The sequence below is a fragment of the Cornus florida genome, unplaced genomic scaffold (assembly GCF_030987335.1).
Source record: "Cornus florida cultivar Cherokee Brave unplaced genomic scaffold, ASM3098733v1 CherokeeBrave_3.0.0_Hap2_Chr03, whole genome shotgun sequence".
Lineage (NCBI taxonomy): Eukaryota > Viridiplantae > Streptophyta > Magnoliopsida > Cornales > Cornaceae > Cornus > Cornus florida.
This window is the reverse complement of record NW_026775573.1, coordinates 91,300,876-91,445,054: the sequence shown is the minus strand read 5'-3', so window position 1 is coordinate 91,445,054 and position 144,179 is coordinate 91,300,876. Positions and strand designations below refer to the sequence as shown.

General features: G+C 36.0%; 3 protein-coding genes across 9 annotated transcripts; 2 read left to right on the top strand and 1 right to left on the bottom strand.

The window, feature by feature from the left end:
* The first annotated feature begins 15,476 nt into the window (after nucleotides 1-15,476).
* On the top strand, nucleotides 15,477-16,584 carry LOC132301792 (uncharacterized). The gene is made up of 5 exons (XM_059799021.1): nucleotides 15,477-15,579; nucleotides 15,670-15,803; nucleotides 16,196-16,304; nucleotides 16,395-16,440; nucleotides 16,548-16,584. The coding sequence occupies exons 1-5, from the start codon at nucleotides 15,477-15,479 to the stop codon at nucleotides 16,582-16,584; spliced, it is 429 nt and encodes a 142-aa protein (XP_059655004.1).
* Nucleotides 16,585-36,154: 19,570 nt separating this feature from the next.
* Nucleotides 36,155-45,527, top strand: LOC132300857 (pentatricopeptide repeat-containing protein At4g38150). Of its 2 annotated transcripts, none has more exons than XM_059798117.1 (2): nucleotides 36,155-37,498; nucleotides 45,211-45,527. In XM_059798117.1, the coding sequence occupies exon 1, from the start codon at nucleotides 36,264-36,266 to the stop codon at nucleotides 37,470-37,472; it is 1,209 nt and encodes a 402-aa protein (XP_059654100.1). In that variant the 5' UTR covers nucleotides 36,155-36,263; the 3' UTR covers nucleotides 37,473-37,498; nucleotides 45,211-45,527. The 2 variants fall into 2 exon arrangements, with proteins under 2 accessions (XP_059654100.1, XP_059654099.1); XM_059798116.1 differs by lacking the exon at nucleotides 45,211-45,527 and adding an exon at nucleotides 44,722-45,209.
* A 2,269-nt stretch (nucleotides 45,528-47,796) lies between these two features.
* Nucleotides 47,797-126,301, bottom strand: LOC132300856 (phototropin-2). Of its 6 annotated transcripts, none has more exons than XR_009480604.1 (25): nucleotides 126,022-126,301; nucleotides 125,317-125,797; nucleotides 124,960-125,228; nucleotides 124,143-124,325; nucleotides 121,962-122,053; nucleotides 121,605-121,884; nucleotides 116,540-116,756; nucleotides 115,856-115,926; nucleotides 114,771-114,877; nucleotides 114,606-114,655; nucleotides 114,423-114,527; nucleotides 104,812-104,871; nucleotides 102,939-103,028; nucleotides 99,408-99,484; nucleotides 76,933-77,017; nucleotides 74,260-74,340; nucleotides 73,026-73,129; nucleotides 72,452-72,501; nucleotides 70,166-70,272; nucleotides 65,879-65,998; nucleotides 60,131-60,182; nucleotides 59,347-59,459; nucleotides 57,569-57,778; nucleotides 57,377-57,489; nucleotides 47,797-48,146 (listed from the first exon to the last, which is right to left on the bottom strand). XR_009480604.1 is itself a non-coding variant. In XM_059798111.1 (25 exons), the coding sequence occupies exons 2-24, from the start codon at nucleotides 125,692-125,694 to the stop codon at nucleotides 57,379-57,381; spliced, it is 2,943 nt and encodes a 980-aa protein (XP_059654094.1). In that variant the 5' UTR covers nucleotides 125,695-125,797; nucleotides 126,022-126,301; the 3' UTR covers nucleotides 47,797-48,146; nucleotides 57,377-57,378. The 6 variants fall into 6 exon arrangements, 5 of the variants coding, with proteins under 5 accessions (XP_059654094.1, XP_059654095.1, XP_059654096.1 ...); XM_059798111.1 differs by having other exon boundaries at nucleotides 57,638-57,778; XM_059798112.1 differs by having other exon boundaries at nucleotides 57,638-57,778; nucleotides 126,066-126,301.
* Between the last annotated feature and the right edge of the window lie 17,878 nt (nucleotides 126,302-144,179).

Here is a 144,179-nt window from a genome sequence, read left to right as displayed (position 1 = left end):
CATCTTCGCCTTTGTCACTCCACTTGGTATTATTGTTCCTTTCCCCCCTTTTTTGCTCTTAGTTTGGTATGCTTGTCTTCACACATTGAGGACAATGTGTTATTCCAGTTTGGGGGTGCATTTATGCATTTTTGGTTTCATAATTTTTGCTAAGCAATGATAGTATAACTTGACACTTGTCGGAGATGAAGCATATGTTTAATACCTTGTGTATAGAAGCAATTGACATTTTTGAAAATAAAGAAAAATTTGAGTTGAAATGATCATGTAGATTCAAATTAATCTGTATAAATGTCTCAATTAGATTCTCACTGGATTTGACACTCTTTTAAGCTTCACAATGCACAGATGCACATTGGAAACTTAACTGTGAGGCATGCAACTTGATTGACCTTGACTTTGGCCTAGTTTATCTGATTTGATGAACCTAATGGATGAATACTTTTGGCATGAATCTAAAAAAAAAAAAAAAAAAAAAACTAAGAAAGAAAGAAAATAAACATGGTTTGTTAGAGTTCGTAGCCTTTCCAACTTGAGCTATTAAGCCCTAGGAGTGTCTCTACACTTAACACCCTAAAGCCATCTGGTTTGGGAGTTATTGGCCTAACGTTTGCTACATAGGTTGGTTAGAAAGCTTAAAGGACTTCAGCATTGCACAACCATTCTATGTTTCGCTTATGAGTTACAATAAATTGTCAACAAGCAACAAAAGTTGTCTTGTAAATAAAATCATGCCTTAGGGACCTCATTTAAAGGGGAATTCAATGATTTGAAAACTTGTGCTTTGGAATTGGAAAAGAAAGTAAAGGCCGCATGTTGAGAATCCAATTCACTTTCACTGAAGTTAGAGTTGATTTCCATTCAAGAGATGATAATTGAGTTATTTATATAGTCTATGATGTTGATACATACATGTTGAAATGTGTTTAGTATCAATGCTTCATATATACAAGGTAGTCTTCCCAATGACCCCATCTCCAGTTTTTTGTTGTTTCAAATTGTATTTGAGCTATGTTTGCACTTCATTTCACTATGGATGATATTTTTGTAGTAGCATGTCCATGGTTGTATTTTCATTGAAGTATTCATTTTGGTTTTGCTAAGGGACTAGCAAAATGTAAGTTTGGGGGTGTGATAAGCGCCGAATATTGCATATTCAAGCGCCCTTAATTGCATTATTTAAGTCCATTGTTTGTTTAATTATGTAGATTACATTCATATGCACGTTTTTGCATATTTTCAGGTTCATTGGCCAAAAAGAAGCAAGAAGGATACTTTGTGGAGTTTTGAACATCAAAGGTCACAATGCTGAATTTCTGGCAGCAGTGGAACCTGGACTTTGCTCGCCATTTTTGACCTTAAAAACTCGAGATCTGGACTTCCATGATAAAATGACATATTTAGAGCTCTGAATTAGCTTTCTAAATCTTCAAACGGTTTGTCATTCGTAGCTCGGAGCAGAGAGTTATGGCCTTGTTACCAGAGGTACGCAGAACTGCCTGGCAGCAATGAAATTCTACCTTGATCTTCATTTTCGACCAACCATCCTTGAGAATTGGATCTCCACCAAAACATGAAGTATTTAAATTTCTGAATTAGCTCTCCAAATCTTCAATGGTTCGTCATTCGGAGTTCGGAGCACAAAGTTATGGCCATTCCATCAAAGTAGGTCTGGGCGGAGCAAGTGAAGCATGGAGCTTTTTACACTAAATTCGAATGCTCGAGGCCCTATTTTGAGCACTCGAAATTTAGGCAGTTTGCTCCACGAGACAGCCTACTTGTGCTCTGAAATTTCCAATTTTGGATGGCCCTCTTTTATGAGGTGGTTGGGTATGTTTTTGGAGGAAAGAGAGAGCCTAGTTTGGTGGTAGATAAGAGGGATAAGAGCCACACATCTCATAAGCTACTTTGGGAGCAGATTTTGGAGAGAAAAGAGAGCAAGGAGATAGAGTTCTTCAAGCTTGAAGAAGGGAGCACGAAAATGGAGGAGGTCTTCAAGCTTCTTCCTTCTTCAATTGCTCCTATGGGTAACTAAATCTTCTCTAGGGAGGTGATGAAGCCTCCTCTTTTGATCATGTTCTGGATTAGGCTATACTTTTGGGGACTATAATGTATAATGTATGGTAGTTTCATAGTCTAAGAGCATATTCCTTCTTGTAATGAATTTTAATGTGTAAATGGTTGATGTAAGTTCATTGTCATATCTTTGATGATTCTTGGATCAATCTTATTGCTTTTATTTTCATAGTGACAATGAAAATATAGACTATGAATGTTTTTCAAGGCATATTGATTTTGAAACTTGATATTCCATTGCTTAGGTACCTCCTTTGATGGTTTATACTTGATTCCTACCTTCATGTGCTTCACCATTTGATTGAAAACTTGATGGTCTTTTGCTTGAGATAGTGTATTTGATTCTACACCTTAGTTTAAGTAGTTCAACTATGGTAGCTTTTGATGGATCATTCTTGTTTTGATTAAGTGAACTTCTTGATGATTATTAAGCAACGGAGTTGCTTCATATTTCTTGACCATTGCATATATGCTATTTATCCCCAAATTTAGACCTAATCTAGCATGTACTTAGGGTGTAGTGTGGATTCATCTCCCTAGTCTTTTCTACTTGTATCTCACTTCTTCAATTTCATTGCAATCTATTGTTTTATGCATTTTAATTTCTTAGTTTAGTGACAAACACACAAACCCTTTATAAACCCCTCATCACTCTAAAATGACTTTAGATACTTAGGTTGCCTTAAGACTAGCGCAATCCCAGTGGTTCGACTTACCTGTTCAATAGCCCTATTTTACAATGATTCGTGCTATTGCGAAGAGGGTTGATTTATAATTGATTTCGACCGTCGATCAAAGGGTAAGTTGGATTATGAATCTTTGATTTGGTGTGTTGCTGCTTTTATTATGACTTTAGATGACAGTATTATTAACTATACTTTATTTGGTGTGTTGCTCTTATTTCTTATTTGGTTTTATTATGACTTTGAATAATTGTAATATTAAGTACACTAGTATTTGGTTTGGGATAATTGTAATGACAATATCAGTACTATTAACTATATCTTATTTGGTGTATTGCTTTTATTTCTTATTTAGTATTTGGCTTGGTATAATTGTAATTTATGTCATTTATTACATTTTGTATTATATAGATGGATATTAGGACAATCATAGAGTTGTATGATGGTGATGACGACAAGAATGAATCTGTCATCATAATGGCATGTATGTTGGATTACTATATGAAACATTTTCATAAACAGCCTTGTAGGGATTCAATATTAAAAGGGGAAGCATATATATTGGAGATCTTGAATGGGCATGCAAGTAGATGTTTTGAAAACTTGAGGATGTCCGCCCCTGTTTTTTTGAAATTGTGTGGTGAGCTTAGGTCATTAGGGTTGAAAGACTCTAATGATGTAAGTGTTTTTGAACAAGTTGACATATTCTTGCATACTTTAGCTCACAATGAAAAGTATCATGTGGTAGCAGACAGATTTCAATACTCTAACCAAATTTCTAAACACTTCCATTCAGTTTTACAAAAAGTGTGTGAATTAGGAAAAAAGATTACTGCCCCCAGATTTAACCCGAATTCCTGACCATATAAGAAAGTTAAAAAAGCTCTACCTTTTTTTAGGAATTGAGTAGGGGTAATTAATAGAACTCAAATCTATGTAAACGTGCCTGTAGAGCAGCAAATACCATTTTGTGGTAGGAAGGGGGATACCACACAAAATGTAATGGTTGTTTGTTCATTTGATATGATGTTCACATACGTTGTAGTAGGATGGGAGGGGTTTGCTAATGATTCTAAGATATTGAACAAGAGCATCAATAATGAGGATATGCAATTCCCACACCCTCCAGAAGGTAAATGTCATACTAGTTATAATTTTTTAGTTTATTTTAAATATAAGGTACAATTGTTTATAGTTTGTATAATGGTAGAAAAATATTATTTGATGGACTCCGGGTATGCCAATCAACCAGGTTTCTTGGCTCCCTACAGGGGTCAACGGTACCACTTACAAGAGTACCGTAGGTCTTCTAGGCTACCCTGAGGTAGAGAGGAAATATACAATCACAGACATTCGTCTTTGCGAAATGTCATTTAGTGTTGTTCTGGAATGCTTAAAATGAGATTCCCCATCTTAAAGCAAATGCCCCTATATAAGTTTGAAACTCAGGTTGCTATTGTTTTAGCTTACTGCACACTTCACAACTTTATAAGAATAGAGGCGCAAATAGATGCAATATTTGATGATGAAATTGTGGAGGCGCTAATAGATGAAATATTTGAAGATGAGGATGATGATATTCAGGTTAATGTGCCGCAGTCTCAGTCGCGACCAATGGATAATTTATGTGATCATATTGCTAATACTATATGGAATACAATTCCGCACCCTTGATATTGCATTTAGATGTTTATCATGTTTGGATAACTGTAATAATTACTTCATTTTAACTATTTTTTAGGATTTGGATAACTGTAATAACTACTTTATTTTAACTCTCTTTTACGATTTGGATAACTGTAATAACTTGTGCTAAGTATACATTACACATTTTACCACTTGTATATGCAGTCATGTATGAGATACAGGGTGACGGGTCACCTTGTGCATGTGGAAGAGGTTGAATAAATCTTTATACGGCTGGAACTTCAAATAATTATTGACATTCATTCTATAGATGTCCAGCTTGGGGGTATACAATCCTTTGCATTAAATTTTTTTTATACATACATGTTATTGTCACAGTGGCATTATAATAGTATCTAACTGTTTGATGTTTTAGTCACATGCTCGTTCATTTATATGGTTGAATGACATGGACCAACGTTTGCAAGTGGGTGGTCATGTGGATCAAGGGTTGTAGGATGTAGTTACTGTTATGTAAGCTCAATAAAATAGGCAGAACTACATTATCTATGGTAGTTGTTGTTGTCTTACTATAACTATATTATTTATGTTATTGCTCATGTTGTTGTTGTTGATTATTGTGACTGTTGACAGATGATGTAATATATTAGTTCAATTTTACTTGGATACTTTTATTGTGACTGTTGACAAGTGATGTAATATTTATGAAACTCATGTCTGTAATATCTTCAAACTCATATAATGTGTAATATATTGAAAGTTTATTTCAATTCGATATTAAAACAATGTCTTCTAGAATTGTCAAAATAATATCCAACATTCATAGGTTTTACAATTTATAATATATTTTATTGGTTTTTATAGATTAGTTAAAAAATATTGTAAACTAAAAATTTAATAAACTAAAATAAGCTATAAAAATAAAAAATTAAAAGTTATATCAATTGTATAATAAAATTAAGAAATAATAAAATTTTACTTTATATTTAATAAAGTAATAAATAATGTATTGATAAAAACAAATTGAAAACACTCTTTACCAAACATATTTCATATTCTTGTTTCAGTAATTTTGGCTATAGTTTCAATCTGTCAAACATGTTTTGTTCTCATATTTCTTGAAACGAAATACCTTGCCAAACATGTTCTATCATGTTTCTGTTCCAAAATTCTCACTGCAAATTTTCGTTGCCAAATATGTTTTGTCCTCATCTAAAAACATCCCATAAAAAAACACGTATTCTGTTTTAGGCTAAAACAAAACACCCGGGAAGACAACGCGTACCAAACGGGCCCTAAGTGTTCTATGTTTAGTTTTTAGTTTTCGGTTTTCAATGTTAGTGTTAATGCTTGTTTTTGTGTTTGTGTAAAGTGTATGTGTTTCGTGTTATGTGATAAATGTTAATTTTAGTGATGCGTGTTATGTGTTTGTGTTTGTGTTTGAGTTTATGTGTTTGTGTTTGTGTTTGTGTTTGAGTTTGAGTTTGTGTGTTATGTGTTTGTTTTACGTTTTAAGTATTGTGTTAATGTTTGTATTACGTGTTTGTGTTTATGCTTGTGTATGTGCGTTAGGTGTTGGTGTTGGTGTGTGTGCACGTTAGGTGTGTGTTTGTGCTTATGCTTGTTCCTGTGCCTTCTTGTTTTTGTGTTTGTGTATGACTGTGATTGTGCTTATACACGTGCGCATGTGTTGGTGTGTGTGTCTGCGCTTGTATGTGTTGGTGTGTGTGTCTGCGTTTGTGCTTGTGTGTGTTGGTGTGTGTTTGTGCTTGTGTTTGTGTTTGTGTTATTATGTTTTAATTATCGTGTTTGTATTTATTTTTGTTTATGCTTGTGCTTGTGTTACGTGTTACGTATTACGTAACGTATTTGTGTTACATGTTAAGTGTTAGGATTAATGTTTATTTTAGTGTTAGTGTTTGTGTTAGCGTGTTACATGTTTATGTTACGTATTACGTGTTTGTGTTTGTGTTTATATTTGTTTTAGCGTGTTACATATTATGTGTGTATTTGTGTTATTTTGTTTGTGTTACTGTATTTGTGTTATTTTTATTGTGTTACTTTTTGTGTCAGTGTTTGTATTTGTGTGTTTTTGTTAGTATTTGTGTGTGCGCTAATGTGTTAGTGGTTATATTATTGTTCTTATTTTTGTATTTTTGTTTTTGTTATTGTGTTTGTATTAGTGTTACGTGTTACTTGTTTGTTTTTGTCTTTATCTTTGTGTTTCTCTTTGTCTTTGTGTTACGTGTTGCGTGTTAAATGTTAAGTGTTAAGTGTTTTGCGTTTCGTGTGTTTCGTGTTCAATTTTTAAATTTTAGTGCTAGAGTTAGTGTTTATTTTTGTGTTTGTATTATGTGTACATGTTTCGTGTTACATGTTATGTGATAAGTGTTAGTGTTAATGTTAATGATACGTGTTTGTGTTTGCGTTTAAGTTTGTGTGTTATGTGTTAGTTTTACATATTACGTTTTAAGGGTTAGTTGTTAGTGTTAGTTATTTATAGTGTTTGAATTTCGTATTGGTGTTATTTTGTTTTTGTTTATGTTTGTGTTATTGTGTTATTGTTATAGTTTTTGTGTTTGTGTGTGTTAGTTTTATTGTATTTTCGTGTGTGTTATTGTATTTGTGTTAGTCTTAGCGTTATTGTATTTGTGTTAGTGTTATTATTATTATTATTATTTTTATGTTTGTGTTTGTATTAATGTTATTATTTTTATGTTTTTATTAGTGTTATTATTTTTGTATTTGTATTTGTGTTATTATTTTTGTGTTATTGTGATTGTATTTGAGCTATTGTGTTTGTGTTTATTTGTGTTAGTGTTATTGTGTTTGTATTTGTATTATTGTGTTTGTGTGTTATTATATTTCTGTTGTTGTGTTATTGTATTTGTATTTATTTGTGTTTGTGTTTATATATTTATTTGTGTTTGTCTTTATGTTTGTGTTTATATATTTATTTATATTTGTTTTTGTGTTATTATATTTGTATTTATTTGTGTTTGTATTATTGTTTTATTGTGTTTGTGTTTGTATTTATATTTATATGTTTGTGTTTGTGTTACGTGTTAATTGTTAAATGTTTGTGTGTTACGTGTTAGTGTTACGTATTTCTATTTGTTGTTGTTTATGTTATTGTTATTGTGTTATTGTGTAAGTGTGTTTTTTGTTTCTATTTGTGTTGTTGTGTTTGTATTATTGTGTTTGTGTTTGTTTTATTGTGTTAGTGTTAGTTTTTCTATTTGTGTGTTTGTTTTTGTTTTATTGTGCTAGTGTTAGTTTTTGTCTTTGTGTGTTTGTGTTAATATTTGTGTATGTTAGTGTTATCGTGTGTGTAATAGTGCTTGTGTTTATGTTAGTGTTACTATTAGTGTTATTGTGTTTGTGTTATTATTTTTGTGTTTGTGTTATTGTATTTGCTTTTGTGTTATTGTGTTTATGTTTATTTGGGTTTTTGTTTGTTTGTGTTACGTGTTTGTGTAAATGTTATGTGTTAGTGTTAGTGTTAAGTTTGTGTTAAATGTTACGTATTAAGTGTAAAATGTTGCGTGTTTAATATTAAGTGTTCCATGTTTCGTGTGTTTCGTGTTTAGTTTTTAGTTTTTAGTGTTAATATATATATATTTTTTTATATTTGTTTGTATGTTTGTGTTTCGTGTTATATGATATATGTTAAATTTAGTGATACGTATAATGTGTTACGTGTTAAGTATTTGTATTTGTATTTGAGTTTATTTGTTACATGTTTGTGTTTGAGTTTGTGTGTTACGTTTTATATTACGTGTTAGTTTTACGTTTTAAGTGTTAAGTGTAATGTTTGTATTACGGGTTACGTGTTTGTGTTTCGTGTCATGTGTTTTTGCTTGTGCTTGTGCTTGTTGATGTGCTCCCGATATCTAACACACAAAAAGGTTTGTGTAACACCTTGGAGAGTGTGTGCTATAAAAATGTGTTAAGTGTGCATCAAGGATTAATATTTATAAACCACTTAACACGTATACAATTAAGTATAGCGAGAATAGATCGTCTTAAGAGATAAAAAAAGGTACTTGGAATTAAATTTGGATTAATAAGTCGAGACTGAAAGAGGTTTTGATTTGGTTTGATTAAACGAATGATGAATTAAAAACATGTAATGTAAAACAAATTAAAGCTAAGAGATTAAAGTTTAGGAAATATTAGAGGATTCTTAGGGTATATGAATCACCACTAAGCTCGTCACTAAACCACTAGCATTCATCTAATTGGGGAAAAGCAATCTTGTAACCTAAATGTGTGCTACCAATTGCAACAATGAGAATGGATATCAAATACAAGCATGAATTGTCCACTTAACAACAAGTAAATTAGGATGTAGCACAACTCATCAAGTCCAAGCATAAACCATTTAATTAATCCACAATTGTAACACACATAAATCTAGAAAATTATACAACTTATAACAATAAGTATGGATTATCAAATTCAAACATGGATTGTCTACCTATCTAGGAATTTAAATGCAATTATACCACAATTAAACTAAGACAATTAAGCTAAAGATGTAGTACAATCCATCAAGCATAGGCATAACTCATCATATTAATCAACATGTGTATCTAATGAAATTCATGCATAGCCATCACTAGATTCTCAATCAACCACACATAGACATACAATTAACATAGAAAAACTAGTGTAGAAATGCAATCCTCAACTAATTACACATAGACATATAACTAATCTAGAGAATTAATAGGAAGCATTTAACCATACAAATCATCGGAAAAATCAAGATTCATATATTCACAAGGCTATAGCATTCATTACAACAATAGATTCCCCCAAAAGACAAAGAGTTAGGGTTTAGAGAACAAACTTAGGGCTATTCTAAGCCCTAAGATGGTGTTTAGCCACTTATGGAGGTGGTGGATGTGATCTTGAAACCCTAAAGAGAAATCCCCAAATATGGCTTTATCTTCTTCTTTTTGATCTTCTTGGTAGAAGAAACCCTAGAGATCTTGATGTTCTTGCCTATTTTCTTTTCAAAAACCCTAATTCTAGAAAGAGGAACTATGTCATTAAAAGCTAACTAAATGCAATAATGGCTAACCCTTTACAAAGTGGTTCATTTTGCCTTATATGCAAGCTCCTTAGAGTGCAAGACAAGTTAGAAAATGAGCCCCTAAATCATTTAATCTCGCCGCCACTTGGTAGGTGAAGTTCGGGCGAAACCGGGAATAAAATAGCTCACTGCTAGCAGAGTTGTGATCGATCATGGGATTCTGTGATTGGTTGTGAATAACTGCGATTGATCATAGTTGATGTGGCAGTCTTATCTTGACAACTGGCTTCCTTATCTGCTGAGTTGGCGCTGACATGGCACTGCGAACGATCGCACCTTATCTGCGATCGATCGTGAATTGAACGAACGATGATGTAGCAGCCTTATCTAATGCTGACATGGTTGCAAACGATGACGTGGCTTGCGATCGATCGTGAATGCTCCAGGGCAATTTTTTGAACTTTTTTGGGATTTTCTGCTCCACTCCAAAAGGCTTTAATAGACTGTTTTTAACCCATTTGAACCTTATTGACCTGAAATAGATAAAAACACAATTTAGAATTAAAACGGGAAAGTAAGATAGATGAAGGGGGTAAGTGCAAAAAACACCCTTATAGTTTCAAAAATGTGCAAATAACACCCCTGGTGTTCAAAAGCCACCCCAGCAGTTTCAAAATAGTGCAAATAAGAGCTTCTGACCTAGCAAATGGCATGTGTCATCCATGTGACCAAAATTCAACCTTTAATACCAAAACGACCCTTTTGCACTACCCAAAATGCCCATAGGTGTTTTTTTGCACACTTTTGAAACTATAGGGGGGTTTTTTGGAAACGTAAAATTAATTTTTAAATTTTGTTATTCTCTCCTCTAAATAATTAATTTCTAAATATATAATATATATAATAACCAAACTACCTTTATTTAATTAATTTTACACATATTTTCTATATATATTACTCATTATATTCATATTTCTCTCTCCTATTTATATATAATACTCATATTTCTCTCTCTTTCTCTCTCTCTATATATATAATATTCATTATATTCATATTTCTCTCTCCTATTTATATTATATCCCTCATTTCTATATATAATACTCATATTTATGTATTTTATTTATTTTTTCTTTCTCTGTAATGCTTTTCTTTTCATATTTGTATTCTTTATTTATTTTCTTCTCTCAATATAATATAAATTTTCTTTTCTTATTTTTATTCTTTATTTATTCTCTCTTTCTCTCAAAAGATTCTTTATCTCTCTCTTTATAACAGTGTCATCTCCACCAGCATCGCCCTCTTCCACTATGCCCACCCAATTCCCCCACCTCCACCAAAATTCTGCCGCCGAGCTCAGTTCCATCGCCGTCGTCCTCCACTACTGTTGCCCCACATTTTGTAACTCCTTATTTTTGTTCTAACCCACGAAACCCTCATCTAAAACTCCTTAATCACAATAGCCAAACAGTTTTCGTTAACGAAAACTCATACTTAGTCGGCAAAATCGAAGAGAAACATCCAAAAATCGAAACTTACTATGTTCAATTCACCACCAAAGTAGACCTGTATAATTTGAATTTGAAGTTCACTTTGTTAAAACAGAAAAAAAACACACAAGTAGCTTTCTCTCAACAGTCAATAAGCATAACACACAGTGTGTTTTTAGAGAGAGAAAGAGCATGTTTATAGAGAGAGAGGATAGCGTCGCATTTCGAAGACGAATTTTAGTTGGGTGAAGAGAGGAAAACACATTATACACTGTTTTTAGATAGAGAGAGAGTGTGTGTGTGTGGGTGTGTATGTGTGTTGAAGAGAGGTGAATTGTGTGGAGTTTTTGTTCTTTTGATTGGAGCATTTTCATTTCAAGCAATGAAAAGAAGCACTCCGGTGAGGAAGCCTCACACGTCAATGACAGATCTGCCCACTTGGCCAAAAAATCTCCCCTTCGATTTTCAATTTTGGAGTTGATCATTTTTTATTTGGGGTTAATGTCAGCTGTTGGATGGGATCAGTAAGGTGGTGTTTGAGGGCCAAAACGACGTAGTTACAATTATGCTGTGTTTCATCACCCAAAACTACGTAGTTTAGGTCAATGTCTATTTGGGTAAATTCAACTTTTTAAATTTTTTTATTATTATTGAATAAAGAATATTGGGGGTTTTTTTTTTGTATTTTTACCTACCCCTCTGACAAAAAGCTATTATTTGCACTATTTTGAAACTACAGTGGTGGCTTTTGAACACCAAGGATGTTATTTGCACATTTTTGAAACTACTGGGGTGTTTTTTGCACTTACCCCATAGATGAAGGAACTAAACTACCCTAACTTAGGTGCTAAAATGTGCAATATTTGAGCATTTATCATTTGTGCATGTGCATTGGTGTTAGTGTGTGTGTGCGTATACGTGCGTTGCGTGTAGGGGTGTGTGTGCGTGCGCGTGCTTTGGGTTTGTGCTTGTGCTTGTGCCTTCCTATTTTTGTGTGTACATTTGTTTTTGTGTTTGTGTTCACGTGTGAGTTTGGTTGTGGTTGTGTTTGTGTGTGTGCATGTGTGCATGTGTTGGTGTGTGTGTCTGCGCTTGTGCTTATGCGTGTTGGTGTGTGTGTCTGCACTTGTGCATTTGGTGTTTGTGTGTTTTAATTATTGTGTTTGTGTTTATTTTTATTTGTGTTTGTGCTACGCGTTTGTGTTACGTATTAGTGTTTGTATTTGTGTTACGTGTTACGTGTTACGTGTTAAGTGTTAAGTGTTAAGTGTTAGTGTTAGTGTTTGTGTTTGTGTCTGTGTTAGCATGTTTCGTGTTTGTATTACGTGTTATATGTTTGTGTTATTGTTATGTGTTACGTATTTGTGTTGCGTGTTTTTGTTACGTGTTTGTGTTTGTGTTATTTTGTTTGTGTTACTGTGTTTGTGTTACTTTTATTGTGTTAGTTTTTGTGTTTGTGTGTGTTAGTGTTATGGTGTTATCGTGTGTGTTATTGTATTAGTGTTTGTGTTATTGTTATTATTTTTGTGTTTTTGTTTTTGTTTGTATTTGTGTTTGCGTTATTGTATTTGTATTTGTGTTTATCTGTGTTACGTGTTACATGTTTGTGTTTTTGTTTGTTTTTGTGTTTGTGTTAGTGTTTGTGTTATATGTTAAGTGTGTTCCGTATTCAGTTTTTAGTTTTCAGTGCTAGAGTTAATGTTTGTTTTTGTTTTTGTATTTGTGTTACGTGTACGTGTTTCGTGTTACGTGTCATGTGATAAGTGTTGGTGTCAATGTTAGTGATAATGTTACTACCATTTTTCTCTCTATTGTGGATGATTAGGATTTCTAGGGTTTCCTAGGTTTTCCTAGGGAAGAAGATGACGGAGGAGGGGCAAACCTCCTCACCGACAGGTAGTGTTCCACCTGCGGCAAACCCCTCTATTACTTGTCCATCATAGAGTTCACTACTGATTAATACAACCTCTACGGGTTTTACACCTCTTACGTATATAGTGAGAATCAAGGAAAAAATATCGTCGTTATTGAGGATGAAGATATTTTGGAAGAATTGAAATACTGGAAAAACTCTGTAGTGTGCTATGTGCTTGGAAGTAAACCATATTTTCTTTATTTCAAAGCCTACGTACAGAAAAAATGGCATAAGGATGCAGTGGTGGTATCAATGAAAGATGCTTTTTTTCAAGTTTGGTTTCCTTTTGAAGAGGATTTGCTTCAAGTATTAGCTCGATTCCACACTTTGTAGGGACGTGCCATTATTGTGAAAAAGTGGCATAAAAATATTCAACTAGAAAAGGATATATTAGCTACGGTTCCAACATGGATGAAGGTCTGTGATTTGCCAGTGCATGTATGAAGTGGTACTTTTATTTCAAAGATTGTATCCATATAGCAAAGCCAGTGTATATAGAAGATGTGATACAAAGTCGAGATAAAGGTTTGTATGTTCGAGTATTGGCGAGATGGAAGTTGATAGTGCATTCTTAGAGACCATACAAACAAAATTACATGGTCTACCTTGTAAATTGAAGGTTTAATATGAATGGAAGCCTCAGGTTTGTAAGTTGTGTAAGAAAATGGATCATATTGAAACTATGTGTCCACTTAATAAAGCTAAATCTCTTAAGCCGAAAGAGAAATGGGTGGTGAAGACAAAGAGTATTGATCAAGGGGTAAAGGATTTGATAAGTATTTAAGATGCGGATGTGCCAAATGATGTGAATGAAGATTTAGAAGGATTCACAATTCAGAAAAAATCAAAGGGAAAGTCGATGATTGGGATACCATTAATACAGAATCAAGTTATATCTGCAAATACTTTTCAAGTGTTTGATGAAATTACTGAAAGAGAAGAGGTTGTGAACACTGGGACAATTGATGGTGATGTGGAGAGGTTAGGTAATAAGGACTCTAATACTCCTATAGCTCTAATGGATAAAAGTAGTAATGAGAAGTGTCTGTAACAAAATGTTATGGAAAATATGGTATCTACACAGGAAGTAGTTAAGGAGACTCAATAGAATCAAAATTTACTGGAAAGTGTAGTACCTACACAGGAAGTTGTAATGGAGACTCAAGAGGAAAATGGTTAATATGAATGTAAAGAAGGGGATCCAGGTTCTCCAGGAGGGGGATCATCTGCTAAGAAACAGAAAAAAGAAGAATAAAAGGAAGGAAGCTAAAATTGATACAAGTGTGAGAATCACTAGATGAATGCTTGCAGGTGGGGTTGTACCACCAAATTATGTATCTCAATGATAGGGATGTGGAATGTTAGGGGGCTCAACAGGCAAATAATGCAGAAGGAAGTAATGACTGGTTGAGTGGTTCCTTAATTTTTTTGTGTGGATTGATGGAAACAAGAGTTAATGTTTCAAACTTTCAGAAAATCAAGAATAGGATTAGGCGTAACTGGGAGTGGGTTAATTATTATAATGCTGATGCAGGTGGCCGTATTTGGTGTGGATGTGATGCTTTGAAGATTGGGGTGGATATCTTTGTATCTAAGGGATCAGTTGATTCATTTAAAAGTGAATATCAAAGGGACTATTATAAGTTTCTTTGTTACTTTTGTATATGCTAAAAATGCTGCTCTGGAGAGAACACAGTTATGAGAGATTTAGAAGATATTGGACTGAGGGTTAATGGACCATGGTTATTATTGGGTGATTGGAATATAGTTAGGTTTAATAATGAGAAGAAGGGTGGTAGAATTCATCCTCCTAGGGTTTTTGTAGAATTTAATAACACAATTGATAAGCCGTGCTTAACTGATATGCCTACAGCAAATGGTGTTTTCACTTGGTGCAACAAGAGGTTTGGTAGTAGGAGGATATATGCTGAGTTAGATAGAAGATTGATGAATGAGGAATGGGCTTTGGTTTATCCTGATTCTTATGTTCTATTAACTCCTCCAATGACTTCTGACCACTGGCTCTATGCATAAATTTACCTATAAAGATTGCTTCAGGGCCAAACCTTTCAGGTTTTTACTAGTGTGGAATAAGCAACCTCTGGTGAAAGATATTGTGGCATCTACTTGGAATTCACATTTCAATGGGGACTCAATCAGAAAGCTACTATACAAGTTAAAGCTCTGTAAGAAGGTTGTGAGATAATGGAATATTGAGAAGTTTGGTTCAGTTTATGCAGAAGTTCAATCATGTAGAAATAACTTGGCAGAAGATCAAGTTTTACTGGTTACTGATCCAATGAATGGGGATTTGATTCAGATAGAGGATAAGTGTAGATTAAACCTGGAAGCTTCAATATCAAATGAAACTATTACTTAAGCTCAGAAATCAAGGGTTAGATATGTGAAAGAGCAGGATAGATGCTCCAAGTTTTTCTTTCAAAAGATTAAACAACATAGAACAAATAATAACATGACAACAATTCAACATGAAGGGGTTTTGATCACTGATCCTTCTATAATTAGTAAAATGCTTGTAAATCATCTTCAGAAGGCTTATTCAAGTGGTAATTCTAGGTTATCTGAACCTGATCAAAAGTATATAAGGAATCTTTTGGTTTTTTAAAATGTCTGTATCTATGTTAGAGGCTGAAGTTACAAAGGATGAGGTGAAAATGACAATTTTTGAAATAGGATCAGACAGAGCTCCTGGACTAGATGGGTTTACAGGTAGGTTTTTTAAATAATATTGGACAATAGTTGGAGATGATTTTACTGAAGCTGTGTTACAGTTCTTTAATAATCCTGTTTTGTGTAAAGGTGCGAACAACACATTCATTACTTTGATACAAAAGAAGAAGGATGCAATTCAAGTGGGTGATTATAGACCTATATCTCTATGTAATGTGTTCTACAAAGCTGTGGCTAAGATCTTAGCTAATAGATTAGCTAAGGTTTTGGGAAAAATTGTTGGAAAGGAATAAGCTGCATTTATACAAGAGAGAAGAATTTAAGATAACATTATTATAGCTGATGAGCTTATGAAGGGGTTTGGTGCAAAGAGGGCAAAACCAACTATGGCATGGAAAATTGACTTGATTAAGGCATATGATACAGTCCAGTGGCCCTTCTTGTTAAACTTATTAAAGCTGTTTAGCTTTGGGAATCAATGGATAAGGTGGATCACAGAGTGTTTATCATGTGTTTGGTTTTCAATTCTTATTAATGGTTCTCCTCAAGGTTGGTTTTTTTCAACCAGAGAGGGGTCTAAGGCATGGTTGTCCTCTGTCTCCTCTCTTGTTTACCCTGGTTACTGATTACTCCTCAGGGATGATGGACTGGGAAGCAAAGGGGTGCTGTGGTGCCATTAGAGGCTGCTGTGCAGGCTGGAATTCCTATTACTCATCAGTTTTTTGCTGATGACTTGCTGCTAGTGATTAGAGCAAATATGGGAAGTATTTTAACTGTGAAAAATTGTTGATACAATTTGAAAAAACTTCTGGTTTAGCAGTGAATAAGGACAAGTCTGAAATATATTTTACTAGTTCAGTTAGAAGAAGGAATTCCATTATCAGATCTCTGGGATGTAAGGTAGGGAAATTACATTTTACCTACTCGGGATTACCTATTTCAGATAAAATGTTGAGGAGAGTTGATTGTTTGAGCTTAGTGGATAAAATTATTGCTATTGTTTCCAGATGGAATGGGCTAGCTGCATCTGTCTATAGCAGGTAGAGTGGAGCTTAGCAAAGCTGTGATAATTCCCATGGTGCAATATTGGACTTTAGTTTATTCACTTCCTATTACTGTTTCAAGTTATATTGAGAGAAGAATGAGGAATTTTATGTGGGGTCATGTAGAAAACAGGAAAAAAAAAATGCATGGTTTAAGATGAAAGAAGATTAATGTTCCTAAAGAGGAGGGGGTTTGGGACTTACTAGAATTGAAGATATTGATATAACTGGCAAAATCTATCTTGCTTGGGATTTTTTGTTATCCAAGGATAGGCTGTGGGTAGCATGGTTTAGATAGTGCTATTTGAGAAGGGCTTCATACTGGAATGTTGTTCCAGGAACTTTTCTGCTGTGTGGAGGAGCATAATTAATGTCAGAGATTATATCAAGGTTAATTGTAGATACAAAATTAGTGATGGGCAGTATATCAAAGTTTTTCGGGAACTTATGCAAATGTTTAAAAATCAGGTGATACAAGGTGGGGAAGACAAGTTATAGTGGATTAATACTTTCTGTTTTAAAGCAGCATGGGAAGCTGCTAGAGTGAAAATTGAAGAGGTGGCTTGGGCTCATTTATGTTGGAGTGGGGGGAGGCCTAGAAGGTCAGTTCACTATGTGTTAGTAATGCAGAAAACAGTTATTTCTCAAGAATTTTTGCAAAAATGAGGTTTTGCATTAGCAGCAAGGTGTTATTTATGCTATATAGAGATTGAAACTTTGGACCACCTATTTTCTAGCTGTGTCTATACTTGGAAAGTGTGGGGTTCCCTTTCTAAAACCTATGGTTGGAATTTGCATAGAAGTTTTGGAGTTCAAGATTAGGCAGATCAATTTATTCAGAATTCTTAAAAAAGATATATCAAAAAGATGGCTAGAATAATATCACTGTTGCACTGTATTTTTTATGATGGGAGAGGAATAACATATTGCATGATAAGAATGCAAGAGAGGCTAAGGATCTAGCTAAAAGTATTATATAGGAGGTTTTAGATGTGTTGGGAGTTAATCTCCAAGATATTTTGTAACTATCTATTGCTTGCTAGTTTAGGTTAGTGTCCTTTTCTACGACTTTGTTTGTTTTGATAAGGGTATGCCCTCATTTGTTTCTATGTACTATTTTGTTTATATTCAATATACTCCTTTCATTTAGGGAAAAAAAAAAAAGTGTGTTTGTGTTATTGCGTTTGTATTTTCTTGTTTGTGTTTGTGTTTTTTTTGTGCTTGTGTTTGTTTGTGTTATAGTGTTAGTGTTAGTCTTATTATCTTTGTGTTATTATTTTTGTGTGTAGTGTGTAGTATGTTTGCGTTATTGTTAATATTATTGTGTTTGTGTTTTTTTATTTGTGTTAGTGTTTTTGTTATTGTGTTTGTGTTAAGTGTTAGTGTTAGTGTTACGTGTTAAGTTTTCAGTGTTGATGTTTGTTTATGTTACATGTTTCGTGTTACGTGATAAGTGTTACTAACGTGTTACGTGTTAAGTGCTACGTGTTTGTGTTACATGTTAATGTTAAGTGTTACATGTTAAGTGTTAGTATTGGTGCTTGTGTTACGCGTTTGTGCTTGTGTGTGTGCGTTGAGTGTTGGTGTGTGTGTATTGGGTGGGTGTTGGTGTGTTTTTGTTTGTGTTTGTGCTTGTGCTTGTGCCTGTGTGTTTATGTTTGCGTGTTTGTGTTTGCTTTTGAGTGTACTTGTGTGCGTGTGTTGGGTGTTGGTGTTGGTGTTGGTATCTGTACTTATCCATATTGGTTTGGTGCATGTTTGTATTTATGTTTGTGTATATGTTAGTGTTAGTTCTTGTGTTTGTATGTTTGTATTAGTGTTTTTGTGTGTCAGTGTTATTGTGTTTTCGTGTGTGTTATTGTATTTGTGTTAGTGTTAGTTTTAGTGTTATTGTGTTTGTGTTAATATTATTATATTTTTATTTGTGTTAATGTTATTATTTTTGTGTTTGTATTATTGTTATTATTTTTGTATTTGTGTTTGTGTTATTATGATTGTATTTTAGTTAGTATTATTGCATTTGTGTTTATTTGTGTTTGTGTTATTGTGTTTGTTTTTATTTGTATTTGTGTTATTGTATTATTGTGTTTGTGTGTTATTGTGTTTTAGTTACTGTGTTATTGTGTTTGTATTTATATGGTTATTTGTGTTTGTGTTTATGTTATTATATTATTGTGTTTGTGTGTTATTGTGTTTCACTTATTGTGTTATTGTGTTTGTATTTATTTGTGTTTATTTATGTTTGTATTTGTGTTTGTGTTTATTTATGTTTGTATTTGTGTTTGTATTTATGTTTGCGTTTATTTTGTGTTTGTTTGTGTTTGTGTTTATTTTTGTTTGCATTTGTGTTACATTATAAGTGTTTGTTTAGTGTTAAGTGTTAAATGTTAAGTGTTTGTATTTGAGTTTGTGTTTGTGTTTGTTATTGTTTGTGTTATTGTGTAAGCGTGTTTTTTGTTTCTGTTTGTGTTGTTTTGTTTGTGTTATTGTGTTTGTGTTTGTTTTATTGTGTTAGTGTTAGTTTATTTGTTTATTTTAGTATTTGTGTGTTTTAATGTTATTGTGTTATCGTGTGTGTAATAGTGTTAGTGTTTGTGTCACAGTTTGTGTGTTTGTGGTATTGTTATTGTGTTTATCTTATTATTTTTGTGTTAGTATTTGTGTTTGTGTTATTATATTTGTTTTTGTCTTATTGTGTCTGTGTTTTTTTGTGTTTGTGTTTGTATTACGTGTCATGTGTTTGTATAAATGTTACGTGTTAGTGTTAGCGTCTGTGTTAAGTGTTACGTATTAAGTGTTTAGTGTTGCGTGTTTAATGTTGAGTGTTTCATGTGTTTCGTGTTTAGTTTTCAGTTTTCAGTGTTAATGTTAATGTTTGTTTTTGTGTTTGTGTTACTACATGTATGCGTTTCGTGTTATGTGATAAGTGTTAATTTTAGTGATACGTGACGTGTTATGTGTTACGTGTTTGTTTTTTTGTTTCTGTTTAAGTTTATATGTTACGTGTTTGTGTTTGAGTTTGTGCATTACATGTTTATGCTATATGTTAGTTTTACGTTTTAAGTGTTAAGAGTTAGTGTTTGTATTACGTGTTACGTGTTTGTGCTAGTGCTTGTGCATGTGCGTTGGGTGTTGGTGTGTGTGCACACGTTTGGTATGTGTTTGTCTTGTGCCTGTTCCTGTGCCTTCTTATTTTTGTGTGTGTTTGTGTTTGCGTGTGAGTGTGGTTGTGTTGTTGTGCGCGTGCGCGTGCGCGTGTGTTGGTGTGTGTGTCTGCGTTTGTGCTTGTGCTTATTGGTGTGTGTTTCTGCGCTTCTGCTTGTGCGTGTTGGTGTGTGTGTCTGTCCTTATTCGTGTTGGTGTCTGTGTTTGTGTTTGTATTATGGTATTTCAATTATTGTGTTTATGTTTATTTTTTTTTGTATTTGTGTTACGTGTTACGTGTTAAGTGTTAGTGTTAGTGTTTGTGTTAGTATGTTACATATTTGTATTACGTGTTACGTTTTATATGTTACGTGTTAAGTATTAAGTGTTAGTGTTAGCATTTGTGTTTGTGTTTGTTTTAGTGTTTGTATTTGTGTTTGTCTTTGTGTTTGTCTTAGCATGTTACGTGTTATTTGTTACGTGTTTGTATTTGTGTTTGTCGTATTTTGTTTGTGTTTGTGTTATTTTGTTTGTGTTACTGTGTTTGTGTTAGTTTTTGTGTTAGTGTTAGTGTTTGTGTATTTGTGTTAGTGTGTTTTTGTTAGTATTTGTCTGTGTGTGTTATTGTTCTTAATTTTGTATTTTTGTTTTTGTTTTTGTTTTTGTTATTGTGTTTGTATTTGTATTATTATGTGTTATCGTTGTGTTTATATTTGCATTCTTATTTTTGTTTGTTTTAGTCTTTATCTTTGTGTTTGTGTTTGTGTTTGTGTATGTATTAAGTGTTGAGTGTTAAATGTTTAGTGTTAAGTGTTAAATGTTCCGCGTTTCGTGTGTTCAGTTTTTAGTTTTCAGTGGTAGAGTTAGTATTTGTTTTTATGTTTGTGTTACGTGTACGTGTTTCGTGTTATGTGATAAGTGTTAGTGTTAATTTTTGTGTTTGTGTGTGTTAGGCTTATTGTGTTTTCGTATGTGTTATTGTGTTAGTGTTAATGTTATTATTTTTTTTGTTTGTGTTTGTTTTAATGTTATTATTCTTATGGCTATATTAGTGTTATTATTATTTTTTATTTGTGTTTGTGTTTTTGTTATTGTGATTGTATTTGAATTATTGTGTTTGTGTTTATTTGTATTAGTGTTTGTGTTATTGTGTTCATGTGTTATTATATTTCAATTATTGTGTTTGTGTTTATATGTTAATTTTTGTTTATATTTATATTTATTTGTGTTTGTATTTATTTTTCTTTATGTTTATATTTAAGTGTTTTTGTGTTTTTGTGTTCGTGTTTATTTGTGTATGTGTTATTGTATTATTGTGTTTGTGTGTTATTGTGTTTCAGTTATTGTATTATTGTGTTTGTATTTATTTGTGTTTGTGTTTATATGTTTATTTGTGTTTGTGTTACATGTTAAATATTTGTTTAATGCTAAGTGTTTGTATGTTATGTTTTTATGTGTTACGTGTTATATTTTTGTGTGTTTACATGTTAGTATTACGTTTTTGTGTTTGTGTGTTATGTTTTTGTGTGTTACGTGTTATATGTTTGTGTGTTTACATGTTAGTATTACGTATTTGTGTTTGTGTTTGTTGTTATTTGCGTTATTGTGTTTTTGTTATTATGTAAGCGTGTTTTTTTGTTTCTATTTGTGTTGTTGTATTTGTTTTATTGTGTTAGTGTTAGTTTTTGCGTTTGTGTGTTTGTGTTAGTATTTGTCTATGTTAGTGTTATCGTGTGTTTAATAGTGTTTGTGTTTGTGTTAGTATTAGTGTTTTTATGTGTGTCATTGTGTTTGTGTTACTGTTAGTATTATTGTGTTTGTGTTATTATTTTTATATTTATTTTTGTGTTATTGTTATTGTATTTATTTTTGTATTATTGTATTTGTGTTATTATTTTTGTGTTTATTTGGGTTTGTGTTTGTTTATGTTACGTGTTTGTTTAAATGTTATGTGTTAGTGTTAGCATTTGTGTTAAGTGTTACGTGTTTAATGTTAAGTGTTTCGTGTGTTCCGTGTTTAGTTCTTTTTTTCTTTTTTTCTTTTTTTTTTTTTTTTTTCTATGTCTGTGTTACATGTATGTGTTTCGTGTTATGTTATAATTGTTAATTTTAGCAATACGTGTTATGTGTTATATGTTACGTTTTTGTGTTTCTGTTTATGTTTGAGCTTATGTGTTACGTGTTTGAGTTTGTGTCTCACGTATTTATGTTACGTGTTAGTTTTACATTTTAAGTGTGAAGTGTTAGTGTTTGTATTACATGTTACGTGTTTGTGTTTTGTGTTTGTGCTTGTGCATGTCTGTTAGGTGTTGATGTATGTGTGTGTGCACATGTGTGCGTTGGGTGTGTGTTTGTGCTTGTGCCTGTACCTTCCTGTTTTTGTGTGTGTTTGTGTTTGCGTGTGAGTGTGGTTGTGTTTGTGTGCGTGCGTGTGCGGGTGCGCATTTGTTGGTGTGTGTGTGTCTGAGCTTGTGCTTGTGCTTGTGCTTGTTGGTGTGTGTCTGCGCTTATTCGTGTTAGTGTTTGTGTTTATGTTATTGTGTTTCAATTATTGTGTTTGTGTTTTTTTATGCTTGTGTTTATTTTTGTTTGTGTTTATGTTACGTGTTACATGTTAGTGTTAGTGTGAGTGTGAGTGTGTGTGTTTGTGTTAGTGTTTTTGTTAGCGTGTTACATGTTTGTGTTAAGTGTTTAAGTACTAAGTGTTAAGTTTTAGCCTTAGTATTTGTGTTTGTGTTAACGTATTACGTGTTTGTGTCACATGTTATGTGTTACGTGTTTGTGTTGCATGTTTATGTTACGTGTTTGTGTTTTTGTTAGTGTTTGTTTGTGTTATTGTGTTTCTGTTTGTGTTATTATATTTGTGTTACTTTTTGTGTTTATTTTGTGTTTGTGTGTTTGTAGATTATGTTACTTTAATATAAGTAGGTTATGTTATTTACTTGCAAGAAGAGTAATATGAGCGCTGAAAAGTGCGTATTTAAACCCCTTAAGCTCAAGTATTCTAGAACTTTTGTCTATCTTATTTTCCTGATTATACTAATTTTGTGTTATTGCCCTTTTCAGGAGCTTATCCCCAAAATAAGTCAATTTAGCTAAATTAGAGTACAAAAGAAGCAATCTCAAGCTAAATGGAAAAAATGAGCAAAAAAGAGCAAAGTGGTGGAAACTAGCAAGTTTCGATCGATTATACCAATCTTCGATCGATCTCACAGTGATTGATCTAACCTCACCAAGATGGATCAGACCCCTTGTCCTTATCATCAAGAATTTTCATCTTTAATCGATCTAACTTTTTTTTCGATAGATTGAACTTCTTTGATTTTATCCCTACCTACCACTTTTGTCTTTTTCTTAAAATATCTCAGACTTGTCCTATTCCAAAAAGGCGCTACTAAAGTTTGATCAATCCGGCCATACTTTGATCGATCTGGTCATTCTTCGATCGATCTCATTAGAATTTGATTAATCGAATCTCCTCAACTTTGAAATAAAATAGAGTCCAACTCATTAAAAGATGGCTCGTGGTGCAATCATTGAGGGGACCCTAGTGCACGAGACCTGACCATTGGGTGTGACATTGGAGCTACCTATATAAGGATTTTGAGCCATTTTTATACCATATGTGGAGAGATATACAACAATAGAAGAGGCGAGAGCTTAGAGATTAGAGACACACACACCATTTGGGAGTTCTTTCATTCATCTAGGGTTTCCATCAAGGAGAAGAAGATCAATCCTACCATGGAGATGGCCCTTGAGAGTTGGATGACTACATCAATGAGTGGCTAAACATCTTCTTGGGGCTAGAGTTAGCCCTAAGCATGCCTTCTAGATCTTGATGTTTTGTATTTTGAGGGGATTTATGTTGTAATTCTTGTCTTAATATTTGATTTATATATGAATCTTGTTTCTACAATGATTTGTGTTGATTAATATTTTCAATTGATCATTTCATTCTATTCATATGTCTATGTATGTTAGAATAGATGTTCATGTATTCATCTCTTGGTTTTGTGATATTGATGTATGTCTATGTGTGTTAATGCTATGAATCTAGAGATTGTCAAGGCATGGTACTTTAATGGAATACTCTTGTGGCTTGTTTGATGGTTCATACTCATTTCTTAATGGATTATGCCTCTACCTTAGTTTAGTTAGTTTAATTTGCATATCCCTAGTTTAGTTATAGTGAAATTGCTTTATTTTCTTAGATAGGAGGACAATCCATACTTGTTGTTTGATGTTCTGTGCTTATGAATGCAAGTAGAATAATTCTCTAACTTGTTAAAGTGTTTGATTGTGAGCTTAAAGGAATGAATAATGGCTTAGTTTGATATATTGTGCTATTCATTAGGTTGTCTAGACAATATATACTTAATTAGTCATTCATGCTTGTTAATTCAATCAATCACACATATTAGTGTTGTAACCTATATTTCCCCTTATTCATTACACATTAAGTATCTAGAAAGGTGATGTTTAGTAGTGACCTCAAAATCCCAAGATCACTCTCTCTTTGTTCTCTACCCCTTTACTTACTTTAATTGCTTTGCATTGAATCTATTTACATGGTAGTTTAATTAACCAATCAAATCACCTTTTGATCACTCGACTTACTAGTCCAACCTTGTTTCCATAGTAACATTGCCCCCAATCTCTTGGGATGATCCCTACTCACCCTAACTATATTAGTAGTTAGAGGTAGCAGTGGCACTTTATAAATTTAAACTTGGCCATTCTTTAACACATTTTGACTTGTGGTTTCACGATGACACCAAGCACGCATCCAGTATACTCGTGCTTTATTTTCCCACCTTCTTCAGCTTGACTTAAGTGATCCATTAAAGTTTGAAGCATATAAGTGCACCAGTTGTAAGATTTTATTTCATTCATATTATCAATAGCCTTTAAATTTTTTACATGTACACTGTAACGTAATGTCCATTAAGTGTTAAAAAAGCGGCACATGCATAACACAAAAGCTCTTTTAAAATCTTCTTCTGGCTTAGATTCTTCTACCCTTTTCATTAAAGCATTTACATGCAACCCATTGCGATATCCACCTTCACTTATCCAATCGGCATCAAATTGCTGACATGTATGCACTATTGTGAGTCCAGCAGGTAAGCCGAGGATGTTATGGACATCAATTGCATTAATTGGGAGATATTGATTATCATCAAGTTTAATGCGCCATTTCTCTAACTCCAAATGTCCAATGATGTAGTCAAACAGTGGGGTAGACAAATGCTCACATTATTGGTTCAGCAAATTGCCGAAAACCTATATTTGCAACATCCTTCCTCTTTTCCTTTCTAAGTTTGGATACTGTCTTAATGAATTTGGAGATCAAGCATTTGTTCTACCCAGTTTTAATTTTATATTTTGTAATGACCTGGTCATTTTCTTTCATTTCTTTTTTTCGGTAATTTCTTTTTTCGTCTTCTTCCCTATTTTGTCTTTTTTTTTTTGTTTATCATTTTTCTTTGCATAACCTCACTTTTTGTGCTCGGATTTGATTCCGGCTTTGCATGCATCCATAATATTTGATTTCCAAAGTAATTGTATTTTTACTTTCGTAGAAAAACATGCTAGTTGCTTTCTTTTTCATAAAGGGCATAGATGCATAGTTTTCTTGGAAACATTCTTGATTTTTGGGGTTTTAGTGTAATTATGCAAAGTAATTATTTTTCGTCTTAGGGACCATCTTGCAATTTAACTTGGAAGATATTTTGAAAAATGACCTTTTTGCAATTTTTGGAAAGTGTGAGAAGTGTCACACTCTCATGGAGCCACTTGTTGGCATTGGGGTGGGGAGACTTGGATGTATCATCTTGTGACATTTGGAGGGTGGAGATTCACCCACTTGTTGGCCTAGGATAGGTGCACTTGTTGGCTTGGATGGTTGACAAGTGTAGGCTTAGGATTAAGCTTAGGAAGGAGCCATGGATTGTTGGCAAGTGTAGGCACTAATTTAAGTCTTGCATTTGTGTATGTATGTGAGGTAGTGTAAGAACACCTAGTGAGTGGAGGAATACTAGATCCTCCGTTCACCACATTGCATTTCATCTTCTTCACTTCATTTCCTCTCAAAACCCTAACCTAGCCACCATTAAAGAAAAGCTTGGCTTAGAGCTTGTTGTTTCATTTTGGCCTCATTCCACTCACCTTAGACCTTAAACCTTGGAAAGTAAAAGTTTCCTCTCACTCTCCTCTACAAAACCGTAGTTTAGTTATCCATTTTGAGCTTGGTTGCTTTGGATTATAGAGATTCAATTCTCTATTGAGGTAGGGGTGGTAGTATGTTTATGTTTTAAGTGTTTTCTGATCCATTGGGGTTTAATATATAGTGTGTACATGCTTTCAGTATTGTATTCTTACATATTATAGGAAATCCTCACATATGACTTAGGATTTATTGATTTAAGCATGTATGATATGTATTTATATTGTGTAGAATTGTTGATGTCATATACAATCCTTATTGACTTGAATTGCTATATTTATTGTGATGATAATTCTATATTCTTGTGGATTACTAATTGTAATTATTTTAGAAGCTTATTACTATAATGTTAAGATTTAGTACATAAAGCTTATTGATGAGGCATGATTCAAATTGATAAGTTAGTGGTATTGTATTATACATTATATCATGATGAGGACTTATCATTTATTATGCCATTCTAGACTTGGAACCCTAAAACATGGTTTGTGTGATTTCAAAATACTTGTGCATGGAAGGTGGTTTATATGCCTTAATTATAGTATATGAGTTTTGAACTTAATTATGATTTTGGATTCTCTTGGGACATTGTTACAAGTGACATGGCTAGAGTTTGGCTCTAGTGCGGGAGGTATGAGTTCGCCCCATTTGTAGTGCGCATTAGGGTGGTATTTCCAGCGGGTTAATGCCCGGAATAACCGTTTAGGTCTTGGCTTTATCCGAGATTTGATGTCCAAGTTTTTCACTAATTGATTTCACATTCAATTCCAAGTTGACAACCAATGTTTAATTGTAACTTGTAATTTTTGTTATTAGCGAATTGATGTTGATATTGTGTTGTTAAAGAATCATTTAAGTTAGCTTAAATTGATCCCTTAGAACATCTTGAATATAGTCGTTAAATGGAATGATCCCTTGTATTCGTCTATATTAATCTTGCAATGATGTTGAAACTTTAGGGTATACGCATATGCTTCTTTCCACGAGTAACTTGATTACTCACCCTAGTTGCTTGGGTTATTTTATAGGTAAGGAGACTATGTTCTCGGATGCTCGTCATCCATAGTGGCTTATGAGCAATTTGGAACATTTTTGTATATTAATATGCACTTGTTCGGCATGCTTTACTTTTAGATGATATATTTTGTATACCATGGATGTATGGTATTTTAGAAGCTAAGATGGCTTCCTTGATGTGTAATGTGTATCTAAGTACATTTTTTGATACATATTTTGTATGTATAACATGAGGCCAAGGGCATTAAACTTAAAGTTCTCAAGTATGTTTTTAAAACTCAAGTTTGGCCATAATAGCCTATTTTGTGGAAATTGGAGGTTCGGTATATCAAAAATTTGCAGATGGATTGTAATGAGGCCGTAGGCCATTGTAGCGAGTCTACAATATTATTTTACATTTGCGGACATGTTCACATCTCATAAAACTCTTAAGTTCTGACTTTTGAACTAGTTTTGGATGATTTATGGATTTTTACGTAAAATTCATGGGAGTAAGTTTCAAGTTTCCCTTTGGTTTAGCATGTTGTTATGCTTGAATGAGGCTAGGAAATGTGTTTAAACTTGTTTCGGATCATTTAGAATGTATACATAACTTTAAGGTTGGACCGAACACCATTCCCATGCATTGCAGCAGCAACTTTTGCTACTGTCTGCTACGTCGGTCGGCTGGTGAGAGCCATCAGCCGGCTGACACATGCTCGAGACCAATTCCAGTAGCCTTTTTGTGAAAAAATTTCGTTTTAGCCGGCTGATGATTGGGGTTCGGTCGGCTGATAATGGAGTTTTGGCCGACTGGTCCTTGCCGTCGGTCGGCTGATCCTCCCTGGAGCTTTCCCTTTTCAGTTTTTCTTGGATAACTTTCTTACACCGACTTCAGAGGGCTATTACTCTTTCATTCCTAATCCAAATTAGGTTATTCTTGGGTTTAAATTCAAGAGCTTGAAGTTAGATTTCCAATGGTACCAACCACACATTAAAACTCCAACCGTAGTGAGAGTTATTATAGTTTTAATGAGATAGGTTCGTGGTATCTCTTAAACGGAGAATGCCACTTCGTTCTATTTTCATATCTTTTTCGTCCAGACTCTGAATCAGGTGATTATTGAGTCTAACTTCATTCATTTTTCATTGTGTTTCCAATGGTTTGCATGGTGGCATCCATTTCAGTTTGAAATGACTATTTTACCCTTAGTTCATTTCTTATCAAGTTTGAAATACCTGTTTCAGTACTTGGCTCATTTGAGTTCCTTGGCTTCATGGGGAGTCATTTTGGTGCCTTAGGGATGACGTACATCTCTAGAGGTCTTTTTACATCTTTCGCTTCCGCATTTTGGATCCGTTAACGGGTCATCTCTCAGTCATCACTAGCGCACCGGGTTTATAAAACTTGGGCCATCACATATTCAACCTTGAACATCCCAATAAATATAATGTCACATTAATAATTTCATATAATTAGCAGTAAGGAAGCATTAAGTGCATTTTTTTCTACTGCATATTATTTAATCAAAACAATAACAAATTTAATTAATAATTTAATTAAAATCCGCAAATTACCTTCTTCTTCATTTTGTTCACTGCTAAACCACCACACAATCCGAACTCCAAATCGCGCAATCTTTTTTCCTCATAAAATGGAGCTTTATCCTCCATGCTCATTGCATTCCATGCATTTATGCATTTCTTCTCTAATATTCTTTTAACACCACCCCTGATTGGCCCTACTAGAACATGTAGTTCTTGGTACTTCTTTATGAAACCAGATACACACAATATCATATGCAATATCACCAACTCAACATCAGGATTTCAATATAATACATATGCTTCACAACTTATTTCACAACTTACTTATACACTTATCAATTAAAAGATAAACAGACTATACCAATAATTTCCTAAACTTCATAATTATCAAAGTACCACATCAATAAAAGAAATTTTCATTTCAAATGCATACAAAAATTATGTTGTACCATTATAAATAATTCCAAATTCTAAACAATCAATTTCATATCAATGTAAGTATCAGACAAATGAAAAATATAAATGGTCAATAGGGAACCATAATTCATACCAATGCAATTGTGAACATAAATATTAATATGAATGTATACTTACTTAAACAAAAGGTAAATTTCGCCTGCACGACGCAACAAAAGGAAAACTATTCATTGATGTGCTACTGCTTAGCTGGGGATCATAATCCTCTTCATTTGCCTCAACATTATAATCCTCATTAGCAGGGTTAGATGATTAAGGGTAGGAGTAGATGATTTAGGAGGGAGAGGGAGAGGGAGAGGGAGGGGGGGAGGTGTATGACCCGCAGAAGAAAAATGATTATAGGTGCTTCACATCATACATTGGAGAATAGGAAAAGGAGATGGATGAATGATATTGTACGCCATTTCTTTCGCATAGGTTATTTCTTTCGAGCTATCATCTTCCGACCCATTTCTAAACCAATCTTTACACCGCAACAAACCAAACTCTTTTATGCACCAACAACCTTTGGACCAATTTCAACAAAATTTAAACTATAAACAGATAAAACGAACAGAAAATTAATTGCAAATAGAGTGCAACAGGAAAATCATACCACCGAAGAATAGATGCAATACACCAATTACCATTACAAATTATATAAAACATTGCCTTACAGGAATAGAATGGAAAATTTATTCTTAAATTTGAAATTGAAAGTTTTAAACTACAACCATGTTAACTTATTTATAATTACCAATCATAATTCTCAATTACTATTACAAATTTTATACAACACTGCCTTACAGGGGTAGAATGGAAAATTTATTCTAAGATCTTAAATTGGAAGTTTAAAACTACAATCATGTTAAGTTATTTATAATTACCAATCATAATTCTCAATTATCATTACAAATTGTATACAACATTGCCTTACATGAATAGAATGGAAAATTTATTCTAAGATCTTAAATTGAAAGTTTAAAACTACAACCATGTTAAGTTATTTATAATTACCAATCATAATTCTCAATTATCATTACAAATTGTATACAACATTGCCTTACAGGAATAGAATGAAAATTTATTCTAAGATCTTAAATTGAAAGTTTAAAACCTACATTCCTTATAATAGAGAATATCCTAACTATTTTCTAGTTTTTATCACGAATAAAATTTTCAGAATTTTTCATTCATTTTTTCACAATTTAATAACACTTCACGAATAACCAAACAAAACTAAAGTAATGAAATAGAATAGCATATCTAAACCACTTCTAGAGATTCTCAAATCACCAATTTTTTATTTTTTATTTTGTAATTTATGCGTGTTTTTTTTTAAAATAAATTTTATAACTATAAATACGTTAATCTGTTTCTTGCATTAACAAAAAAAATAAATAAATAAATGCATAAGAACCCGTAAATAAATCTCAAACCTATCTTGAAAAACTATTACTCAATGATGAATACTAAATAGGTTAATCTGTTTCTTGCATTAACAAAAAAAAAGTCATTTATGCATAAAAGAACCCGTAAATAAATCTCAAACCTATCTTGAAAAACTCTTACTCAATGATGAACACTAAATATATTAATTTGTTTCTTGCACTAACAAAAAAAAGTCATTTATGCATAAGAACCCGTAAATAAATTTTAAACTTATCTTCAAAAGCTCTTACTTAACGATGAACACTTCGATTTGCGTTCCAATTCTACGACTTCCCTTTAGGATTTTCAGCACCCTCAATTCGACTTCCCTTCAGGATTTTAAGCGCCCCTTCCAATTTGCGTTCCAATTCCACGACCTAGAACACAATTTGGGATGAAAATGTGAAGGGCAGAAAAGGGGATTTCAGAATATTAAGGATATTTTGGTAAAATCCCCCAAATATATATATACACACTATATAATATGTATATACTATATAATATAGGGAGCCGATATCTGCACTCTAGTTTTCTACACTTACACTACTCTTAAAAGAAATGACTCTTCTATCCTTATTTTTTATAAATAAATAATAATTTTTTTTAAAATACCACAATTACCCTTTCAATTATGGAAAGATATAAATTTATTAAAAAAAAAAAAAAAAACAAAAAATAATATATTTGTTTGCCTCTCTAGCTCCCAATTGACGTTTTGTATCCCCTCTCTCTTTACTTAAGGTTTAGTATTTATCTTTGGAAGTAACATGCAAGATCTCGAAGATGAAGACATGGTGGAGTTGAACAAAGTTATTGATCTTATTAACACGGGAAGTACAAAAGAACTATCAAACCTTCATGAGCCATTCAACTCTATGGATGCCAATGGTGATGGTAATTTTTTTCTTTTATTTTTCTTTTTGTATTTTGTTCTTTGAGTTTAATTTGATTTTTTTTTTTTTTTTGATTTAAGTGATTTTTAAGAATTAATTTGGATTGTCTTTGAATCTTAAACTTTACCTTGTTGAGAAAAGCCCTAATTGTTTTAACAATAAAATTTCTATGAACACGAATTTTGTGAAAGAAAGAAAAAAAAGAAAAAAAAGAGAGAAAGATAGAGAGATGTTTATTATATATAATTTTTATATTTTTTGACTTGTTCTAATGTTTAAGCATTTGTAATTCTAATCAAATTTTTTTTATTTTTTATTTTTTATTTTTATATATATATATATTGTGTTTTAATAATAAACTAAACCACTCCCTAAATTCACTCGTCTCAGCCTTCTTGTACCAGTGGGAATGATTAGAGATAAGAAAAGTAGTGCTACTATATTGAGTTCTTGTTTTCCTCCCTGTTCGTAGGCTAAAGGGGGAGTATAGTATTTTTTTTTTTTTTAAATGAATTTGGTAATGTTTTTTCATCCCATTGGATTGCTCTGTTTTCAGTTGTTTTAGAAACAAATCCGTTGATCGTCAATTTTTAACACATGCTTACATACTCAACTAAGTGGTCATGTCATGTATTGATCAGTTTTGATGCTAATAATCTTTACTTTTGATAAGATACTTTTCATCATGTGTTCTTTTGTGAGGGTACTTCTGACATATAATACTGACTGTATCCACTTACCAATTGCTACCCACTAACTATCCTTGCTCAAACATTGGTTTCGATCTTGTTCATAAAACTGTGCTTTGCTTTGAATGATTTACTTGTGATATGTAGTTGGGCATTAATTATACAAGATAGTGCAGTTAATAGTGGTTTCAAGCAAAGAGTTAAGATTCATATGGTAATTTTTGTGTTATAGTATTATATTCTCCTAAAACAACGTGATTCTTACCATATGTCGAAAATATTTGGTACAAAATATTGAAGTTTATTTATGATATATTTGATGGCCTTTATTATATGCAAATTTTACAGATGAGAGAAAGAAAGAAGAAATGGGCACCAAAAATCAAGTAATCACACTTGGGTCTAACAAGTTGCTTTCTCTATCTAAGAAAAAATTTTCAAAACGGGAAAAGCTTATTGGTAGTATTCGTAACATAGCAATATCTCAAGGATTTGCCACTAATATTAAAAAGGTCCATAAGAGATCGTTATGTGATCATTATCTGTGATAGAGGAGGTCAATACTGTGATTCCAACATTTCAATGGAACAAAGGAAAAGGATAACGACATCTCGTTTGATAAATTGTCCATTTGAAATTTGTGGTAAAAGAAAAGATGGATTTTGGAAGGTGGAGTTAAAAAATATGTCGCATAATCATGAACTTTTAATCGATATGTCTGGACATCCTTCTTGTCGTCGATTTTCGAAAGAAGAGATCATGCAAATAAGAAAATGGCAAAGGCTAAAATACCACCGCGACAAATACTTTCACCTCTTCGACAAAGTAAATCAAATCTTCAAGCAATATCTAGGAACTTAGACAATACAAAGGCTAAAATCATGAAAGAAAGTTTAACAGGTCGTACAATGATTCAAGCATTGTTTAAAGAATTGGGTCAAGGTGGTTTTACTTTTGATGTTAAGTGTGACAAGGATAATCGTTTGAATCATTTGTTTTTTGCACACCCTTCTTCAATTGCATTAACAAAGAATTATCCGTATGTTTTTGTGATGGATTGCACTTATAAGACAAATAGATATAAGATGCCGTTACTTGATATTATTAGAGTGTCAAGTTCTAACAATTCATTTTATTCTTGTTTTGCTTTCCTGCAAAAAGAAAAAGAAGAGGACTATGCTTGGGCTTTGGAAAGGTTCAAGAAAATTCTTGGTGATGATAGGCATCCTTCAGTGATTGTATCAGATAGAGATTTAGCACTAATGAAAGGTATTCAAGCTATCTTTCCTAGAGTTGCACATCTTTTATGTGTATGGCACACTGAGAAGAATATTCTTTCAAATTGTAAGTGTCATTTTGAAGAAAAAGATGATTGGGATACATTTATATCTATTTGGACAAATTTGATAAACTCTCCTGATGAATCAACATTTGATGAAGCTTGGAATCATTTTGAAATTCAATATAAAGAACAAAGATCTATTTTAAATTACATCAGAAGCACTTGGCTTCCATTCAAAGAAAGATTTGTGAAGGCATGGACAGAGAAATATGCACATTTTGGAAATCGTGTCACTTCAAAGGCTAAAGGTGCACATGCAACACTGAAGAGATATCTACAAGTTTCAACAGATGATTTTCGGGAGGTAAAAGAAAAATTTTCTCTTACAATTGAAAATCAATTTCAAGAAATAAAAGCAAATCTTTTGAGTGAAAAGGTCCGTATTCCATATAAATTTAACATTCCTTTCTTCAAAGAACTTATTAATCATGTTTCTACATTTGCACTTAGGAAGCTTTATAAGCAATATGAGATGGCCAAATCTGATACACCATTGCCTCCATACAAAAAAGGGTCTTCCTTGTGCACACAAGATAAGGGATGAGAAATATATATTTTTGTAGCTTGCTCATATAAATCCACAGTGGAGAATTGATAGATCATTTTTTGATATGGGTGTTGGTTTGATTAATCAAGAAGACCATATTGATGATCTTCTCAAGGAGTTCCATGATAAATACAAACAAATGCCACTTACTGAAAAGGAAGATTCTCGGAAGCAAATTGCTTAACTTGTTAATACTTCCGTTCCTGTGATTCTTGCACCTAAAATTCAACCCCACAAAGGACGTCCTTTGGGTTCAAAGGGAAAAAACAATAATAGTTCTACAAGTCGAGATCCTTTTGCATTTGAGATCGCTGAAAAGATTCGACAATGTGGTGTATGCAAAAACGTTGGGCATAACAGTCGCACTTGCAAACAAAAAGTTAGAACAATTAGATTGAGCCCTCAGTAATAGTTTTCCATGGAATTAAAGCCCTTTTGTAAGTTTTTTTTTTTTTTTTTTAATTATTATTTTTGAAGCTTCTTGTTATATCCTTATTTTTATTTTTTGCAGGTGTAAAATTAATTTTTGGAAATTAGCTAAGATGCTGATAACATCATTATGCATGTAAGTTTCTTTGCTAGGTATTGATTTTACATTACATATGCATTGAAGTTATTATCATATGAAAGAACGCTAATGCATTTTTTACTCATTGTGCAGGTGATATGTCGTTTCCTTTGAGCTTGATTAGTTTATAAATACTAATGGATGGTGAAAATAGTTGGATAAATTATGAATGAAAAATGTAATTGAAGTAGTTTTTGTCATTTTGTTTTCATCTTCACTTTAAAGATGATGTTAAATCTTATTGATGATTTTAGTGACTTTGAAATTAGATAATGGTTTTGGTTCTTTCAATGGCTTCCCTTTGATATCGACTCTTTTTTATTTTGCTAATAAAATGTTATAAATTGTGTTGAATAATATATATCAACTCTTTTATTTTGCTAATAAAATGTTATAAATTGTGTTCAAGAATAATGTTTCTCCTGAATGTATTGCATTTTGACATAGAAAAGTATGTTGCATGATAGGTATTTTCATACCCAAAAAGCTTCAAATGGTTACAGATTCCTCTTCGTGGCTATCGCGAATTCACCAAATGGGTTGAATTCAGCTGCTGTCACAATTTCTTAGATTGACCATGGACGGGAGACAGAAGTGAATCCGAAAGTGCTTGATAACCAGTTCGTCTAGCTACCCAGTAAGAGCTAAATTCTCATGGAACTTTCTGTCTTTGGTGGAGAGTTGGTCTTATTGGCAAATCCAGCCCCATATTTATATGGTTCTATAACTGATGTTTTGTATTCTTTTTGCTTTAAAGAACCGGGAAGAAAATCAACCTACATTTGATCTTCATATTTGAGCTAACAAGACGTATATTTGGAGTTCAAACTCGAAGTGATCGTAATAGGGGCACCACTTTCATATAGCTAGGTGTACTTACCGCCGGCGTGTCTAGGCATATGGTTATCAAAATGGTTTGTCAGATATTCCCACATCTAGGTACAGGTACAGACCATGAACCTTAGATGCTTTTCCATAAAAGGGGCATAAAAATGAGAGACCCTTATCGTGTTGCGCTAAAAGTTTCTTCTAAAAAAATATAGGTCATCTGTTCACCTTTTAAATAGAAAAGGAGAATAATTTTCCTTTTTAATTTTTTTCATTTTCCTTTTTAATTTTTGTCTGGGTGTATGGCATACTTTTGGAAAGTATTTGGTTTAGAAAGGGTTGTTATGGTATAATAAAATAAGAAATGATGCATTAATTAGTTTAGGGACATTTTTGTCATTCACTTTAAAGAGAAAAGGAAAGTGTAGTGTAAGTAGAAAAAATTGGAGTGACAATATTGTCTCCCTATAATATATACAATGTTTGTTTTTTTAATTGACGTGGCCCATTTTGGGCCACACAATTGGACCGCCCCAACAGGACTCTTGTTTGACTAGAGATGATTTTTGTCCTCCAAATACATACCATATACAACCAGCTACAGAGGGGGTGGATGCCGCAACTGGATTTATTTTAATTTATATTATTACCTATAATTTTAACTCAATTTTTAAACATGCCCCCACTCAATTTTTAAACATGCCTGCACATTTTTACCTGGCTGATTTTTTCGCTGGATTTTTTTTTAAAATTTATATTATCACCTTAAATTTTAGTTAAAATTTCAAAAATACCCCCACTCAATTTTCAAATTTATCTACAATTTTTTTTTTTTTTTTTTTTTTTTTTCAAATTTGTCTACAATGCCCCTAAAAAAAAATTCTGGTCCGTCACTGTATACAAAGTTACGCTGGAACTAAACCCTTGTTCAGAATCCACACAATACATACATTTGGAAGTTCACCGCAACAATTGCAGCGGACAGAAGTAGAGCGCGGTGGTCATCACGATGCCACCAACAGCATTGAGAGGTTGTAGGGTTTCAAAACTTTTCTGGTTGAAGGCTTCCCATTCTCTTCCCCATTTTTATCAGTATATAATTTCCTGCAATCGGCCAACAACGCCCCTTTTGGTGATGCTGCGATTAAGCTCCTCGTTTAGCTCTATTGGTGGCAGAGGCGGCGGTAGTCGACCACCACCACCACCACCACCACCACCCCTGAGTGGAGGAGAGGAAGTCTCATCTTCTTCAAACGATCATCGTTTCGATGGCAATACCAATGACCGTCAGCATAACAACGGCCGTCAGAATCCACCATTTCCCATTCCCAATAGGCCTCTAAGAGGAGAGAGACCAATCTATCAGTCTGAACGGAGTAAATTTGATAGTGGTCGGCCCGGGAAGTCAATCGACAAGAATACACCCTTTAGAGTAGGAGGAAACAGAACCGCTTCTCAATCTCAATCTTCATCTTCTGGCAGAGCCGAGAGTGTGGGTGACGATTTTCTTGATAAATTCAAGCTGGGGTTTGATAAAGAAGGGGAAAAGCCCTTACCAGATGCGACAAAACCCCAATTCCGCCAGGAAGAAGACGAAGAGAACACGAGTGATAGAGCAGTCCCTGTGCCGCCGCCGCCACCTCTAACGCCGCCACAGGATGCAGATGAGATCTTTAAGAAAATGAAGGAGACGGGACTCATCCCCAATGCCGTGGCAATGCTTGACGGCCTCTGCAAGGATGGGCTGGTCCAAGAAGCCATGAAGCTTTTTGGTTTGATGCGCGAGAAAGGTACAATCCCAGAAGTTGTCATATACACCGCCGTGGTTGAAGGGTTCTGCAAGGCCCAGAAATTTGAGGATGCCCAGAGGATTTTCCGTAAAATGCAGAACAATGGGATATCACCCAATGCGTTCAGTTATACCGTCTTGATTCAGGGACTTTATAAAGGTAAGAGGTTGGAGGATGCGCTTGATTTTTGTGTGGAGATGCTGGAGGCTGGTCATTCCCCGAACGTTGCAACTTTTGTGGGTTTGGTTGACGGGTTTTGTAGGGAAAAGGGTTTGGAAGAAGCGCAGAGTACAATTGGAACATTGAAGCAGAAAGGGTTCTTTTTTGATGACAAAGCTGTTAGAGACCACTTGGAAAAGAAAGGGCCATTCTTGCCGTTGGTTTGGGAGGCAATATTTGGGAAGAAAATACCGCAGAGATTTTTCTGAGTTTTCCTGTTCTGAGTCATAAATTCGTAAGCTCTTGTCCTATGCTATAATTTGCTTCTGTTGCTTTCTCTAATCCTTCCTGCAATCTTGTATTGCCAGACATGACTGAAAGAGAAGGCTCAACTTCATATTTCCTTAATTATTTATGTTTTAAGGGTGTGTATTTCATGTCCAGACGTTTCTTTGAAAAGCATCAAATAAGGTAGATTGTGTACAAAACTTGATGCAGCATGTTCTTTCATTTTGGAGACTTAGACTGGCAACTTTTATTGATACATACAATTGTGATTTTCTTATTTTGTTGTCATGAATCATGATTCATGAAGTAGTGTTCACTTTCTGAATGTAAGCATTAATCACATTGGACAAGTCTTGACTACCTGAAGGGAGTGGATGTAAAGGTTTGACGTGCACATTGTATCTTGGCGCTTTTGAGTCATGCCATTGGAATAGCTTTTTGGGTACTGAAACCAATCCTAGTTTTACCCATGGAAATTGTGGGGACTTATATCTTGATGTTACAAGAAGGCTATGAAAACCTTTTTTATTAACCTTTAAGTTTGAAATTTCTCTTCTTCTATACCAATCCTCGAACTCTAGACCTAGAGGTTGGTCTGGCCACACAAACTAACTCCTAAGCCAAAGGGAACACGAGAACCGGTATTAAGTTTGAAGTTTCTATAAATTTGTTCTTATAAGAAGGCTATGCCACTTGATAACAGTGAAAGTTTTTGGTGCCTTTTCCATGCTTTTAATATTTGTGGCTGGACTTTGTGTTTCTGGGTCTTTGGCAAAGATCAAGGGTGAAAAATTGTTAATTTGCTGGTTTGACCACTTCAAATATGCAAAAGTAAAATTTTATCTTTTTACTTGAACCACATGAGCACAACAGTCAGTCTGTTAATCTCTAAAAGCAATTCTCATTTGCACCTTCAAATATTTTTTTATAATTGATCCATCTGTCTCACCTTCTCCTTGTGGACCATAACAAGGCTGGTTATACTAATGCATCCATCACATGTATTTATGAGGTAGCATTGGAGAACTAGGATGGCCTTAGCCCATAAACAGGGAAAGAAAGCTTATATTCAGTGGTCATAAGAAGAATTTGCCATTGAAAGTAGGTTAAACAGTATTTTCTTTATGAGTTGAAGTCTATTTGATTATATTTGCTTTTTTTAATACTTTGAATTGGAGGTAAATAATTGTCCTTTTTAAAGTTCGAAGTGTATATATAGCAATAATTGTAGTCAAGAAAATCCTCCCATATGGCAGTTCTACAAAGATTAAAATTTACTCTTGTAAGCATGTATAGACACAAATCTCTTTATTGGGAAGTTCACTACTTTAGGAATTGTTGACATACATATAAAGAATATCTATTTAATTGTAAAGAGGGGAAGAAAATTAAAGCAAGAGATTTCATGGCATGGGTGGTCACTCCAAGCTCTAGTATTTTGTAAAGGAGTACTTTTTCTTGGCAAAATTATAGTGAACATCAGCTCTCTTCATACGAATGCATTAAAACAAATGAACAACTTAGCCCAAGATTCAATTAAAAGGTGTCAAATGTAACACAACTAGGTTAGATGTAAGCTTTAGAAGGACATGAACAAGAATGGAAAATGTTTGTTGATGGTACTCAATCAAAATGGACCAACATGATGTAGAAGCTGGACCAGTATATGAAACCAACACGTGATTGGTCTTCTATTTGAGACTATGTGGCTGCGGGTGGAGAACTTCCAAGGGTCTGTCCGGTCCTGGTGGGAGGAGGCCACGGCTGTAGTGTCCACCAGTTTTTTGTTAGCCCGGATTCTACGGGCCCTCAAAATCGAACTGAAGAAGTGGAATAAGGAGGTGTTTGGGAATCTTGAATGGAGGAAAAATAGAGTCCTTGTTGAAGTTTCTGAGATTGATCGCCTTGAAGAGGTGGGTGGGGTTGGGGATTCTCTACGCTCTAGGAGAGTTTCTTGCCAGGCGGATTTCGCCGAGATTGCTTGTATGGAAGAGATTTCATGGCGTCAGAAGTCTAGGGCCTTATGGCTCAAAGAGGGGGACTGTAACATGAAATTTTTCCACATGCTTGCAAATGCCCATAGAAGGAGTAATCATATTGGGCGAATCTGGGTTGATGGTCAGGAGTTGTGCAGGGAGGATGAGGTCCGTAGGGGGATTGTTTCTTTCTATCAGAGGCTCTTCACTGAGCTGTTGGGGTGGAGGCCTAAGCTTGATGGTCTTAATTTCAATGTTATTTCCAAGTCCGAGAGAGATGGTCTTGAGGCCCCATTTACCGAAGAGGAAGTGCTGAAGGCTCTGTTGAGTTGTAATGGTGACAAAGCACCTGGCCTGACGGGTTTACTATGCGCTTTCTGATGGAAAGCTGGGAGGTGGTTAGAAGGGAGGTCATGGGTACTTTTCAGGAGTTTCATTTTCACGGGGTTTTCGAGAAGTCGCTAAATGCTTCTTTTATTGTCCTCATTCCTAAGAAGGGCGGCGCTACTGATATTAAGGACTTTAGGCCAATTAGCTTGGTGGGCTGCATCTATAAGCTCATTGCTAAGGCTCTTGCTCTCAGGTTGAGGGATGTTTTGGATGGGGTTATCTCGGAGTCCGTTCTTATTGCCGGTGAAAGTGTGGATTCCAAGCTGAGGAGCGGTGTCCCGGGAGTTTTATGCAAGCTCAACATTGAAAAAGCCTATGATCACGTTAATTGGAGTTTTCTGTTGTATTTGCTTCAGAGAATGGGCTTTGGGAGTAGATGGAGGACTTGGATAGAGACATGTATTTTGTCTCTCAAGTTCTCTGTTCTTGTAAATGGGTCTCCTGATGGTTTCTTTGGAAGTTCTCGGGGGTTGAGATAAGGTGATCCTTTGTCCTCTTTTCTCTTTCTCATTGTTATGGAGGGCTTGAGCAGACTGATGAAGAGGGCAGAGGATTTGGGTTTTATCAAAGGCTTCAGAGTGGGTAGAGATTTGTCTCATCAGATGGAGATATGTCACTTGTTGTTCGCAGATGACACTCCGGTTTTTTGTGATGCTGATGCGGCCCAATTGAGATATTTGAGGTGCATTCTTGTCTATTTTCAGGCAGTTTTTGGGCTGAAAGTTAATGTTGGCAAGAGCGTGCTTGTCCCGGTTAGGGAAGTTCAGGGCATCTCCCTCCTTAGCCGCAGTTCTTAGGTGTTGGGCGAGCTCTGTCCCTATTCCTTACTTGGGTTTGCCCTTTGGGGTTTCCTCTAGAAGGTTGGGGAGTTGGGATCATGTGATTTATAGGTTTGAGAAGAGATTGGCTGGGTGGAAGAAGCAATATTTGTCGAAGAGAGGGGTGGGGGGAGGTCAAATAAAGAGCACTCTCTCAAACTTTCCCACTTATTTACTTTCTATGTTCTAGATTCCGTATTTTGTTGCTAAAATGATCGAAAACTTCAAAGGGATTTCCTGTGGGGTGGAAGGGGCGAAGAGTTCAAGTACCATCTCGTCAAGTGGGAGCAAATTTGCAAGCCCTTTTAGTTGGGTGGCTTAGGCATTAGGAGGCTGGTCCCCTTTAATAGAGCTCTCCTAGGTAAGTGGCTATGGAGATTTGGTAGGGAACGACACCGCCCGTGGAGGAGGATTGTCTCATGTCGTTATGGGGAAGAGAGAGGTGGGTGGTTTTCCTGCCTAGTCTCTAACGCAGGAGGAGTTGGCATGTGGAAATTTATTCGGAAAGGTTGGGATGTCTTCTCCTCTCATATTAGATTCAAAGTTCGAGATGGTAGATGTGTCCGGTTCCGGGAGGATCTATGGTTGCGGAGACCAGCTGTTGTCTTGCTCTATTCATAGACTTTTTAGAATTGCTGATGATAGACATGCCTTCGTAGTTGATTGCTATCGGCTTGATAGCAGTGGGATCACATGGGATGTGCGCTCTAGGCTTTCTTTTCAGGATTGGGAGATGGATGAGGTTTGCGCTCTTCTGGATATGTTGTATCAACAGGAGGTAGGTGGCATAGGTGATGATGTTCTTCTGTGGGTTCCCTTTTCCCATGGAGGATTCGATGTCCGATCCATGTTTTTGTGTCTTTCCAACTTTGCTGGTTTTGATTTCCCTTAGAAGACTATTTGGCGCTCTAAGGCTCCCCTTAGAGTGGTATTCTTTGTTTGGATTGCCGTTTGGGGTAAGATCTTGACATTGGATAATCTGAGGAAGAGAAACATTATAAATTATCAAAAAAATAAAAACAATGGAAGAGAGGCATTATCATTGTCAACCGGTGCTGCCCATGCAAAAACGATGGTGAGTCTATGGATCATCTACTCTTACATTGCCGTGTGGTGCACGATTGCTAGAATCTTATCTTCGGATTATTCGGCATTTCTTGGGTGATGCCCCGGTCCACAAGGGGCATGATTAAAGCGTGGAGGGGATGTTATGTGGGGGGTTATCGTGATTGTTGGAGGACCATTACATATTGCGTATGGTGATGCATATGGAGAGAGAGGAATAACAGATTTTCAGTTGGGTGAAGGGGGGACACTGCTCTTCTTCTGACGATGTTGTTGATTTCTTGGACTCATTGGGTCCATAGGTTCCTGTTTTGTTTTTGTACATGGGACGCGTTCCCCTTTTGAACGTTTTTTTTTAATGAATTATTACTTATCAAAAAAAAGGAAGATATTATTATTATTTTTTTTAACAGTCTTACCAGAATGACATGTCATTGAAATTGTTGTCGTTGACCCGTGTGAATGATCAAGTTACTTGGATAACTAAAATTGAGGTCTTATATATTACAAAGCAGTATCGAGAAAAGATAACTCTAATTATGTGATTACCATATCTGGTTGTCAACTTCAATTTCTTCTGGTGATAACATGAGAAAACTTATGGCCAATCTGTTGGGTTGTGGCATTGGGACTTTTCCGATGTCTTACTTGGGATTGCCTTTTGGGATCTTCTTAAGTCGGTGTCTTACATTTGGTCTCCAGTGATTGAAAGATTTGAAAGTGGGCTAGTTAACTGGGTGGAAAAAGCGATATATTGAAGGGTGGCCACCATACTTTGATCAAAAGCAGTGAGCACACTCTCGAATCATCCCATGGCTTCCAATGGGACTTGATTGCATATTTTTCTTTAATTGAATATGTTTCATGTTATACGCAGTTGCAGACATCTTATCTATGTGGGTCTGGTGACCTCGTTGCCATCTGGACAAGCACTTGTGAATTTGTGATCTTGTATGGGGTCTCAGGCTTCTGATTAGGTATGTATTATCTTTTTTGAGAAGTTGAATAGGTATTTATTATCATAAGGTCCTCTGTCCCTGGATAATCCTGACTGCCAGCATATATATGGCAATGGTTTCTTCTCCTTGGGTAAGCCTTGCCGTGAGACCCTTTTTCTTAGAGGCATCCTTGAAAATCGTTACGAGGTCTTCTTTTCATATAAGCTTTGTTACAAGGACCTTCTACTTAAATAAGCACCACATATGAACAAAAATTATCCTGATTCACCTCGTGCTAATTAAGTTGGGAGTAGGTACTAGTTCTTATGTAGCTCGACATGCAGCTGTCATCTTGCCCCAATTGGGACATGCAGATATGTCATAGCCTTCTCATGGTTATTTTCAATATCCCATCTAGAGGTACGTGGACATGTCATAGTCCACTTGGACTCTAGGAGGTACCTGATTTGGTGGAAGAAAGTTCAAAGCTTGTGGAGTTGACCTCTCCTTGAGGTTTGAACACACCTTGACCTAGCTCAAAGAAAGATTGCCACCACTTAACTCTCGTAGATGGCATATATCATGTAACGTGACAGCACCATATTTGACCATTATCTTATGCAGTTGCCGCTTAAGGGACCGTTCACATCGACACATTGAGGCACCCTACTAAATAATGGTGAAGCTTGTCACCCCTGCCATCCTTGCACCCCATAGACCACCCCTATTTTGAAATTTTGTACTGTTTTGCATTCTAATTAGACAATTTTGGTGCACATGGAAGGATCTTATTTAATTGTGGTAAAGATATGCACCATGACCTAATGAGACTTGCTGTATCAGTATCATCACTACCTTCTTGTAATTTGCACCAAGTCAAAACTGTTATTTTTAACTTTTCCATTTCTTGGATCCCATCCATGGTAGGCAGTTGCATGACTTGTGTTGGTGATGAATTTTTGTTTAACCAATTTCCACCTAAGTCTCAGGGTCTCTGCCTTATTAAATAATTGGGCACTCTTCAAGCATCCGTTTTTTAGTCAGTTACATTGAGATATTTTAGACTTCTTCAGAATAGAGGAAAAAAAGAAAAAGAAGTTATAGGGGAGAGAGTCAAGGAAGACTTAGCACAATGCTATAGTGCAAGGAATACTGTGAAACCACTAGCTGCTATCAAGCTAAAGAAAGCCAAGGAGTCTTGAGGACTAGAAGGTCCTTGATGAACATCATACACACATTCCATTTCTTTTTTTTTTGCCTTACCGAACTGTGGAGGAGGAATAGAAAGCTGGGATGAATATCCTATTTCGTTTCATTATTTTGTGCCAAAGGCAACCTTGTGGCCGACTGATGGAGATCAAGAGGGATTTCACACCTATGTCAGGCGTAGACATGGTATTTTGTTAGGATTATATTTTGTGTTTACTAGTATTTTCAGTGTTTATTCAATATTTTATTTTATCAGGTATCTTCATGTGCAAAGAATACCTTTAAGTGTGCAGTTAGGAAAACTGACATAGTCCACATTAAGGGTGGCACGTTTTGATCTAACTGACATAGGTTTCCTCTTGAAAATGAAGCCAGTGTAGCCTGCAAGAATGCACTGGAAAAGTAAACCTTAACCATGTTTGATGGTCTTATTTCAAGCTAATAGCATGGACGTGGTCAGCAGGAAGAATAGAATGCGGACTGACTGCAAAAAGAAAGACAACATCGATGCATTCAAATTGTTCCGAATCTTGAAACTATTTGAGTTCATCTCTTTCCTTGCAGTTATGTTGACTTGTTTCTAGCTTTTGGAGAGATTCTCCACACCTCTTGTAGCTCCAATTTTTTTCATCTTAGTATTCTGTCAGTGCACCACATTAGTAAAAAGATTCACTTGGTGCTCTAAATTCAGTTTTAAACGGCATAAAAGTAACTATCGAATATTCCTTTGCTTTGCCTTCATATGACAAATTTAATGTTTAACCGGTGCCGTAAGGGTTAGAAGTATATGAATGGAAGTATACATTCTAACTGACACAGTTTACTTGATCCTAGGTACGCACTCAGATCAGAAGGGACAATAGTAATTGCAGACTTGTTATGGCATAGGCTGGTAGATATGAAATTTGGATGAGCACAGGCAGTAGATAGCACAGAAGTGGTGATAATGCCACCAGTTTGCGCGGTTCTGACTCTGGGAATCTCTGACAAAGTTCTCATAAACAGCAATTGTAGATTGTCATGGATGTACCTTTTTTTTTTTTTTTTTGATAAGTATCATGGATGTACCTTTTATCAAGCGTAAACATCTTCAGTGCCATTTCTCTTGTCATCATTCTGTAAGTGTTGATGCCATGTCTTGAGGTGTATGCTTAGATTATGTACTATATTTTGAATTTCTACTTGTACTTGACATGGTTTGCATTATGCTGAATTTTCTTTGTGAAAATTTCAAAATGTTTGAGTTCCATTGTTCCTTTTTGTTCTACAAATATACTGTCCTCATTTTAAATATTATTACTTTCTTCCTTATTTTGGTTTTAGGATTTGGGCTCTGGAAAAGTTTTGGTTGCAGTTTTGCTTCATTACATGCAAGAAGACAATTTTTGTGGCCAAAGCTATAATGGTAACCTTAAGTTTGTGATCTTCAGGTGATCTGCTCTGGCATTAAATTTCATTAACATAAGCATTTTTACGTTATAAGCTATTGTCACACGGAGCTACAACTGAGAATTTACGTTATATCTTATATAGCTGTTATTTCTTTTTTATATGGTTGTGATATTTCGCACTGAACCTTCATTTCTGAAAGATTATGGCTGACTTACTATATATATATATATATTAGCTGGCCTTTTATATGATTTTAGTATTCTTGTTTAAATACCCTTGCATTTGTAGATTCAAAGATGGTTGGTTGCATGCAAGCTTAAATTGTTTTGTTGTGTGTGTCTGGGTTACCGAGGAGTAAAGGGGGAGAGAAGTGGTTTACCACTTTGTTGATGTGGGGAAATGCGGAAGGAAAAAGTTAGGGTGGAGCAATGAGAAAGACAGTAGGTAGTTTGCCACTTGATACCTAGTTGAAGCAAGCAAACAGGAAAGAGAAGTCTCCTGTTATAGATAATTTTAGTTACGGCTAGAAATGAGATCTCTTGTTTCTAAAATTGGCTTCTATCTTGATTAAATACGAATTTCAGACAGCAACTAGATGGTCCTATGTGTGTGTGTTTGCATGTATTATTCCTTTATTCTTGCTTAAGCAGATTAGGATCCAAGGTACCTGCATTCTTTTTCTTTGTGGGCCTTGAGTGTCTGGTATCCACAGTTACAAACGAGTCACCAAAATATATTTTAGATTGCGTTGAAATTCATTTTTTAAAATCACCAGCCGTATCGTGGAAGTGTCCAAAATGTATTCATGCTGTCCGATCAGAAAATAAAATTTGTACTATTCGGGATACTTGTAACCGTATCCGGAAACCCTAATAGAAGTATCGGTGCTTCCTAGGGCTTGGCTATTGAGAGTTGAGTTGACGGTTTTAGGTATATGAGGTACTCTTAGAGGGTGTGCCTCGTACCGGAGGTTACAAGGTAGTAAGCGCCCTTTTCTCATAGGTGGAGGTTACCAGGTAATATTGTTCCTTTGGATAATCGTTGTAGGGTTACGAGGAAATTATTGTTTTGCTTACTTGGAGTTGTGTGATCATTGGCTTTTATATTATTACTGCCTGCATAACATGATGCAAACAACTATTACTATAACACCGCCGCTTATGTTTTGTTACTTCCTGCATCACATTTAAGTTGGTCTGCTATGTCTTCATTAATATTAGGCTCTGGCGTCTTCTTTGTCCTCCATTTATGATACTAGGTGCAACAAACCATTTTGAGCTTTCTCATTTTTGTAACCAAACTATCAATTTCGCGAATACCATCATTTTTATTTATTTATTTATTCTTTTGGTGAAAACCCTTAAATTCTCCATTATTTATTTTCCGTTAGAAAATGGATCCTTTTTAGCGGAATAAATTGCTCTTGGACAAAAATATGTAGAGGGGCATTTTTGGTACTATGGGTCCAATCCTTTTAACAGACATCTTGAAATTTTAAAGAGATTGTGTAATTTTAATACTTCTGAGTAGTTTTAAGACCTTGCCAACCTACTAAGGTCAAATAAGAAGTTTCAGGAAAAGTTTTCTAAGGCGATGAAGAACTGAGTTGTTTCCATTTCCGATGAGAATCCTCTTCAGTATTTGAAAATCCTTTCCAGTGAGATAAATCCATAAGATAGGTGAAGTTCATCACCAACAATGATAACTTGCGTTATTCTATTATTATGTTCTCCAGTATTCGAAAATTCTCTTCAGTGAGAGAAACCTATCCAACATGTGATGTTCATCACCAACAATGATAACTCGCATTGTTATATTATTGTAAAATTAAACTAAAAACAAATAGTAACAAACAAATTTCAAACAAGTGAAAATCCACACTATTGCATAAGGTAAGTTTCGATTGATATTGATGATGAACTCGGAACTCCCTTGGGCATGACCCTTTGGACCTACCCTAAGTTACAAACTAAGAGTTTTGCAACCGATTCCACGACGACAGTACCATTAAATCAAGAGTCATAATGGGGGTGTTGGAATTCGAAAGTCATAATAGGGTTGTTGGAGTTCGAAACCGGGACATATTAAAACCCAGCCCCTTACCTTACCACCATCACCAAACCCTTGAGGGCATTTTTTGGGGATTTGACAATGAACCTTAACGGCTGCAGTTGTTCATCCGGTGCTCGCCCTTGCATCTTTAAAACCCTAACTTGGAAAGACAACACGTGGGCTTGGTCCTGCTCCTACTAATAATCTCCCAACTTTGTTTTCTGTGACGTTAATGAACCGCACAAACTAGCCTGTCATTGTTGTCCAAATAAATTTCTATTCCAGCCTCCTTAAAAAAATATGACTCAATTTATAAAAAATGTGAATGGTAAATTCTTTGCAAAAGGATTCACTGATCATCCGAGAGTTTCTTTGAGTAAAAAATTTCTTACTCCTTTTTAACTGCGCCCTCGCAAGGAAGGTTCGAGCCTATCATTTGTTTGGTATTATTAGGAAGAACCAAAAGAAATAAACATTTGTTGTGTATGAATATGAATAATTATGAATGCTTACTAGTTCTCTAAAGGATTGCACAAGGTTTGTTTTTAAAATACACACTAATAAGAAGATTACATCAGTTAGCTGCAACAATATGGTAAAAGAAGAAAACACTCTTACATTCCCTCCCTACACCCCTCACAGACCCAAAAAAAAACAAAGAAGATTAAACTATAAATCCCATTGGTCGGTTATTCCTCTCTGTACAGTCTGAAATTCCTATTTTCTGACCAGAGATAGCCCCATCTTCCAGGAAGTAACAAGGCCAAAATCCAGTCCATCCACATACTTGCTTTATCTCATTTACACAAATATGCCTGCACAAATTGTAAAATAATGCAAATAAGGACCATCTGTGACCTTGCCATTAGTGGACCAATATAATTTCAATCAAGAAAAAAAAAAAAAAAAAAAGATGCAATGAAATGACTAAAATGGACATTTCAATCCTTTTCTTCCTCACTCCCATATACATTTCTTGAATTCTTGCGTGTACCCGGGCACACATATATCAAATTCAAACCGCAGTTTGAATTTGTTGCCTCACTCATTCAATCACTGTGGGCTCTTCCAATGGCGGCGGCACCTGTAGTAGGCATAGAGTACCTCAACTAAATCGAGATGGCTCATCATGACATTCGCACTGTCATCCCCAAGAAAAAACTGCACTCCCTTCATCCTTCATTTGGCGTAATTGCCTCTCTTCTTGAATTTAGTTCACTGTGTCATTGATTTTCGTCTCATTTGCTCTCTTTGTTACTTTCTTCTTGGGGTCAAGCGCAAAAAAATCCCTCAAGTATGCTTACAGTGCATATCACACCCCTCATGTGCAAAAAAACACTCTTAAAGTTTCAATTTGGTGCAAATAAGTCCCTATGACAAATTTAAACCCTAAGTTGACTAAATTACCCTTACTGAACCATTTTATAAAATATATAAAAATAAATAATTTTGTAAAATGACTGAAAATAACACTATTGGAGGACGCCCCTCACGTGCAAAAAACACCCCTAAATTTCAATTTGGTGCAAATAGGTCCTTTTGACAAGTTTAAACCCTAAATTAACTAAATTACCCTTATTGAACCATTTTATAAAATATATAAAAATAACTAATTTTGTAAAATGACAAAAAAGGACACTGTTGGAAGATGCCGACAATGGACAAGTAAAGATAAAAATAGAAAATAAAAGTACAAAATAAAAGTAAAGATAAAAATAGAAAATAAAGTGCAAATTAAAAAAACAAATCTGGTCGAAACTCTGAAAACCAGTGTACACTGATATTGGGATTTTTTTCCTTTAACAATGTTGGTACAAAATAATAATAATAAATATACTTATCAAAATAATAATAATAATAATAATAAATAAAGAAAAAAAAAATTAGGAGAAAACAGTAAACTGAAATCTCAAAAAATTCAAATCCTTGTTCAACAAATTCTCAAAGTTTCAAAAAAAAAAAGGTTTAGAGATATATATAGAGAAAAAAGTTTCAAAAAAAAATATATATATATAAGGTAATGTGCACATAACACCCCTATATTATGTGATTAGTAGCATATATACCCCCTTGGACATTTTTATAAAATATATAAAAATAACTAATTTTGTAAAATGACAAAAAAGGACACTGTTGGAGGACGCTGACAATGGACAAGTAAAGATAAAATTAGAAAATAAAAGTACAAAATAAAAGTAAAGATAAAAATAGAAAATAAAGTGCAAATTAAAGAAAACAAATCTGGTCGAAACTCTGAAAACCAGTGTACACTGATATTGGGATTTTTTTTCCTTTAACAGTGTTGGTACAAAATAATAATAATAAATATACTTATCAAAATAATAATAATAATAATAAATAAAGAAAAAAAAATTAGTAGAAAATAGTAAACTGAAATCTCAAAAAATTCAAATCATTGTTCAACAAATTCTCAAAGTTTCAAAAAAAAAAAAAGGTTTAGAGATATATATAGAGAAAAAAGTTTCAAAAAAAATTATATATATAAGGTAATGTGCACATAACACCCCTATATTATGAGATTAGTAACATATATACCCCCTTGGACATTTTTGAAAGAGTAAAAGGTCAAAACGGGCATTACAACACTAATTTATGTCAGATTTCTGATTGAGGGGTATTTTTGCATAATGTGAAAAGATTAAGGGTGTTTTTTGTATACTTTTTCAAATAGGGGGTAAAAGTGCTATGCAGAGTATTTAGGGGTGTTTTCTGCACTTGTCCTTTATTCTTGTGATCGTAACTGATTTCTTGACATTTATCGACACGGTTCCATTATTAATTAATTCTCTCTATATATACCCAACCATTTTTCTTTATTTGTTGTACATAGGTTCTCAAATTTCAGGTTATTTTGTTTAGTGTATTGAATGTATTTATGCTTTAACAGAGGCTACATTATGTTACTATTTGTCGCAAGTAGCATGATGCAGGAACTTATGACGCTAAACGAAGACATGGGAACTAATGGCTAGATTAGGAATGAGGAAGAGTACAATCAAAGCTCAAATATGTGAAATAGTTAGTTTAAGTGCTGGCAAATTTCAGTGTCTAAATTCGGTTGATCAAGTTGTACTTTTATTTTTAAATAGAGTCTTGATCATTTGAGCTGAACAACAAATGCCTTGATACCATTGAATCGGATGTTGAAATTACTGAGAACAGGTATATGCGTGAGAACACTAGTTACACCGAGCTGGGTTGAAAATTTTCTGAAAACCAAGTTTCAAAAGTCAAAAAATTAAAATTTCCAGATTTCCAACCGATGGGATTGCTCTAGATAGTTCAGGGTTTTGAACTACCGAGACCTTCCCAAATGGTTGGTTTGGTCTGGGCAGTTAGGTTTATGAACTACTGGAAGTGTCCCAACGGTTGGTAATAATGTCCTGATCACACCGTAACTCCACCTTTTATTTATTAGATTTTCAACTCATTTTTCAACCAAAACTCTTGAAACGTCCAATACGATTTTAACATCACTTTTCCAACATTCATTTGGACTCTCTTGGCTATAAAAACTCCACTTTTGTCCAGCACTTTAATACAAAGAATAACATAGATTTGCACACCATTGGTGGAGTTTACAGAGAGTTTTGTGAGAAGAAAAACCAGCTTGATTTTTTAAAAATATATTTGTATATTTTTTAGAGCACTCACATGCTCGTGAGAGTCCAAAGTTGATGCTCTTCATCTAATTGATGGAATTTAGACTCAACTACCATTTTCTTACTTCGATCAGAGCAGCATGTTATTCCTTACATCTTTGCATCTATGAGTGGAAGAAAGGGGAATCAATCCTATGAAGGGAACAAGTTATTCGTGGAGCAATTTTGTTCTACCAGAAACCCGTCGGCAAGGTCTGAGTAGTAAGACAAAAATATGCGACAGCCAGACATACTGTAGGAGTAAGACTAAGGTGTTCGATAACTAGATCTTGATAGAGAGAAATGGGTGTGAGACTGAATTAGAGTTTTGTAACTTTGTTTCGAGAAAGTGGATTGATTTACTCGAGACTGGTGTGTTCATTTTTGGGAAATATATGCTTCATGTGACATTTAAAATATAATAAACCTTATACTAATATGCTATAAGATAATAAAAAATATGCTAATAAATCATTAATTAAATATCCAACTAAAATATTTAATTGTTAAGCATGAAAATAAAGCAATAATGATAAAAATAGAATAAAGAACCTGGACCGAGGATAGTATTGGATACTATGTCCTTAAGACAATTTACGTCCTGCATGGTGACGGACTCTACGGTGATCGTCTCCTAAGATACAATGGTTTCCATCCACCAGTAGCAGCACTCCAAACTCATGGATACAACGAACCTCCTCTATATAATACACTCTCTGACTAAAAAATGTATCTATATATATTATAGAAAATACGAATTGGATTCGATTTGAACCATTTGGCTCAGACCAATTGCAGTATGGCTCATTGCTATACATGTTGGGTCTAGTGATACGAACCACTTGACCATTGGATTTGAACCAACTTGGGTTTAAGAGAGGAGGAGAGAAGTATGAGAATTATTCACGTAAAGTTAAGTGAATTCAGAATATGAAATGCAGCTTTGGGTTAGGTATTTATAAACTTCGTCACCAAACACAACCACTTCCAATAGGTTGCAACAGTTGGTTTGAATAAAGATGATTTATCCTCATACCTATTCAGATATAGGTGATATGGAATGAGTAAAAATATAAAAGGGAGGAGGAGAGAATTGTGTAAAGGCTTGAATGAGGTGAATCACCCATTCACACCTTTAGTATTGATAGATAAAAAGAGCACATGCTCATATTACAAGAAATCAAATCTAAATCAAATCACAACATATTCTAAAGCATATTTTATGTCATATTCTATAGTATAATCAAATCTCTGCTAATATGAAAAGTCATTCCATAAATCGTGGCTATCATATATGCTAACACTCCCCCTCAAGTTGGTGCGTGGATATCTTAAACACCCAACTTAGACAATGCATTATCAAATACAATCTTACTGACATCCTTTGTAAGAATGTCTGTAAGCTGCTGAGAGCTTGTGACAAATGGAGTGCAAATTTGACCAGAGATGATCTTCACTCGAATGAAGTGACACTGGAATACTTGTTGCTATACTAATGGCAGACTTGTTGTCGCAGTAGAGTGAGAATGGAAGTGACACTGGAAGGCACAAGTCTGTCATTAAGGTTTTTAGTCATAGTAACTCATATACCCCAAGAGCCATAGTCCTATGCCATGCCTTTGCACTAGATCAAGAGACAACATCCTGCTTCTTACTGCGCCAAGTAACCAAGTTACCGCCAATAATGGTACAATAGCCCGAAGTTGACCTCCTATCTGAAACTGATCCTGCATAATCAGCATCTGTCCAAGCCTCAACACGTAAGTGACCATGATTGGTAAACAAAATACCACGGCCCGGACACCCTTTTAAGTAGAGAAGGATTCGAATAGCTACATCAAGGTGAGAGGTACGAGGAGAGTGCATGAATTAACTTACGACACTCACGTCATAAGCAATGTCAGGTTGAGTCATGGATAATTTTTTTTTTTGTTGATAAATGGATAAATAGATGAGCTTCCTCACTATTCGTTAATATTAACCAACATCTGACAACTACTCCCCCTCAGAATCAGCTAACCAATGATTTTGCTCAATCGGAGTATCAGCAGGACGAGCGCTAAGCTGACCAAAAGCAGAAAACAAGTTACGAACATATTTGTGTTGAAAGATGAAAATGTCAGCCTTAGAGCGAGCCACCTCAATGCCCAAGAAGTACCGTAGGGGACCAAGATCCTTAATCTTAAACTGACGGCAAAAATAGCTCTTAACCTCAACAATTCCAGTAGTATCAGCTCCGGTAAGAACAATATCATCTACATACACAATGAGACCAACTGTCTTGCTGCCTGAATGACGTAAAAACAAGGTATGATCAGCTGCACTTTGATGGAAACCAAATTTGTGCATGGCAGCGCCAAAGCGATAAAACCAAGCTCGATGAGACTGCTTAAGGCCATACAGAGAACGACGAAGATGACATACCATACCAGAATGAGCAGGAGAACGAAAGCTCGGAGGAGGAACCATGTACACCTCTTCCTGCAAATCACCATTGAGAAAAGCATTCTTGACATCTAACTGAAATAGAGGCCAAGGTCGAATCGCAGCAATGGAAAATAATACACGGATAGTATTTATCTTGGCAACAGGGACAAAAGTCTCCTGATAATCTATGCCTTAAGTTTGAGCATAATCCTTGGCAACCAATCGGGCCTTGTAACGAGCAACTGACCCATCTAGATTATGCTTAACTGTAAACACCCAATGACAACCCACAGCCTTTCATCCAACAGGAAGTGGAACCATTTCCCAAGTCTGATTTTTCTCAAGTGCGTGTAGTTCTTCTGTCATAGCATCACGCCATTGAGGTTGTGCTAGTGAATCTGCACCACTAGAAGGAAGAGGAACTGAAGCAACAAAAACAAGAAAACTCCGATAGGAGGGTGAGATGGATGCGCTTGAGAAGAACAAGACATGGGACTTGGTGGAACCGCCTCAAGGAAAGAAGCTAGTGGGATGTAAATGGGTCTTCACTGTGAAGTACAAGGCAGATGGATCACTTGAACAGTATAAGGCAAGGTTAGTAGCTAAGGGGTATACTCAAACCTATGGGATAGATTATCTTGAAACATTTGCTTCTGTTGCAAAAATGAATATTGTAAGAATCCTATTATCTTTAGCAGCTAATCGTGGCTGGAGTTTGTAGCAGTTTGATGTAAAAAATGCCTTTTTACATAGTGATCTTGATGAATAAATCTATATGGAGGTTCCTCCAGGGTTTGAGTCAAAGAAGAATAATGTGTGTAAGTTGAAAAAGACACTTTATGGCTTAAAACAGTACGCCAAGGCTTGGTTTGGCAAATTTACTAGCGTAATGAAAGCTTTGGGTTATAAAGAAAGTCAGGGTGATCACACATTGTTTGTCAAACATTCTGCTTCAGGGGGAGTTACAACTCTATTAGTCTATGTGGATGATATAGTGGTAACAGGGGATGACTTGCAAGGGATGGAGGCATTGAAAAGGTGTTTATTGCAAGAGTTTGAGATTAAAGAACTCGGCAGGTTAAAATACTTCCTCGGCATTAAAGTGGCTCACTCTCGACATGGGATCTTTATATCCCAACAGAAGTATGTGCTGGATTTATTAACTGAGATGGGGAAACTAGGGTGTAAACTAGTGGAGACACCCATTGAACGGAATCACAAGCTTTGTGAAGCTCCAGAAGATGCGGTGGTGGATAGAGAATCCTATTAGAGATTAGTTGGCAAACTAATCTATTGTAGGAGTGGTGAGTCAATTTATGCACAATCCAAAAGAACTACATCTTCAAGCAACACATCGAATTCTACAGTACCTGAAAGGTACTCCAGGAAATAGAGTGTTGTTTAGAAGAAGAAATGAATTCACATTGGAAACATACACGGATGCAGATTTTGCCGGATAAATTGATGACAGAAGATTGACTTCAGGCTATTGTACATTCCTCGGAGGCAACCTTGTATCTTGGAGAAGCAAGAAGCAAAATGTAGTTGTAAGGTAGGTCAAGTGCGGAAGCTGAGTTCAGAGCTATGGCATTAGGAGTTTATGAGATTCTATGTTTGAAAATAATTTTGGAAGATTTGAAGATTGCCTGGGAAGGACCTATGAAGCTATGTTGTGATAACAAATCAGCAATTAATATTGCACATAACCCTGTGCAACATAACCGCACCAAGCATGTGGAAGTAGACAAACATTTTATAAAGGAGAATTTGGATAGCGGATTAATTTGTACACCATTTGTGTCAACCGAGGGTTGACTTGCAGATGTATTAACTAAATGATTGAGTGGTTCTGCATTTCAGTCTATTGTTAGCAAGCTGGGAATGGAAAATATCCACTCACCAGCTTGAGGGGGAGTGTTAGAATTAGTAATTATGGTATGAATAGATTGTGCAGATTTTATAGCTCACTAGATGGGGAGAAAACATGTATTACAACTATATATATGTCATGTAATTAGAAAGTATATTCTGCTACCTAATATCCCTGATTTATAGTGATTGTATTCTAGGAGTTAATATTCCAGATTTGTAGGCTGTTGTTTGCCTATATATTTTTTCCCCGTACATTGCTAAATAAATAATAATATTCCCATTATTTCACAATATATGAAACAAGGAAAGGGATTTTATATATATATATATATATATATATGTTACGAAGCATAAAACGGAAGCAAAGAGATAAATGAAACAAGTATAACACACGAATATTACGTTGTTCAACCACTAGGGCCTACATTCACGGCACAAAGAGCCCAAAGGGTTACGTCACTTTTATAATACTCTCTTAATTCATACACAATACAATGGTGGAGGGTCCTTTATATAGGAAAAGAAATTGTGAGAATGGAAATAATTAGAAAATAGGAAGAAATTGTGAGAATGGAAATAATTAGAAAATAGGAAACATTTAAGATTTTTTTCCACTGATTCCTCTAGTAACACCAAATCTTCAATAATAGGAAACAACATCAATTACTGAAAGATTTTCCTCCACTGATTCCTCCATTAAATTTTCAATATTTCCCCTCAAGTTGGAGCATGAATGCCTAACTTGCCATTGAGATGACGAGTAACAAGAAGTGTGAATGATGAAGAGAGAAGACGAAGAACAATGCTACCGAACACACCGACAGCCCAAACAAGTCAACAAAAAACTACTGGAGACACGGCAAAGGCGAGACCAATGCTACCGAACATACCGACATCCCAAACAAGTTCATAAAAAATGCCAGAGACATGGTAAAGACAAAGACAATGCTACCGAACACACCAGCAACCTAAACAAGTTAATAAAAACTGCCGGAGACACGGCAAAGGCAAAGAACATTACTGCCGAACAAACTGGCAGCGCATACAAGACAAATAGCACCGAAAAACCCTTAGCAACATTTCAGATGCTAAGGGAATACCCCAAAATAGGGGTCCGAAACTAGGAAGAGAAATTAGGCTCTGATACCATGTTGTAAAGCATAAAACGGAATCGAAGAGATAAATGAAACAAGTAGAACCCACAGATATTACGTGGTTCAACCACTAGGGCCTACATCTACGGCACAAAGAGCCCAAAAGGTTACCAACAATCACGACCCAATGCATCAAAAGGCTGGTCGAGTTTCCCATCACAGAATATGTTAAAGGGTGGAAGTTTCCATTAGAGGCCACGTTAAATCACATGAATTCTGTATGGTACAATATATAGGACTCTGCATACAACAACATACAACCTTTCATGTTGCTGGTCTAATGTGATATACATATACAACCAAAGCCGTATTCACGTTGCAGTTCTAACATGATGGACACGCTGCATACAAGTTTCATTTGATATTGTTTATTTGTGATTGGTGTAGATTTAATTGATAATCAACGTGGATAATTAATCAGTCAATAATTTTTTTTTTTTTGCAAGAAGCCGTATTCACTCCTCTTTAGATCTTAGAAACAACTAATTTCACCAAATTAACTATATCACTCTTGCACAGCAACTCAAAAAATAATGGTTTGTGATGAGCTTTTACCCCCAAATTGTAGAGAGAGAGAGAGAGAGAGCTTTCAGGGCATTTTTCCCACACAAAAGGGCACTTTCGGTTTCTAGTACCTTTATGTCAGAAATGACAGTTAACAGCTAGTTACAAACGGTCTGAAGGAGGGTCGGTGTTCATGTGCACCTTTGCATGAAATTATAGGGGCTTATATGCACATACTTAACAGTAAGGGTGTTTCGTGCATGTTTGTTAAATAGCGGGATACTTTTTGAAGTTATCCCTATTCTCATGACCATATCAACAATATAAAAGTTAGAGAGAAGCTTATAGAGTAACAGCCGAATAATAATTTTAAATGCAGCAGCTACACGTAATATAGAGAGAAATTGACAAAAGGCGAATTCGAACCTCTAGAAAAATTCCATAGAATGAACAAGTACTCCCTCATCTTCCCAATGTACATCTGCAGCATTTGGATCTTTTCCAATCAACTTAAGAGGTGCATCCAGTGGTGGTGGGCTCTGCATCAAATGACAGATATTCAAAATATTTAATTGCATGTATTAGTTTCTCTGATGCATTCTTTGAGGAGACCATTACATCTAAATCTGACCAAAGTCAATATAAGGAATCCTGTGTCAGCCTATACAGAGATGGAAGAGCCACTACCATGCAGCGGATGAGAGGCCAATTAATTCCACGGAAAAAAGAGTGTTGTTTGATTTCATTTGCACCAGTAATTGACCCTAAACGACTGGCAGGGTCTCTATTCAACAAGGCATGAATCAACTGCCGGGCAGCGAGACTTACCTGCAATTACAGATTTGTTGCCACATGTTTAACTTAAAGTTGGAGTATAGATACTATTAAATATTGCAACCATATTAAAACAAACCACAATTAGGTAATGTTAATTCGTTATCACTTTCAGAATACATTGATATTACTAATCGTGACTGCAGACATATTTAATTGATAAAGCATGCCTCAAATGTAACGTCATCATGAAATTTTAACTCATGACAAATGTTTCTGTTAAAGTTGGATGCAGAAATAAGAAATGCAAATAGAAAAAGGGAAGAGAGAAAATACAGGCATATATATGGTTCGGCACTAAGGCCTACATCCATAAACAAAGAGCCACTAATGGCTACATTTTTATTATTCAAACCTGTATATTGCTTGAGTAGAAGGAGCCTATATATAGGCATGGTAAAGATTAGATGGAAGGTGTACAATAGTCAAAGGAGGCACCATGATTGGTGGAAATTGACCAGATCACCATGATTGGTGGAGGATTTTGCTCCACAATTATATAGAAATATTTATATATTTCCTCAAGTTGGAGCATGAATATCATGAAAGCCCAACTTGCTAAAGAAACGCTTTGAAAGATGTTGAAAAGGTATCCGGAACAAAGCCGGAGCAACACCGGGAAAGGCCGAAACTAAGTCGGGAAATGGTCGGAACAACGCTGGGAAAAGCCGGAACAATGCCGGGAAATGGCCGGAAAGACGTCGAGAAAAAGCCGGAACAATGCCGGGAAAGGGCCAGAACAACGCCGGGAAAGGGCCAGAACTATGCCGGGAAAGGAATGTGAAGACATAGAGAATATGCTCCATGATAATAATTCCAACACTCCCCCTCAAATTCTAGATGGGATTACAAGAACAACTAGGCTCTTATACCATGTTAAAATTGGATGTGGAAATAAGAAATGCAAATAGGAAAAGGGAGGAGAGAAAACACAGGCATATACATGGTTCAGCACTAAGGCCTACATCCATGGACAGAGAGTCACTATTGGCTACATTTTTATTATTCAAATCTGTATATTGATTGAGTAGAAGAACCCTATATATAGGCATGGTAAGGATAAGAATATATGGAAGGTGTACAATAGTCAAAGAGGCACCATGATTGGCGGAGGATTTTGCTCCACCGTTATATAGAAATATTTATAATTGGAAGGAAATTGACCGGATCACCATGATTGGTGGAGGATTTTGCTCCACAATTATATAGAAATATTTATATATTTCAACAGTTTCCAGTCCTTACCCACCAAATTCTAATACCATGATCATCTATTTTCTGAATCAATATATATCTATAAACGTTTCAAATTTGTTCAATGAAAAGGTGTTTATGCTCTATATGCAACAGAATTTTAGGCCGCAAAGACCACTTGATTATAATTTGCCAATTGAACCACACGACATTAAATACTACCATGAGATTGCCAAGTTAAACTGCCTAAACAAATCAATTCAATCAGCACTCCAGTTAATGAAAACCGACCCAAAAAATCAGATAAACTAAAATGTAATAATTTAAATGAGGTAAAAGGAAATCTTAACATTTATATATGATTTTACCGGAATACTACTTGGAAAAGTTAGGTCCTTGTGCAAGATGTTGGCAAATGTCTTCTGTCTGTTCTTTCCTCTGAAAGGTGTACGACCATAAAGCATCTCATACAGAAAAATACCTGAATTTCAAAATAGACGATTATGAAGACAGGGAAAATGTAACTTGCTAAATCAGAAGCAATTTGAGGAGAATTTTTTAATCTTCAAAACAGAGAAATACACTAGCAGACAGAGATATATGCCCATGACAGGTTGGCTAAATAACATGCAAACCATATATAACAATCACTTCTTTACTCTAACTTGGAAGCTATACACCTGCATACATATTAATGAACCTGAAATATCATCAAAATTTGCAATCCATTATGACTGTCAATTATAGGACCAACAATTTTTAGACAGCTATTTATGAATCACTCTGGCACTACAACAATTGCATAACCACAATTATAATAGCTGTAAGCTTGTAACACATTTTTTATTATCATATTCATAAATTTAATTACATTTACCATGAGATTTATGACTAAGATAAACTAATTCACCAAACGGATGGATACTAAAATTCACTGACTAGAAACACATTTATCAATAGTAGTAAAGACAAACTGTCATTGGATTATAGCTTTAGAAGCTTTTAGTATAAACACGGATGATGATGCAATAAACCAAATGAAAACAACATTTGGATATATCATTCAGAAAACAACTGCCTAGCCACATAATGAACCCTACACGCCCCCCCCACCTCTCCGAAAAAAGAAAAAAAGCATAAGTATGTACTTACCAAGAGCCCACCAATCAATAGCACTACTGTGGCCAGCACCTGTAATAATTTCCTGAAATGAAGTCATCCATAAGTATTTGGAAAGTAAATAGAAACAAATATAATTACTATAATACTTTACACGCTTTAGAAAGATTGCTCGTTAGCTAGGCCATTTTCAATAAGGTTCACGCTAGGCGCTCACATGTTTTGGCTGAGCCATATCTCTGATTTTCCAAATGTCTATTTTGTAGTTCGACCACAAAGTTAACAAGCGAGTATTTCTGAACACATCTAAGGACACATAAGTGGTATGAAAATCTAGGCCTTTGTTTGATTGATTGAATAAACGCAACAAAGCTAGCATGTTCTGAAGCACATTCACCTCTTACCAACCATAAAAAATTGCTAAAATTTAATGATGCAGACCATCAAAGCTGCAGATTTTTATCATGAATAGTTCTAGAAATGGTCTATTACTACAACTTTTGCAACAAAGATGATCTACAATTCTACTTTTGGGGTTTTTTTTTTTTTAATGGTAAACTTCTGTTCTTGTCATGGCTATATGATGGGATGCTGTCTCTTTTCAAGGAATTAGTAGCCTAAGGTGTTGTTTGATAACCATATTAAGTACTTAGAACTAATGTAAATTAAGTGCATTTGATAATGCCATCTGTATACAACTTTAAAAAATGCCGCTTAAAAAAAATCCAAATTTTTAAATGATAGGGTATCTCACTTATCACTGGACACAGAATATGCTGAGTGGAAAGTTATTTAATTTTTTATTAAGCGTACAAAAATAACCTTAAAACAAATCCAACTCTATCATTATCCCTGTCTGTCCCAAGGTGCTATGCCAGAGTCCCTTGATGACCTCTCTCTTATATACAGGCAGATTGTCTTTATCACATACCAAACCAAATCATTCAACAGGTTTCCGGTTAATCGGCCAATGACCTCACCTCACAGACGTCTAAACCACCGACTCCCTCACATATGCTTGGACTGCTGTTCAACCTTAGCCGAGATTGCCCTAATTTGGCCGGTGCATTATCATAAATTTTATTTTTTAAAATATTCTAGTTAGGTTTATTGTTCCTTCTAAATATTTTTCACAGTTTGATTTTATAAGTTTGTAAGATTATTAAAACTTTATTATTTGAGCCTTCGGTAGCCATGCATGAACATCAAAGGACTCACAAAAAAGATGCAACTACATAAAAGTAGCAGTAATGTACCAATATAATAATATTCTTTATATATTATTTTTGTTTTGTTTTTATATACATTTAAAAAAAAATTATTATTCTTTTTTATTTATATTTTATGAAATAAATTCCTATTCAATTTATATAAACAACATAATCAGCCAAGACTTTTCCCAACTATTTGAGGCCTATTCAATATATATATATATATTTCTACATAAATACCAATATGATTTTTATTTTTTATATACACTAATACTTTTTTCTTTTATGATTTCAATTGCTCTTTTTTTTTATTTATATTTTATGAAATAAATTCCTATTGAATTTAAAATTCTAAGAAAAACAAAGAGTCATGCTCCATAAACTCTTTTAACTCCACAACTCTAATATACACAAATCATAACGTCTATTCAGTTAGGATTCAAAGAGACACACACAGTATGTTTTATGAACTCTCTTAACTCCACTTTAAGATGCACAAATCATAATTTTATTTTTCTATATATTCTACTTAAGACTTCTGTTCCTTCTAAAAATGCAATTACACAAAAGTAGCACTAATGTATCATTAAATAATATATTCGATTTATTTAATCACTTTATTTTCGTTTTAATTCACTTTTTTTTGTGTTAATTATTTAGGGTTATCAAGTGATTTTTTAAGAGAATCAAACAGACTTTAGGCAACGTTTGGTTTCAATTTCAATATTATTATTCAATTAACTTCAAAGAGAATAGAAATATATTTTTTTTCTTCTAAATGCAATAGAAGTTTTCAAGACCCGAACAAAATGATATCTAATTAAACAAATCAAGAAACCAACTTTTAAATGGAAAGGAACCCCAATATAACATAACCAAATAGCATTAAAGTAATATAAATTGTTGTTCATCAATATTTTAGTAAGTTATCTTATAATTAAATTTTTTTTAAGTGTGATTTTTAGTCACGTGTATTGCACACGTGCTTTTACCATTTAACAACATTGAAGATTTAATGGAGGAATCAGTAGAGGAAAATCCTCATGGTCAACAATAGCGAAAGCATCATATAAATCAGGCACTCTCCAGTCCTGAGATAAACGATCCACTATGTTTGAAGCAAAGTATACCAAACTTTGACTCAGTCTCACACCCTATCGTTCTACCAAAAACCAATTGCTGACAATCCCTGGCTTTGTGACTCCCCCGTCCAACAGCTCTCGACCTCAAGCTTACTCTCGATCTCTGTAGAAGAGTTGCAGGTAGATCAGACAACACTCCACGAATGCTTTGACCCCTTCAAAGTGTGATCGCTTCACCCCTTTTCTTCTAGATCTGAATTTGATGAAGAACGAATGAATTCTACTTTTCCGGAATTTCTGAATCTTCAATTATGCTTCAATTTCGATGAGATAGAGAACAACACTCCTAAATCACTCTTGTGTTTATGTGTGTGCTCTCAAAAATAAAATTAAAAAAATCAGACTAATTTTTATGATTTGAGTTCTAAGGGCATGATACTCAGAGCGTAAACCTATAAAAAACTGGTAGGTATGCTGGCGGACCAAAAGAGTTGCAGCATCTTCAGAGAAATCGGAGAGAGGTTCATACTGTGCTAATTTATCCCACCTAGATTAGAGGTACCCAAAATAGTCTGATACTGACAGCTTGAGTGTCTCCTAAGATGCATGAGCAATCTTCTGATAAAGTTCAAAGATACGAGCGTCATTGTGGGAGTGGGCATATATCTTTTTAAGGGCTTGTCACAGACGAAAAACGGAAGTGTGAAACATGAACATATTATAGATACACTCCTACATTGAGTTGAAGATCCAACCCAGAATGGTGCATCTATCCATGTCCCATGCAATATATTTAGTATCCGTCTTTTCCTGTTCCTTGACTAGACCCAAAAGCCAACCAGTTTTCCCTTTCCCTCCAATATAGAGTTGAAGAGAATGGGACCAAGATACGAAGTTGTGCCCATTTAAGAGCACACTAGTAACTTGTTGTGCCAGAGTATGCTATGCCGAGTATAAAGTATGCTGGACTGAGGATAAAGTGTCCTTTTGGATACTAGAATCACTCATAGTACCAAAATAAGGCTGGTCCACACGTCAAAGAGGGAGGAAAGAGAAAAATAAGTCTGAAAAAATCGATGCTTTCCTCCAAATATGCTGCCGAACAAACACCGGCAGCCCACAAAGGAAAAAAACAAACCAGCAGAAACCTAAGGGAATTCTCCTAAAAAAGGAGTAAAAAACAGAGGGTTAGCCCTCTGCTGTGCGCACAAGCTCCTATTAGGGTTGCCGCACCAAAAGAGAGAGGGGTCTAACACAAGGGCTGGGGGAGGTACGCCAGAGGTGAGGGAGAGAGAATGTGGCGGTGTTGGGGAAGGAAAATGGGGAGGCAAAATAGGATGATCAGTACTACTAGCGAATCCAAATCTAGCAGGGGGTCTGTGGTCCCAAGTGGGATACTGAGACTTAGGAACAGGGACAAGGAAATGTAAAGGAGAGAGAGGAGATATACCTGAACTTGTATCTGAGGAGGATGAAGGTAGTGGAGGCGGAGCACGAGGGCGGTGAGAATAAACCTGCAAGAGGAGGGGGGGGGGGGGGGTTGAGGAAACCATAAGAGAAGACTCTTCTTGACAAATAGGAAGAGGACGAGCAAGAGGAGAAGCCTCTTGATCGGGAGTAAAAGTTTCCTGCAAGATAGTGTTAGAACCATAAAATAGGGTATGCTTATGAAAGGTGACATCAAGAGAGTGATACATGTGTTTTGTGTACAGGATCATAGCACCGCCGGTAACCTTTTGACATGGAAGAGTTTCCTAAAAATATACATTTAATGGCCTCGTTGACAAGTTTAGTATGAGAAGGGCAACGATTTTGAACAAAACATATACATCCAAACACCCGAGGCATGATGGAAAAAAGAGTAATATCATGCTGAAGCACTTGTAAGGGGGCCTAACCATTTACTTTAGGGATATGATTAATGAGAAAAGTAGCTGTAAGAACCGCCATGTACAAGTATGACTTTGGCACATTCATACCACTTAAAGACATCGAACAACTGACATTAGTTAGCGGTTTTTATACTTTGCCACACCATTTTGTTCAGGGGTATATGGACAAGTAAGTTGATGAAGAATACCTTATTGGTTCAGTTGAGACTAAAACTCATTAGAAACAAATTCACGACCATTGTCAAACCTAATATTCCCAACGACAGTTTTATATTGAGTTTTGATCATTTGGAGGAATTGAGTGAACTAGGGAAAAACTTTAGATTTCTTTTAAAGTAAATATACCCATGTACAGCGGGAATAATCATCAATGAATATGACATAAAAACGATGCCCTAAAAAAGCAGTAACAGGAGAAGGACCCCACACATCAGAATGTATGAGATCAAATATACTAGGTGCACGATGCACATGAGAAATATAATTGGTTCTAGTATGTTTAGATAGCTCACAAATCTCACATTGAAACTTATTATCCTCACAAGCCGTTACTAATGAAGGGAAAAACAGACATAAATACTGAAAGTTTACATGCCCAAGGCGAGCATGCCATAATTTAACGTTTGAAAAGAAAAATCATAAGACCCAGAAACTGGAATATCTCTGTGGTTGAACCACATAATATCTTTGTGTTTTTCTCGTTTAATTTCTCTTCACATATGTGTTATACTTTACAACATGGTATCAGAGCCTAATTTCTGTTCCTAGGTTTGGACCCCTATTTTGTGGTATTCTTTTAGCATCTGAAATATTGCCAAGCATTTCTCGGTGCTATTTGTGATCTACTTGGGCTGCCAGTGTGTTTGATAGCATTGTTCTTCACCTTTTCCGTGTCTCCGACCGTTTGTATTGACTTGTTTGGGCTGCCGGTGTGTTCGGTAGTATTGTCTTCGCCTTTGCCATGTCTCTGGCAATTTTGTTCTACTTGTTTGGGTTGCCGGTGTGTTCGGTAGTATTATTTTCGCCTTCTCTCATCTCTCTTTATCATTTGCACTTGCTGCTACTCGTCATCTCAATGGCAAGTTGGGCATTCATGCTCCAACTTAAGGGAGAGTATTGAATATTTAATGGAGGAATCAGTGGAGGAAAATCCTCGAGTAATTGATATAGTTTCCTCTTATTGAAGATTTGTTGTTATTAGAGGAATAGTGGAGAAAAATTCTCCTTGTTTCCTATTTTCTATTTCTTTCCAGTCTCATAATTTCTTCTCTTATATAGAGGAGCCTCCACCATTGTATTGTGTATGAGTTGAGAGAGTATTATAAAAGTGATGTAGCCTTTTAGGCTCTTTGTGCCGTGGATGTAGGCCCTAGTGGCTGAACCACGTAATATTTTTTGTGTTTTTCTCGTTTAATTTCTCTTCACATATGTTTTGTACTTTACAACAAACAAAATCAAAACTGTTTTTGAAAAATTATTCAAGATAATTTAAAGCAATAAGATCAGAAAATGCCCCTTCAATTAATATGTCGATTAAAATATTGGAGGGAGTAGAGAGCACTTTAAAATTAAGCATGAAATGAAGATTCATCATACCGGAGCAATGTATTCTTCAGTTCCAACAAATGAATTTGATTGTGTAACTGGTTCTGCAACAAATGTTGGTGGAGGTTGACTCCTAGATCTTCTTTTTTTAGGCGGAGGATGCTTTATAATCTGCAAAACATTGTGTACTTATAATACTACACCAAGACAATAGAATATGACTAATTCTAGGTTCCAAAGAATATCAAGTAGAAAGATTTCCCATAATTCATATGGCATTGACATTGGATGGTGAAAAAGACATTACGGGCTTTAATCATGATTTAAGTGCAAAGCTTGGTGAGTAATAAACAAGTTCAAAAAATAAAAAATAAAAAATAAAAAAATAAATCTTCAAAGAATTTGCGCTAAAACCAAAAACAAAAGTCACATTAAAAACATTTGATAAAGAAATTGATCCACAACTTGAATGATTGTGAACAAGGGAAATTTTGGCTTCTATAATTATTAATTCTACTAAACATCCAAAACAAGATATTGGCTATTCAGGAATCATGGATGGTTTACGTAGTCTAATATGGGACCAGAAAGACTTGAAAAGACATCGCCACTTGGATGCTTTTCAATTAATCCAAAAAAGGATGAATATATCCAACCAATTAAATAACAGATCACACAATCAGGTCATGATGCCTCTAGAGGTAGCAACAATCCTATCAAATAGTTAGCAATGACAAGGGTAAGGAAGTTCAAATTTCTAGCTCTCGGCAGAGTGGATTTAACATTGAGTGCTTTTACTGTCATAGTAAGGGTCATATTACATCACAATGTCCCCATTGTACTTTAACCATAGATACTGAAGCAGTTGATCTCCAGAAGGGGAAATTGTTGATCAATTAATTGATCCTTTAGACGACCCCATAGATTTTGGGGAGGAAAATGAGGAAAACGTGGACAATGATGACACCTGCATCAATGTCATGAGGTGCATCCTATCTATTCCTGTAGGAAAGGATGACTGGAAGTACAACAACATTTTCACACATTTTTCAAGTGTGGAAATATAGAATTGTCATCAATGGAGGAAGTTCAATAAATGTAGTTTCAAAATTAAGTATTGTTGGGATGAAGCTTCAATCTGAACCACACCACAACCATATGAGGTAGCTTGGGTAGATAAATCTTCCTTGTCAGTTTCAGGAAGAGATTTGGTTCCCATCCAAATAGGCGATTATTCATATAAGATTTGGGGTGATGTCTTACATATGGATGTAGCTCACATACTCCTTAGTAGCCCTTGGCTTTATGACTTGGATGTGACAAATCATGGTCGAGAGAATACCTATCAAGATATTTCAATATAAGGGAAAAACTGTCGTGTTAAGACCTGTGAAGCTCTCAGAGGTCAAAACATAGGTCATCTCCTCAACCCAGTGATAAGAAAATCCTTATCATCTCAACCTGAAATGAATTTGAGAAAGAGGGAAAATAATTGAGTCTTGTGATATCATTAGTGGCTAAAGAAATTCCTCAGAGTCCTTCTGACAAATTGATGGATCTCCTGCTTCCTGAAGCAATTTAAGATGTGACGCCAGAGAAATTAACTGATGAATTGCCACCCATTAGGGATATTCAACTTGCCATTGTTAGTCCCAGGATAATTTCCTAATCTTCCTTATTCTTGAATGAATCCAAAGGAACAACCTGAATTGAAATGGCAAGCTGATGGGCTTTTGCAGAAAGGATTAATTTGAGACACTTTTAGTGCGTGTGCTGTTCCTTCTCTTTTAACTTTTAAAAAAGATGGCTCGTGGAGAATGTGTGTTGTTATTTGTGCTATTAACAAAATCATCAAGTCCTTGTTCCCTATACATTATCTTGATGACATGCTAGACCTATTAGTAGGTTCACAATGGCTCTCCAAAATTCACTTGTGCAGTAAATATCGCCAAATCTGTATAAGACCAAGTGAAGAATTGAAAACCACCTTCAAAACTCAAGATGGAATTTATTGTTGGTTTGTCATGTCCTTTGATTTGTCAAAAGCACCTAGTATTGCGTCCTTTGATTTGAAAACTTTTGGTGGTTCTTTTGATGACGTTTTGATATATAGTGCGTCTAAAGGAGAACACTCAAATTACCATCGACTGGTTCTTCAGTTTCTTCAAAACGAACAATTATAAGCTAATCTCAAGAAATGCATTCCTCCAAGAATATACCTTTGTGTTGAAACACTGTGAAGGTGTAGAAAATAAACTAGCAGACGCTCTTAGTCCATTCATTCTTGTTCTTGAACCCTATCACAAGGGATGGTGTGTCAAGCACAATCGGTGAGCATTGAAGCCCCGCCAAGGGCTTAGTGCATGAACCAGAGGGTGATTTAGCCCGATGTTGCACTGGATTAAGTTGTGCATCTCCACTCTGAAGTTCTCTGTAGCATCAATGTTATGTGTACTTTGTGATTTGGAGATGGCTATTTATTTCGAAAGTCTAGACTCTGCATTCCTCATACTTCGCTTAGGGCTTTTCTAGTTTGGGAATACATGCAGCGGAAATTGCTGGTTTCTTTGGTAGAAAAGACAATTTCTCTAGCGGAAGATAGATTTTATAGGCTAAAAGGGGATGTTGCTTGAATAGTATACCAGCGTTGCACTTGTCAGCTAGCAAAAGCTAGGAAGAAGAACAATGAATCGTGTACCCCTTTGCCCTTTCTACATGCACCTTGGATGGACTTTAGCATGAACTTTGTCTTGGGACTACCAAAACAGTTGGAGATATAATTCCATTCTGGTTGTAGTAGATAGATTTTAAAAAATGGCTCACTTTATTCCCTGTAGTAAGGCAGTTGATGCCTAACATGCAGCTAAGCAATTCTTTAAGGAAATTGTTAGGCTCCATGGCTACCTACTTCCATTGTGTCACACAGGGATGCCAAGTTTGTTAGTAATACACTATGGAAACTTTTTGGGACCCATCTAATTTTTTTATTTATTTTTTAATCAGCTTATCACCCTCAGACTGATGAACAAACCGAGGTTGTTAATCGAAGTTAAGGAGATCTGCTTAGATGTTTAGTAGGACAGCGCTCAGGTTTTTGAGATTTCTTGTTATCAAATGCAGAATTTGCATATAATGGCTCAGATCCACAGGTAAATGTCCTTTTGAAATTGTTTATGGATTTTCTCCTCGCCAGCCTATTGATGTTATTCCTTTACCTCCGAAGTCCCCTCATTCTGAGTCCGTCGATTCCTTTGCCCAAATATCTGTGCTGTTCATTCTAATATATGACGGAAAATTGCTTCAAGTAATGAAAATTATAAACTTATTGTTGACACTCATAATCGGAATCAAGAATTTAATGAAAGAGATTATGTTACGGTTCATGTATGTCCAGAGAGTTACCCTGAGAACTCATTTAAGAAGTTGCATACTTGAACCGATGGACCTTTCCGTATAATTTATAATTTTGAATTCAACGCAAGTTTACTTGACTTAAATAAAATCTGATAGTCCAATTTCAATGTGGATGACTTGTCTCCTTACTGAAGCACCTTTGAGCCTCCCAGTTAGAGATACATCTTCATCAGCACCTGTGCCTGTCCTTCCACCATTTCAATCACAAGGCACATATCAAATTGAGGATGTACCGATGTAGTAGTCTATCAAATCATCAATTTTAGTCAGGGTGATTATCAACGCTATCTTGTCCGTGGGAGAGACGGTCCACATACATATGGTACATGAATTATTGAGGACGAGTTTTGACGATGTAGACCTATTATAGCAGTACCACCAAGTTTACTCTCTGGGGTCAAGTTCTCAGTCAGGGAGAACTGATAGAGATAATGATGGACCCTATGCGCCACATGCTATACTTACCTATTATGGGTGTAGGCGCAGAGGATATATATATTTTTGTATTTGTATTTTGGGAATATTTTGTTATTTGTATTTTTATTTTGCATTTGTATTTTGGGGATATTCTATTATTTTATTTTTTAGACTTGTATTAGGGCTTCACTAGGGTTCTTTGGGTTGCCTATATATATAACGGCCTATGTATTAGGTTGGAGCATTTTTTGATTGATATTTTGATATTGAGATTTCTGCGTTCCCTCTTACAGCTCTCTCTTCTCTCTGTTCTTTTTATTTCATCACTCTCTTCTCTATCTCATCTCTCTCTGCTACATCAGGATGTTTCAAAAAATCATTTACTAATTAATAGTAGCTTTCTTAATTTTACCAGTCAACTGCACTGAGGAGCAATTAAAAGATAATCTGTATGAGACTGTATGTAGTAAAACCATATAATCTTCTAATAGGAATATCACAACATACTTGGGGTTTAGATGATGTCATAAATGATAGATCAAAGTCAGTTAGTACTACATGCCCATCCTTTTGAAGAAGCACATTTTCCGGCTTCAGGTCTCGATAAATTATTCCTGTACCGTACCAAACGAGAAAAATAAAGAATTAGTAAAATTATTTGTATAAAATCAATTGGTAGTATACATTAACAGTTAGAACCAAATCAAAGAAATAATTATTTGGTAACTGATGAAGATTGAATAATTTTTCAATCAAGGTTGCCACACACAAGATGATAAAACTGTTTTGGCTTAGGGCAGGAGCCCCGAACTCCCAATCCACATAGACAGAGGCTTACTTATCAAAAGACTCTGGATGGACCAACCTCAAATATTTAGACCCCATTATCTATCTCCAAAATGAGCACTATTTTGACAAACTATATTCACATGATTAGAGGGACCCCTATGACAGCATGTCTCCCAAATCCAGACTCATACATCCTTTAGACAGTTTTGATTATTAGACACCTGCAATGCGTAGCACATCCACCCATAAATACTATATCATGTATAGTAATTAATCCAAGATATATCGGTCTGTAAAGACGGAAAAGCCACTGAAAATGAAGCATCATGTTTAGTATAACTCTTATAGTTTCAGCATTTTGTTTGAGCAAAAGTTCACTGGAGATACCATAGGCTGGTTGTGTTAAAGGAAACTTTAACAATTTACATAAGGAGTAGTCTAATAACAAACCATAATTACAGATACACATAAATCAATTGGTCCATCCTCTCACATCCCAATCATATGGGAGTTAGACACGAATTCTGCTCTATCTTTCCAGCCTGCCAGTTTTACTAGTTTATGTGTGTCATTTTTGGTTTTGCCTCTACTATCCTAGCAGCTCCAACTTGCAATTTTAGTTTCTCACAGCCACTGTCAAATGTCAAATCACATTCTCAAAATATGCCCACACCAACATTGGCATATCCTCAGTTTGACACCTATTTGAAGCCAATGTGCTTATTTCTTGTTGTCTTTCCTAGACTTTCCAATTTCAGCAATCTCAGAATCGTCAATCTATGAAACACAAATCCTGTAGGCCGAAACATTTATTGAACTAAATTTACATGATTTATGAAGCAGAATTTATTTTTATTCAGATATAATTTAACTATTCAAGGCTTAATCCAATATTCTCTGAATTTGCTATCAATTATAAATTAAGTACGCCAATGAACTCAACCAAAGAAAATGAAGGTAGTTTTAGCTATATTGACCATGGTCATAAATGGTTTGACACAATACTTCCAATTAAAATCAATTGATATGTAAGACCATAGTATGTATTTAAACTTAAAACTATATTCAACTCAATTAAGCGTTAGTACCAACCACTTCGTTTGGCTGCATGAATCACTTTTCACCATCTAGCCCTATCCTAAGCCATATCCCTACTAAATCCTTGGTTGTCTTTCTATCAAAGCCTCGACCAGCACATTTTGTCTTCCTCCTGTTCCTTTGTCCATTACCATTGAATCTGTTGGTTTTTATTCACATGGCTAAACCATCTTAGAAAATCTTCCCATCTTCTCTTTATGAGAGCATGATATCCATTGCTGACCCATTCCTGAAAAAGCTTAAACTTTTAAGATAAGTGCATATCTAACATGTTATTGAAGCTTTGGTTCCGGGTGGTCATGGGTTCAAGTCTCTGTATTTCCAAATATCACCCCACCCCCACGCGCATCTATCTATCCGTTTGCCTCTCGGGTTGCATCTGAGGGATAGTGCAAGAGCTGTGTTCACTCATTCCTTGAAAGCTTAAACTTTTGAGGCAAGTGGTAATCCAACAGTCTTCACTTCACTTGGGCCACCTAAAACTTCTCAAATACATTCATTTCTTATCTTCTTGCATTGCCAATCACTATCTTGGTATTGTCATTTTGGTCACACCAATTTCTCTTGTTCAAACTCAACATTTCAGTGTAAATCTGGCCTAGCTGTCCTAAAAGATACTCTCAAAATTGATATCACACAACACTACAATAGCACATGTTCATTCCATCCATACAGCTCTAATTTTGAAGTCAACATCTTCATCAATCTCTCCTTTCACTCATAACAAATGATTGAAGACAATGAACTTGGTCATTTTTTTGCATCCCTTTGAAGTATTTCCATAACTAGATTACCAAATAAAAACTACAATGCAACAGCTAAACCTGAATAAAAAAAACAAAAAAGAAAGAAAGAGAGAAAGAAAAGAAAAGAAGTGACCGTATGAGCTATCGGCTGCTAGCATACCTAAACAGTGAAGATATTCAAACCCAATAACGACCTCTGCCGCATAGAACCTGGAAAGTAACAGCAGTAGTACAAAAAATTGTGCATAAGAAATGCATGTCAATCTGGAAGAGAATAGCTTTGGTGATTCAATAAAAAATGGAAAGAATTCCACAATTATGAGCACTAAAATACAGTCACCTTCTCGCATGCATAGCATATCATAGTCAAATAACAAATACAATATCCACGACCTAAGAAAATGAGTCAAACAAATAGAAGCATAAAAAATGGAAAGAATTCCACAATTATGAGCACTAAAATACAGTCACCTTCTCACATGCATAGCATATCATAGTTAAATAACAAATACAACATCCACGACCTAAGAAAATGAGCCAAACAAATAGAAGCAGATCTTCTATGTTCATCGACCAGATGGAACACTTTATCATAATTTGCTCGTGATCATACAAAATTTGCAGCATATGTATCAACGTGCAACAATCAGACAAGTTTATGCCAATTGTAATTTCGAGTATTTTAAATTGAGTGGCTGCCACCATAAAGCATTAGAACTACACACTGAGATTACCTCGCAGATTCCTCTTTAAATATTTTCATAGGTTGTTTGTCAAGCAAGGCAAATAACTCTCCTCCAGGGCAGAAGTCTGTTATCAAGCAAACGTGTGTAGATGTCTGAGGGGACAAATAGATATCAGTATTACTTGGTTTCGTCAGGTAATTCAGAATTTAAAGAAGAAAAAAAATAGAGAAATAATTTCAGAATCAACATCAATTAAGAAAGCCAAAAACAAATAGAATAGGAAAAGGAACATAATACAGAACTCAATCCGGTGCTAGGCATTTTAGTTTCAAATGAATTGGAACGTATCAAGCACTTGAGCTAGTAATATTTTGACAAGTAGTACCAGCATATCAATGCATAAATTTTGTTCATTAATACTATCATGTGAATGAGTTCTGTTTAACCAGCTATCTTTATTTTCCATAAACCTTTCCTTAATTTTATCATTTCATAAAACTGCAACTATAGAACCAGAATAGCAAATGTTTTAAATGCATTCTTCACAAACTTTCATGTTACCAAAAATGAGATCTAGACAATTAATTCAGATATTCACACACTTTCATGTTACCACCAGCGCATTGTAGCTCTATCATATGACAGTGAACAAGAAAAAAAAATCACATCAGAAGTAAATGGAAGAAACACAGAGAGCCGCAGAGTGCCCCCGGGCCCTTCTCCTATTTTATAATATTAGAGTGAGAAAAATGTAAGCATCCATAATGACCTCATTGGCAGGCATTGATAATAACTTAGATGATGCACAATGTTCTTCTTGAATCAATTCTGAATAATTAATTGATCCAAATTAATAGGAGTCACAGAACAGAACTTTCTGGCATCCATCTTAAATTGACAATTACGCTGAGCAAATTGCTTTCTATTACTACTGTGTTACAACCAACAACAATACATGCATGAACACAAATACCCATGCACACAAACAGACATGCATAAATGGTGGGATAAAGACATTGCCAAGTTGAATTGAGTCAAGAATGTTGTGTTTGAGTGTGTTACTGTGCATGTCTGTTGGTGAAATCGAAGCATATAATGGCTAAAAAGCTCTTCCTTTCGAAGAGAGTGGTGGGATTTATTGCCTGTTTTTCCTTGTTGGTTTCACAAATGATTAAGGAATTAATTTGTCTATTTGCTCGTTTATGGGATGGCATTCGGTCATCTCTCTCCATTTTAATAAAGTTTATTGATACATCAAAAATAACAAAGAAAAAATGAAAACCTGAAAAGAGGCATATAGTGTTGGAAGGAAAGGATGATCCAGAAAAGAAATGATTTCCCTTTCAATACATGCTCGGTGAACCTGCACAAAAATTCATAATGACATAAGATCTTTTACTACATACAAAATTGGTTATACTAATCAAGTGTCTCTCTTGCGCAAATCAAGAAATGCAGATATGCAAAGTGCCATATTGCAAAATTCCTAAAGCAGACATCAATAGAGAAATCTATAAATTCATTCCATTACATATTTGTAGATATATGCTCTAACTTGATTGGAAAGAAGTATCCCAAACCCTTCGGAAGATGAAGAAAAAAAATCCATCACCCACAGACCATTTTCTTCAACTTTGTGGATTCAAAGTTACGACTTTGTGTTACGACTTTGTGGATTCAAAGTTACCCCTTGTTCCTTTGTGAATGATTCATAGCTTCTGCTACGTCAACTTAACAAAGAGTGCAAGTGTAGTGCTCGTTTTGCAGACAGGATACTTTACCACAATGCCCAGTTTGTACGGGATAAAGGAAAGGATGATGATGATGATGATACATTACCACAATGCAGGGATACAATTTTCGTTTATCAGTTCAGGTTATACAATTCCTAGCAGAAGGTAGTTGTTTCCCTTAACATGACCTCACAAATTTTGATGATTTTGTTATGATTCATGTACAGATGACAACAGCGAAGGATAGGATAACATAAAGCCAAACACTATCATTGGGAAAAAGACCAGTTTTTAAAGCAAACCAGATCTTCTATGTCAATATCTTATCCACAACTGTGTTTTATGTAAAGCAATACATCAGATTTGTTTAAAGTTTAAAAGAGCTTGTCTAGGAAAGGGTTCATGAAAGAAGCTATAGAGTTTCTGACTATTCCTAAGCATGTGTTATATCTTTGCATGCAAAAAATTTAAATAAATAAATAAAAATAAAAATAAAATATATATATACACAAATATGTGCTATTCAATAATTTCTAGCACTCTATGGTGGAGTTAAGAAATTAACATATATGTGTGCATATATCTAATTATTAAGGTTCTCTTACCAGGAGATTCCTGAATTAGCCAAATTTTAATATAAATTGATCATGTGAACTCTCCTAAATACTACTTGCAAGTCACCAAATGAGTAGAAATACAATATAGAAGAAAGATGAGAGAAATATGTTAGTTTTGAATGAGATAAATCACTCATTCACGGCTCTAGTATTTATAGATATAAAGAGCACATGCTCATATTACAAGAAAGGAAACTAAATCAAATCACAGCATATTCTATAGCATATTAGTAGAAATATAAAAAGAAGAAAAATGAGAGAATTGCGTAAAGGCTTGAATGAGATGAATCACTCATTCACAACTCTAGTATTTATAGATAAATATAGCACATGCTCATATTAAAAGAAAGGAAACTAAATCAAATCTAAATAAAATCAAAGCATATTCTATGGCATATTCTATAGCATAATCAAATCTCTGCTAATATGGTAAGTTATTCCATAAATCGTGGCTATCATATCTGCTAGCACTCCCCCTCAAGTTAGTACGTGGATATTTGAGACGCCCTTGGATAATGTATCTTCAAACACGGTCTTGTTAGCACCCTTCTTCAAAATCTACAAGTTGCAAAGTGCAAATCTGACTAGCGACGATTGTCTCTCAAATGAAGTGCCGATCAACAAATAAAAAATGTCTCCTTAGACTATAAACAATTAACAATGTCTCCTCAGACCATAAACAACCAATCATATCTCCTCAGACCGTAAACAACCAACAATGTCTCCTCAGACCATTTTCCCTCACAAGTTTAAAACATGTAGATGGAAGAATCAACAATGTCTTCTCAAACCATTCCCCTTCATACATATGTTTAAACATGAAAGAATCAATAATGTCTCCTCGAACCATAAAAAAGAAATAACTATGTCTCCTCAGACCATTTCTGAATAGGTAGTGCCAAACTCGCAACGCCCTCATTGAGGTCCGACCACCCTGCCTACCCGACACCTCCCGGATAGGCGATATCACCTAAAGACCATTCCGGAATGGGTAGTGCCAAACTCGCAATGCCCTCATTACAGTCGGGCCACCCTAGCTCTGATACCAAGTGGAAATATAAAAAGAAGAAAAATGAGAGAATTGCATAAAGGCTTGAATGAGATGAATCATTCATTCATAACTCCAATATTTATAGATAAAAAAAGTACATACTCATATTACAAGAAAGAAAACTAAATCAAATCAAAGCATATTCTATGGCATATTCTATAGCATAATCAAATCTTTGCTAATATGGTACGTCATTCCATAAATTGTGGCTATCATATCGGCTAACAATATTCTATGGCATATTCTATAGCATAATCAAATCTTTGCTAATATGATAAGTCATTCCATAAATTGTGGCTATCATATCTGCTAACAAAATGCTTATTTGACACAACGCTACTCATGATATGACTAGTACAGTTACTCATATTGAACATTTTCCAGGGACAAAAAGGTAACAAGAATGATAGAAAGACCTTGATTCAATTTATGACAAACATTAAATAGTTATTTTGGTCAAATGAAATCACAGTAAACATTAAGATGTATTTTGATAGAAACACCTATGCAACGTAGCATGGGTAACAAATCATGGTACTATTTAACATTCAGACCTTGTTACGGTTCAACATTACAGATTTGTCCATCGCCTTCATAGCATACAGCTCACCTGTACCTTTTAGTTCCACCAAATGAACGCTGCAACCACCATCAATTATTTAATCAACCAGGAGATAATGGAATTCCACAAACATAAAGAAGGCGTCAGGTCTTAAAAATTTTAAACATGCTTCCACTGAGATGTAGCATTTGAAAATGTTTGTTCCCTTAGCAAAATTAAACTGCCATTACTGGAACTTAGCAGCATAAATCAATTATGCTTCAAGTTGAAAGAAATCAAACAAATGGGAGCATAAGAATGAAATTAATAGTGGCCAGTTTGAAGAAATGTGGCAGGAGAGGAGCCATGGTTTCTTCTTCAATTATCTGCAACCAATCTAACAAGTAACAACCAGAAACGAGAGAAATCAATGTCCTCAGATAGTTTGCATCTGTCTTGACAACAACTTGATAAAGGTAAATCTATCACAACCTCTAAAAAAATTAAAAGATAGCCATGTCGCGAGAAGCTTAACTCAACAATTCCAGCACAAATGCTGAAATTTTCTACCTACTTGGGAACCATTAGATATTAGTTAAATTTGAAGTTCTCATTGAACCCATATTCCTTAACATTCTTCCATTTTTTTACGTATTCGTCCCATATTAGTAGCATCATCTCACTTCCATCCAATTACTGAAGACTTGTGCAACACGACGTAAAGTTGAACATATTTGAAATACCTCAAAAATATTTTATTTCATCTTTTTAATTATTAATACTAACAATGATGCAAAAAAATCCATCTTTTAAGGGGATCTTACAGTCCCTTTTGGGGTGAGACAGGAGGTGTTTGCACCACTTGTTCATCTCAACATCCTTGTTTTAGTCAGATTGTTAATATTTCCAGCTTATAAAAATCAAGATAGGGTACCAAAAACTATTTATTCATGGTTCCTCTAAAAATCAGAAGATCTAACCTTGATGTAAGTGTTGTCAAGGGCTTATTTGTTATTACTTATATAATGTTGGGGCTTATGTGTAATTTCTAAAACTTGTTATTATAAATAGAATGTGGTGAAAGGATGAAAGTATTCTTTCATTCTTTCTCTCTTTCCTCGTCTCTCTCTTTTTCTCTCATCCGCTTTCTTCTCTTTTTCTTCTTCTTTATCACTTACTTTTGATTTGATTATATCTTAAAGTCAACATGGTATTAGAGCATGGTTTGTAAAGCTCTATGTGTGTAGTTGAAACCCTAGGGCAAGTTTGTGTAAGCCCTAGGGTGTGAAGGGTGTTCAGATTCATGAGAGATAGGGAGAGAGAGAGAGAGATTGAGAGAAAATGTATCCTCCGTATTGTATATCTGCAGCCCTCTAAATAAGGCTAATATAAGAAAAGGGTTAGAGACCCTAATTACATAATTACACAATAACCCTAACTACTATGGGTAATTACATAATGACCCAACACTATAAAGAATATACATTCTAACACTCCCCCTCAAGCTGGACAATATATATCAAATAATCCCAGCTTGGAATAAATAGTCCTTAACCGATTATGACCCAGTGCTTTGGTAAACATATCAGCTAGTTGATCTTCAGACTTCACAAATGGAGTAGAGATGCTACCACTTAATATTTTTTCCAGAGTAAAATGACAATCAACCTTAATATGTTTGGTTCTCTCATGAAACACAGGATTCGATGCTATGTGAACTGCTGCTTGGTTATCACAGAACAATGGAGTAGGAGTTTCAACTGTCAACTCAAGTTCTTTTAGAAGATTTTGTATCCATGTCAACTCATTAGTGGTATGTGCCATTGCCCTATACTCGGCTTTAGCACTAGATCAAGCTACTACCGTTTGCTTTTTTTTCCATGTAACAAGATTTCCTCTTACAAATGTATAGTAGCCTGTAGTAGATCTCCTATCTGAAGGAGAACCAGCCCAGTCAGCATCTGTAAAACCTTCCACCCTGAGATGACCATTTGAATGGTATAGTAACCCAAAACCTGGAGCTCGCTTGAGATATCGGATAATCCGAAGAACAGCAATCCAATGTGGCATTCTAGGAGCTCCCATAAACTGACTTACAATGCTAACTGCATATGAAATATCAAGTCGAGTGATAGTGAGGTAAATTAATTTCCCAACAAGGCGACGAAATCTGCCTGGGTCATTAAATAGATCACCCTCATCAAACACAAGTTTTGTATTTAAATCTATAGGAGCATCAACCAGACGACCACCTAACATACCCGTTTCTTCTAGCAAATCCAACACATATTTTCGTTGAGATAAACTTATACCTTCCTTGGATCTAGCAACTTCAATACCCAAGAAGTATCTAAGCTTACCCAAGTCTTTAGCGTGGAACCGATTTTGCAGAAACAACTTCAACTTAGCAATGCCTGCAGAATCATCACCTGTGATCACAATATCATCTACATACACCACAAGAAAGATGAAGCTAGCCTTAGTGCGCAGGTGAAATACCAAATGATCGGTCTGGCATCTGTTAAGACCAAATTTCTAATGCCGCCTCAGAGAATTTCCCAAACCAAGCCCGCGGAGATTGTTTCAATCCATACAGGGCCTTTTTAAGGCGACAAGCAGTGTGACGAGACTCCCCCTGAGCAACAAACCCAGGTGGTTGCTCCATATAAACTTCTTCAACCAAGTCACCATGTAAGAAGGCATTTTTGACATCCAATTGGAACAACGGCCAGTTACAATTGGCAGCAATGGAAATAAGAATCTGAATAGAAGAAATCTTAGCAACAGGAGAAAAAGTCTCATCATAGTCAACACCATAAGTTTGAGTGTACCCCTTTGCAACTAGACGAGCCTTCAACCGCTCAATAGACCCATCTTGAAGGTATTTAACTGTGTAGACCCACTTACAACCAACCGGTTTGGAGCCCGGAGGTAAGGGAACAAGATCCCATGTTCCATTACGATGAAGGGCATCCATTTCATCTACCATGGCTTGCCGTCAACCCAAATCAGAGAGAGCATCCTGCAATGTCTTTGGAACAAAAGTAGCAGATACTTTGGATAAAAAACAAGATAAAGAGGATGAAATATGACGATAGGAGACAAAGTTAGAAATGGGATGAGTAGTAACACACGACCGAATACCTTTACGAAGGGCAATAGGCAAATCATCAGGTAAAGGCGTCGGATCCGAAGACTTTGAAGGAGATGGAGGGAGCGAAGTAGGCGGTCAAGGTCGTCGAGTATAAACCTGCAAAGGAACAGCACACCGAGGAGGTGCGGAAACAGGAAACTGAGAGGGAACCGATGGCAGAGGTGGCTCAAAAGTAATATCGAGAGGACTAGTAGAATCAGAAAAATATGGGATAGACTCAGAAAATGTTACATCAGCACTAGTGAAATAGCGTTGGAAATGAGGACTACAACACCGATAGCCATTCTGAGTGCGTGAATGCCCAAGAAAAACACATTTAGTTGCACGAGGGTCGAGTTTATCAAGACCAGGTCCAAGGTAATGGACAAAACACACACAACCAAAGACCTGCGGAGTCAGATTAAACGATACGGAGTCGGGAAATAGAATAGAGTGAGGAGATTTACCGTGTAGCACTGATGAGGGCATCCCATTAATAAGATGACATGCCGTAAGAACAGCATCACTCCAAAAACGTTTGGGAACATGCATATAAAATAAAAGGGCAAGACAGACTTCCAAAAGATGGCAATTTTTACGCTTAGCTACTCTATTTTGTTGCGGAGTATAAGTACAAGAGGATTGATGAATGATGCCTTTTGCATGAAAATAAGTCTCAAAAGTGTCCGAGAAATATTCTTTGGCATTGTCAGAACGTAAAACTTTAATGGAACACCCAAATTGAGTTTTAATTTCTTTGCGAAATATTTGAAAAATAGAAAACAACTCAGAACGATTTTTCATTAAAAACAACCAAGTCATCCGAGAATGATCATCCACAAAAGTCACAAAATAACGAAATCCATTAATAGAAATATGTTTTATTGGTCCCCATACATCTGAATGAACTAATTGGAAAGGACTAGCCACACGATTATTAGCTCTTGGCTTAAAAGATACACGATAATGCTTACTAAGCTGACATGTTTCACAAGACAGAGACTTAACATGACTAAGACCGGGAACTTGACGCTGCAGAACTGATAGTGAGGGATGGCCGAGACGACAGTGCCACTGGAAAGAAGACAAAGATGATTGAAGTGCCGTGGGAGATGGTGCAAGATCGAAGTAATACAAGCCACCTACTTCATGTCCCATACCAATCCTCTTCTTCGTCTTGAGATCCTGAAAAAGACAACATGTGGGATAAAATGTTACAGAACAGTTAAGAGATTTAGTAATTTTGCTAATGGACAACAAATTAAAAGGGAATTGAGGAACATATAACACAGAGGAAAGGGACATAGAAGGGGTAAGAGGAACAGTTCCCAAACCCAAGACTTTAGTTGATGATTCATTAGCAAGAGTAACACTTTGAGAGGAAGGAACAGACTGAAAATCAGATTGGAGATGAGAACTACCAGTCATGTGATCGGATACGCCAGAGTCAAGAATCCAGGGACTCTGACTAGAGGACAAAAAACATGCAGGGGAACTACCTGATTGAGCCAAGGATCCCATGGAAGATGAGGTGGAAGTCCGTTGTTGAGACAGAAATTAAGCATACTCATCACGGGGAATCGTGACCATAGCAGTCTCAACAGCCACATGTGGAGCAGTGGATGTGGCAGAGAGAGAAGAATCCCCATCACTAGCAGTCACTTGATGTGCATAGGAAGAAGATGGCAGTTTCCCGTGAAGATCCCAACAGTAATTGACCGTGTGATTAGTAAGACCGAAATGAATGCAAATTTTGGAGTCTCTGCCTTTGCCTCGACCACGGCCACGGCCAAAACGACCACCACCACCACCTCCACGAGAAGACTGAAAGCCACCCTGGTTCACAACTAAGGCAGAACGTTCACTGTTAGAAGGAGCAGTGACACCACTGGAAATACTGCCTGAAGAACCACTAGATAAAGTGGCACGCTGGAGTCTGGATAACATATCAGGTAGAGAGGGAAGTGTAGAGCTACCCAAAATCTGTGCACAAACAGGTTCATACTCTTGTGACAATCCTGTGAGAACCCGAACAACATTAAAATCCTCACGTTGCCGCTGCATGCTTTTCACATCAGAGGTGATGGGTTGATACATATTAATTTCTTCACACAGTCCCATTGCTCGTGAGAGGTATTCTTCTAAACTGTGAGTCCCTTGCTGGAGATCAAAAAATGGTCTACACACCTCATAAACTCTGGTTATATTACCAGCACCAGAATATAACTGTTGGAGTCGGGTCCATATCTCCTTGGCAGTGTCCAGATATAACAGGTTGGAGCTAATATGAGGTTCAATACAATTCAACATTAAGGAGATGATCTGAGCATCCCTTTGTTCCCATGAACTAAAATTAGCATCACTGCTTTTGAATTATCTTAAACCAAATGATCGCCAAAGCCTTTGGTTTTCAGGAAAATGGCCATTGACTTGGCCCATAAAATGTAATTTTTTCCATTAAGCTTGACTGAAGTCATGGGAGGATTAAAGGATGCAGGAGACAGGAGATCTGAACTGGAAGCCATGGAGAAGATTAAAAAAAAATGAACTTGGGAAAAATGCAGAATCGAAACCGGGTCGGATCTGGGCCGGACCTTGAACTGGGTTGGACCTGGGTTGGATCTGGAACCGGGTTGGACCTGGGTCGGAACTGGAACCGGATCGGATCTGGGTAGCTGGATTGGATCTGGGTAACTGGATTGGATCAAAACAAGTCTCTGCTATCCCGGTTTTAGTAAACCAGGATTGGAATAGTGTAGCTGCGCAACCAAACAGGGCTGTTCTCCTTCACAACCCCACTAATAGACTCCGGCGAGCACACAGTGGCGACACCACACAACCTCCGCAACTTCCGACCAAGAAAAAAAAGGCGAATCGATGAAGCTTCACCTCCGCCAACAATGACGGTGGGTGTCGGCGAGCTTGCTGACGATCGACGCAGCAACAACACAAGCGGCCAAGGGGCTTCAGACCTGACGGCGACGAAGGAGGCTGCAGATCTGACAACGACGACGACGGGCTTCAGATCTGACGGCGACCAAGGACAATGGCGATTATAGGTGATGTTCTCAACTTACCGGCGACACGAACTTCCGACAAAGACATCGACGATATACTCACGATTCCAGTCGCTCTCATACAAAGGTAACACACTTATTGTTTCCCACACCCATGAATTTATACCGCTCTGATACCATGTTCAGATTCATGAGAGATAGGGAGAGAGAGAGAGAGATTGAGAGAAAATGTATCCTCCGTATTGTATATCTACAGCCCTCTAAATAAGGCTTATATAAGAAAAGGGTTAGAGACCCTAATTACATAATTACACAATAACCCGAACTACTATGGGTAATTACATAATGACCCAACAGTATCAAGAATATACATTCTAACAAAGGGTTTTGAAGAGATTCCAAGATGGGATTTGTTTGCAAGGAAGTAGTGTTAATCACATCCACGCATACCGCGGATCCAACTCCGCGGTGAGTTGGTTGGGGGTCGTAGGGCAGCACGCCCCTGCTCAAGGTTTAGGCGAGGCGCCACGAAAAAAAAAAGTTGGACCTGTTTTTTATCTATTGCAATCTCGATTGCTTTTTTTTATCTTTTTTTTTTTTTGTTGTTCGCAAGGTTCTACAACGGCTTTTTTTCGTCGTTCACGATTCTGGTATGGTCTACTTTGTTGCTTTCAAGGGTTGTGTGGTTGCTTTTTTATGCATTTTAAAAGACAGTAATCTTTCTAGTTGAAGTTTGTGTTAGAGAGGTGGTTTTCTACGTATTTTGTTGCTGCTTTTATTTTTGAGAATTGTATACCCAAAAACTGTTTGATAAAATGTCTGGCTCAGAGGTGACTTCAAAAGAAGCTAGGTCTTCTCCTAGTTTGACTCTAGTTTTGGGAGGTAGTAGTGATCGCCATCCAGGCCTTTGTATTACGATTGTTAGGCTGGATGAGACAAACTATATGGAGTGGGCTCAATCTGCTCGTATGCATATCACTGGTCGTAGGATGATCGACCATATCGAAAGGACTGTCATGTATCCCTCCAAGAGCGATCCTGAATTCAAAGAGTGGAGTGAAAATAATGCACTAGTTATGACGTGGTTGTTGCAGGCCTGGAGCTAAACCTATTGATATTCCCATTGAACAGAACCATAGGCTTAATGATGTAAATGGAGACCCATAAGATAATGTGGGAAGATTTCAGCGATTGGTTGGGAGACTAATTTACTTATCTCTCATGCACCTGGATATTGCCTACGATGTTAGTGTGATTAGTCAGTTTATGCATGCTCCACCTACACCTCACCTTGAGGCAGCTCATCATGTTCTTTGCTATCTGAAGGGTTCACCTGGTAAGGGGATATTGTTTTGCAGTTATGGCCACTTGCGTGTTGAAGCCTGTGCTGATGCTGATTGGGTAGGGTTTGTGACAGATCGACGATCTACTTCAGGATATTGCACATTTGTTGGAGATAATCTTGTTTCATGGCGAAGCAAGAAACAGTTTATAGTAGCTAGATCTAGTGCAGAGGCAAAGTTTAGATCCATGGCACATAGAGTTTGCAAGTTGTTATGGCTATGTACGATGTTGGGTGAGTTGGGTTATCCTGTTCGTGAGTTAATAAAGTTGTATTGTGATAACAAGGCTGCTATTAGCATTGCCCACAATCCAGTTCAACATGACAGGACAAAGCATATTGAAGTTGATCGACACTTAATTGAGGAAAAGCTTTGTCTTGGGCTGATTTGAACTCCATGCGTCAACACACATGATCAGGTTGCTGATGTTTTGACTAAGGGTGTGAGCAAGACTTGCTTGCAAAATATGTTAGTCAAGCTGGGCATGATAGATATCTTTGCACCAACTTGAGGGGAAGTGTTGTCAGGGGCTTATTTGTTATCACTTATATAATGTTGGGGCTTATGTGTAATTTATAAAACTTATTATTATAAATAGAATGTGGTGGAAAGATGAAAGTATTCTTTCATTTTTCTCTTTTTCCCCATCTCTGTCTCTCTTTTTCTCTCATCCGCTTTCTTCTTCTTTTTTTTCTTCTTCTTCTTCATCACTTACTCTTGATTTGATTATATCTTAAAGTCAACAATAAGTTGCATTCCTTGTAAGCTTAGAAAATTTTTAAATTGGTAATCAGAATTCAAAGTTCTTATTATGAATCCACATTCACAAATCTTATAAATTAACACTATTACTTAACAATAGAATACAAAGAGAAATTTCTGACCTCAAAAAAAAAAAAAAAAAAAATGTAGAAAAAACAGATACAGCTCAAATCTTACCTTAGAAACCTATGGGAAGCCATTAGCCACCCTTAGTCCTCCTGCCCATACAGCATGCTAGCAGGGGCATACTAGATATAGCCTAACATTTGGTATTATTTACACAAAGTGACAAACCTTAAACTTGAACCACTTTCTCATGCTTGATAGACAGAGCTTTTACCACTACAATAAAGAACGGCCTCTTCAATATAAGCCCATTTTAATAGGAATTTTTTTTTTTTCCTTGCGGCCTCATCACCACCCATTCTCACCTCAGATCTTTTTTTGCATCAATATTTCCTTCGAGTTCTTTCATCTAAAACTCAGAATTCGCACCCCAAAAAGCTATCCCCTAATTTCCCCATGTCAATTGAACCCATAACTATACCATATGATTCACAAATTATAGTGCAAAATACAAAACTTCCACTGGATAAACCCCGTTACCCCATGAAATATTAATTTAGTTAAAAAACCCTTAAATTTATTCAAAATACTAAAATTAACCACTATGGCCATTTTGCCATTGAAAGAAGAACAAAAAATTGTCATGTGCAATGCATGTGATATATATTTTGAATGTTTTTATACCCTTAACCCATTTGCATTGATCCAACATATATAATCCAACTCATTAACATTTTTTTTTTTGGTTTAAAGTAATAAACTAAACTTTTGCTCTTTTTTGACTGTGGACCCACCACTATCATGACTCCGAACAATGCAGCCACAGCCAAGAAACACCTCACCTCTCACTTATCAAACCAAACATTACGAAGGAACAACATTCAAGTGAAAATTTCACATTTATTTTAATCACTAGAATTGTATAATTTTATCTAAAAATGGAAAAATCGAACCCTAACAACACTAATCTTCTGAGAACATCGAATTTCTGTCTGTGGATTCTCATTTTTAGTTGGTGAACAAACACACAAATGAACTGCTTATGTAAATTGGAGTGTTAGTTCACAACTGTAAGTCAGAGTTTTTCATTCATCAACTGTCGTCGTTTCCTTCTTTTTTATACAATTGTATATGTATGTCGAAGTCTGTGTTTTATGCATGCCTGTCTAAATGATTTAGAAAACAATAACTATATTTAAATAGAGAAATTGAGGGAGGGAGGGAGGGAGGGTCTTTCTGAAAAAGAGATTGTGTAAATTGGAGCAAATTCTACTTTTTAAAAAAATGGTGGAGATAATGCATCCTAAAACGTATTCACTATGTGAGTGGTCCCCAAGTCGATGGACGATATTGAGAACAATCCTCTCAAGATAATTATTAGGCAATTCCTGCATTCAAACATTAGTTACTTTAATATACAAGTGATGGACCACACTACAGTGAATAGGTCTTGAAGGGCCGAAATTAAAGGGCACCAAGGTATGCACTCGTATAATACCATCACCTTCACTAGTAGAGTCAAAGTAGCTTTTGAAATGGAGTGGATCTGGAGCAGATTCATAAGAATCTAGATCTAGATAATATCAGGATCCATATGTTGTCAGGGGCTTATTTGTTATTATTTATTCAATGTTGGGGCTTATGAGTAATTTTTGAAGCTTGTAATTATAAATAGAATGTGGTGAAAGGATGAAAGTATTCTTTCGTTCTCTCTCTCTTTCCCCATCTCTCTCTCTTTTTCTCTTATCCGCTTTCTTCTCATTTTCTTCTTCTTCTTTATCACTTACTCTTGATGTGATTACATCTTAAAGTCAACGTGGTATAAAAGCATGGTTTGTAAAGCTCTAGGTGTGTGGTTGAAACCCTGGGGCAAATGTGTGTAAACCCTAGTAGGTGTGAAGGGTTTTGAAGAGATTCCAATATTAGATTAGTTTGCAAGGAAATAGTGTTAATCACATCTACATATCTCAGTTTGTATCCTATGATGTCCCTATTGCCTATCGTAAGGGTGTTCGTAGTTGTACAAATATCCCATATCTCAGTTTGTATCCTATGATGCCTTAACTCCAACATATCGCGCTTTCACTTCGTGTATCTCCTCTGTATATGTTCATTCTAGTGTTTCAGATGCTCTCAGCAAAACTCCATGGAAGAAAGCCATGCTTGAAGAAATGAAGGCCCTTGAGAAAAATGGTACTTGGGATATTGTTCCATTACCTAGGGGTAAGAAACAAGTAGGCTGCAAATGGGCTACACAATAAAGTATCATGCAGACGGAACAATTGAGAGATATAAAGCTCGGTTAGTTGCAAAGGGCTTCACTCAGACCTATGGAATTGATTATCTGGAAACATTTGCTTCAGTTGCCAAGATGAACTCTATACCTATTCTTCTTTCTTTGGCAACTAATTTGAATTGGCCCTTACATAAGTGGGATGTAAAGAATGCTTTCCTTCATGGTGACTTGGAGGAAGAGGTGTATATATATGACTATGCCACCAGGGTTTAAGCTTGCCAATGGTCAGAATTGAGTGTGCAAGCAAAATAAAGCCTTGTATGGGTTAAGGCAGTCGCCACATCCTTGGTTTGAGAGGTTCAGCATTGTTGTGAAAAGATTAGGGTACACACGAAGTCAGGCAAATCATACTCTCTTCATCAAGAAGCACCAGGGCTGCACCACTGCCCTTATTGTATATGTTAATGATATTGTTATCATTGGAAATGATCCAGAAGAGATTCGTCGAATGAAGTCATTCTTGGGGACAGAGTTCGAGGTTAAAGACCTCGGATCATTGATATAGCATCGAGGTGTGCAGATCGAAGAAAGGGGTGTTCATTTCTCAACGAAAGTATGTGTTAGATTTGTTAGCTGAAACAGGCAGGCTTAGAGCTAAACCTATTGAAATTCTCATTGAGTAGAACCATAGGCTTAATGATGTAGATGGAGACCTATTAGATGATGTGGGAAGATTTCAGCGATTGGTTGGGAGACTGATTTACTTATCTCTCACGCGCCCGAATATTGCCTACGCTGTTAGTGTGATTAGTCAGTTTATGATGCTCCACGTGCACCTCACCTTGAGGTAGCTCATCATATTCTTCGCTACCTCAAGGGTTCACCTGGTAAGGGGATATTGTTTGGCAGTCATGGCCACTTGCGCGTTGAAGCCTATACTGATGCTGATTGGGCAGGGTATGTGACAGATCAACGATCTACTTCAGGATATTGCACATTTGTTGGAGGTAATCTTGTTTCATAGTGAAGCAAGAAACAATTTGTAGTAGCTAGATCTAGTGCAGAGGCTGAGTTCAGATCCATGGCACATGGAGTTTGTGAGTTGTTATGGCTACGTACGATGTTGGGTTATCCTGTTTGTGAGTCAATGAAGTTGTATTGTGACAACAAGGCTGCTATTAGCATTGCCCACAATCCAATTCAATATGACAGGACAAAGCACATTGAAGTCGATGGACACTTTATTAAGGAAAAGCTTCGTCTTGGGCTGATTTGTGCTCAATACGTCAACACACGTGATTAGGTTACTGATGTTTTGACTAAGGGTGTGAGCAAGACTTGCTTGCAAAATATGTTAGTCAAGTTGGGCATGATAGATATCTTTGCACCAGCTTAAGGGGGAGTGTTGTCAGGGGCTTATTTGTTACTATTTATATAATGTTGAGGCTTATGTGTAATTTCTGAAACTTGTTATTATAAATAGAATGTGGTAGGAGGATGAAAGTATTATTTCATTCTTTCTCTCTTTCCCCATCTCTTTCTCTTTTTCTCTCATCCACTTTCTTCTTCTTCTTCTTCTTCTTTTTCTTCTTCTTTTTCTTTATCACTTACTCTATGGCCTCAAACAAGCTCCTAGAGCTTTGTATGAGAAGCGACATCACTACTTAGTTGAACAAGGTTTTCATAGAGGCAAGGTGGATAGCACTCTATATGTCAAAATTCATCAAGATCAGTTCCTCATTCTTCAAATCTATGTTGATGATATCATGTTTTGTGGCTCAAACACTTCATTAACCTCATAATTTGCCAATCTAATGAAGACAAGGTTTGAAATGTCTCCATAGGGGACTCTCATATACTTTTTTGGCCCTTAAAATCAATCAAACATCCAAAAAGATTTTCATTTCTCAACAGAAGTATGCTACTGAGCTACTTAAGATGTTCAACATGGCTGAAAGTAAGGTGGTTTCCACACCCTTGTGCCCTAGTACCAAGCTTACACTTGAATGTACTATAGAAGCTATCCCTTTAACCCTATACACGTCTATGATTGGAAGTTTGTTGTATCCCACAGCTTCAAGGCCTGATATCATGTATTATGTGCCGTTGGTAACAAGATATTGAGGTCTCTTACACCTAGGTTTAATGCCAAGGTTAATATTCTTGAAGATAAAGATATGTCACTAATGAAGATTGATGATCTACAAGCCTCCCTCACAGCTTATGAGATGAGAATTGGTGTTCCAACTCAACATAGAAAGAAGTTGCTCTTTAAGGCAAAAGAAGTGGTTGAAGAAGCTGAACCGAAGTTTGAAGATGATGATCATTGTTCAAACTGACGAGAGAGAGAGAGAGAGAGAGAGAGATCATGGTGGCTACAGAATTGTGTATTTCATATATATTAAACCCTAAGCCTACAGTGGCTTATATAAAGATACAAGACTCAGCTAATTACACAATGACCCTACCAACTATATGTAATTACATAATGACCCAAAACATTCTAACACTCCCCCTCAAGCTGAAGAATATATATCAAATAATCCCAGCTTGGAACAGATAGTCCTTCACCGATTATGACCCAATGCTTTGGTAAACATATCAGCTAATTGATCTTCAAACTTCACAAATGGAGTAGAGATGCTCCCACTTAATAATAATTTCTCGAATGAAGTGACAATCAACTTCAATATGTTTGGTCCTCTCATGAAACACAGGATTTGATGCAATGTGAATAGTTACTTGATTATCACAAAATAATGGAGTAGGAGTTTCAACAGTCAACCCAAGTTCTTTTAGAAAATGTTGTATCCATGTTAACTCACTAGTGGTATGGGCCATTGCCCTGTACTTAACTTCAGCACTAGATTAAGCTACCACCGTTTGCTTTTTACTTCTCCAGGTAACAAGATTTCCTCCTACAAATGCGTAGTAGCCTGTAGTAGATCTCCTACCTGAAGGAGAACCAGCCCAATCAGCATTTATAAAACCTTTCACCCTGAGATGACCATTTGATTTATATAGTAACCCAATACCTGGAGCTTGCTTGAGATATCGGATAATCCAAAAAACAGCAATCCAATGTAGCATTCTAGGAGCTCCTATGAACTGACTTACAACACTAACTGCATATGAAATATCAGGTCGAGTGATAGTGAGATAAATTAATTTCCCAACAAGGCTACGAAATCTACCCGGGTCATCAAATAGATCACCCTCATCAGACACAAGTTTTGTATTTGAACCATAGGAGCATCAACTAGACGACAACCCAACATACCTGTTTCTTCTAATAAGTCCAACACATATTTTCGTTAAGATAAACTTATACCCTTCTTGGATTTAGCAACTTCAATACCCAAGAAATACCTAAGTTTTACCTACGTCTTTAGTGTGGAATCGATTTTGCAGAAACAACTTCAACTTAGCAATGCCTTCGGAATCATCACCCGTGATCATAATATCATTTACATACACCATAAGAAAAATGAAACCAGCTTTAGTGCGCAGGTGAAATACCGAGTGATCGGTCTGGCATCTGTTAAGACCAAATTCTAATGTTTCCTCAGAGAAATTTCCAAACCAAGCCCGTGGAGATTGTTTCAATCCATACAGGGCCTTTTTAAGGCGACAAACAGTGTGACGATACTACCCCTGAGCAACAAATCCAGGTGGTTGCTCCATATAAACTTCTTCAACCAAGTCACTATGCAAGAAGGCATTTTTGACATCCAATTGAAACAACAGCCAGTTACAATTGGCAGCAATGGAAATAAGTACCCGAATAGAAGAACTCTTAGCAACAGGAAAAAAGGTCTCATCGTAATCAATTCCATAAGTCTAAGTGTACCCTTTTGCCACTAGACGAGCCTTCAACCGTTCAATAGACCCATCGTGAAGGTATTTAACAGTGTAGACCCACTTACAACCAACCGTTTTGGAGCCCGGAGGTAAGGGAACAAGATCCCAAGTCCGATTACGGCGAAGGGCATCCATTTCATTTACCGTGGTTTTGTGCCAATCTGAATTAGAAAGAGCATCCTGCAAAGTCTTGGGAACAAAAGTAGCAGACATTTTAAGTGGGGCATCCATTTCATCTACCATAGCTTTATGCCAATCCGAATTAGAAAGAGCACCCTGCAAAGTCTTGGGAACAAAAGTAGCAGACATTTTGGACAAAAAACAAGATAAAGAGGATGAAACATTATGGTAGGAGACAAAGTTAGAAATGGGATGTGCGGTAACACACAACCGAGTACCCTTACAGAGAGCAATAGGCAAATCATCAGGTAAAGTAGATGGCGTCGGATCCGAAGACTCTGAAGGAGATGGAGGGAGCGAAGTAGGCGGACGAGGTCGTCGAGTATAAACCTGCAAGGGGACAACGGAGTGAGGAGTTGTGGGAGTAGGAAATAGAGAGGGAACAACTGGCATAGGTGGCTCAAGAGTAATAACGAGAGGGATAGTAGAATCAGAAAAATATGGGAGAGACTCAGAAAAGGACACATCAGCACTAGTGAAATAGCGCTGAAAATGAGGACTGTAGCAACGATAACCCTTCTGAGTGTGAGAATACCCAAGAAAAACACACTTAGTGGCATGAGGGTCGAGTTTGTAAAGACCGGGCCCAAGGTTATGGACATAACACACACATCCAAAGACCCGAGGAGTAAAATTAAACGATGCGGAGTTAGGAAATAGAACAGAATGAGGAGATTTCCCTTGTAACACCGACGAAGGCATCCGATTAATAAGATAAGAGGCCGTAAGAAAAGCATCTCTTCAAAAACGTTTGGGAACACGCATATGGAATAAAAGGGCACGACATACTTCCAGGAGATGACGATTTTTACGTTCAGCTACTCCGTTTTGTCGAGGAGTATAAGTACAAGATGATTGATGAATGATGCCTTTAGCATGAAAATAAGTCTCAAAAGGGTCCAAGAAATATTCTTTGGCATTGTTAGAACGTAAAACTTTGATGGAACATCCAAATTGAGTTTTTATTTCTTTGCGAAAGATTTGAAAAATAGAGAATAACATAGAACGATTTTTCATTAAAAAAACCAAGTCATACAAGAATGATCATCCACAAAAGTCACAAAATAACGAAATCCATTAATAGAAATATGTTTTACTGGCCCATACATCTGAATGAATTAACTGAAAAGGACTAGCAACACGATTGGTAGCTCTCGGTTTGAATGATACACGACAATGTTTACTAAGCTGACATGCTTCACAAGGCATGGACTCAACACGACTAAGACTGGGGACTTGACGCTGCAAAATTGATAATGATGGGTGGCAGAGACGACAGTGCCACTGAAAAGGAGACAAAGATGATTGAAGAGCCTTGGGAGATGGTGCAAGATCAAAGTAATACAAGTCACCTACTTCATGTCCCGTACCAATCTTCTTCATCCTCTTGAGATCTTGAAAAATACAACATGAGGGATAAAATGTAACAAAGCAATTAAGAGATTTAGTAATTTGACTAATGGACATCAAATTAAAAGGAAATTGAGGAACATATAATACAGAGGAAAGAGACATAGCGGAGGTGAGATGGGTGGTTCCCACACCCAAAACTTTAGTTGAGGAGCCATTAGCAAGAGTAATACTTTGAGAGGAAGGAACAGACTGAAAATCAGATAAGAGATGAGAACTACCAGTCGTGATTGGATGCGCTAGAGTTAAGAATCCAGGGACTCTGACGAGAGCATAAGAGACATGCAGGTGCACTTCCTGATTGGGCAAAGGAAACCATGGAAGATGAGGTGGAAGGCCAATGTTGAGACATAAACTGAGCATACTCATTACGGGAAATTGTCATTGTGACCATAGCAGGCTCAACAGCCACTTGTGGAGCAATTCGTGTGGCAGAGAAAGAAGAATCCCCTTCATTAGAGGTTACTTGATGTGCATAGGAAGAAGGTGGCGGTTTCCTATGAAGATCCCAACAATAATTGACAGTGTGATTAGTAAGACCACAGTGAGTGCAGAGTTTTGAGTCTCTGCCTCTGCCACGACCACGGCTACGACCACATCCACGGGTAAAACGACCGCCACTGCCACGAGAAGACTGATACCCACCTTGGTTCACAACTAATGCAGAACGTTCACTACTAGGAGGAGCAGTGACATCACTTGAAGCACTCCCGGAAACGCCACTAGATAGAGTAGCACGCTGAAGTCTGGAGAACATATCAGGAAGAGAGGGAAGTGCAGGGCTACCCAAAATCTGTGCATGAATAGAGTCATATTTTGGTGACAACCCCGTAAGAAACCGAACAACATTAAAATCCTCACGTTGTTGTTGCATGCTCTTCACATCAAAGGTGATGGGCTGATACAAGTTCATTTCTTCACAAATTCCCATTGACTGTGAGAAGTACTCTGCTAGACTGTGAGTACCTTGCCGGAGGTCAAAGAATTGTTTACACACCTCATAAATTCTGGTGATATTACCGGTACCTGAATATAGCTGTTGGAGTCGGTTCCATATCTCCTTGGCAGTATCCAAATACAAGAAGTTGGAGCTGATATTGGGTTCAATACAATTCAGAATTAAGGAAATGATCTGAGCATCCCTTTGTTCCTATGAACTGAAATCTTCATCACTGTCTTTAGGCGTATCCTTAACCAAATGAGAGCCAAAGCCTTTGGCTTTCGGAAAAATAGCTACTGACTTGGCCATAAAACATAGTTCTTGCCATTGAGCTTGACTAAAGTCATGGGAGGATTGAAAGAAGCAGAAGAAAATAGGTCTGAATTGGCAGTCATGGAGAAGGAAAGAGAGAGAGAGAGAAAAAAAAAACACCTGGGTAAAGAAAAAAAAAAACTGAATCCGGATCTGGGCAAACGGACCTGATCTTGACACCTGGTTTGGATCTGGGCAAACGGGCCAAATCAAACCAATTCTCTGCTAATCTGGTTTTAGTAAACCAAGGTTGGGATAGCTTAACGCCTGCAGCCAAACACCACCCTTCTCCTTCACAATCAGCGCCAGCAAGAACCAGAACTCTGCCACCGACAATAAACTCCAGCACCCGAGGTTTGCAATGGAGAATCAAGGCTAGTACACACCCTAGCCCTTGCAGCGGTGATGGCAACACAACACAAGCAGCGATCTAACAACCGAGCAGAGATGGTTCGCGATGATGGAACCTTTGCAACTTGCGATAGCCAAGGCAGCCTCGGCCAACAAAACGAAGGCTTTCAGATCTGAGAACGACGAACAAGAAATGCTGAAGACAATGACAGCTTCAAACCTTCGGCTCTGAATAGAATGACGGCCAAACCTTCGGCGAAGAACAGAATTGACCTCTATCTCAATTTTGATTTGTAGAAGAACAACACAGCTGTAATCACAACCACAATCTTAGTTTCCCATTGTTTCGTACCGCTCTAATACCATGTTCAAACTGATGAGAGAGAGAGAGAGATCATAGTGGCTATAGAATTGTGTATTTCATATATATTAAACCCTAAGCCTACAGTGGCTTATATAAAGATACAAGACTCAGCTAATTACACAATGACCTTACCAACTATATGTAATTACATAATGACCCAAAACATTTTAACAATCTTGAAGAAGATGAAGTAGCCTACTTGGTTAAGAAATTCAGAAAGTTTAGGTTCAAGAAGAGAACTCAACCACAAAATCTAACCTATTATGGTTGTGGTAAGCCTGGTCACTATGTGTCTAACTGTCCTAATTCAAAAGGGCAAAATTAGAGAAAGAATGAAGGGGTTAACAACAAAGGAAGATTTGGAAGAAAGGCACTTGTTTCAAATTGGGATGTAGCTCCTGAAGAAGACAAACTAGAAAAATCTCAAAAGGATGAATGTCTGTTCATGGTTATTCTTGAAACCCCTCATGTTCAAGATGAAATTGAAGAAGATAAGTGATACTGAATTTGAAGAAATACTTAAAGAATGTGAAAGATTTGCTGTGAAGTGTGATCAATAGAGGTCTCAAATCAAGAACTCAATTCAGAATTGCTAAGATCCAAACAATTGCTCACTAAACACTTCAGGCTTAAGTTGTCAACCTTGTGTTCAATCTCTTTAATCTTGTTTAGTCTTTTGAAGTCTCAATCAAACAATATGTGGACTACCAAAAGATGTAAAGAAAAGCTTTCACATGTTCTTGAATAGCGATCCTTGAAGATGGCAGAAATTTGGAAGCATTCTACAATGCAAATTAGCAAGACAGGAATTGGATACATCTGTGATACAGCAGCAAAGTTAAAACAAACTCACTCTATGTTTGGACAGTCCACAACTGGTGAAGTGTATGCAAGGTTTCCCATTATAAAACCCCCAAGGTCAAGTCCACAATTGGTGAAGTGTATGCAAGGTTTCCCATTATAAAACCCCCAAGGTCAAGTATGATATACTTGACAACACTTACAACACCTTGAGATTGATGTGATTATATCTTAAAGTCAACACCATATCTAGATCTGAATCCGAACTGGATACTATCAAAATGATCCATATCTGACCATATAAGTTAAACAAGATCCATATAGAGTACAATATACTTTATTTGGGTAGGGTCTCGGGTAAAACGTGATCCATTTAAAATACACATATCCATATCTGGTCTGAATCTTCGATGGATCTATATCTAAACCATTTTTAAAGTTTGATTTAAAATTAAAATCCAACCTATTAAAATGAACTTCAGATTGGATCATATCCTGGGTGAAACCTGCTCCATTCAAGCCCTAGAGTAAAGATTTCAAGAACCATGTTATATCCATTCTTAACAAATGTGAGAAGTACAACACTAAGAGGCACGTGTCAAACACATTTAGTTGGACATCGGCATAACAAACATATCCATTCTCAAGGGCGTTTTGGGAGAAAAGCTTGAATGCCAGGTTCATTGCCCTTGTTCCAAAGAAGGGGGGATTGACTAATGTCAAGGACTTCAGACCAATCAATTTGGTGGGGTGCATCTATAAATTAATTGCTAAGGTGCTTGCTATGAGATTGTGGGATGTATTGGATGGAGTCATCTCGGACTCCCAAAATGCCTTTGTTGGAGGTCGCTAATTATGTGCTTATTGCTGAGGAGCGTGTTGATTTCAGACTGAGTTATGGGTCCCGGTGTTCTGTGCAAGTTGGATATTGAGAAGGCGTATGATCATGTTAGTTGGAGCTTCCTCCTTTACCTTTTGGATGGGATGGGATTTGGAGTGAGGTGGAGGAAGTGGATTGAATTTTGTATCTCCAGTGCCTGATTCTCGGTCCTTGTGAATGGAGCTCAGACCGGGTTTTTTGATAGTTCGAGGGGACTAAAATAGGGGGACTCGCTCTCCCCATTTCTGTTCCTTATTGTGACGGAGGCGCAGAATGATGACAAGGGCAGTGGATTTGGGCTTTTTGAGAGGCTTCAGGGTGGGGTAGGGAGGTTACTTGTCAGTTAGAGATTTCGCATTTGATGTTTGCAAATGACATGTTGGTTTTTAGTGATGCGGAAGTGTCACAAATAAGATACTTGAGATGACTTTTGGTTTGGTTTCAAGTTGTTTTGGCTTGAAGGTGAACATGGGTAAGAGTGTCTTGGTTCCGGTAGGGGAGGTTACAGAGCTACCCACCTTAGCTTATGTTTTGGGATGCAGCGTTGGTTCTCTTCCCATTTCCTATTTAGGGTTGCCTCTTGGAGCCCCTTTGAGGAGGGTTGGAAGTTGGGACCCAGTGGTTGAGAGATATGAGAAGAGGTTGGCCGGTTGGAAGAAACAATATCTTTCCAAATGCGGGAGGGTAACTCTCATGAAAAGCACTCTATCGTACCTCCCTACTTATTTTCTCTCTATTTTCTGAATTCAATCTTCTGTGGCAGAACGGATTGATAGGTTGCAACGGAACTTCCTTTGGGGAGGCAAGGGGGAGGAGTTCAAGTTTCATTTGATTAGGTGGGAGCAGGTCTGCACTCCAATCCGGAAGGGTGGTTTGGGTATCAAAAGACTTAAGCCTTTCAATAAGGCTTTGTTGGGAAAGTGGCTTTGGATATTTGGGGTGGAAAGGCACAGACTTTGGAGGAGGGTCATTGTGAGCAGATTTGAAGAGGTGAGAGGAGGTTGGTAGTCTTCTGAGGCGAGAGCCCCAAGTGGAGTTGGGGTTTATAAATTCATTGGTAAAAGGTCGGATGAATTCTCCAAACACATCAGATTTCGAGTTAGGGATGGTAGGTGTATTTGTTTTTGGGAGGACACTTGGTGCGGTGATCGTCCTCTTGCCCTCATCTTTCCTAGACTATTCTGAATTGCTACAGATAGAAATGCCATGGTGGTCGATTGTTATCGTCTCGATAGTGGGAGTACTGTTTGGGATGTCCGTTTCTTGAGACAATTCCAGGATTGGGAGATTGAGGAGGCTTTTGGCTTCTTGGAGTTGCTTTATCACCAGGAGATTGCGGGGGAGGTTTCTGACCTTTATGTGTGGATTCCCTCCCCCCAGGGTCGCTTTGATGTTCGGTCTTTTTATAGGTGTCTTTCGGATGCTGCAGGTCCACCCTTTCCTTGGAGGGCTATTTGGTGGTCGAAGGCCCCTCTCAAAGTGGCTTTTTTTTTCATAGACATCCATATTGGGGAAGATTTTGACTCGATATAATTTGAAAAGGAGGAATCAGATTGTGGTTAATTGGTGTTATATGTGTAAGAAATTAAGAATGACGAAGAAACGGTTGATCATCTTCTTTTGCATTGTCCTGTGGCTCGGGATTGCGGATTTTTGCTATTTGGTTTGTTTAGGGTTCAGTGGGTTATGCCCTGATCTTCCAGAGGTTTGATTGAGGCTTGGAGAGGGTGTATAGTGGGGGCCCAAGCTCATGATTTCTGGAGGGTCACACCGTTATGTGTTTGGTGGAGTTTATGGCTTGAAAGGAATAGGAGATCCTTTGAAGGAAAGGAGAATCCTATTGGGGTGTTGAAATTCTTCATTATTAGTACTCTTTTTTGTTGGGTTCTCTTGGGAGAAATTGTAAATCCTTAGAGGAACTTGTAGATCTTTTGGAGTCTTTGAGGGATAAAAGGCCCTATTTGGCCTTGTGTTGCTTTTGAGGGATGCGTTCCCTTTTTGAACGCTTTTTATACAATATTTACTTATCAAAAAAAAAAAAAACTCATTTATTATGTTCCATTCTTTTACATTATTCATTCAAAAATGAGAGAAGTGCCCATGTTGAAAACTCTAATTATATTAAACAACATTATATTAGCTTAGAAAATAATGGAAGAATATAAAAAATTTGAATATTTGTCGTATCTTGTGTCCTTTGGTTTAGGATTTGCCAAAATCCGATGCCTAGACAGAGACCTGGATCCAACCCCCGTACTTGAGTCTTATATAACATAGTGAAAGAGAAGCCAAGGAAGAGAGAGTCAAGCTATTATAGCTTGACTGCCACATTGAAATGTGTCAGCATGAGATTTGCCACCTAACCAAACCTAACTGATAGATCCATTCCAGGCTTTCCGGGGTCCAATTAAGGTTTTCAAGTAAAAATTAGGGCAGTCATGACTACTTTTCATTGTAGTTGATGATAGATCCAATCCAGGCTTTCTGGGTTCCAATTGAGCTCACTCCAACCAAACCTATCATTTATAAACACCCTCACATACAGCTTGTTCAAATACATTCGTGCAGTGCACAAGATAATAATATAAGTTATTCTCTTATCATCGGATAGATTTCATGAAAGGCGAAGCTCATCATTATGAATAAAAGGAAATACAGAATGTTAATGTAACTGCATTAGAAGTTATGGGACAGGAGAAAAATATAGTTCAATTTTAGACTGACAACCAATAGGAAGTCATACAATTATATCGACAGCAACCTCTAGATATTAAGTATAAGAATTGCCTACTTTAATCAGAACAGTTGATAGAATCAAGTTAATAGCAGTACCTGCCAGTATCCCCACATCCCAAAGGTCTTATGGGCTTGAAATGCTTTAACCCAATTTTGTCACCACTAGCAGTGATCTAGAAGCACAAAGGGGATACAACAAAGATATTAGTAAAGGAGTAAGCTGTAATATGCATGATTATACATACCCTAATAAACAAACAATAAAGTAATCATAAGCCTTATATGCCAAAAATTCTTTGGACCTCTTATTCCACTATGTCCAATGCTTATGATGCCTAAAGCAAGTAATAAAAACATGCATGTCCAGAAACCGGAAGACACAACCCCAACAAAAAATAAAACAAACGCAAAATACAATTTTGAACAATAAAAGCAAGTAATAAGGATCTTATATATCGATATGTAAACATATTTAAACCAAAGAAAAGGAAGAAAATATCATACCACAAACACTCCCAATACACGAGAAGCACTGCACAATGCATTCTAGAACCTAGATCCTATATATAAGTGAAGTTTATGATAACTTTCAAATTGTAATACAAAACGACCGACAAACTAATTGAGTTGTTGAAAACCTTGAAATAGAAGCATGACCTAAGGAAAGAATTCAAAACAAATGAGCCCTGTGATGTTAAAATTGCTAATCATAGAGATTAGTGCAGGAAATACTCCTTATGCATTCATTATTAAACTAAAGTTAAACTACATTGTTCAGACCAAACTTACCAAAGTTTATTTGTTGTCTCCACCCAATGTTTCATCAATACTTAGATGCCAAAGGAGTGTAAGAAATGCATTGTTCTGGGAAAATACGGTATGTTACAGTGAATACCAAATGGGAAAAGGGTATCAGTTTCATATCAAATAGATCTTAGTGATAATCTTAAATGCAAGATCTGTCTGGAAAATAGTGCTAGGTCAATTAATTTCGTTCAAAAATTAAAGTCTGTATTATTATTTTATTTTTTGATCAGTGTTTTAAAAGTTAGGTAAGTTAGTCAGTTGAGTCACCTGTCAAACGGGAAAGCGAAATTGAAAGCTTCAAGCAAGGGCACAAAAGGTAATTGCAACTCTCAATTTTTACACTCACCAAATTAGGGTTCATTATTCATATGCATTAAACATGTTAGGTTTTCAAAATACACGTTTTGATTCGTAAACCTCTTTTGGAATGCAAAAAATCATTTTAAGGAATCTATTTTTGAAATCCTTAAGAATTAAGAACAACGTTTTTTCAACTGACCAAGGGATCAATTGGAGGCCACTTGGCCATTTTTTATCAATAAAAGATGTCTTCAATCTGGTGAAACCTACGGAATTAAGTTTTCAAATAGGATCCAAATTCTCATAACTTTAATCTTTTATGCTTCTAAACTCTATATAAACACCCTAAGTGCTCATAAAAATGAAGCAAGCATAACTGAAGCATATACAATCATATTGAGTTATTCTAGCAATCTAATTGCAACAAGTTTCTTTGTTTTTCACTCGTCATACTTGCACTCTATGGTGAATGAACTTTGAGTGTGGAACTTCAAACAGTCCAAGGACTACAGGATTTTCAATAACGTTAGCATCTTCCACACAAGTGAGAAGAACGGAGTTGACAACGGACGTTACTACTCATGGAATTCAATGTGTTAAAGGACTACTCATGGAATTCAATGTGTTAAAGGAGCAGATCACGTGAGGAGTGAACTCGTTGACTAGCAACAGTGGAGTTCAAGGAGATCATTCGGCGTGAGTCTGAATCAGAGGTAACTAGGTGATTTTTGGATTTAGAGTCTGGTGAATCCAATTGTAAACCATTTCTCATAGTGGATTTGATCATCTCTGGTCAAATTTGCACTCCATTTGTCACAAGCTCTCAGCAACTTGCAGACATTCCTACAAAGGGTGTCATCAAGATTGTGTTTGAGAATGCATTGTCCAAGTTGGGCGTTTCAAATATCCATGCACCAACTTAAGGGAGAGTGTTAGCAAATATGATAGCCACGATTTATGGAAGGACTTACTGTATTAGTAGAGATTTGATTATGCTATAGAATATGCTGTGATTTTATTTAGATTTGATTTTAATTTCCTTTCTTGTAATATGAACATGTGCTTTTTTTATCTATAAATACTAAAGCTGTGAATGAGTGATTCATCTCATTCAAGCCTTTAAACAATTCTCTCATTTTTCTTCTTTTTATATTTCTTCTAGTACTCTTTTTTGTTGGGTTCTTGGGAGAAATTGTAAATCCATGGATGAGATTGTTGATTTTTTGGACACTTTGAGAGTTTAGAGGCCCTATTAGGTCTTGTATTTTTCTGTGGGATGTGTTCCCCTTTTGAACGCCTTTTAATACATCTTTATTTATAAAAAAAAAAAGTGTGTGGATGTAACACCTATTCAACCCCTTGTCCCCCGGGTTTAGATTGGTTCATTCACATTCTATGACTATTAGAGCGTAGGGTTACGATCCTTATTCTTCAGATAGTTTTTCAATTAAAATGAAAATCATCAATCACAGTAAACTTCACTTGATCAAGTGCAGTCATGAGATGACATCTAATTAATGTAAGCATCAATACTAAATGCAAAGGCAGCTTAATGTCACGGACTTGAACCTTTTCAAGCTACCGTGCGGCCTTAGACACTTTCAAGCCCCCTTGAAGCGCTAAGTCAGCCTACCCGAGTGTGCTAGCTTAGTGAAGACTAAGGCTAGACAAGTGTTTTGCTTGCTTGGGTGTGTAGGAAGAGGTTAGGCAAGTGAGCAAGAGAGTTTGGAAATGTATAGAACTTGTATTGCTTGAGAGGAGAGATTACAACTTGGTTGCTTGGTGAGGAGCAAATGAACCCCCACCTCCAATTTATAGGCCTTTAGCCTTGCAAGAACATTCTAGATGTGTACAAATGTGTGGCCTAGATTTAGTATCTAGAATCCTCCAGAAATATCTACACAACTCTAGAACTATCTACTATGTACAAGACAAGTTGTATAGAATTCTAGAGAATTCTATACAACTCTAGACAAGTCTAGAAAAGGCTAGACAACTCCACACTAATCTAGAGAATTCCGGAAATTTCCATACTTGTGTAGAGAAGTCTAGAAAGCTCCAGTCCATGCAGGCTCCATGTCATCGTCTGCTGGGCGTCTGCGTGGCGCCTGCGTGGCATAGCCTCTTGGTAGCGGGGTGTGACATTAAGGTATAATCATAACAACAAAAACCGATTTATACTTTATGTTGAAAGCGAGAGAGAGAGAGAGAGAGAGAGAAAGAGAATATATGAAAACGTATCTCTTATTGAGAGAGTAATACAATAATACAATGGTGTTTATATAGGAGAAGCTACGGGAGTAGGTGAGTGGAAAACAAGTAAACCCTATACATAGTAATTTTGTACATGGTAATGAGGGGTAGGTGACAACTCATACAATACTAACTGTACATGCATGACAACTCATACAATACTATACAATGTGACAACTCATACAATACTGTACATCAGTTCAGTTGGTAACAAGCATCTCACCGGACTAGAATATAATTCCACAGAGTTAAATTCAAAACAAATACCTTTTGTATTGCTGTCCAAGAAGAACTGTACTTTTTGTGAGGCCTTGGGAAGACAGGTTGAGAATGGATAGCCCACAAATCTTCTGGTCTCTGAAAGTGGTAGAATATAAAGGCTGCTTCAGCCATTATTCAAAACCAAGGTTTATCCTTAATGGCACAATAAATTATAAAAAGAGTAGTAAGTAAACTATAATAAAATAAAAACATTCAGAGCCTAAACAGAACAATATAGACTGTCATTAAACATCCTATACAGTTATCGGTAGTTAAATAGAAGAAGAGGAGCAAACTTGGAATTCCGCATGAAACTTGCTTAAAAACTCTTTTAATCAAGTTTACGGTTGAATTGGTCTTATTTTATATTAATTTATGTTAATTTTCAGCTAGTATATCTTTATTTATGTTATATATATATATATTAAGAGCCAAGGTTATTATGATAATTTCAAGATTTGTGGGACATTGGTTACGACAATGGTCTATTTTCAAACATAGTCCTAGAAGAAATAAGATAAGGCCAATGGCACATGAAAATCTCTTTAACCTTTTTATTCAATAGAATTGAGTTCAAAAAAATTGATGATTGAGTTATCTGTGATGTAACCTAATCTTGGGGGTGAGTCCTTGGGAATTCGAACTAAGTCTCCTAAATTCAGAACCTTCAAATTTATTGTATTTTTATTAACAAGCAATGTGACCTCAATAGTCATCCTTTCCAATCTTAAAAATCCTACTTTAAAAAGTCTAAACCTTTCCTCCATCTAAAACTAGAACCCAGCAAACAAAAAAGGAAAAGGACAAAGAAAACTATTTAGGGATTATTGTTCACAGCCCCATAACAGCTCCCATTTCATCCCAAAACTATATCTATAGCCCTATTCCTTATTTCCTACTTTTAGCCTTTAATACAACAACCAAACTTCATAATTATTTACTGTCGAAAATTTTCCAACCACCAATTTTTGGAAATTCCAGCAACCTAACACAGAAACCCTTTCCTATGCTATTTGATTCACAAACCATACAAACTTTTATACCACATAATACCCCAACACTACAAGTTTTACATAATCTAAGCCAACCATATAGTACACAAACCTAACCATAGGCAGTATTATTAGATTTTACTAGTGTTGTCCCACATCACATCAGTGTGATGGTCATTCATATATACAAAATAATGGCACTGTCAACGATAGATCTGGACACTAGGATATTCTAAGATATAAATGCAAGTATACTGTAATATTTTTGCCCTGACACCTTAATATAGACATGAGGTTGTCTAGCTCCTAAGCCATCACATTTGCCAACTCACATGAACAAGTTCCGTGTACCATAAAACTAGTGATTGTTACACCTTAATATAGACTCATCCATTGACCAAATAAGTGAACTGTGTATAATCCAAAAACTATAAACGTCAGGAGAAGTGTCATGATGTTCTAAAACAATCGAAATAGACATCATATATACATATATGAGAGAATCTGAGTTCATTAGTCCATGTATTGCTAAGGTGGTAGCTCATGTGGCATCTTTAGCAAAACATGAAACATCATGGCATCTCCACAAAAGCCAACATATCACTCTTGCAACTCAACATGTGGCAATCTACAAAGGCATCTAGACAGACTATCACTTAACCAACCTAAAAGGCTCTACAGGGTGGCATCAAGATACTTTGGACAAGTAATTACTGTCACTGTCTCTATCTTAAGACGGTCTCAACTCTCAACCTCCAATTAGTCCAGAACACCTAGGATCTCCATCATCTTACTTGTAATATCTATAAAATCCATTTCATCCACAAGAACCAGCACTATGTATACACACACACACACACTAACACACAGCAAAAAGAGTACCTTACCAAGTTGGCATCAGGAAGTTCTCGAACAGCCTCATCAACATTATTGGCAGTAGCTTTGACCTGGAAAAAGTGAAGAGCATTTAAATGTAAAAAACAATAGATATTATTCTGATTCAAATTAAATTTGACTATTTAGAAATGACAAAATATCACTGGATTCTTATACTAGCATGTAAAATACAAATAAGGCACATGCAGTCATACTTCTAGTGCTAGATACAATTTCCATACATGAATGAGCATTTTCTTGAGTTCTTATGTTCATAATTGTTATTTCATGATTCTTTATAGTTCTACTGCACACTGGGAAGCATGGATACAAATATCGGACACAAATACAACACGAGATGGATATGGCCACAAGCCGAATCCTGAAACATTATGACAGGACACGCAGAATAATAAATATGTATTTTTATACATATGATCATAGATTATAGGACTAATATCACTCTTCATCAACCTAAAAATAAAAAAAAATCCACAAGTCACAATTAATAATGATCTATGGCAATAATTCTCTTAGTCAAGAAGAAGGATAAAAAAATAAAAAATAAAAAATAAAAAGGAGAGAGAAAATGGGCTGAAGTAGAATTTCTACTCTCTTTACAAAAGTTGAAACCCAAAATTAAAGACAAGATTGCAGTTGTAAATAGAAACAAAAATGATTTTGTTAGGAGAGGGAGAGAATCAGTTAAAGAAATAAATAGGAAGAATTAGGGTTTTGCTGTGGAAAAATAGGATTTTGTTGATAACAAATGAGAGAATCTATAGAGGAAGACGCAGGTTTTGATGGAAGGAAAAAGAAGGCAAAAAGATTAAATATATATAGTGAGGATTTTTTTATGCATAAGAAAGCTCCACTGTGTGTCCGTTTATTTAAGAACAAAAAAATCAAAAATATTTTTTGGTATGTCCAACATACGTTGGACAGTGTCTAACGCATGTCTGTGTCTGACACAGATATTTCAACCTTTTAGATCTGGCCATGCTTCCTAGATTGCATTTACATCCTTAAATGATAACATTCTCAAATAACTACTCTGGTTTTGGATGTTAAAATTACAAAAGGACATTTATGAGGAAGCTATTATTAAAAGAGGATAAAAAATGAAGAACTTAAGATCACAGTAAGCTTACACAAGACAATAACATTAAGGCCCTTTAAATTGAAGGAATTTTTTAGAGACAAACAAGAAGTACCACATACAGAGAATTTTATTTATTTATTTGTTAGAAACTCAGTATTTATAAATAGGGATGGAGAGAGTCACCATTCTTTCAAAAAATCTCTTCATTATTTATTTATTATTACATTTTTTTGAATTGGAAAGAAATAGAGAAGGAATATCATATAGTTTAGTTTATTTCTTTCCTACGATGGCGTCCCCAGAGATATAATATAGTGGATTTTAGAAGGAAAATTAGGAGTGACAAATAGAAATATTAATATGATAAAGGACATGCATGATGGGAATGTGACTCTACAAAGAAAAAACTATAAGCGAAACTAACAAATTTTCAGTTACTCTATGCTTACGTACGACCAAATTCTTTTACTTTGTTATGGATGAACAAACAGAACATATCTCATCTACCATGAGATTCCTTGAATATTTGATAATTGATATTGTTTTAATTGCTGAAGCTAGAATTGACGATTCCAAAAATTTAGGACAAAAACTGGATGTATAGAATGTAATTTAGCAAATCAAGATACACGGAGAAAATCAAGAGTCAAGAGTTATTATTATTATTATTATTATTATAGTTATTATTTGATAAGTAAAATTTAATTGAAAAGCGCTAAGAAAGCAGAGCACAATTGAAAAGCACTAAGAAAGTGGAGTGCAACCAGAATACAGTTGCACAAAAAATAGAACTAACTATACCCTCAAAGTATCGACAAAAGACAAAGGATACTTCACCAATGTACAATTCCACCCATGAACCCAAAAGAATAAAGAACAAAGAATTTAACCATCCCAATAGGAGTCTCCTACCCATCAAAAGATCTCCTATTCCTCTCCCGCCACAAGCCCCACCACAAACAAAGAGGAGCAGCTCTCAAAGCATCTCTAACTCGACTCCCCACTGCCCAACCTCTCCAAGTGTCGAGCATGCTCTTTGTGGAATCTGACATGACCCAATGAACACCAAAAATATTGGTCATCCATCCCTAGCCACATGACAATGCAAAAGGAGATGGTTCATTGCACATACAACACCAATTAACTAAAATATGATGTCTCCTCCTCAAGTTATCTAACATCAAAATCCTACCCAAAATTGTCATCCACCCAAAGAAAGCCAACTTCAGAGAAGCTTTTGGACACCGAATAGCCTTCCAACGAAAGATATGCCGTCAACCACCATGTATCTGTAGAAAGAGTGCACCTCCAACCTTCCTTCCCTAGGCCGAGTCCCCCCAATTACGTAGAAGGGTTTAAAGTAGCAGCAACCAACGATAAAATGAGAGAAAATCAATTAAGATGGTTTGACCATGTGTAATTGTTGAAATATCTGTATTATTATTATTTTTATTTTTATTAGCTGTTTTCAGCCTTTTATTAGGTGTTTTATGTAAGATCCCTATTATCATGGGATCACGTAGATAAAATTCCCATAATCATAGGATCGCGTAGATTTTGTCATAATTCCTGTTTTTCTTTGATTTGGTTTTCTTTCTTTGTACCATATTCTTATATATAAATATAGCTCTTGGCTCTCGGTTTGATTAAGCCAAAACCCAAAACTACTTCTTTTTGGTATCAGAGCACAACGAAAACCTTCGCCTCCCCATCTTCCTCCCTAACACCGCCACCTTCTCTCTCCCTCTCTCCATTTTCCCTCACCTCCGGCGCACCTTCATCTCCTCCCAGCCCTTGCGCCGGACCCCTTGGGTAACCCTATGTTTTTGACTCCTTTTTTAGGAGAATTCCCTTAGTTTTTTTTTATAACCTAATAGTCCTGGTGTTTGTTTTATTTGTGGGATGCCGGTGTTTGTTCAGCAGCATATTTGGAGGAAAGCGCTGATTTTTCCAGCCTTGTTTTTGTCTCTTTCCTCCTGCTTTGACGTGTGGACTAGCCTTATTTTGGTACTATAACTTATTCTAGTAGCCAAAAGGACACTTTATCCTCAGTCCAGCATACTTTATATTCGGCACATCATACTTTGGCACAGCGGGTTACTGATGTGCTCTTGAATGGGTGCAACTTCGTACTTGGTCCCATTCTCTTCAACTCTATATTGGAGGGAAAGGGAAAACTGGTTGGCTTTTGGGTCTAGTCAAGGAACCGGAAAAGAGGGATACTAAATACATTGCATGGGACATGGATAGGTGCACCATTCTGGGTTGGATCTTCAACTCAATGGAGGAGCGTATTTATGATATGTTCATGTTTCACACTTCCGTTTTTCGTCTGTGACAAGCCTTAACAAGACGTATGCCCATTCCCGCAATGACGCTCGTATCTTTTAACTCTATTAGGAGATTGCTCATACATCTCAGGAGACACTCAAGCTGTCAATATCAGAGTATTTTGGGTACTCCAGTCTAGGTGGGAAGAATTAGCACAGTATGAACCTCTCTCCAATTTCTCTAAAGAAGCTGCAACTATTTTGGTCAAGAGACTACACCGCCAGCATATCTACTAGTGTTTGATGAGTTTACTATCGAAGTATGATGCTCTTAGAACTCAGATCATAAACACCTCTCCTATGTCTGATTTATATGATGCCTTCGCTATTGTTGACCATGAGGAGCATAGACGTCGGATCTCTCAGCCAATAGCTTTACCAGAGACTCCGGTTGATCAGATGGCTCTTGCTGTTAATTCTAGACTTTCAGAGGGAAAGGTTATTTGTGAACATTCTGGAGCCACGGGTCATGTAAAGGATCGTTGCTTTAAGCTTCATCCCGAGCTAAAGCAGAATTTTTCTCACAATTGTCCTTCTAGCCGTGGCCGCACTGCCGCAGTAGCCGATACTATTGGTGGGTATACTACTCCACATAATTGTTGTCCCTCCTGCTTCAACTCTTCCCAGACCATCTTTTCAGTACTTCAATCAGTTACAGTCTTAGATTGGTCAGCGTTAGGAGCAGTTTGGAGCTTTATCTACCAGGGCTGGCTTTTCTATTCCCACGGTTACTATAGCTACAGGTACTCCTGCTTTTCATGTTAAAGCGGGAAAACCTACTTGGGTTCTGGATTCCGGAGCCAATGATCACATGTCTGGTGAGTTGTCATTCTTTTTGACTCCCATTGCCTCTGTTAATCAGGCTGTTAGTCTAGCCAATGGGTCAACCACCATTATTCGTAGTAAAGGAGATGTTTATATATCCCTTGATATTATTTTTCCATCTTTTCTTCACGTTCCTCACTTTGCATTTAATCTTCTATCTGTTAGCAAACTTGCCAAATCACTAAACTGTGCAGTGATTTTCTTTCCTCGTTATTGTGTTTTACAGGACTTGTTTTCGAAGAGGATTTTTGGTAGGGGATATGAGCACGATGGCCTCTACTATTACTTTAGGGATCCTCCACCGACACCTCCTCCACTTGCTTCAAGCCTTCAAGCCTCTAGTCTTCCAGTTTCTAGTTCTTATGATTTTTCTTTTCAGACTTTAAATCTATGGCATGCTCGCCTTGGGCATTTAAACTTTCAGTATTTATGTCTGCTTTTCCCTTCATTAATAACGGCTTGTAAGGATAATAATTTTCAAAGTGAGATTTGTGAACTTTCTAAACATACTAGAATCAGTTATATTTCTCATATGCATCGTGCACCTAGTATGTTTGATCTCTTACATTCTGATGTGTGGGGTCGTCCTCCCATTACTGCTTTTTCGGGGCATCATTATTATGTCACATTCATTGATGATTATTCCCGCTGCACAAGGGTATAATTACTTGAAAAGAAATCTGAAGTTTTTCCCTTGTTCACTCAATTTCTCCAAATGATCAAAACTCAATATAAAACTGTTATTAGGAATATTATGTCTGACAATGGTCATGAATATGTTTCCAATGAGTTTCGGTCACAACATAACCAATAGGGCATCCTTCATCAACTTACTTGTCCATATACCCCTGAACAAAATGTGTGGCAGAGCGTAAAAACCACCAACCAATGTCGGCTGTTTGATGTCTTTTAAGTGGTACGAATGTGCCAAAATCATACTGGCACATGGCGGTTCTTACTGCTAATTTTCTCATTAATCGTACCCCTAGTAGAGTATTAAATGATAAGGCCCCCTTATAAGTGCTTCAGCCTGATATTATCTTTTTCCATCATGCCTCAGGTGTTTGGATGTACATGTTTTTTTCAGAATCGTAGCCCTTCTCATACTAAACTTGATGACAAGGACTTTAAATGTATCTTTTTAGGATACTCTTCAGTGTCAAAAGGTTACCGGTGTTATGATCCTGTACATAAACACATGTATCACTCTCTTGATGTCACCTTTCATGAGTATACCCTTTTTTATAGTTCTAACACTATCTTGCAGGAAACTTCTACTCCCGATCAAGAGGCTTCTCCTCTTGCTCGTCCTCTTCCTATTTTTCAAGAAGAATCTTCTCGTGGTTTCCTCACCCCCTTTGCAGGTCCATTCTCGCCACCCTCGTGCTCCGCCTCCACTGCCTTCATCCTTCTCAGATACAGGTTCAGGTACATCTCCTCTCTCTCCTTTGCATTTCCCTAACCCTATTTCTGAGTCTCGGTATCCCACTCGAGACCGCAAACCCCCTGCTCGATTTGGATTCTCTTGTAGCACTGATCATCCTATTTCGCAATATATCTCTTATGATGGTCTTTCAAGGTCTTACCGAGCCTTTCTAGACAAACTTGATTCCATTTCCATTCCCAGAAATGTCTCTGGGGCTCTTCGGAATCCCAATTGGATGATGGTAGAAATGGATGCTTTGTAGCAAAATGAAACATGGGAGCTTGTATCTCTCCCTCCTGGTGAAAAGATTGTTTGTTGCAAATGGGTATTCGGTGCTAAATATCTGGCCGATGGCTGTATTGATCAGTATAAGGCCCGTTTGGTGACCAAAGGGTTTACTCAGATTCCTCGTAAAGACTTTAATGATACCTTCGCTCCAGTGGCTAAATTGACCTCAGTTTGTTTGCTTGTCTCCCTGGCTGCCTCTCACAATTGGCCTCTTCATCAGCTTGATGTGAAGAATGCTTTCTTTAACGGTGATTTTCTTGAGACTATTTATATGGATCCTCCACCTGGTGTTCGAGCTGAGGGGGAGTATGCTGGAAAGGTCTGTTGATTGCGGAAGTCTTTGTATGGGTTAAAACAATCTCTTAGAGCTTGGTTCAGCCACTTCAGTGATGTAATTCTTTCCATGGAGTTTGTTAGATGCCATTCTAACCATACATGTTTTATCTCTTGTTCCTCCACTAGTCGATGTATCATTCTTCTTGTCTATATTGATGATATCATCATTACTAGCAATGACATCCCTGGGATTGCTCAACTAAAGCTTCAATTGGCTAAAGCTTTTGATGCGAAAGACCTTGGGCAGCTCTGATATTTCTTGGGAATTGAGGTTGCTAGATCTAAGCAGGGTATCTCTTTATCGCAGAGGAAGTATGTCATAGATCTTCTTCGTGACACGGGTATGCTTAGGTGTAAAACTGCTTCGACTCCTGTGGATCCTAATATGAAGATCTCGGCTAAGTTTGGAGATCTCCTTTCTGATCCCTCGCAGTATCAGTGCTTGGTAGGAAGATTGATTTATCCTATCAACACCTGTCCTGATTTGGCTTTTGCTATTAATGTTGTGAGTCAATTTATGCATGCTCCTCGTATAGCTCATATGGATGCGGTATATCATATTCTTCGATATCCTAAGTCTTGTTGGATTATTCTATTCTTCTAGCACGCAGGTTGGGCTATCCTGTTTCAGTGATGCAGACTATGCTGGGTCCAAGACTGGCAGACGTTCCACATCTAGCTTCTGTACTTTCTATGGAGATCATCTTAGGGCACTTGTGAGATTCTCTGGCTTCGATCTTTCTTGGAGGAACTAGGGCTAAGTGAAAAACAATCCTCAGACTTGTTTTGTGATGATAAGTCAGCCATCATGCTTGCTTCAAATTCTGTTCTTCATCAGAGGACTAACAGATAGAGGTGGACATTCATTTTATCAAAGAGAAGGTTCATTCGGGAATTATCAAGCCATGCTTTGTTCGGTCCTCTAATCAGTCGACAGATGTGTACACCAAATCCGTTGGTCCATCTTTGCTTCATTCCTCGATTACCAAGCTGAGCTTAATTGATATCTCCACTCCAGCTTGAGGGGAAGTGTTGAAATATCTGTGTTATTATTTTTATTTTTTATTAGCCCTTTTCAGCCTTTTATTAGGTGTTTTATGTAAGATCCCTATTATCATGGGATTACATAGATAAGATCCCGTAATCTTGGGATCACGTATATAAAATCCCCATAATCATGGGATCATGTAGATTTTGGCATATTTCCTGTTTTTCTTTGATTTGGTTTCCTTTCTTTGTACCCTATTCTCTTGTATATAAATATAGCTCTTGGCTCTCGGTTTGAGTAAGCCAAAACCCAAAACTTCGTCTTTTGTAATGAAAACTACTAAGAACACCATTGAGGAAGAATGTTGTGATCCATATTGAGTATCAATGCTCTGGGAAGGAGAACCAGAAAACTAACGCGATTGAGATAATAAAGAAAGATATGATGGCAGTTGGGACTAAGGTTATGCTCTTAGAGCTGAATGGTAGAACAAGATACATGTAACCGACCCCAAATAGTTAGGAAAATCTTTCTGAGTTAATCTGAGTTGTAACATATATTTTTTTTGTTCCTCTACCCATTCAACACAAATCTTACCTTGGCAAAGTTTAAAAAAAAAAAAAAAAAGGATCTGCAGAGATGATTGCAATGCCCATATATTGACTACAAAGTCATCCATAAATTCATACATATTTACCATATGATGAGCTGAGAAATACCCCATAACACATTCTACATCTCCACCATGTGATATCTGTTGTAATTTTTTTTTTTTTTTTGTTCAAGATAATATTTTTCTCCACTTTGGAAATGCCGAATCCAGAGAAAATTAGCTAACAGGCTGCATTTTTGTAAATAATCTTGAAAAAGGAGATTTTATAAGGGATTTGTTGAAACTTCAAAGGTCTGAAGTTCTCTCAACTTTCAATATTTAAATTGGTCTAAAGAGACATTTTCCATTCTACATTAATAAACATGTTATTTTAACATTGCCTGAAAATTAAAAATGAAGTTTCGGTAACTCATACTTCTTTTCACAAGTTTTTAACACAATATTTTGAGCACTTAGACCAAGGATCGGTATTAAGCCCATACCTATTTGCAATAATCAGATGAAATAACAAAATAGTTCAAAACGAGATTCCATGGTGCATGATGTTTGTAGATGACATTGTGCTCTTGGATAGCTCTAAAGAGAACTTAACAATAAAAGTAGAGAGGAGGAGAAATGCTCTAGAATCGAAAGGATTGAGAAATAATCAGAACTAAAACTCAGTATATGGAGTGTCCGTTTAATAAAGAATCGGACATTGATAATATATGATAACACTAAACCAAAAGATTACTCAAAAAACCAATTTTGTTATCTAGGATTGATAGTACAAAATGATGGAAAGATAGATAGTCATACAACTAGTAGAATTGGAGCGGGTTCAACAAAATAGAGACAAGCTAGTGGGATATTATGTGACAAAAGAATTACCCATTACACATAGGCTAAAAGGAAAATTCTATAGAACCGTTATTAGACCAACTATGTTGTATGGAGTGGAATGTTGGGATCAAAAAAAGAAACAAGAACAACGCCTTCATGTAGCGGAAATGAGAATGTTAAGATGGATGAGGGGAGTTACTAGAAGAGATGAAAGTGTAAGAGCGAAATTAGGTGTGGCACCCATTGGAGAGAAAATTAGAGAAAGTAGACTTGGATGGCTTGGACAACTACATCAGATGGTTTGAGTGACGCACCGCTCGAACCAGGAATATTAGTTGTAATATAAGGTAAGAGACGGGGAGGGCGACCAAAAATAACATGGGATGAGGCTACTAAAAATGACTTTTAAAACGTTAATATAGTAGGTGCAATGGCATGTAATAGAAAATATTGGAGAGAGAGAATTCATGCGGCTGACCCCATCCATATGGGATTAAGGCAAGGATGATGGTGATGATGACGTGTTGACAAATTTCTGTTTTCATGTCTCAGTAAGTTCCACTCAATAATTCCAATTTTTTTCCCAACTTCCCATGGTTTTCTTTTCAAACCAAACAACATATCTCTTTCACTAAAACAAGTGGCATTACACCGTAAGAAAATCCAAACACCGAGTAGTATCAAGTTCTCAATCAGCGTAATCTAAAAAAGAACACTTGATTTTTAGTGGAATAGAATGCGAAAACAAACTTTTAAGTGACAATTACTGAAACCGGCACGACAAGAGTTGGGCATCACCATTATGATTACGCCCACATGTGATCATTCATTCCATAAAAATTTGAATTATAAGAATCCATAGAAGTTTTAAAATATTATGAAGAACCTATACCAACTTAGCACTTTGTTCCTCTGTTTTCTCTGAGAGGCGGTTTCTTAGGGGTTCCACATGATCACTTCCATCTAGTTGGACACCAATGAAATATTGAAGTTCACCCTGAAAATATCTCAAGGGACTTAAATTTTTTGAGAGGGAAAGTGCATGTAATAAACTCAAAAGATAACGGATAGACACCTTTTGATCACGCATGGGCTGCAAGTGGAATAAATTCCAGAATTTCTTCCCTGCAAATTTGTATTTAGTATTCCCAAGCTCATCAGCAACATGATTCTTTAATTAAAGCAGTACCATAGTTTTTACTACATATGCAGCACCAAAATATTTAAAGCAAGGACTAACCACTCTTAGTGTAGTTTATCAACTGTACAGTGATTTCCCTTTGCTCTCTGATAGCATTTCTTATCTTTGAGACAGTTCCTTGATCTGTTTCAGGTCCTTGAAGAAATCTGCATGCTCAAATAAACACAGAAAATAATGGAGGTGGCCTAAGTTCAAGATTTCATGACACAAAATGCCATGGCAGTGTGAAAAAATAAAAAATTCTACTGAATTGACAGAGAATTCAGAGATACGTATGACCGAAACTATGAAATTAGAAAAATGGTCACCACCATTAAATCGTAGATGCAGATCATGAGCAGATCGATATTTGACCCTTCAACCTGTGAACCTCAAGTTAATAGATCTGCCTACCATCAATAATAGAAATGTGCAACAGTTAAGATCAGTGGTACAACTTCAGGACTCTATATGGGAAAACGACATGAGTTTGGTTCAGTAAAGAAATACATACAAGATCACGCATCATCAATGAAACAGGATGAACTTTCAGTAGAAATAATTAGCTGATCTGACAGAGAATCCAGAGACATATATGACCGGAACTATGAAACAAGAAAAATGGTCACCACCATTAAATGGTAGATTCAGATTGTTGAAGGATTTAAATATTAAAGTTACACCCTCTCTGATAACTTAAGCTTTTAGTGTATATGGTTGTTAACATGGTATCAGAGCCAAAGATCTAGACTCTAGAGTTCAAACCTCACGTCATCCTAATAATTAAAAATTGAAACACGTGGTGGACCAAAACAAGAGCACGCGTGAGGGGGTGTGTTGAAGGAGTTAAATATTAAAGTTACACCCTCACCAATAGCTTAAGCTTATAGAGTAGATGGTTGTTAACACAGATCATAAGAAGATCAATAGTTGTTCCGTCAACCTGTGAACCCCAAGTTAATATATCTGCCTAACATCAAATTAGAAATGTGCAACAGATAAGATCAGTAGTAGAACTTCAGGACTCTATATGGGAAAAGGACATGAGTTTGGTTTAGTAAACAAAGACATAAAAGATCATGCATCATCAATGAAACAAGATGAACTTTCAATAGAAAGAATTAGGTAAGAATTAAAATCCATACCGGCAGTTTCTTCCTAAAATTTCTTCACGCGTATACTCGGTCAATTCAAGAAAGCTATCTGATGCAAATATCTGCACATTGAGGAACATATTGTCACTTCAAGATATAATATGCATCTAATTGGACATTGAACAGGGAGCATGTTTGCAAAGCAAAATGAAAAACCTTTCCGTGCTAGCGTTGATGAGATACTAAAAAAGATATGTACTAACACAGAATGCACAATGAGTAAGTTTAAAAATGCCCAGTGTAGATGAAAATACAGATTCAAATAAATAATAACTATTCTTTATATAACCAAATATGTTTTATAGAATTGCGGATACTGAAAAGCAACAAAACAAGATGAGATGAGCTAAAACATGTCCTGATAGCGCAAGCGATCAGCAGTCCACAACAAATAACTACTTCAGGAGGTATAAGCTGTGATGCTTGTGAAACTAAAATATACGTTGGCATGCAAGATAAATTAAAATGTTCACAATGGAGACAGACATTGTATCTCTAGAAAAAGAATCACAAATTGAACTTTCTGACAAAATGTATGCCATAGATTTACTATTTTTAATGCGTGTATAATCCTTTTTGTAAATAATGGGAAAGTAAAATACAACAGTAAAAACTACCAAATTTCAGCTTTTTTTTATCTTTATTTACACTCCAAAAAACAAAGATATATCTTACAATTGGGTTGTCAGGAAGTCTAGGATCTGTTATCACAAAATTCTTTTCAATGCGTTCCAATGTGGTTGCTAGGTCAATTCCTTGACGAATATCCCTTTCTCTGTCAGTATGGTCCCAACTGTCAGAGCGCTCTATGTCTTTAGTCATCAAAACCTCTGGCTCAATACTTGGTAGATTTTCATGCTTCCCTGTGTAGCTTAGAGATCTCCCTTTAAACCTGCAGAAGATTAAATCACAACTTATGTAAGAACTGATACTTTCCAGGAGTAATCTACTACGCATTCATCAAGTGTATGTTGATAGTTGAATAAGACATTTGACTAATGAAATTCTGAGCATTAGAATGTTGAGGAGATGGAAAAAGTGGTAGGTAAGACAGAGTCTTAACAAATGCTAACACGGCATGAAAAACTTTTATGCAGTTTCATCATAGGTGGCTACAAATCTTAACAAAATATACAATGGTTCAATTCCACCTAAATAGTAGGAGCAAGTCGTTGCTTCAGGTAATACGTGTCTCCATGCTTCCTCTTCTACACCTTGGATCATTGATTCAGGGGCATCCGATCACATGACAGGTAATCCATCACTTCTTTTTGATATTTCTCATATTTTCTCACCATCGGTTGTTACTATAGCGAATGGTGCCAAATCACCTGTTCATGGAATTGGTACCTTCCGCACTTCGGGTCTCACTTTTTCATCAGTTTTATATATCCCTCAATTTTCATTCAATTTATTGTCAATTCGCAAAATCATATCAGATTTAAATTGCTCAGCTAGTTTTTCTCCTTCCCGTTGTGTCTTTTAGGATCTCAAGATGAAGAAGACGATTGGTGGGGGGTTTGAGAAGGATGGTCTTTACTACTTCCAGGCAACTACTGCTCCGATAGCTTTACATTCCACCTCCTCTTCAGCTTACCAGTGGCATTGTCGGCTTGGACATCCCTCTTCAAATAGTCTTTGAGACTTGGTCCCTTCTTTAGTTGATTTTGCTAAGTTTAATTGTACTACTTGCGAACTTAGTAAACATGGGCTACTTTTAAGTCTTGTTTTGATAATAAAAGTTTAAAACCTTTTGAGTTAGTACATTCGGATGTTTGGGGACCAGCTCGTACTACTAGTTTATTTGGTGCTCGTTATTTTGTGTCATTTATAGATGATTATTCACATTTAACTTGGGTTTATATTCTTAAAGATAGATGTCAAGTATTATTTGTTTTTCAATCCTTTTATGCTGAAATTCAAAATCAGTTTGATGCAAAATTACTTGTTCTTAGTACTGACAATGCCTTTGAATATAAACTTAATGTTTTTCTCCTTGAATTGAGGGGCATTATCCATCAAACATCTTGTGTTGATACCCCTCAACAAAATGGAGTTGCTGAACGGAAGAATGGCCCACTCCTAGCCATCGATCGTGCATTAATAATTCTAATACATGTTCCAAAACATTTTTGGGCAAATGCAGTTCTGGTTGCTGCTTCTATTTTAAACCGCATGCCTTCTAGCGTTCTGCAAAGAAAATCACCCTTCCAAATGATATTTCCTGACAAAAACCCTTTTTCCATTCCTCCAAATGTGTTTGGGTGTGTCTGTTTTGTTTATAATTTAAGCCCGGGACGAGACAAACTTGATCCTTGTGCTCACAAATGTATTTTCTTAGGTTATTCTCGCACTCAAAAGGGATATAAATGTTACAGTCCAACTCTTCGTAAACAATTTGCGTGTTTAGATGTAACTTTCTTTGAGGATGTTCCCTATTATTCCGAGGAAGGCAGTCGTTTGGAGGACTCTATTCTTCAAGAGTCTGTTCTTCCAACTCCAGTTTTTGATTCCGACATCCCACCAGCTCTTCGTGTCTATGCTCGTCACTGGAAAAGAGTAGTTAATCATGTTCCAATAACTGAAGTAGTAAACCCAGCCTTGCCACTTCCACCGGTAGCTTCAACGCCTGGAGATTCTTCCATCTCTCCGGACTCTGATCTTGATCAATCTATTGTTGTTCGGAAAGGTAAACGGTCTTGTACCAATCACCTTATCTCCAATTTTGTATCGTATAATAAATTGTCACCCCCTCCTTTCAAGCTTTTTCTTTGTCATTATCCTCTATTGCTCTTCCTAAGTCCTACAGGGAGGCACTTTCTCATCCAAGGTGGAGGAAAGCTATGGAAGAAGAAATAAATGCTTTAAAATTGAATCATACTTGAGACCTTGATCCGAAGCACTCAGGTTGTTGACCGTCTCAAAGCTCGACTTGTTGCTAAAGGCTACCACTCAGACTTATGGCCTTGATTATACTGAGACATTCTCTCCTGTGGCCAAACGAAATTCTGTTAGTGTGATAATCTCTCTTGTAGCTAATCTAGACTGGTGCCTTTCTGCACGGTAACCTTACTGAGACAGTCTATATGACTCAACCACCTAGGTTTAAGTATAAGGGGGAGTGTGTGTGTCATCTCAAGAAGTCTATCTATGGCCTCAAACAGTCCCCTCATGCATGGTTTGATAAGTTCAATAAAGCAGTGGTAGCTCATGGTACGACAAGAATCCAGGCTAACCACTCTTTTTTTTAAGAAAACGAAACGTGGTATTGTGATTCTTGTGGTGTATGTAGATGATATCGTTATCACCGGCAGTGACAAAGATGGGATACAAGTTCTAATCCATCACTTGAGTTCTAGCTTCCTTACTAAGGATTTGGGCAAACTTCGGTATTTTCTAGGAATTGAGGTCGCTCGGTCGAAGGCTCTTTCTCAGCGGAAGTATACTCTTAATCTCTTATAAGATACTGGATATCTTGGTTCGAAACCTGTAGCTACACCCATGGAGACTAATGTAAAACTTAAGGTGGATGATGATGACCCACTCAATGATCCAGAGATGTATCGGGGACTTGAAGGTAAACTTATTTACCTCACAATCACTCGTTTAGACATCTCCTATGCAATCAATGTTATGAGCCAGTTCATGACCAGTCCTCGGGTACCTCACATGGAAGCAGTTATACGCATCGTGAAGTATCTCAAGGGTGCTCCGGACGTGGTTTGCTTTATCGATCTTCTGGACATCTTCGGATTGAGGGATACACAGATGCAGATTGGGCCGGTTCTCCTTCTAATCGACGGTCCACCACGGGTTACTGCACCTTCATAGGAGGAAATCTAGTAACTTGGAGGAGTAAGAAACAGTCAGTTGTGGCTCGTTCCAGTGCTGAAGCAGAGTATCGTGCCATGGCACACACTGCCTGTGAACTTACTTGGTTGAAAACTCTTTTACAGGAATTTGGGATTTCAATCCAGTACCCAATTCCTCTCCATTGTGACAATCAGGCAGCTATTCATATTGTTAACAATCCAGTCTACCACGAGAGTACTAAACACATTGAAGTAGATTGCCATTTTATTCGATTTAAAGTTGACTTGAATGAGATTGTTACACCTTTTGTTCCTTCTGGTAAACAGCTGGCAGACATTCTTCACTAAGGCGCTTCCCAAGAACTTTATTGATTCCATATGTAGCAAGCTGGGAATTATTGGCATTTACTCTCCAGCTTGAGGAGGAGTGTTGTACAATATTGTATGAGTTGTCACACGCGTACAGTTAGTATTGTATGAGTTGTCACCTACCCCTCATTACCATATATAGAATTACCATATATAGGGTTTACTTATTCTCCACTCACGTACTCCCGTAGCTTCGCCTATATAAACACCATTGTATTATTGTATTACTCACTCAATAAGATATAAGTTTTCATATATTCTCTTTCTCTCTCTCTCGTTCAACAGCTTCCAAATATATGGAGAATTTCGGGTAAGTCTCAAAATTTTAGAAGAGTACAATAGTAACAATACCAGATACCATATAATGTAGATGACATAAATTAATGGCTTCAAATTTTAAAACAATATGGAGAAAAATTTTGTTCTTGTAAAGGAGGCACGAGAAAGCTAAGTAGTCACTAAAAGCATCCTTGAAGTACCTCTTAAATAATAGCATAAAACCTAACGAGAAAGGAAAATAAGAACTAATCTTTCCCAGAAACCTCCATAAAGAGTCAAAGTGGTACTTATCATAGGCATTGTACCCATCTTCCGTGTAGCAGTATCTTATCATATATCGGTGAAGTATACTGTCGGATACAATCAAGATATAAATCATTTTACAGTTTTATTAGACCATTTTTTTTTTCCCAATAGCTATTTGAAAGAGAATGCAATTGATTAAAGTTCCAGAAACAACAACCAGAGTAAGACTCGATTGCCAAAGCTCGGGTTGTGCAGGCTCACCTGTTCGACGAAATCTGGAACCTTAGCTTAAGCTTACCACAAGCTCAAGTAGCTCGCAAGCCCATCTTGGCTCAGTTCAGAAAGGTTGAGGTTGAGGTTGAGTTTCACATTTACAATTTTTATGTTTTCATTTGATGGAAGTTTGATGTTAAAAAAAGATGTAACAAAAGTGAAGTATGATACGACATCTCATGTTTAGTGTAAATTTTTGTCCACACAATTATTTTTTTCCTTCTCCAAGATGTTGGGATTATAATGACATAGTAGTGCCATAGTAGCCTTGACTTCTGAAACCTGAAATTAATGAATTACCATGAAATATTGAAGAAGTTACATGTCATCCATCATAGGCGGTGTATTCACAGTCAAACTGAGTTGATCTTAGTCATGTTTGGTTTTGATTCATCATTCATTTAAAAAAATTGTTTTTAACAAATCTAAAAGTCCGCTAAGCCTGAAAATGATGATGAAAATGATTACAACAACAATGACGATGATGAAGATCAACCAAACCTTAGGGGGTGAAACTAAGTAATTAAGATGATGATTCTTGGTGACCGGATTTTGTTGTTTTACATACAACCAGCCCTTCATTTCTATACTTTTCATTCCACAACCCTATTTCCATAATATATACTGGTTTTCTACCATTTTGGCCCTTGATTTAAGCTATGGTCGATACCTCTCTTAATATAATCCTTTTTAGAAGATATGGTTGATAGCTGCCTTAATATTACAATGGAACAATGGAAACATTAATAAAAAGAACTCACCCCATTAAAGAAACGCGTCCTGATTTTCTAGATATTTTGACAGTCTCCTGGAAAGAGCTTGTGCGAGATACATAACTTCTAGAATCCAATTGAGGGGTTTGGGGTGCACTTATATTCTCAGTATCAGCAGATTTAGGCAGAACATAGTCAAGGTTGAAATTCTCCTCCACTTCATGCTTGCCGGTAGCATCATGATTTACAGACTGACTGTGAGATTTTGGATGCTTTATAGTTTGGACAACTTCTGTGATGGAACTTAAGGCCTTCTCCTTCTGCCGAGCTGATACACGAAAGTAATGAAGGTGAAAAAAAGTAGGCAGAGTCCTTCATGAAACCAAATTTGTTCTTTTAGCTTACCGTCATAGCGGATTAACGACTTAGACAACCCATTCGGCCGTAACGCTTTGTCATTCACACCTTCCGTGTATTTGCTGACCTCAACCTGCATTCTGCATAAAGAGAATTGGACATATCAAATGAACACTAGATTCTAATCAGATCTGCAAGGCACTGTGCAGAAAAGTACCTACTACTGTATCAGAACATATACCAAAATTAGATGATAATTGTACCAGTAGTTACCCCTATTAATTCCAATTAATTGACATAGTCATGACAAAAATCAAGGCAAGATGGGTTACAAGAAAAATAAATCCATAAAAGCATTCAGAGAGTTAAATTAAGATTATATTTTTCAATAACAGATTAAAGATCATTGACCCTAGACTTTGAAATTGTTGATCATATGAGATGCATCCAGTGGAGAACATGATCCAAACAAGTATCTGCTGCACTAGCAAAGTAAACAAAGAAGAACAACAAACCTGGAAATTTTGGTTTTAGAAAACATAGTTATGTTAGCTTCACGTCAGGAGAGTTTCATTGCAATTTGAAGTATGAATAATTACCAAAAAAAAAGTAAATGAAGGGTCCATTTGAATAAATACAGTTACTTTAATCCAACACACATTCGCTCTATTATCTCTTAATTACCAAAAAAAATGTCAAGGATTTGAGGTTGACGCAATCAGATAAGTTCATGAATCTTGGAACTCATCTGGTTTTCGTTCATATTCTCACTTTGTGAATTAAGAATATTTGTTAGTGTTTACAATCTACTTCGATCACTTCATCTTCAAAGAATGACAGTGATCAGGGGCAGAGCCAGGAATTTGGTTTAGGGGGGGCATGTTAACACTGACAAAATAATTTTTTTCCAAACAGGCAGAAAATATAATAGCGTAACAATAGTGCATTAGAATAAGTGAAAAAAAAAAAAAAAAAGGTTGTTGTACATAAATTATGCATGAGTGCAAGGAAAAAGAAATTTTTAAGAAGAAAATGAAATAAAAAGAAAAAAATATGAGAGAATTTTGAAGGAAAAAATAGGTTCTAATTGTAGAAAGAGAATGCAAAAGTTTTTGAAGATGACAAAAAGAAATTTGAAGAATAAGAAGGAAAAGGAATAAAGAATTAAAGGCGTTTTTAAAAATAGATAATTTTATGGGGGTACTTTAAAAATATTTACAAATTATACGCATAAAATAAAAATTTGTGGATTCAGGGGCAGAGGGGCCATTTTTTTATTATTATTATTATTTTTGGTGGTTTTGGGGGGGGGGGCGGGGGGGGGGATGTATAGAAAAAATATATATAAAAAAATTCTTACAAATTTATGTATAGAAAAAATATATATAGAAAAATAAATCTAGTTGGCCAGCATTGGGCAGGGTGGAATCTGCTGGCTCCGCCCCTGACGGTGATGAGGTTCAATCCACATCAAAACCATAACATTTTCATCTTTCATTATTCAGGTTCCATCATCCACAATAACAGAAATAGAAAGAAGATTACAAAAACTCAACCAAGTTGGTTGCTTCATGTGCAAAAAAAGAGAATTAACTGCACCAAGGCCAAAAAGAGCGATTCAATAGGAAGTATGCAGTGACCACGTCCCCAATGAGGGGACGGAATAGCAAGGCAATAAAAGTAGATTTACATTGCCAATATAAGGTGTACACTTTAATTGGTTAATTAAATTGCTGAGTTGTAACATGTAAGCGAGGTCTAAAACCAGAACATAAATACATCTTTCTGAGAGATCCTCAAATTATCCTCAATATGGACTATGTCACTCTTCGCACTGGCACAATTAAAAGGTCTCTTTCTACATGTCCAAACCATCTCAATTGAGTTTATCTCATTTTCTCCAATTGGTGCTACTCCAACTATCAAAGGAATGTGATCATAATTCTATTCTTTCTAGTCTTTTTTTATGATAAATAAGATTGTAAAAATTCTGTTCTTTCTAGTCTTACCGCACATTCATCTTAACATATGCAATTCTGCCGCGCTCACTTTATGCATATGTTGTTTTTTCACATCCAACATTCTTTCCCACAAAAGTATGGCATGTTCAATAGAATTCTCTTTCAATCTCAAGGGAATACGGGGGTACACTCCTTTTGGAATATATATATATATATATATATATATAAAGGTGATAGACAAGGAAATGAAATGAAAATAAAAGTTTACCCAATAAATTTGATGGTCCTGCCATTGTCGTCTTTGATAGGGGTGATAGTGAGAAGATTCCAGAAAGGGGCGCTGTTCTTCTTGTAGTTCAAGAGTCTGCCACAGTAGCTTTTCCCCTCTCTCACAGCATTTCGAATCTTTTCAACCTCCTTCTGGTCCGTCTCCACCCCCTGTAGAAACCGGCTGCATCATCCAAAACAAACAAACAATCAACACCCATGTAGTTCAAGAGTCTGCCACAGTAGATATTCATTGATTTTTATTTTTTACTTTACTTTACTTTGTGAGGCTTTAAGTAAAATAAAATAAAAAATTTATTTTTAAAAAATAAAATAAAATAATGTTTTGGGCATTCAATTACATCAATTTACATGAGGTTCAGCATTTAAGCTTTGATTAAATTAATTGAGTCGTTTAAATTAATTATGTATTTTATTATAATATCTTGTAGAAGGAAATGATACAACACAATATTGTGATACTAATTAGTGATTATTAACCTAGAAAATCTATATGAATTAATGAGCGCATTTGATCAATTGCACTTTTACTATTTTCTAAATATGAAAAACTGGTAATGAAGTACATAATTTTACTATAAAGCATCAAATGGTATGTAATTGTGGACAAAATCAATTTTAATGTTATACAAGCAATGGTTGGTATGAATTAAAATCATTAATAATTAGCACGAGCTCAAAAATAGATTAAATTAATGATCATAATTAGCAAACAGAATTATGAATGAATGGAGTAGGTGTGTGTATGAAGGGTATATGATGAAACAGAAGTAGTGCAAGCAGTGTTGATTAGTTACCAGTTCCTTCCAATAACCTCCTTTGTGGAATAACCAGTCATGGTAAAGAAGCCGGTGCTGGCATAGACAATGGGGCAATCGGGTTTGGTGGCATCGGACACAACAAATGTCTGTTGAAGGGTTGCCAGAGCGTCCTTCAGCTCCTGAGATACCCTGGGGATTATTATGTCAGCAGGAGGATCAGATTCCTCGGACGTTCTCGTACTTGATTCTTGATGTTGTACCATAATTAATCTCTCTGACGAGGAGGTTTTTCTAATTCCCTGCAGCTGTTGCATCATAACATTATATATTATTTATTTAGTACGTCTATTGTTAGTATTTGTAACTAAATTTGAAATAAGAGTTGTTCACTACCTGCAGCCCCCATTCTGCTGCCCTATCGGCTATGCTAGCTTCCGTCAACATCCACGAAGTTACATGATCATGATCACGAGTACTACTGATATTCATCGTGTCATCATCTCCATGGCCAGCAGTGATTGGAGACTTGCCGGTGGTGGAGGAGGAGGCGGAGGCGGAGGCCTCCTCCGGATGATCAAATGCCATCCACTTGCCAGTCGGAGGCTGCCTTCCGCTGCCCCTGTTGCTTGAGGTGGAAGTAGTCATGATGGATGCAGCTACTACTTCATCAGATGGCCCACCTGCTTGCATACTAGGCCTCTGTTCGCCGCCGCCGCCGCCGCCGCCCGCGGCAGCACTATATGAAGAGGAGGAGGGGGAGGAGTGCTCCATTTTGATTCTGAATTTGATTTTGATGATGATATATCAGAATTAATGAGATCCCTGTACCCAACTACGTCCGTACAGCCTAGCAACTTCCAGTACTCAACCCCACCTGTTGTTAACATCACATATAATATAATTAAGTAATTAACCTACATAGATAAGAGTTTTCCTCAATCAAACAGATAATATTAATTATTCTCTATTTTTTCTGTGCGCGTATATATATATATATATATATATATATATATATATAATAAAAGAACCTAACAATCACAAAAATTAAATAGAAAACAAGCATAAGCAATCAGGCAATTGTAGAGAATTTCAACATACTAAGAAGATTAAATAGAAGAAGCAAGAGATCGAATGAGGTATACACCGTACGCCGAGGTCCAGGAGCAATTGATATTTAATATTGTGCGCATATATATATATATATATATATATATATATATATGCCACCAAGTAGTACGTAGTTTAATTGTGGGCGCTCGCTCCCTCGCTCATTCAAGCTTTTGGAGCCATTGCGTCTTCTTCTTCTTCCACTCACTACTCAGAGCAGAGCAAGTCTTTAATATTTTTGTTTCCAAAGAGAGAAGGAATTGAAACAGATGGAGCAGCAGATAACGTTCACCATAAATACGACTCCAACCGTGCCATGTAGCTCAATCAGGACCGTTATTTTTATTAAGTACCACGTGGGTTTATTCGCATCACTGAGCCCATCGTCCGTCCATTTTTTATTTTATTTTATTTTATTTATTTATTTATTTATTTATTTTTAACTTAGGAGACTGGGCTTTTTAATTATCCCAGAAATACCAAGATTAATAAAAATCTATTTAGAAATGGGACACGTAGGAACCATTTATGAGGCTGCAATACGCCGATCTAGCAGTGTACCACATTTGAGGATAAATTTCGCTATCATTTTTGGTCCCCACACTTGGACAAAGGTCACAAGGACCATTAATTTTTGTACCAATTAACAACACCCTACTTCGTGCGCGACTACTACTGTTTTACAACTTTGTACACATACCAACACTACACGCTTATTCCATATCTTGTACTCTTGTGTATTAACTTCTTTCCCAAACCTGAAAATAACACTATCAAATTTCAAACTCTGTTTTTTTTTTTTTTTTTTAATCTAAAATATTTTGGATTAAAACCAATTGAGTTTAAATATCACTTGACACAAAAAAACTCACGCTGCTATTTTTTTATTATTAATATATATATATATATATATATATATATTTTTGGTCATTCCAAAGGCACAAAGGCCAAACCAAAACGACAATATAAAAGAAAAAGTCAAATCAGAAAAGGCATACAAATTTTGAAGCAAAGAAAAAAAAATGAAAAACAAACTCCAGATTTGTGGAAGAAATAGAGCCCAAAACTCTACAACGGAACCACCATGAGAGAAACGCAGTAAACAGGAGAGACCTAAATATCGGATCATCATCACGGCAACAACTCCAAAAATACAGCTACAAAGCACTCCGACAGCTCATTAAATGAGATGGAAGAGGAAAGAATAATATAGTAAGCTCATCATTAGGAAATTATTTTTAAATTCTTTTCTGTAAAATTTTAAATCATGATTGACAATAATAGCCAAAATTATCTAATTGAAATAAATTTTACATCTGCAAAATATATATGACATCTGTCTCTTCCATTTTTATTTTATTTTTCATCTTTTTGGGTCAGTAAGCTTTTTTTTTTTTTGTGATTTTAATAAATAGTCAGTAGAAAAATGGGTTCATTAAAAGATAGGGAAGAATAATATAGTTAAGTTCATCATTAGGGATTTTTTTTTTTTTTAACTTCAGTTCAATAAAATTTTAAATCATAATTAACAATAATAGCCAAATTATTTAATTGAAATAAATTTTTCATTTGCAAAATATGTTTCATTTGCAAAATATGTATGACATTACTGTCAGGTCCGTTTGTATTTTATTTCTCTTCCTAAGCAATATTTTTTCTTTTCTTAGAGCACATGTATAGATCTCACAATACACACACAATACAAGTCAGGAGTGTCTTTAGAAAGCGATACCTCAAGGACTTACCTTTCGAATTCCTGTCAACGCCGCTGTGCCCATGAGACAATAAGCAATATTTTAATTGACTTATAAATAAATAAATAAAATGAATATTAAAGTGACACTTAACATACATCATACTTATAGCAATAAAAAAAATGGATGTTATAGTTATAGTCAACACTTGGACTCCGTTTGTTTCGACAAATATTTTTATTTTTTAGGTTATATATTTATATATATATATATATATATATTACTTTGTTGGTGTTTGAAAAGGTCTACGTCGAGATTGAGGTCAAGTATATCGGACGGAGCATGTAAAATAACTTGCCAGAAATTTATGAATAAATTATTTTTGTTAAATTTTAATATTTTTTTTCTTCCTAAATATTTTACAATAATTAAATATTAAAAAATAAAAAAATATTTTTTAAAAAATATTAACTTATATTTTTTTCTCACAACTCAAAAGACTAGGTCGGGAAATGGGCAACAAAACTTCAAATTATGAGACACAATTTTGCTGTCAAACATGTTAGAAAGGCAAATAATTCGGCCCAAAATTAATGGGCCGCAACAAGTCACAAGCTAGAGCCGTAGCTATTCAATTCATCTGGTTTTTTGCTTTTTACACACTTATTTCTGTCTAAGAATCTTTGAACCTTAACCTTCCATTCTTGACTGGGATGGAAATGGGGCAGCATGGGGTGAGGAATGTCATCCCCATTTAGAATTACTACTCTCTATTTTCGTCTAAAACGGGACGGAGCGGAATGTCATCCCCATCCTCATACCCATTTAAAATAGCCACCCTCCATTTTTGAATCATTAGTCCTTCAAAGTACAATACCCAAGCTTGCAGTAACTCTCGTATTGTCTGCAGAAGAAAAAATAAAAAATAAACCAGGTCTAAAGTTGTCGAAAGATATGGAAGAAAAGAATATATTGAGAGTGATAGAGAGGTGAAGAAAAGAGAAGACTTTGAAAATAGAAAGAGGTTGAACGTGAAATAGAGAGAGACGTTGAGTAATGGTGTATAAAATCTCAAAGATTATAGAGTTGTAAGGTTTGTCCCGTTAAACGTGTAGGCTGATATTGACATTAAAAGGGCTATTAATCTCACAATAAAATATTCGCCTGTGAGCTAAATTCAAGGGCCATTAATCTTCTAATGGATGATTCACATTTGGGCTAAATTTAAGGGCCATTAATTCAGATTCACAATTGAAATTTGGCTTAATAAAATATTGGACCAAAGAGCAAAAATAAATATGGGCGATAGAGAGCGTAAAATTGGCCAAAGAATTAATGAAACAAATTGCAACGTGGGTTAATTTAAAGGTTTTAAAACTCAACAATTCCCCACACAAGTTTTATAAAACTTTAATGTTGCATTTGGTGTGTAAGAATAGAATAAAATAAAATGTTCATTTCAATCATTTCTTTATTTGGTATGCAATTTAAAATGGAAATGGTCATTCCATTGGAATGAAAATCCATTCCATAACTAAAACTATTAAATGGTCATTCCATTACCAAGTAAGTTTTTTTTAAAAAAATAAACTTCCCAAAAAACCCTTATGTTCCAAGTCCAAAAACAGCACTACCTTCCACCACAATCACCTCCGCCGTTTGTTCACCACCACCACTACCATCGCCTTCCACCACCACCACCAAATTTCACCATCACCCACCGCTTTCCACCACCACCAATACCGCCACCGCCTTTCAACACTGTTGCCGCCACCACTTTCCACCACTACCACTGCCATTGCCTTTCATCACCACCACCACTACTGCCATAATCTTTCATCATTGCCACTACCTTCCACCCCCACCACTACCACACTGCCACTGCTTTCTACTGTCATTGCATTCCATTATCACCGCCGTACACCACCACCATCATCACCGCCACTACCGCCTTCAACCACCACCACCACCTTTCACCACCAACGCCTTCCACCACCTTTCACCACCACCATCACCTTCTACCACCACCATCCCCACCGCCACCGCCACCGCCATCCCCACCGCCACCGCCACCGCCACCGCCATCGCCTTCCACCACCACCACTACCTTTCTACCGTCTTCCACCACAGCCTCCATCTTCCACCACCACCATCGTCACCACCTTCCACCACCACCACCTTCCACCACCACCACAGTCATTTCCATTGGCTTCCACCACCGCTATCTATACCACTATTTCCTTCCACCGCTACTTGCACCACTATTTCCTTCTACCAACACCGCCGCCGCCTTCCGCCGCCTTCCACCGCCTTCTACCAACACCGCCTCCGCCTTCCACCATTGCCACCACCACAGCCTTCCAAGACTACCACCTACACCATTACCACTTTCCTCTTCTACCACCATCCACTGCCATCATTTATTTTAAAAAAATTGTTAGAGAATGTCATTTTGTTAATTTAATTTATTTGTTACTAAGAGGGATATTTTGGAGAATTCAATTTAAAATTTATTCCATTCTAAATTTTAAATTGGTCCAACCAAACATTAGAATGATTATTATCATTCAATTCCTACACATTTCATATTTATAACCAAATAATATAATGAGAATGACCATTCCATTCCATTCCCATTCCTATTACATTTCATTCCATTCCATTCATGCACACCAAACATAGAGTAGTAAAATATTTGTAGTTATACACAAATAACAAAATAGGGCATTAATGTACTATGCAATTGGTGTAAATGTGTTTTAGGCTTAAACTTACAGCTCTGCTTGTTTGGATGTAAAATATTTTTCAGAAAATATTTTTTATTTTTTAGTGTTTGGTTGTCATAAAATATTTACGAAATAAAAAAATATTAAAATTTAACAAAAATAACTTATCTATCAATTTTCAGCGAGTTATTTTACTTACCCCACTTGATGGACTTGACTTCAACCTTGACGTAGACTTTTGGCAAATACCGAAAAAGTAAAAATAAAAGAATATTTTACTTGAAAAAGGAAAATATTTTTAAAATATTTTATGTCAAAACAAATGGAGCCAAAAGTGTTTATAATCTCCATTTGAGAATAACGAGTGACAAAGTCTTGAATCCATTCTCTTATACCAAACTTCAACATATAACACATATAGTATCAACAAAAATACACTTTTATTTTAATTCTTATTAGAGTTATTAGTAAATAGCCCAATTTTCACAATCGTGCGATCCTCATAACGAGTCTAACTTAAAAGTGTTGTCAATGAGTCACGCAATGTGGATTGGTTTCACCAATTGAACTTTTTTCATGGGATCTCCAATCACAAAGGTTGGAGCTACCACCATAGGTACTCCCTTATGAGCATAGGCCTATCCCCTTTGACAAGTCTAGGGCATAACTCGTAGAAAGGCCATCGTTCAATTGATCAGCTATATTTTGCTAAGGTTTTATGTACTCCTAGGACATAATATTAAAAGGCTCCTAACAAATTTATACCTTACTTATATATGTTTATTCATTTTCTTATTTGTTTATGATTGTCTTACTAAATCTATTACATCTTTATTATCACAATGTATGGAAATGTTAGGAATAGGCTTCTCTATTAATGTTATTTATGGTAATAGACTTTTAATCCACTCAGCTTCTTAAAATTTTACGTCTATAGCTGTAAACTTAGATTCCATAATACTCCTTAAAATTATGGTTTGTTTTTTAGAACCCAAAGAAATAGAGACTCCTTCTAACATAAATGCATAGCCACTAGTTAATTTCACATTTGCACTATCATATTTCCAATTTGCATCACTACAACCTTCTATTACACTAGGTAACCTCGATGACACAAATAGTATTTCACATTTCTTTAAGATACTAAAATACTCTCTCTAATGTGATCTTTATTAGGGCTTTGTGTATATATACTAAGTCTCTTGTTGATCCAAGGATTTAAACTAAGAGTCCACGAATCAGTAAAGGTGTTAAATAAGTCAATTCCCATTTTTGGCTTGATTAACAATTCACAAAATAATTTAATCAATTTGGCAAAAAATAAATATATCAAATTGTGTCACGCCCCGAATTATAAGAACTTGGTTCATGTGAAAATAAAAGGTAAACTGGACTTTAACCCAAATCCCAAATGCTGAAGCTAACCTTAAACCTATCAACCTATATATCATTTGGTGAAGTACATGGTTCATTTTGAAAACATTGTCCCAAAGTGCCCCTGACTAGCTTCGGCTAATGTCTAGAAAATGCATGCATGGAAAGAAAATGAGATGGATGAATAAGTTTTGAGGTGTGATACTCCTCGATTCTAGAGCCATGGGTGATCAAGTTTGAACACAGATCCGAGGAATACCAAACAATTAAGTATGTAAATGAACACAGAATACAAAAGAATAATAAGAAATAATTTAAATAAAGGCTAAAAGAATTCTAAAATAAAAATCCTTAAAAATGTTAATTAAATAATCCCCCAATAGAATTATTAAAATCCTCCAACAATAGAACAACTTGGGAATCCATCGAGTGGACCCCTAATAAAAATCCCAACTGAAAAGTAAATAACTGAAATAAAATCCAAAGCTAAACCATGAAGGGAAATCCAACATAGTCGGAAGAATGAGTGACTATCTTTGCTTAACACGAACAAGCTCTAAGCCTGGAACTGACAAACACCTGAAAAATAAGAGTAGGTCAGGCCCACGAGCAAGTTCTATTCTACTACAATCCAAACAGAAACTCGATATGCATGTACATCCTAAACAATTCAACAATAGCTATATAGTCCATACATATATACATATCCACACTAAAGGGCTCTTACTAGATTACAAAGGAAGTCTCAACCTGGATAGAGGCAACATGCAAAACGCACCCGAAGTGGGCATGTGTACCTAAGCCTAACAGGGTATACCTCTACCATCATTGCCAGTTATGCATCCCACTGCATATATACTCCCTAACCCTCGACTCTGAGACTCAAGCTTATATTGCGGTATCATAAATATATATTTAAAATCCATTCCAAAACCAAAATATGTCATTCAATTGTTCATTGATCTGACATAAGATATAAGTAGGATTTAATGTTATGATTAATCCATTCCCTTATTCCAGAATAGGTAGGATTTAGCGTTTTGATTAATATGTCACCATCCCATACCGGTGCATATAATCCATACATCCAACAATTGATAATACAAATAATAATTGTAAACATCAATTGATTCATAATAAGCATAATAAAAATATATAAATTAACATGCTTATTTGATACTACTCCGTAAAATCCAATAATTGATAATACAGATAAAATATGTAAACATCAATTAATTCCTAATAAGCATAAAAGAAATATATAAATTTACATGCTTATTTTATGCCACTGAGACATGATATAAACCATATTAAATATAAACCAATTGCTAATTTAGAGGTAAGCAACTTGAATCATTTGCATCCAAAACCAATATGCAAGTTTAGTTAAGAATTTCATATTATTCCATATACTAATTCCCTATGGTTTATTGTGCATTAACATGCTCTGTGGAGTTTTAATATGATTTTAGACATCACTGAAAACTCCCAGTATAGCTCCTAACTAAACCTGGAACTTCAAAATCCAAGCACAGTAGCCAAATACTCACTGAAAACCTAAAAAAAAAAAATAATAACAAAGGAGCCGGCTCCTTAAAAGAGGGAGCCGCCTCTTTTCTACAAGGAGCTGGCTCCCTCTTTAAGGGAGCCGCCTCCCATCCATGTAGAGCCGGCTCCCCACCATGGGGAGCTGCTTCCCTTAAAAAGGGAGCCGACTCTCCTCCTGTTTCATCATCTGCTTTACCTCCAGCGATGTCCAGTTACTTCGTTCCTCCATTTCAAGGTCCTTACTAGTCAATACTAAGTCCCAGTGTGTTTCAGAAATAATTAAATTCATTATTCGTTAATCAACACCAATTAAAACAAGAATTTATGCAAGGAAAGCTTAAAATCAAGCATTTACCAATTCGTGAATACACATACTGTTTTAATTGAACTAACATGCAAGCCAGATTAATTAACGTTTATTTACTCCTGGACTTGTTTTAGGCATGTAAAGAACACGAGTCAAAGGGAGAGACTTAAGAATAGAAGTTGCCTTTAGGTCTCAGTTTGAAACCTTGCACCGTCGTCTTCCTAAAATTTTCAGACAATTCCTACTGGTCTCAACACTTCTGTTGCCCTTGATTCCACCCACAAACAACACTCTTTCCTTTTCTCCTTGATTCAGCCTAAGTCTTAGCCAAACCCTAGTCTTCCTCTCTCTGTTTTCTTTTAGACTTCTCTGTATCTCTCCGCCACTATGTTTCGTGAATAGAGTTCTAAAACCCTCGGCAGACTTATACAAGTATATTTATAGGCAAAATAACTTTAACCTAAGTCTAATCTTGTGAGGAGACGGAAAAGAAAATAAAACAATTTAATTTAATTTAACATTACTTTAATTCCACACAAGTACGGGATTTCAACTAAATAATTAAATCGATTTAAACCTACAATGTCACTTAAACAAATTAATCAATTTAAACAATTAATGAAATGCCATATAAGCACATAATTCAATTAAGCAAATTAATCAATATAAACAATTAATGAAATTCCACATAAGCACATAAATCAATTAAAACAAATAAATCACTTAAATAATTAACCAATTAAACAAAATAGCCAAAAAACAAATAAAGAATTTAAAATTGCAATAAAACCATAATAGAAATACCGAGACTATCCTTTTAAAATTAAGGGTATCACATGAGGTCCTCAAACAACCCCCACAGTGGGAAAAAAAGAAAGGGTTAATTTCACTGACACCCCCTAAGGTTTGACCAAATATCACCTTGAAACACCTTTCGAAAGATCCTATCACTCACACCCCAAATCACTTTTCCGTCAATGACATTTTTATCCTCATTTTTTAATACCTTTTAATTTAAAATATCATACTTGTATAAGAACAAAAATTACTCCCATCACCCTCATTGGTCACTCACACACTCTCTCTTTTAGTCACTCACATACTCTCTCTTCCAGCGCCGGCCACCTCCCACCACCACGCCACCATGATGAATTGACCTTTTAGCTAATCTACCACTTCTTTCATCTCCACCACCTAATTCACTAGTCGTTGCCCTTCATCATTAATGATTTTTTTAAATTGTTACTATTATTTCCATAAATAGTTTTTTTGGTTTCTTTTCCTTTCCTTAAAAGGATTTGGAAAGAAAATGAAAAATTGAGAAAACTTGGAAGGCTACACATGAAGTTTCCTTGTTTGTTGAAGGTATCACCTAACTAGTGAGGGAGAAATAGTGAGATAGTAAAGAGAAGATAAAATCATACACACACACACACACACACACACATACACACACACATATACGTATGGTGTTTCTTTGGCGAAAATTCCTAGAAATTTCAATCTGGAACCCAAGCGGAGTCATTGATGCATGTTTCTGGATTTCCTGTTGCATCTCAATATTGGTTTCTTCAATTCATCATCACAGCTTTGGTCATTTCCTTTGGATTGCTTCACCTGATGAAGAACACGGCGTCGATGCCAATTTTGAGTCTTCTGACCACCAAGTTTATTAACCAAACCCAAATTTGTTCAAACCCTACTTCATTCTCTTCATCGATTGAATTCATAAATCCTAATTTTTCATGGAACAATCAGAAAGAGAATGAGATACCCTAATTTCTTTCTATTTCCCATTTCACCTCTTCCTTAACTATAATTTCTTCCACCTCCAGACACAACAATCCATCAGAATAATAAATCACACCACTTGTTCTCAATAGATCGACGTCGTTAATGGTGTGCGTCCAACGAAATCATAGTGGTGCAATTGTTAGTCTGGTCGTGATGGTGGTGGTAGAAACTGTAGGCGATTGTGGGGGTGAGGTGGTGGTCGTGGCAACGGTTATGGGATGGGGATGGTATTGCCGCCGCCGTGATGGCGTTGCGGCGATTACTGTTGCGATAGTGGTGGTGTAGGAATGGGGAGTAAAACCTCAAATATATACAAGTAAACATATATATATATATATATACACACACACACATATATACATACTCATATGTGTATATATATAATTGTAAATTTGTAAAACATTTAGGGATAGTTTAGTCTTTTAGAATATTTATTTATGTTAAAGATTTTTTTTATCAAAGTCAAAGGGTATTTAAGTCATTTTGCATTGTGTCAGAGGTCTAGTGTTAACGGTTGGGGTGTGAGTGAAAGATGGAACAAACGTTGTAACATGAATGATAATAATTTTTGAAAGTTATCTTAGGGTGATACTTGGCCAAACCTAAGGGGCTATCAGTGAAATTAACCAAAAAAACAAAAAAAAAAAAAAAAAAAAAAAAAAAAAAAAAAAACTCACACAAAGTCCCTAAGTAACTGACAAACGACGCCTCACAAAAAGGACTAGTGACCAAATATGAAGCTCCAGGGTTGTGGATCTGGTTCTGCAAAAATGCAACTAGTTTCACTTAGGTAAAAAGCTAGAATTGGCTCCAAAACAGCCTTTTATGGTTCCAAGCTTGGGCCAAAGGTCATCAACCTTAAACCAAACCTAAAACCAAATTTCTTAGGCATCAAAATGACATTCAAATGAGCTATAAAACCTATGAATGGAATGAGAGACATCCTCTTTGAATAATATGAAGAAAATGGGGTACAACCCCTTTCATTTCTAATGTGAAACCAAGGCTGATTGCCATATCCTATCCTACCATCTATAACATATCCTTTTAGAAAAGAAAAAAAACACGAGGGTACAAAGAATGACATACAATCATACATATAAATACATAGAGTAAATGGAATAGGATGCCTTTTTTCATATCGAATGTAAATATAAAGAAGGCAAAATACACATATATCTCAAAAGCATACATAGGTTGGATTTACAAAAAAAAAAAAGAAAAAGAAAAAAAAAAGGTTTTATACATAACACAATATGAAGTTATTGATGAGTGCTCAAATGTGATGCATTTTAGCACTTAAACTAGGGTATTTTAGTCCATTCATCTATCTTACTTTCATGTCTTAGATACTTATTTGTGTTTTTACATATTTCAGATCAATCAAGTTTAAACAGGCTAATAAGAGCCATTTAGCTCAATTTTGGAGCTAAGGAGCAAAGTTGGAAAGAAGCCAAGAAAATGCACCAGAGGAGCTTCGATTGATCGAAGGGAATCTCGATCGATCGAAGAGGTCTACAATCGATCGAAATGAGGCGGTGCCAGCTCAGCAAAGTGGATAAGGCCCAGAAGATGTTTTTGATGCCATGTCAGCTTCGATCGATCGAAGCTAAGTGTTAGATCGATCGAGAATCTTCGATCGATTGAAAATACTGCTAGCAGTGAACTGTCTAATTCCCGAGCGCGTCGATCTCTTCCTAACTTGTGTAGCTGCAAATTTCCTCCAATCATAGGCTATTTTTCTGACTTGGTGCCTACTCAAAGTAGAATGTAATTGATTTATTGAACATTATTGAAAATATCATCATAAAAGATGTTACCAATAGAGAAATATTTTCTCTCTAAAACTAGGGTTTTGAGGAAGAAAACAAGGATGAAGATGATGATGCCAACCTCCAAGCTAGCCCTTGAGGGTTCCATGACCACTACAATGAGTGGCTAAATCTTTCTCTTGGGGCTAGAGATAGCCCTTAGGCTTGCTTCCTAAACCTAGCTTTTTTGTATTTTTGGAGATTTTAGTTGTAATAGATGTTTTGACCATGAATAAATATAGATCTTGTAATTTTTACTTAATTTGTATGGATTAGTGCTTTCAATTGATCATTTAATTCTATCCATATGTCTATATATGCTAGAATTGATATTCATGTTTTTGTCTCTAGATTTAATGAAATTGATGCATGTCTATGTGTGTTGATGTTATTAATCTAGTGATGGTCAAGGCATGGTACTTAATTAAACACTCTTCTGGTTTATTTAATGGTTCATATTTATTTCTTAATAGATTGTGCCAAACCTTTAGTTTAATTAGATAAATTTTCATGTCTCTAGCTGTGATACCTCCAAATTTTCGGTTGCAGGTTGCCAGACCCACGCCCGAATACCCGAGGATATAAAAAAAATATCGGTAATAATCGAACACAGAATAAAAATATAATAAATAAGAATAAATAATTTGCTGAAAGAAAACTAAAATAATAATCCAATAACTCCTCAGAATGAATTCTTATTAATAATAAAATCATTCTGATACAATTAATCCTCCATTAATACAACTCAGGAATCCATAATGTGTGGACCCCTAAACAAAATCCAAAACTAAACAAGGAACAGTAATGACTGTCTACATGAAACATAAATGAATCTCCTAAATAAACTCAAAAGAGTGAAGTAGACTGATCCCTACTCAGCACGAACAATATTCTACACTTGAAGAATACCTGAAAAATAATGGTGGGTCAGGCCCACAAACAAGTTCTGCTCTACTACAATCCAAATAGAGATCCGATACATGTATACATCCTAGTCAATCCAACAATAACTAATAGTCTGTATATATATAGAGATACACACTATAGGACACTCACTGGACTATAGGTCTGTCTCAACCTGAATAAAAGGCAATATGCAAATTGCACATAAAGTGGGCATGAGTACCTAGACCTACCAGGGCACCCAGATGTCTACTATATCCAGTTATCCATCCTAGGCAATATACGCACCCTAACCATGATTATGAGATTCAAGCTCATATCATGGCTCATAACTATATATATATATATATATATATATATATATATATATATAATCTATCCTTATCCTAAACATAAAATAAATATCCGGTATGTCATCCAACTGATTCAGTTGACCTGACATGAATATATGTAGAATTTAACATTTTAGTTAATCCATTCCGTTATACATGAATAGGTAGGACTTAACGTTTTTAGTTAATCCGTCCCTAATATGCCACCATCGCATACTGGTGCATATAATGCATATGACCCATAAATGATGCAACAATTATAATATCAACATCAAATACATCTAGAAATAAGCATAATAGAAATCAGATATATACATGATCATATTATGCAGCCAATATATGATTAAAATCATATAACCTCTATTTAAATTGCTAGAATAGTTTTAAGTAATTAAATCATCCACATAATCTAATAATTGATGAAATAAGAAAAATAAAACATCAATTAAATCTATAACCAAGCATAATAAAATTAGACAAGAAACTAAATATATTATACTACTAATGCACGATAAAAATCATACAACATCCATTTAACTTGCTACATTAACGTTAAGCAATTAAATCATCTGTTTACAATATGCAAATTATTTAAATTTCATATTGTTCAAGTCCATAGCATATTATTATAAATTATGCATCCTGAATATTTAACATGTCCATTATAGTCATTTACAACTCTTAAATTGACCTACACAGCCCTGAAATACCCCAAAACCAAATACAGTAGCTAAAACCCACGCATAGGTGAAGTCCCAGGAGTAGAGCCGCCTCTAGCAGGAATGGAGGCAGCTTCATTCGAAGTGGAGCCGCCTCCATTCCTGCTACTCTCCGTCTTCTTTATCTCTAGCGTCCTCTGATCACTCCGACCATCTTCCTTAAGGTTCTTAACCTTCTGTTCTAAGTCCCAGATGATCCCAATAAATTTATAAAGTCCATATACATTATAAGCACGAATTAAAATAAAGTTCCATGCAATTAATTTCAAGATTAATCAAGAACACATATAAACACACATATACTGTTTTAATTCAAATTAAGCATGCATATTAAGTCGATTTAATATCTAATTAACCCTAGAATTAACCTAGGCATGTATAGAAACATAAAATCTAAGGGAGAGAGTTAGAAGAAAAACTTGCCTCAAGTTTCAGTTTGAAACTTTCTTTTCTTCTTCCTTGATTTTTTCGGCGACCGTGGCTGCTGTCAAGGACTCCTTTGCTGCTCTTGGTTCTCCCACAAGCCAGCCTCTTTCTCCCTCCTAGGGTTTGGCCTCAACCTTGGCCGAGCCCTCTCTTTCTCTCCTCACAGTTTCTCTCCTTTTTCTTCTCTATAAAACTCTCAACCTCTAGGTATATAATATATTACGTGATATTATATCAGCCTCCACAAACCTAAACTAGTATATATATATATATATGTTAAAGAAGTATAACCTTAATCCTATCTCTATACCAATTCTGCCATAAAAAGAAAAGGAAAGAATAAAAGTACATATATACATAAGGCATAGTTAGTGAACGTGATATATTATATATAACTATAGTACAATTTATAATTATATAAAATATATTAGCCATCCTAATATTATTATTATTACCATTAATAAGAATAATATTACTCTATCCTTATGTACATATATACTCAAATATATATATGTATATACCACCATCCATATATGGGTAGATATTCGTACCTCTAACAACTCCTATCCAAGTAGTCCATGCGACCCAATTGGTTGTTCCATTACTAATATCTAAAGCCAATATTACTGGTGGCGTCCAAGGTCGTAACACCCCAAATTGCAATGAAAGTGTGGCCAAGTTTAAATTTATAAAGTGTCACTACTACCTCTAACTATTAATATAGCTAGGGTGAGTAGGGATCGTCCTAAGAGATTGGGGGCAATGTTAATATGGAAACAGGTTGGATTAGTAGGTCGAGTGATCAAAAGATGGTTTGATTGGTTAATTAAACTACAATGTAAATAAATTCAATACAAGGCAATTAAAACAAATAAAGGGGTAGAGAACAAAAGTGAGAAGTCTTGGGAACTAGAGGTCACCACTAAAAATCACCATTCTAGATACTCAATGTGTAATGAATGAGAGGAAATATGCGTTGCAATACAAAGAGGTGTGATTGATTGAATCAACAAGTATGGATTGACTAATTAAGTATACATTGTCTAGACAACCTAGTGAATAGCACAATATATCAAACTAAGCCATTATTCCTTCCTTTAAGCTCACAATCAACACACTAACAAGTTAGAGAATTATACTACTTGTATTCATAAGCATGGAACATCAAACAACAAGTATGGATTGTCCTCACATCTAAGAAAGTAAAACAACTACACTACATTTAAGCTTAGAACATGAAAATTAAACTACTTAAACTAAAATAGAGGCACAATCCATCAAGAAATAAGTATGAACCATCAAATAAATTACAAGAGTATTCTATTTAAGCACTATGCCTTGATAATCTCTAGATTCATAGCATCAGTACACATAGACGTGCATCAATATCACAAAACCAAGAGATAAACACATGGACATCTATTCTAGCATACATAGACATATGAATAGAATAAAATGATCAATTGGAAGTATTAATCAATTTATATCATTGTAAAAACAAGATTTATATATAAATCAAATGTCAAGACAAGATTACAACACAAATCCCCTCAAAATACAAAACATTAAGGTCTAGAAGGCATGCTTAGGACTAACTCTAGCCCTAAGAAGATGTTTAACCACTCATTGATGTAGTCATCCAACCCTCAAGGGCCATTCTTCTTGATGAAAACCCTAGATAAATGGAAGAACTCCCAAATAGTGTATGTCTCTCTAATCTCTAGCCGCTTTTCCAAGATAAATATGATGATATGATATTCTATGAGATATGATGTAAAAATGGCTCAAAATCTTTATATAGGTAGCTTAAATGTCATACGCAATGGTTATGTCTCGTGCACTAGGGTCCTCTCAATGATTGCACAACGAGCCATCTTTTAATGAGCTGGACTCTGTTTTATTTCGGACTTGAAGAGGTTCGATCGATCGAATTCAGATGAGATCGATCGAACTCTGGCCAGATCAATCGAAGTAAGGCTAAATCGATTAATCCTTGGCAGCACCTTTTTGGAATAAGACAAATCTGAGATATTTTTGGGATATTTTAGGAAAAGACAAAAGTGGTAGGTGAGGATAAGATCAAGGATGTTCAATCAATCTGAAGAAAGTTGGATCGATCGAAGATGGAAATTCTTGAGGATAAGGACAAGGGGTTTGATCCATCTTGGCAGGGCTGGATTGATCAATGTGAGATCGATCGAAAATATGTCTGATTGATCGAAGCTTGCTGTTTTCCACCACTTTGCTTCCACTTTGCTCCATTCTTTCATTCAGCTTGAGATTGCTTCTTTTATACTCTAAGGCTGAATTGATTTATTTTGAGGATAAGCACCTGAAAAGGGTAATAATATGAAATTAATCTAAAATTGGAAAATAAGATAGATAAAGGTCCTAGAATACACGAGCTTAAGGGGTTTAAATGTACACTTTTCAGCGCTCATCACACCCCCAAACTTAAATATTGCTAGTCCCTAGCAATGAACTACAAATAAAAGGAATGAAATGAACATCTATAAAACTATGAATTGGAAAGCAATAAATGGATAACGCCACTTTCATAGGGAATATGATTGCATTTAGCAAATGCAACAAGCCTTTTAAACCTTTAGGTTACCCCTAGTGGACGAGTGAAGTCTCATGAGGGTTTCCAGAAACGATACCCATAAACATTAAGCTCATTCTCATAAAAGAGGCACTAATATTGTAAACCAGCATTGGGAGAAAACTACCTCAAGTATGAAATTTTTCAACCCTTTCAAAGCAATCTCCCAAAATTTCAACATCAAGTAAACAAGTATGGTCCTCCACACATCAAGAAAATGATCATGCAAATCAAAACAACACTAGAATCCTTTTTGAGTGGACCGGCATTAAATATGTTGCTATCTAAGCCAACTAAAGAAATGATCACATCCTTACCCTCAAACTAGCACACAAATCTAGTACCGATCATCAAGATAAAGAGTGGACCTTTTATTAAAACTTTATTGATTTAGGTGCGCTTATTCTTTTCACTCGATTTTTTTTTCAATTTTATTTTATTTTTATATTTCGTTTTCTAATCCTAAGGATCAAAGATGGAAGTATAGTGCAATGTGTTGATCTATTAAGCTTTCTAGCGATCCATGTGGTCGAGCGTTAGGTCAATGACTCCCAAACCAGACGGCTTTAGGGCATTAGATATTTAAACACCTCTAAGGACTTACAAGCTCAAATCAACCAGACTACAAATCAAAACAACCTCCATTTAATTATTTCCCACTTTTCACCTTTTGGGAGAAGTCCTCACTTTTTTATTACTTTTGCAAATTCTTTTTCTTCTTCTTCATTTTTTTTAAATTTTTTTTTATTTTTATTTTTTTGTAAAAGTAAGTTCAATTATTAACCTAGAGTTTGGGCCCTCCATTTTTCGGCGCGAGAAATTCAGTGCTTGATGAGGATAGAATCCCAGCTACTCAATGAAAATGGTTTGTTATTCACCTTTATCAAGAATGAAAGTTTTCAATGCATTACTAGCCCAATTGGGATATAACCAATTCAATAATCAACAAAGCATATATCCCACAAACGACTACTAGTGTGCGCCTGTGCTAGTGTAGAATACTAAAGTGAATCTCAAAACAATCACAAAATCAGGATGATGTGGACCACAAGTGCAAACAAGATATCAATCTTTCGAAAAATTTATTCCTAAATGGCATCCACAAGGCATACAAGGAGTATTGGACTCTCGACTCAAGCAATTTTTAAATTTTAAGCAATATAGTCCTCAAAATATCAAAATCATAGCTAGTCATGGACCAATCATAGAAAATCCCTCAAATATACAAGTTATGCTCAAAATTTTGAATTGAAAGCATACACTGCAAATAACACCCATTACCCCCAAACTTAAACAGCACAGTGTCCTCATAGTGCAAAGAGAACAAATAAAAGAGTATACCAGTACAACTAAGGCAAAGAATGGCCGGGACACAAGTATCCGAAGTGGGTGGTACAACCCCCAAACTTGGGATTGACTGTGGTTCTGAAAAAATGGCATTGGGAGAAAAGATGATCAGATAACAAAAGGGATAATAACAGTGCAAAGTGGACATGCAAGTGTAAATAGGATAATAAATGAACTAAGGTGAGAGGAATAAAGATGGTCCTGAAAAATTTTGGGCAGCACTCTCTCACTGAAGTCACTGGGATGCACCTAATAATGGAGTCAATCATAGATAAATAGATCAATATAATACCCAGATATCTAAAAATATAATGCATATGATAAAGAAAATAAAAACAGTATAAGGTACAACACAGGATCTGGGCCAACAGACTGGCCGCAAAAATAACAGTCAAGTATCACAGATATATAAAATGAGGGAAGAGAGATAGCGATCAAGCAGAGGAGGTCGGTCTGGTGCGGCGTAATCCTTGGATATCTCTGGCAATACCCTACAGCGCAGTCAATTTGTCGGAGCAGAGAGTAGTCACATCTGCTTGGAGAGAGACAACCGCATCCTCCAATGT

Bases quoted from the DNA above. Each gene is read 5' to 3' on its own strand.
- LOC132300856 (XM_059798111.1), bottom strand. From the start codon at position 125,694: ATGGAGCACTCCTCCCCCTCCTCCTCTTCATATAGTGCTGCCGCGGGC. The intron at 124,326-124,959 runs GTAACTAATCAA...TGGATGATGCAG, and splicing joins GAGGTTATTGGAAGGAACTG to CCGGTTTCTACAGGGGGTGG. The intron at 57,490-57,637 runs GTAGTGGCTCTT...CATTTGATGCAG, and splicing joins GGCCTCTCATCCGCTGCATG to AGCCCACCACCACTGGATGC.
- LOC132301792 (XM_059799021.1), top strand. From the start codon at position 15,477: ATGTCTGTATCTATGTTAGAGGCTGAAGTTACAAAGGATGAGGTGAAA. The intron at 15,804-16,195 runs GTTTTGGGAAAA...TGGACTGGGAAG, and splicing joins TAGCTAATAGATTAGCTAAG to CAAAGGGGTGCTGTGGTGCC. The intron at 16,441-16,547 runs GTAGGGAAATTA...TATTGTTTCCAG, and splicing joins TCAGATCTCTGGGATGTAAG to ATGGAATGGGCTAGCTGCAT.
- LOC132300857 (XM_059798117.1), top strand. From the start codon at position 36,264: ATGCCACCAACAGCATTGAGAGGTTGTAGGGTTTCAAAACTTTTCTGG.